The sequence below is a fragment of the Balaenoptera borealis genome, assembly GCF_965194805.1.
Source record: "Balaenoptera borealis genome assembly, chromosome: 6".
Lineage (NCBI taxonomy): Eukaryota > Metazoa > Chordata > Mammalia > Artiodactyla > Balaenopteridae > Balaenoptera > Balaenoptera borealis.
Window position 1 is genome coordinate 47,529,524 of NC_138863.1, and position 125,622 is coordinate 47,655,145.

Consider the following 125,622-nt stretch of genomic DNA (forward strand, 5'->3'; position numbering starts at 1 on the left):
ACATAACTTACTTTCTGCACAGACACAGACCAACTGGTGGGGGCAAAACCAAGCAGATGTTCAGGAAAGGGTATTCTGCCAATTTCATGTACTTAACATGTCAGCCAGTGTGGTTTACAAAGGAATGGAAGATGCCGGTTGATCTAGGAAGTTATTTTCAGGTTCCTAATCCGTGATACTGTTCATGCTTAATACAATGTAATCATTAATGTTAGAATGTCTTCGCTTTTATAAATATACTGCAAGAGCCATCGGAAAGCAGATTGTAATACCATACATATATAATAATTCTTCCTTGCTTAAGATCTACTGGTACCTCCTCATTGCTCTTAGCATAACGTCCAAAATCCCCAACAGATTTACAAAGCCCTTCACAATATATCCTCTGACTATGCAGGCTCATCTTTTAATATTTCCTACATAAACACAGAGATGGGGGTTGGTGGGGGGAGGGAAGGGAAGGGAAAGGAAGGATTTCTTTTATTCCCCTGAACTAGACTTATTTAGGTTGCACATACTGATTTCCTCGCCTGGAACTGTACTCCCTCATCCCTAACTGACAGGCTCCCACAGAGCCTCAAGGTTAGCTTAGATATTACTTCCTCTAGGGTACTTTCCCCGACACCCTTGGCTTTGATTAGGAGCCCTTGCTATGAACTTTCATGACCCTCGTATTTCCCCTTAGGACTCTGTTACTTAAAATGGATATTTTCTTGCCTGTATCCTCACCAGTGTAGGCTCCACAAGGGTCAGGGCCATCACATTCACAGCTGTATCTCCAGCTCCTGCCACAACGCCCAACAGTGGTTGTTTGATTACTTGGTTGATTAAATCAACAAATCGATTTTAAGAGGCAGAACTGTTAGTTAATGGAGAATGGCCCAGAGTCAGACGGCTCTGGTATCCACCCCTCACAGCTATGTGATTTACAGAAGATTCTCGGCCTCAGTTTTCTCAACTGTATAGTGGGAGAAATAACAGAGCCTAAAGGAGATAACAAAATAAGATAGCATATAAATACTTAGAGCTTCTTGCTATAGGAACTGTTCAGTAAATGTCAGCCATTACTTCTTTTGTTAATGTTATGTAGTATTGTTCTGTTTCATTTGTATATTTTTATAATGTATATAAAATTTTATTTTATATGTAATCAATTCTTATTTTTCTTGTTATATTTTATATAGTCACTGCAAACACTCAATTAGCAAATACTGAACCATTGTTCCTAGAGGAACAGAGTTAGTTAGATTTAATAACATATTAAATATATTAGATATATATTTACATGAGGGGTAAGAAAGTTTACCTTTTTGGAAATATGATTTGCAAGTTTTAGTAATTGACTGTTTCCTTAAATTATGACTCTTCCTCCAACACTGCTGCCTTCATTTGATAGTGAGCCATTTAATTTGAGTTTGAAAACCAAAGGACTAACTGTTAAAGAGGGTTGAACAAAGTTCAAATTTGTATTTCTTTGACTAAGAATCATTTATCCAGGTAGGGTTATCCATACAGATAGGGACAGTTTGGGATTATTAACCAAAGTGGGTCATATGGTTCAAATAGTCACTAAACTCTGGGTTTAGAGGTCCTTCTCAGGTACAGGCATGTAAATCATTAAGATTCTCTGGGGTCAGCATGCATGGATTACCTGCTGTGCAATTTTTCTCCATGGCATTTCAGGTACTTTCCACCCTCACCCCCAACAAGTTTGCTCCAAATATGGTGGCTCGGTAGAAAAGCGTTCATTAGGCACTCCAGCTAGGATGGCCCAATGTGTAGTGGGAAGTGATGGAGGCAGCTCAACCTAGATTAAAAGGCTCGAGCCAGAGTTTACTCCAAGACCAGATCTAGATCTTCAAAAGCTTGGATTGTTTTAGGGACAAGACTGTTGAGGGCCTGTCTATGTGCCAAGCCCTCTGACCCCACTCTTGTGTGTCTTGACCTTAACTATCTAAATTCATGAAATAGATATGAATCTTTAAAAAATAGAACCCAGGAAGCCAGGACTTTATGATTTGGGAAATTTTCAACATATCCAGATTGCAGAAGATGCTAAAATTAAGAGATTTAGAGATTTACTTTAAAGAGAGTTTACTCTAGAAAGAACACAGAGACTGTACAAACATTTGCTAATATCTCAGAAATTTTTCTTTGAAGAGATTAAGTGTGTGACTCATAGATTCTCCTCACACAACCCAACAGAAGCCAAAAATAGAGATGAGATTATTTAGGAAAGCTCTGTGGAGTAGCCTCTAGTCTAATGGAGTGAAATATCCTTGACATACACAGGCGATCCGTAAGGTTCCTGTGAATTTTATATCAGCAGAAACACTGCCAGCTTGGTCTAAAGGGATAGTGTACAAAATGAAAAAGCGTACTGAACCCACACAGTCTTATCAGTAGGAAGAAGATGATAACAATACCCAGCTGTAAACATTTGCTACATTTCATGGGGGAAAAACGATGACTCAGAAGGTGAAGCCATGAGCCACAGAGTTTGAGAACCACATAGTTTGAAACCACAGAAATTCATAGACTTTGAAACCAAATGTAGATTGCTCAGCTGGATTTTGGAATTGCTTGGGACCAGTGACTTCTTTTATTTTCCTTCTATTTCTTCCCTTTTTTTAACCAGAATGTCTATAATTGTTATCATATGCTTGTCTTACTGTGATATGTTGGGAGCAGAAAACTTGTTTCTTTAGTTTCACATGTTCACATATAGAGACAAATTGTACCCCTGGATGGATCATACCCAAGCCTTGCCCATAATTTAGATGATGAGATTTGGGACATTTGAGCTGCTGAGATTAAGAAGTCGTTTTGGACTTTGAGTGGATGTTGCAGTGGTTTGACTTTGGGGGACTTTAGGAATGGGTTGAATGTATTTTGCGTGTGAGACTGATGTGAATCTTTGAGGGCCAGACCATGGACTGTGGTAGACATAATAAGACATAATAATGCCCTCCAAAAGATGTCCATGATCTAATGCTGGATTCTGTGAATATGTTACCTATCGCGGCAAAAAGACTGCAATAACTTAAAACTAATTCACTATCCAAGGCATGAGATCACTACCCTCACACAATGACCAAGCCTGTGTGGATCTAGGAAAGGATATGGAGTAGATAATGTTAAGAACTGTATTTGGAGAATTAGAGGTGAAAAGAGGGGACTATTTCTGTACAGTGTGTAAACCAGATTCTCAGCTCTGTCATTAAATCACTCCTATACTGCCGCTGTTTTAGGGTTCCCTTGAGAGGCTAGGGCTGTTCAGTGGGAATATGGTAAAATTAGTTTCTGTTCCGTCATCTCTAAGTATTACTTGGAAATCACTGAATACCTGTGGAGTGATTGAGAAAAGAACCTTCAGGTTCAATTTTTGCTAGTAATTTAGTACCACATGATAGTGAAGTGCTTCACTCTGATTTAGTAGTAAAGGTTCAAGTCAGAAAGTCAAAACTGGTATTACTAAGAAGTAGGAAATTTGCTTATTCTTTAATAAACTCTTCCCTTTCATTTCCTCACTAAGGTGTACTGAAAAATTCAAAATCATTCACTTGTCTGCCAATCAGGTGGTGATATTTCTGAATTTTAAAGGGGTTTATGTCACTTATAATCCCCAAAAAGAACTTTAACTGCACTGTTGAAAGATGAGAAAATTTATAAGTCACCAGAACTTTCTTGCTTTCTATGGTAAACTTACCATGACCCTATCCAAAATCAAGAATCACTTCTATTACTCAAGTGGAGAGCGTAATTCTCCAAGTTAAATACTGCTACATTTGTACATTACTTAGTGCTTTTTTGTGAATAACTTTGTAATGAGTAATTAATATTCTGACTACAAGATTGACTAAAAAGTAATCCCTAAAGATTCCATTTCAACACTCTAATATCTCAGAAATGATGTAGAAGAACTTTGAGAATTACTTTGAAAAATATTAGGTTAACAACATGAAGGTAAGTTACTGTGTGAAGTTCAAAATCTAAGTCCTCCTTCTATTAAAACAACACCAATTTATGTATTTGCTATGCTTCAGGAAGTGAGGTTGACAAGGAAAGTGAACCTGAGTGTAAAAGGGAATCTAACTATATAATTCTCTAGGCAATTCAGGACAGTTTAGAAAATGAGTAAAAATATTCCGGTTGACCCTTGAACACAGGGGTTAGGGGCTACGACCTTCTGCGAAAATCAAGTATAGTTTATAGTCAGTGCTCTGTATCTGTGGTTCCTCCATATCCAAAGTTCCACATTTGGGGATTCAACCAACCAAGGATCAGGCAGTACAACAGTATTTACTTTTTTTAAAAATTTATTTATTTATTTATTTTTGGCTGTGTTGAGTCTTCGTTTCTGTGCGAGGGCTTTCTCTAGCTGCGGCAAGTGGGGACCACTCTTCATCGCGGTGCGCGGGCCTCTCACTGTCGCGGCCTCTCTTGTTGCGGAGCACAGGCTCCAGACGCGCAGGCTCAGTAGTTGTGGCTCACGGGCCCAGTTGCTCCGCGGCATGTGGGATCTTCCCAGACCAGGGCTCGAACCCGTGTCTCCTGCATCAGCAGGCAGATTCTCAACCACTGCGCCACCAGGGAAGCCCAACAGTATTTACTATTGAAACAATCCACGTATAGGTGGAACCAATGCAGTTCAAATCCTGTTGCTCGAGAGCCAACTGTAATTGGGAAAGCATTGGTGGTACATCAATTGATATTCAGACATCCCAACCTATCCCCTAGATAATAACAAATCTATTTTATAAACTGTGACTAGTAGTTCAGGCAGTGTTGCACAGCAGAATGCATAACGTACTAGGTGTTTGAAAATGCAAAGCTTTAGTCCCAATCCTGCCGGTAACTGCTTTCGACAAGTAATGAACCCCCTGGGCATGGTTAACAATACCAAGGGAGTGAGGTAAACTCCTTCCAACGTGTGCTTTTTAGCAGTTTGACCATGACCTGCATAGATGGTGTTATCTGCAATTGTCCTGTTTAGGCTTTGTTGAACTTCCAGAATTGCAGGTTGCTCTTTTTGATGAAATATGGAAACTTTTTGGCTTCGAATATTTTGTCTGTCCCATTTTTCTCTCTCCTCTCAAGACTCCTTTTGCACCTAGATTTGTCCCACAGATCATTGAGGCTGTTTTTTTGTTTTTTGGGGTTTTTTTTGCCATCTGTGCTTCAGTTTGGATAAGTCCTATTGATCTGTCTCTTAAGTTCATTGATCCTTTCTTCTGTCCTACCCAATCTATTTGTAATCCCCCTCCAATGAATTTCTGACTTCAGATATATTTTTTCAGTCTGAAGATTTCCACTTGAGTCTCTTTTGTTACTTTCCAAACCTCTCTTGAAATGCCTGTCTTTTCATCCATAATTTTCATGTGTTCCTATAGACTCTTTAACATATTTATCATAGTTATTTAAAGTCATACCTGTTAAATTGTTTGTGGGTCTGTTTCTATTGACTATTTCTTCTCAAAGCCAAGCATCACATTTTCCTTTCTTCCCATTTACACACACACGACCTTATGAATGATACACTGCAGTCTTCTGGTTGTGTTATCTTCCTCTGAAAGTAACTGCCTTTATGAGCAGACAATTAAATTTCAGGTGGATCACCTTAAACTTGTGGAAACTTGGTTTCATGCATTGTTAGGGTGGGACACTGGTTTTACCCTTCATCCTAGGGTGAATCAATCAATCTTGGGATGTAGTATTTATTCCCAAGGAATAGATCCTCTGGGGTTTCAATGGAAAGACTGGGGTGTTTCCAAGGCCCTGTCACTGGGTAAGACTTGAACTACAGTCTCTTGTTTCTCCTGCATTGGACAGTAGCTGGAATAACTGCTCAGTTCTTTCAAACTTCCATCTGCTGTTTTCCTTTTGGGCCCTCACTAGAGCAGAGTCAGTGTCAGCCAAGACTTTGAGGGGAAAATATTCCCCTTTCCCACAATGTGGCTTCTCCCTCAATTTCTAGTCATGATGGCAGTCCCATCAGTCTAGGAAATGGGGGGGGGCACTTTTCTGCTTGCATTCCATCCACACAACAGAGAGTAAACTCAGGGAAAAGTGTGGTTCCCTTCCTTGAGAGCAATTCCCTCCAGTTTCTGCTGCTTTTAGTATCTGCAGTGTCTTTAAAAGTTTCTTTTTTTGCTTCCTATTCCTCATTTCATTCATTGTTATCTGATACAAGCTACTTTGCCATTATTGAAATTGGAAGCCCCTTCAAAATTTTAAATGTCTATGATTCTATGATTTGTAATTGGTGTATTTTAACATTAGTTTCCTTTTGCTCTGTTTATGACACCTTTTTTCAAATAACTAACACTCTTAAGAATGTGGTTTTTTAAAAAAATTCATGTTTTTTTTTAAGCAGATATTCATTTTAAATTATTTATTTATTTATTTATTCATTTTTGGCTGTGTGGGGTCTTCGTTTCTGTGCGAGGGCTTTCTCCAGTTGCGGCAAGTGGGGCCCACTCTTCATCGCAGTGCGCGGGCCTCTCACTATCGTGGCCTCTCTTGTTGCCGAGCACAGGCTCCAGATGCGCAGGCTCAGCAGTTGTGGCTCACGGGTCCAGCTGCTCCGCGGCATGTGGGATCCTCCCAGACCAGGGCTTGAACCCGCGTCCCCCGCATTGGCAGGCGGACCCCCAACCACTGCGCCACCAGGGAAGCCCCAAGAATGTGGGCTTTTAAAGAGGTGTGTCACCTCTTTGAGGTCATTCTTTTAGTGCACTACTGCTAGCTCATGTGATTAAAAAACAAAACAAAACAACATAATAGAAGGAAAATATAAAGTCCTTGCACATAAGTGGCACCATATGCTCAAGTTTATTGAACAGACACAAGTTACACACTGGAGACTAATAAGCAGAACACTGTACCAGTTTTCACTAACTCAAATCAAGTTAGTAAATGACAAATTTTAGAAGACACTCATTTTATGTCTCACCCAATGTGGGTGATCACAAGAGAGCTAAATAAAGATAATTATTTTCTATGTTACTTAGGTAGGAAATTAATTGATATACACAGCTTCCAAGTTACTTTAAGATATTGCAAAGTGTTTCAAAACTAGCAGGGAATAGTTCATGTCCAGCCTGAAATAAAGTGTAAAATGGACCTTTTAGGGGTAAATAACTTCATTCGTATATCCATCTCAAAATCATTCCTTCCTGCTAACAAAAAATACTAATAAATCTCCATTTAGATTAGGTTTACTAAATTAATAATGACTTTGAAATATCTAGGTTTGGTTACATTGTTATATTGCACTTGAGAAGAATGACAAGAAAAATCAAAGATTCAGTACCTCTCCCAAGAAATTCATTATATATCAGAAATACAAGCATATATGCATTCTACATGTCCATAGGTTCATCGTTCAAACTAGCCTACCAACAGGTTAAAAGAAATACTCTCCAAAACACTTGAGTATTAAGTCATTTCATTCACCATTTTGGATCCTATATTCGATTTTCAAATTTTATATTTTTTTCTTATTAATCAAACTATCACATATACAAGCTATCCAAGAGCACTAACACAGTGACACTGAGATAAGCAACAGTCAAACACAAGGATTCCACGAATGACTTATTCTTTGCCAAGCTCAACACTACATTCTGTAACACAGGAACATCAATCAACTTACAATTGTTTGCCTTATAAAAAACCAGCAGATCTATTTATTATATACTATACTTTTGCCACATACATCTCTCTTAGGGTCATGATTCACTATGAAAAATCTTTCACATCCTCTTAAGGAAGCCAGTATCGTCTCTAATACTTGAATTTTCTCTTTATATAAAGTATCAGTGAGAATTGACTATGACTAAGTAGTTTCATAACAGGTAGAATTGTGGCACTAATATTTTGATTAATTGTTTTGCAATTCAGTATTAAGAACTTAATCAGAATTACAATAACCACCAATTACAAGAAAAAGGTAAAGGGAAGAAAAGGAAAGCGCCTCCCTCACACAAATGGTTCTCAAAATATCAAGTCTGAAATAAATGCCTATTTAAGAAATCAACAACAGCATCAATATTTCTTACCAATATCAAATGTTTTAAATATTCTCAACCCCAACCATGTGTGTTTTCTTAAACTGAATCAGATTATAAGAATTTTACACTCAAAATGGCTTTCAATTCTCAATAAATCACAAACACAGCAGTGATTATTTTTTGACATTTTAACCAAAACATTCACATGCTACTTTAGGGTAAAAAGAAACTCACCATTTCCCAAATATTTTCCTCAAAGACTAGGTTTTTAAATTATACTCCTACCATATTTTTGTACAGATATAAATCTTCATTTTTCTTAAAGAAAATACTATTGCTTTAAACTACATTCCATAAGAGCAATTTAAAGCATCATGTTAATTTCCATGACAACACCCTTCAATCTCCTCCAGTCTAATGCTCTCCCAACTGAGCTATTTTGGCTCCTCCTTCAATCTCCGGTAAAAGATTATACCTTGAGATAAGAGGCCATAAAAGGAATAGATTGTGCAAAAGCAAATAGTAACATTTTTTTAAAAGAGTGACTTTCTATCCAACAGATATTTTCAGGAATGACTGCTATTAGGTGGGAAAACAGGTAAGGTGAACATTGTTCTAGACCAACTCAGTGACTGTCTGGTGGCAGGCCCTAGGATAAAAATATTTTTTTCTTAAAAAACTTTAAATTTATTGGTAATAAAAATACTTACTGCATATGACTAAGATCTTTTGAGCTACTAATAAAATCTATATTACAACACCTATTAATTTTGAAAATCACTAAAGCTAAATATAGGGTCTTGTCAATGTTCTAACTTGTATAACTCACCTACATATGCCTCTATTTTATGAATATATTCTAGCTTAGGCACTTGTTAGGGAGTTATAACACAAGACATGGCAAGATAAATTTCAATTATTTTTAAAACATAGAAAAATATTCAGTTATTTAAGGGACATATTTATCATTGCCTAATGAAGACAGTAGTTAAAAAGCTATCAAACTCTCAATTTCTAATGCACAACATGATGTAATTGCACAAAAATAGGTATAATTAATAGTTATCCCCAGGCCTGGAGGAACTGTGAATAATTCACATATTCCTCTAGAAGGTTCATCACCCTACAGACTTATAAAACTACAACTTGCCACCTGTGCAGCTTTTAATTAAAAATCCTAGAAAAGTAATTTATATTAATAAACCTAAGAAAGTTTAAAAAGGTTTCCAATAACTCGAATTGCTTATAAAATAACCTCTAAGAAGTCATTTTGATAGCTGGTTTCACATGTTAGACTGGTTTATAGACTGGTTTTACATGTTACACCTGGCTTCAACTGAGGTAATATCCATCTGAGCAGCACCACACTATTGCTAGAAGTAAACCAGTGAGCTACTTTAAGAATTTCAATTCCAAGCATTTCTTGCAGGGTTGGGAGGTTGAGTGCAGGTTCCTCTAAGTTGTAAAGATTCCTCATTGATCTTGACACATTCTCAGTAACAGTTTTGGAAACGTAAGGAAAAATACATATATAGGAGGAAAATAAATTAATCCCAACTGAAAACTCTTGCTTTAATCTAAGAACAAACTATTAATAAGCAACTCTGTCAAAGAACTACAAACATAGTCTTTTAATTTAAATGCTTCTTTTTTTTTTTTTTGGATTGTATTGTGTATAGCCAGACTAATGCAATGGAATAAATGTACTTTGGAAATGATTTCCAACTCCATATGGCTTCAAGCATCATGATGTTTAGCAGAAATTAAATGACTACACAAAAGAGGCATTTTTGATTATAAAACTAATTTTTAGTATAAGTTGACTTAAAGGATTTGAAATAGAACTTAAACTTATACAAAATAAAATGTAATCAAATGGACTGTGGATAAAAATATAAATAAAAATTTAATAGCATGTACTCAATTTTCAGATTAAAACAAAAAACTGTACCTTTGCTATTACAGGAAAGAGTTTTGATGGGATCACGCTTTCTTCTTTTTTTAAAGTTCTACCACATAGGTAATATTAAAATCCAAGTTTATGCAGTTATAAAGTTAGCTTGAAAACTCAACTGTAGTGTAATGTGTATTAACAGTAAGTATCTCTACAAAAGATGTGGATCCTAAGGTCCAAATGTGGATTGCTTTAAAACAACAAAAACAACAACAAACAAAATCCAACATACAAAATCAGAAACAATAATTGTAGGAGGTACTATTTTAGATAAAGTGGTAACTCAGGCACTACCTGTCTTACGTACATTGAAGAAGATCTATCACTTGAAATGTTATTATTTAAATACCTAAAAATACAAGTCAGTGGATGTGTATTAAATGTATGTCTGAACTTAATTATAATGAAAAGGTTGACAAATATTGCTCTCACTTTGTGCTTAATACCAATGGGTACCATCAGCAGTACAGTCTTGGAACTTTATTCCTCATGAAGGAAATTTTAAAATCTATAATGAAGTTGGTACTTCTAATGGGACAGGATGTAGCACAACTTAAAAATCACAGTTAAGTTTCTGAGTTTCCTTCACCATTTTCATGAGGTTGAAGCTGTTCCCTTTCTTGTTCTTCTTGAGGTGGCCGGACACGTTTAAAGAAGCCCATCTGCCAGGTGAAAAAAAAACTCACATTACTGCCACATCAATGAAGAATACTGAAGTATTCTGAGTGACCATATTATGACCAAGAAAATTTAAATGGCACTTAGTTGAATTTTTCTTCCTTCAAATGATAAGGAGTGCTCATCATGCATCATCATTAAAGGTCCCTTTCTTCTTTCCCTCCCTTCTTTTGCTCCCTCCCTTCTCCTTTTCTTCTGCTTCCCCTCCCTCCCTCTCTTCCTAAGTCCATCACTTACCCTGTACATTACAAATACCAAAACAGCCAGTAACAACAATCCTGCAAGAACTGCTAAAATGATCACCCACACAGGTACAGGCATGGGTGCTGGCTGAATGCCCCAGGTGACATTAGTGGTAACCTGTTGGGGGAAAAAGTACTTGAGTTTTAAAAATAGTTCACTGAATCATTCAACAAATATCTGAATGTCTACTATATTCTATGTCAATGTTACATTATTTTCTTTTCTAGTACATGATAATTTATGATTACACATTTGGTATCAATAGCATACACACACACACACACACACACACACACACACACACGAAACTCTCAACAGGTTAACCTCTGACTGACTCTAAAATGATTTTTAAATAATCCAACCCAGTTTATGATGTGTTGGTCCCATTTTAATCCTCAAATTAAAGATTTATAAAATGCCCTCACTTACTGCAGTTAATTTCCAACTTTCTAACTCTGTGGGGAGAAATTTCCCAAATTTTCCCTCATGAAATTTAGTGATGCTAAGTATCTTACAAAGGACAAGATGCTAAAGTAAAAGGTCTACCTTTAACAATTCTGGGATGGGGGGAGGAAAATAGTAATATTAAACTAGTTTATACTAGGTTATAATCCATTCAAATAACTCAAGTTACTTTAAATTATCAAAATAATTAACTGCCATTATTTAAAATAAAATTAAAATATCTGTGGTATTGAACTGAGTGCATTTATTCCATTTCCCCAAATCAATGACTTACCAATGTGGAGTTGAAGATGTCCTCAATTGGAAGGTTCTTATAAGGAAACTCTATGACATTAAATGAAGCAGACGACTTCAGAGAATATGAATGATTCTGGTTTTCCTTCTATATTGGAATAACAATAAAATGATTTTCTATATGTCAGGCCTTTTTTATTTCTTCGAAAAAATGGATAAGTTTGCTGAATGCTGCATCTGCCCACTTACATTCATAAAGGTCTCAGTCCACAGTAGAGACTTTACATACAGGATTGCACTCTTTCCTCTGTCTAGTCGCCCCACCTGGCAGACAATCTTCAAGCATTCAGCAATTCCACAACCCTGCCAAAAAATTACTTACTTAAAAGAAAAGATCATTCTATCATCTCTTCAATATATGAAAAGTAGACAATTGACTTGTTTTATGTGAAGGCTAAAGAGATGATCTAGATTCTTTTGCCTTAACAGCAGTAACGTTTAAAATGAGTAGGCTAATAGTTGAATCTATGAATGCTTCTTGTTATGAAGGGGTTGGTTTTAATGTGATTTGTTATGGAAGGATAAGTGCTATAATATTAAAATATTTATTGTTGTATCTAGAACTCAACATTCTTTAGGCAAACCCAGAGCATGGTGATTTTATTTAGTAAGACATGAAAATCAGATCACAATATGCCTGTGGAAAAGAAAAAGAAACAGAGTGAATCTTTAATAGCTATTCTACGTCAGACCTGTAGAAATCAAGTGCCATGAGTGTTTTTATCAGTAACTTGAAGGCAGACAGTCAAAAGTAATAAATATTCACCACCTTCTACGTGCTGGTCAAACTGCATTAGACATGTCATATGCATATACCTCACAACAGTGTTATCCAGTAAGTGACACCTCCAGTTGATGAATACGAATAGAAGCAAACTCCCTTGACCTGATAAAGGGTACCTATGAAAAGCCCACAGCTAACATCTTACTTACTGGTGAAAGAATGGATGCTTTTCCCCTAAGATCAAGAACTGGACAACAGTGCCCACTCATGACACTTCTATTCTACATTGTTCAGAAGGTTCTAGCCAGTGCAATTAAGCAAGAAAAAAATTAAATAGGGGCTTCCCTGGTGGCGCAGTGGTTGGGAGTCTGCCTGCTAATGCAGGGGACACGGGTTCGAGCCCTGGTCTGGGAAGATCCCACGTGCCGCGGAGCGGCTGGGCCCGTGAGCCACAGCTGCTGAGCCTGCGCGTCTGGAGCCTGTGCCCCGCAGCGGGAGGGGCCGCGATGGTGAAAGGCCCGCGCAACGCGATGAAGAGCGGTCCCCGCACCGCGATGAAGAGCGGTCCCCGCACCGCGATGAAGAGTGGCCCCCACTTGCCGTAACTGGAGAAAGCCCTCGCACGAACCGAAGACCCAACACAGCCAAAAATAAATAAATAAATACATAAAGTAGCTATAAAATTAAAAAAAAAAAAAAAAAAGCACAATGTGAGAGTTGCAAGTTAAGTTTAAAAAAAAAAAAAAAAATTAAATAAATGGTATCCAGATTGGAAAGAAAGAAGTAAAGCTATCTCTATTCAAAGATGATAGAATCTTACTTACAGAAAACTTTAAAGAATCCACAATAAAACTATTAAAGCTAATAAACAAGTACAGAAAAGGTATAGAATACAAGATCAGTATACTAATATGAATTGTTTTTCTATACACTAGCAATGAAAAATATGAAAATGAAATTTTAAAAAACAATTCTATTTTAAATAGCATTTAACAAGAATAAAATACGTAACTAAGGAAGTGCATGACTTGTGCACAGAAAACTACAAAATATTTTTGAAAGAAATTAAAGAAGACCTAAATAAACAGAAGACAGCTCATGTTCAAGGACTGAAAGACTTAATATTAAGATGGCAATATTACCAAAGTGATAGACAGATCCAATAAAATTGCTATCAAAATTCCACAAAAAAAAAAAAATTCCAACTACCATTTTTGTAGAAATGGACAAGCTATCCTAAAATTCATATGGAATTGCCAGGAACCCCAACTAGTCAAAACAATCTTGAAAAAGATGAAAATACTGCAGGGCTCACACTCCCCAATTTCAAAATTTACTGCAGAAGGACAATGATCAAAAAAATTAGGATGCATGTATAGATCAATGGAATAGAATTGAGAGTCCAGAAATAAACCCATACATTCACAGTCAATTCATTTTCAACAAGGGAGCCAAGACCATTTAAAGGGAAGAGACAGGTCTTTCCAATAAATGATGCAGGGAGAGCTAGAAAACCACATGCAAAAGAATGAATCTGGGCCTCTACTTCACACCGTATACAAAAATTAACTCTATATGGATCAGAGATATAAAAGTAAGAGCTAAAAGTATAAAACTTAGAAAACCAGGGACTTCCTTAGTGGTCCAGTAGTTAAGACTCTGCGCTCCCAACGCAGGGGGCCTGGGGTTTGATCTCTGGTCAGGGAACTAGAGCCCGCATGCCACAACTAAAGATCCTGCATGCCACAACTAAAGATCCCACATGGCACAACTAAAAGATCCTGCATGCAGCAATGAAGATCCCGCACGTGGCAACAAAGATCCCACGTGCACAACTAAGACCCGGCCTAGCCAAATAAATAAATAAATATTTAAAAAAGTAAAAATATTTTAAAAAGTAAAAAGTAAAAAAATATTTAAAAAAGTAAAAATATTTTAAAAAGTAAAAAGTAAATAAATAAATATTTTAAAAAGTAAAAATAAATATTTTAAAAAGTAAAAAAAGTAAAAAATTTTTAAAAAGTAAAAATCTCCAGGACTTTGGGTTAGGCAATGGTTTTTAAAATATGACAGTAAAAATCTAAGCAACACAAGAAGAGATAGACTTGAGAAAAGAAATTTGGACTTCTTTAAATTTAAAACCTTTTTTCCATCAACAAATACTATCAAGAAAGTAAAAAAGACAACTTACAGAATGAGAGAAAATATGTGCAGTAACAGGTCTGATAAGGGTAGTATCCAGAATATATAAAGAACTCCTCATGACTCAACAACAAAAGGCAAAAGACCCAATTTAAATATGGGCAAAAAGTTTGAATAGAGATTTTTCGAAAGAAGATATACAAATGAAAAGATGCTCAGCATCATTAGTCATTAGGGAAATCCAAATAAAACTACAATGAGATGCTACTTCACTCCAATGAGGATGACTACAAAAAAAAATTTTTTTTTAAAGGCAATAGCCTTTAAAAAAAGGCTTGTGACCTGTTGGGCTTGAAGGCTTTGCAGGCTCTGGTTTTCTCTCTGAGTTAGACAGGAAGACACTGGAGTGACACGACCTGACCTACTTTTAAAAGGATCGTTATGGCTTCTATGTGGCAAATAGACTGTCGTGGTGACAGGGGCAGAAATATGGAGTCCAACTGGAGGTTTGGCAATAGTTCAAGTGAGAGAGGAAGGTGGTCTAGGTTAGGTCGTGGCAGTGGTAGAGATGGCAAGAAGGGGCCACATTCTGGCTATTTTGAAAGTAGATAATGACAGAATTTGCTGATATGTAGGATTATGAAGTTTGAGAGAAAGAGGAGAGCCAAGCACCATGCCCAAATTTGGGACAGAGAACAGAGTTGATATTTACTAAAATGCAGACCACCACAGAAAGATCAGAGTTGAGAAAACTCAAGGATATGTTCTTAGAATTAAGTTTAAGATTCCTATTAAATATTTAAGAGGAGTTCCAGTAGGTAGTTGGATAATGGAGTCTGGAGTTCAATGCAGAGGATCAGGTCGGAAATATTAATCAAAGTCATCTACATAGAAATGGTACTTACCAGCCATATGAATGATTAAGATCGTCTCACATGGCACTGTCAGATAGAACCTTCTACAATGACAGAAATCATCAATGTGGAGATACCTGTGCTTCCCGAAGTGGTAGCCACTAGCCACATGTGGCTACTGAACACTTGAAATGTGGCTGGTGTCTACAACACTGGACTGCACAGATCTAACGAATGACCATAGGCGGAGCAGACAAGAACTCTGAGATCTGAGCCCTGGAATACTCTCTAGAGCTTAAAGGTCTGGAAATGGAGATTAAGACAAAGTAGCCAGTTGTGGTAGGTGGACAACCAAGAGAGTAGTGCCCGAGAAGTGAGAGAGGAGTGTTTCACAGAGGAGGAAGTAATTAATTGTGCCAAAAAGTCACTGTGCAGTTGAACTGAATGAAAACTAAGAAGAACCATGGAATCTGGAGATGTGAAAGTAACTGGTGATCACTAATGAACATAAACACTATACCAGGTTCTCTGTTAGTTGATGGTTTGCAGATCTGTTAAATTTTAAAAACTTAAGTGACAAACCTCTTTATAACATTATAGTCATTAGACAGGCTGACTCAATAAAAGTTGATCAGAATGCTAATTATTCTTATATTTCTGTTGAGCCCTTCTGTTTTTTTCTGCAATATTGAACATAAGCTTCAAAAATTAGGGTGAGACCGAGAAAGAGGTCAGTTAAAGGAGTGCAGTCAGAGACATAAGTTAGAACATAAAATATTTTTATTAGTAAGCTACAAAGACAGATCATTTGAAGAAAATGTGGCATTAATTCAATTAGGAACAAGGAAAGTAAGGGGAGTGAATGGTATAAAAATATACGGAGTTCTTTCCAGCACAGCTATTGTTCCTTTTGAAATGTTCTTTGGCATCAGTTCTATAATCACATATTTTAAAATATTTAAGGTGCTTGTTGTTGAAATGCCACTTACCAAAGTGTGCACATCTCCTTCACTGAGGGTGAGATCCCGCTTAGTGATTAGATGGTTCCGGTCACCTTGCCCACCAATTGTGTCATTCTTTTCAGTTGTTTGCGAATTTGAGATCTAGGATTACATAAATAAACTGGTGGTAAATAACAATGGAAAATATTTTGCATTGACATTTTGGCATAAACTGTTATACGTGATTGAAATATAGTGACTAAAAATTTGGTATGACAGAAAATTTACCACTTAATATATGGCTAAAACTAAGCAAAGGAAATAAAGATTAGAGTCCTTAATATGCGGGAAAAAAATTACCTCTACCTAGCCATCATTTTCTCCCCTTGCATAGCTAGAGAGGAAACTGATAAAATACTTAGAAAAAGCTTGAAATTTCACAGTGTACATCTGTGATGTATGTCAATCATGAGTATACATTTTTTGCTTTGTTTTCTTAACTTTCCTTACTCCAAACTGTGATAGCTTTTTTTTTTTAATAGTTTAAAATTTATTTATTTAGTTTTGGCTGTGTTGGGTCTTCATTTCTGTGCAAGGGCTTTCTCTAGTTGCGGCAAGCAGGGGCCACTCTTCATCGCGGTGCGCGGGCCTCTCACTATCGCGGCCTCTCTTGTTGCGGAGCACAAGCTCCAGACGCGCAGGCTCAGTAGTTGTGGCTCACGGGCCTAGTTGCTCCGCGGCATGTGGGATCTTCCCAGACAAGGGCTCGAACCTGTGTCGTCTGCATTGGCAGGCAGATTCTCAACCACTGCGCCACCAGGGAAGCCCCTGTGATAGCTTCTTATCCAAACATATGTGCTAGGATGGAGAAGACTATACCCAAATAGAATTCCATAAAATGACATTTTTCTAGGTCAAGTCAAAAGAGCCAAGAGTAAAATGTTATATCTTATCCCAAAGACAAAAATTTCAACATCCAAACACCCTTGACACATATTACATGTGGATAAACCACTCTGCGATAAAACCAAAGTCAAATTGGGTCACTTAAGAATATCTCCGGATGGGAACTCCCTGGCGGTCCAGTGGTTAGGACTCCGCGCTTTCACTGTCAAGAGCGTGGGTTCAATCCCTGGTCAGGGAACTAAGAACCCGCAAGCTGCGAGACACGGCCAAAAAAAACACAAAGAGTATCTCCGGAGGCTCACTAAACACTACATAAATAAATGGTTTACTAGGACTTCACAGAATTCATCCTTACTCATTACACAAATAAACAATTTAATTCATAGTGTACTGGTTATGAACTAAAATATTTTCGCAGGATAGATTTATTATTAAAACAATTGTTTATTTCATGCATTTCTTTTATAGATTTAGAAAGAAAAGCAATAAAATATCATCATAATAAACAGTTGCTATTAAGCACATTACCTTAATTCTCAAAGGGTTGATCTCCATATCTGAAGTGCAGTTCATTGGCCCATCAATATCATATTGAAGGATGTACAACAAAGTGTTATTGTTATATTTGTAAGGCCACTGAAGATTTAGCATTGCCTTGCTGAATGAACTCGGACCGTTATTTCTCAGCTAATGAGGAGAAGGACATGTAAATACTTTGGGCAAAAATCTATTCTATAATCCTTCCCCTACAGCAACGTTAGGAATCATTAAGCAACAGGATTTGAATAACAGCAGTGTTTCCATAGTTACTCTAATATTACAACATGATCATTATTATGCAAAAGAATCAAATTCAACATCTGCCTCTGCGTAGGGCAGTATAAGTCAGGATGAATACATAAACAAAAGAGGAAAACGTGAAAAAGTTACTGATAAGTGGCATAGAAAATTTTCTTCCTACAGAACCAAAATTTTATTCAGTGACGTATTCCTTTTATTCAAGTAGAACTAACTGGTTTTATTTTATTATTAAAATAATAATAAAATGTTATTTTTAAGTTAATTTTATTATTTTTTTTTACTAATTGGTTTTAAACAACAATTTGTATAAACAGCTTTCTTTTACTACTGGAAGCTACCTGTCTAATAAAAATGAACTTAAGAATAGGGAAAAAATTCAAATAAATCTCTGGTACATACTTAAACTATGCAGAGTTTACATAAAAGTTAAATAGACTTGTTTTTTAAAAAGAGCCTATCTATTCCTCTCTTTGTTGGCTCTCTACCAGGTATCAGTTAAATCCAACAGCTGCAAACCTCGTAGATGTGCTGAACAACTGGCCCAACGTCTTCTTCAGTCTCAGGGTTCTCCTTGTGCTCCCAATTTGGAATCGGAAGAAAGATATGATCAGGACTTGAGACTCTAAACAATGACCAAAGAAAACCTACCATGAATATCAAAATGATATGGTCAGTTCATTTTCAAAAGTACCTAGTGTCCAAATGAATAAAATCAGAATTAAAAAAAAAAAAAAACACCATACATTTAACAGACAAAACAAAAACAAAAACTATACTTGTATGTGTACATGCACAGATGGACATACAAACTACTCTTTATTGAATCTAATGTAACAGGTGAATTGATAACAGGTGAACTTTTACATGAAAGTTCAATAAATTTATTTTGTGCCACTTTTGCCATGTCTGGTTTATTTCCAAAGGGTTATCAAATAAATATTCGGGGCTTTGGAATACACCCAGGACCTTCTTCTTTCTACAGAAGCTACAGCTCTAGTAACACGACACCGAAACATGGAGTGTCTACTATCCAAAAGAAGCTAGGGGCCCTAGGACTTACTTTTAAGAAGTAACTACTTTTAAAGTAGTTTAAATCATGAGAATGAGATACTCAACTGGGTAATCATACTGACCCTCTTATCTCAACAGCAGCTAAAACAGCAAGGTCAACTTTGTAAGATACAACCGGGCTTACTTTGTCAAAAAGATTGGAGCTGAAAAAGAAAAAAATATATGTAGGACTGACTTGAGCATAATCGTCATCAATAGCATACAGAGGCAAATGCAGTGAAACTAAAAGTAAACAAATTAAAAGCGGTAAAGAAATGACAAACTGCACAAATCAAAATAATTATTTTCATTAGCATTTAATTCCAAGAAGATGATTTTTATTTAACTTTTAGTTTTGTTTTACAAACTCAAAAGCAACATAAATTATTCTTATGATGTAAATATTGATTTTAAAATGCTATAATTAAGTACTAAAATTTTAGTCTATCCTTTTCCAGAATATTTAAGTATATTGCATAACATATTTATAACAAATAATATTTCCTCCATAGTTATTATAAATGGAAAAAAGTTGTTTTCCTACCTTTGGATTTGTAAGTCAAATTTCACGGAAGTATCCATCTCTGATTGCTGGTGCACACTGAAACGAAGACCAGCTAGGAGCTGAAGGAGGAGGGAAAGATGGCAATGTTAGTTAGAACAGCGTCAAATTAGTGAAATTTCAAATCCAGCGTCCAAAGAAAAAAGAATAGGGTTTTTCTGAACTTACAATAAAACTGAAAGTACTCTAGCAAAGATAGTTAAGTCTGATCTTCTATCAAATCTCTATTATTACAGATACTTGGGCCAATCCATAATGGAGCCTGTTTAACAATGATTAACCATAATTATATCTCCTTATAATATTAACTAATTATCTCCTTATTATATTAACTAATATTAACTTTCTGAAAAATGCAAGAGGAATTGCTTGTTGACCCAATGACGGTATAGTAGTTATGCACAATAATTTGGTGACAGGAAGCTAACACATGAACTTGTGTTAATGGAGCAGGAAGGAAGAAACAGATGGCTTACAAGAGTGAGAGAACTTGGCTAAAAAGGACAGATGTAGGGCCAGAAGCAGAATTTCTCCACGTCACCCACAACTCCATCAATAACAAACATCTTAACTTCTGCAGGAGGAAAATTGTTATTTTAAAGAAAAAACTGAGCTACAAGGTAAGGGAAAGCAGCCTTCTTGGGGGGGTCACATAAATGACCTCTAAAAATGGCCCTTCTAGGGGACCTCGTCAAACTGCCTCCCACTTTACAAAGCTTGGAGCTGGCCACAAGAATCAACCTGGAATTATCTATACTGAGTGAGCAGTGAGTGAGAAAGCTAGAGAGAACGAGAATATAAGAAAATAAAAAGCATGCTCCTGCTTCCCACTAGCTATCTATTTTACATTTGGTAGTGTATATATGTCCATGACACTCTCTCAAAGCAGCCGCATAGCACAGGGAGATCAGCTCAGTGCTTTGTGACCGCCTGGGGGGGTGGGATGGGGAGGGTGGGAGGGAGGGAGATGCAGGAGGGAGGAGATACGGGAACGTGTGTATATGTGTAGCTGATTCACTTTGCTATAAAGCAGAAACTAACACACCATTGTGAAGCAATTATACTTCAATAAAGATGTTTAAAAAAAAAAAAAAGCATGCTCACTTGTTAATGAAACATTGTAGTTAAAAACTGTGTTAAATACATGTGAAAAAATGCAACTCTGGGTACTTTGTTCAAGCCCTTTTCCCTAAGAGACCTTATATCTAGAAATAATAATGACTTTAATGGAAAATATATTTAAAGAAATATGAAATATTTATTTTCATTGAAATATATTTGACATATAACACTGTAAATTTAAGGTTGATTTGATACATTTATACACTGTTATATGATTGCCACTGTGGCAATAATTGCACCTCTGTCACATAACATAATTATCATTTCTTTTTTCTGGTTGGAATTATTAAGACCTAGTCTCTTGCAAGTTTGATGATTATAATACGTTACTGTTGTCTATAATCACTATGCTGCACATTAGAGCTCTAGACTTACTTGCAAGTCTGTACCCTTAAACAACATCTAATGGGAGAGATGTTGTTTATATGGGTAGATACGTAATATTCAGCCCCATATTATCATAGATCTTCAAATTACCAATATCTATGTGCTTATTAAATTAAATTCTATCGAAAAGGTAACATGAAATATACTGTTGATTTTTTTTTTTCCTTGATAATAGGAATTCTACAAGGTATATTTTTGTTTCCTTTTTAGAGGATTTGGGAAGCAACCCACTGAGCGCTTCTTCTCAAGCTCCTGGGCTCCCTTCTCCACCCCCTGAAGGGGAGCCTGATCTAACCACTGTGCTCTTTGATCCTATTGGGATGACCATATAGGTTTCAAGTTAATGAGATCATTCTAACTCACTTAAGAATGACAGTCTTGGTATTTGTCAGAGTAGCTTTGAGGATGCATTAAAGTGTTAGTTTAAAATATCAAAGTTACAATCTCAGTCCTTAGTTTCAACCATGTTCTCATCCATTTACCAAATTGAAGGTGAAGAGCAGCTTACTGAATACAGGTAATAACACAACCCATTACTTTAGTATCTTAATCAAAACTAAACTCTGATGATCACTACATTCTAAATCAAAGCCAGTTTAGATACTATTTTGAAGTGCTTATAAAAAAATGACTATGGACAAACCCACAGAAAAATATGCTATTCTCTATAAAAGAAAAATAAAATCCATTTAATTAAAATGTCTTACTTGAGTTCCAGCCTTCATTGGGTTTCCAAGGTCACATACTACCTGGCGGGTTTGGTTTTCTGTCTTAAAGGCACAGGAAAGTCTTGCTAAAGCCTTTGATAGACAAAGAAAAAGGATTGAAAGGAAAATAAATTAATGACCAAAAAAATGCAGAAGCCATAATAAGACTTTAAAGTTCCTAGACAATATCATGCAGGTGGATGTTTAGGTTTCTTGCTTTACAAAGCAAATGCATCTATTTGAGCAATGAGGGGTACGGGGGAAACCAGAATTGTGTACAACTGCCACATATAAAGTCAAAGTGTTTCTGAACAATCCCTAGAGGACATAGATACATAACCATATTACCTCTGAAAAATTATTTGATGGCCAGGCTTAGACACTTTATCCATCTGACCCTGCTTCAGGCACTTAGCTAGCAGTTTTTTAAATGTCCTATCAATGCATTATGTAAAGTTATTAGGCTTGAAAGGAATTATGTAAGATAGGCACTCCATTGTCTAGCAATTTAGCCTTAGGTAGAATGGGTAAGCTTGTACTACACTAAATAGGGGAGCAGCTCATTAACGTTAATGAGAACTATGAGTGCATTTCGATTTTTAAAGAGGCAGCTTGCTTACTTCACTGTTGCGGACCACCCCGATGAAATCGGCCTGCGGTGGGATGGAAACGATGAGCTCAGCTTCATAGGCACCTTCCCCCTGATTCTGAGCCTTAACAATCAAGGTCAGAGGGTTGTCGTCCCCAATATAGATCTTCTTTTGATCACTACGAGTTAACACAAATCTAGACAATGAAAAAAGACTGCACGGCGAGAGCATGACTATTCAAAGCACTGACATGTTCAACAGTGTCTCGAGATTTTTTAAGACTACTCTACAGCTCAACAGAAAACTGGAAATAGCACACTGGGTGCAAATCCAATGCTTCTCCCAGTAAAAGAAAACACTGATGCCTTTAGCATATCACTATCACTCATATGTATTATGGAAGTAATTTTATATCCCTTTGTACTTATTAATCCCCTGATTTTTTTTCTAAAGGCTGAATTAATCATTTGTCATGATACTCACAATATTCGCTATAATTTATACATCGTATAAAATGGTAGTAAGTCCTTTAGTTAAGAGTATCTTTAAGAGGATATAATGTTACTTTGTGACACTACTCAATGCTGAATAGGAAGAGATCTGTTAACCTAGGTAGCTAGTGAAAACATAGCACCTATTTTTTTAAAGCTCAATATTTATAGCTTTACTGAAAACCATGCATTATCCTCCAACGTAACTAATTCTCATTACTATTACTTTAATAGAAAAATGTGTTCTTTCATTTAAATTTCTTATTATACAGTCTATTAATAATTTGGAGCAAAACTTACCTATCTACAGAAACTTCCAGTTTGGGTTTACAGACATTGTCTTCACCACAGTCAAGCAGAATATGAGCCTAGAAAAAAATTTTATTTTTCTCTACATGAATAAATACCAGTACAGGTCACATATGCAGTGTATATCAATATATATGTGGATGTATATGAATATACATTTATGCACACATGTATATATTTATATATACTCTACTTGTATATATATACCTGAATTCAAAAGGGATCATGGCTGCCTGTTTTTAAATAGGTCAGTCTTAGCTAGTAAGAATGAAAAGGAAGAAAAAGATTCATAGGGTATAATACAATCAGTTGGAACCTTTAGTTGGAACCTTTTACAATTAGTTGGAACAATTAGACAGAACCTAGTTCTATCTCAAATTAAGCTGTTATGATTTTGGAATGAAGTATAGAAGAGAAAGTAATATTCAAGAAATGAGGGTTCTACTTTACTCAGCTGCTGCTAGCTAAGTTGTGTGATCTTGGGCAAAATAAACTCCTTTCTAGAATTTCTCATTATGCCTCTGCAGAGCATAAAAGAATAAGGAGTTGTGGGTATACAGCAGCAATTCAGACAGACAGACCAAAGGGAACAGAAACTGGACAAAAGGAGCCCAGCACTGGCATGGCCATTTGGAAGGAGATAAAGAAAAAGGAACCAAAAGCATTAGAATTATTAGATCCAAGATAGGTACAATAAGCAAAGACCTGCACTTTCTCCCTCTAGATATGACCATAAGATGTGCCAGTTGGAACATTATAGAAAACCCGATAGCAATAATGGGAGGAAGCTGAAGAAGTTAGGCAGGATGTGAAAGAAGAAATTGATAAAAGAGGAAATTAAAAAAAGATGAAGCCATTCTTGGTTTGTCTATTGTTAACATCCAAAGGGCTTCAGGCCCAAAGGCAGACAAAAAGGAGAGAAAAAGATTTAAAGGGAAAAAACAGTGACAGGCTTTCTTAAAAAACAAAACAAAACAAAACAAAAACTGTATGTTTCCAAGTCACAAGGGAGGCACAGCTCCCCAGAATAGAATTGTATGGTAGAGATCTTAACTGTCAGTTTAACTGGGATGAAACCCAACAGTACCTGTGAACTAATTCAGTGACCTAGATGTAAACAGTTGCTATGCACTTCAAGAAGATGGGGGGAAAAGGCCAAGACCAGTAGAAGAAATCTGAGGTGACTCCTTAAGTGATACCAAATACAATCACTGCTAATTTAGTTCATGAACAAAGAACGGATATAATGATATGTGATACGGTGTGTATTAAAAGTCCCAGTTAGAATGATGAGTATCTGAAGTTTGGAATGAAAAGTATTATGAAATATTTTTTTCAACATCTTTATTGGAGTATAATTGCTTTACAATGGTGTGTTAGTTTCTGCTGTATAACAAAGTGAATCAGCTATACATAAACATATATCCCCATATCTCCTCCCTCTGTGTCTCCCTCCCGCCCTCCCTATCCCACCCCTCTAGGTGAACACAAAGCACTGAGCTTTTGTGTATATATGTCAGTACAATTCTCTCACTTCCTCCCAGCTTACCTTTTATTATGAAATATTAATAAACTATGGTAAAGGGATATTTGACTAACTACCACTCTACATTGAAGAGAGAGGATTAAACTGGCATTGGTGCAGCTATAGCCTTAAAATATGCTATCAGAAAAGATAGTTTCAGGGATGGAAAAGATAAAGCAATGTCTTCCATTCACAGAGAACTAAATCTCTACAGTTACATACTTAATATCTTGTACAGAGTAAGAACTTAATACATATTTGAATGAATAAATGGAGGGTGGGGAAAAAGAAAAACCCTCTTTCTGTAGGAAGCATGAAATCTCTAACTCCAAAGGATTAGGGTACAGAAAGGGAAACTCAAGAGCTGCCCTGTATGATATAGTAGCCACTAGTGAGCCACATGTGGCTTTTGAGCACTTGAAATGTATCTAACGCAACTGGGGAATTGTTTTATATTTCATTTAATATTAATTAATTTAAATTTAAAAACTGATACTTGATTCTGCTACTGAAAAACTTTTAGTATGTTTAGAACAACTTGGCTATGTGAATCTACTTTTTCAATTATAAATTATATGAGTTCTAAATACAGAAAAAATATTTCTGATGAAGCTTTAGCATCTGAATTGAGATGTGTTGTAAGTATATAATACACTCTGGATTTTGAAGACCATAAAAAACAGAACTTAAAAAATTTCACAGAAAATATGACTATTTGGAAATATGGTCTTAAAGAAGTAATTAAGTTAAAATGACATCATTAGGGCAGGCCCTAATCCAATATGACTGGTGCTTTATAAGGAGATCAGGACATAGACACAGAGGGGAAATGATGTGAAGACACAGGGAGAAGATGACCACCTACAAGCCAATGGGAGAGGCCTCAGAGGAAACCAACCCTGCAGACACCTTCATCTCAGACTTTAAGCCTCCAGAATTGTGAGAAAATAAATTTCTATTACTTAAGCCACCCATTCTGTAGTATTTTGTTATGGCAGTCCTAGCAAACTAATACAGATATATTATTAAAATTAATGTCACCAGTTTTCTATGTTTTTTTTTAATGTTACTGACCAATACATTTAAAATTACAAATGTGGCTAACATTATATTTCTAACAGACAGCAGTACTTCGTAGAGAGAGTACAGTAAAAAAGTTTGTAATATGACCAGTGAAATAAAGGGCCATTTTAGAGAGAAGTAAATAAGGATGGGATAGGTAATTAACATTGAAATGAGAGTACATAATAAAGCTAAGAATACAGAAAAAAAGATGCCTAAGAGTAGGTAATGTCGTTGCTGAAATAAATGTAGAACACAAAGGAAACAAAGATTCAAAGAATGAAGAAAGTGGGGTGGGGAGAGGGAAGAAAACCAAATATTACTGAAGTTATTATTCCCTCAAAGTGGTTTCAAAAGTTAACCAATTTGATTAGCTGGCTTTAAACTGTATTGGTATTAAAGAGATTGGTGATCTCAGTAAACTAAAGTAATGTTAACACTAATAAATAGTTTCCAAAAAATTCTAAAATTATAAAGAGAAAATAATCATAACTCCTATAACAAAACACATAATGTAAAAGGACAAGTAACAATTAACTTTTCTAAAAAATGTAAAATTGAATGACAGACTCTAAGAGGCTCAGCTGTTCATTATTAAATTATTAATCAACATAATATTGTATATCCCCTAAAAATAAAAAATGTAAAAAATATGAACACAGAACTATGTTTACAAGTTCTATATTAATGGGTAGTAGAAAGCAGCATGTATACTATTCACGTGCAAAATGAAATATAAAATAAATTGTTAAAATATAAAAATTACAAAAGACTTTAAAAAATTTTAATTTGCCTTATGCTGCTGTCATGTATAGTCTTCTCAAATTACAAAAATAAAATAGTATATGAGATCTCAGCAAGTTAGACAAAGAAGTAACAACCTAAATTTAGGGTAAAGCATTCTATGAGAGCAGAAATATTAATCTAAAAATATGAACATGTAATAAAAGAGGAAAAAATAGGAAATACAATAACATTTGAATGTATGGGTTTTACATAGGATTTTCTAAAAATATTTTAATATAGTCTTTATAAAATTTTATGTTGCTATATTTGGTTTTATGAGAAGAATGATTTATGTACTATATATGCATATATGTGTGTACATATACTATTTTTTACAATTAAAATATAAATCAAAGGTAATATAAATAAACTTGTTTAGCAAAATATAAAATACTATGTAAGTAAATTGGCATTTTGTTGTTTTCCTTGAATTATTTTACTGTTTTATGTGTATGAAATGCGACCCTGTCTTCCTCTGCATATCTCTAAGTTCTGAGTGGCTTTAAATGTCTTTGACCTGAAAATCCAGATTCCTTCCCCTCTGACTTCTCTGACTAAAACCCTACATTATAAAAGCAATCCCTTATGCTATTTAACAATATGAACTGTAAGACTTTAAAAAAGATAAAAGTATAAAATTAATGATAAATTAATAAAGTACAGTACCTGTCGACTAATATTGGCAGGAGTGAATTGGTTAAGAATAGGCTGCAAGCCTGTCGCATCAGCAGCTGTTCTATAATCCAACCGATACTCCATAAAAATAGTAATCGGAGTGAGTTTGTCTCTAAATTCAGATTCATCCTAAAAATGGAAAAGCTTTGAATTAATGATGACATCAACCTATGACATCAAGCTATCTGGAGAAATCCATAAGTGCACAATACAAAGCCAGCTGTATTCACCCCTTGATCAAATTCTACAAAAACTCTTTGAAAAACTACACTTATATAAGAATAGACTATCCAAAAAGAATACTATAATTATCCAGTGAGAACCCTTAATCAACTTTGTTTTATAATGTAATATTTGATTCACACAAAAATATATGAGGCATGGGCTTCCCTGGTGGCGCAGTGGTTGAGAATCTGCCTGCCAATGCAGGGGACACGGTTCGAGCCCTGGTCTGGGAGGATCCCACGTGCCGCGGAGCAACTAGGCCCGTGAGCCACAATTACTGAGCCTGCGCGTCTGGAGCCTGTGCTCCACAACAAGAGAGGCCACGACAGTGACAGGCCTGCACACTGCGATGAAGAGTGGCCCCCGCTTGCCGCAACTAGAGAAAGCCCTCGCACAGAAATGAAGACCCAACACAGCCATAAATAAATAAATTAAAAAAAATATATATGAGGCATGTTAATAAAATGAGCACTCAAACACACACCCAATATAAATAATAACTAGGACATAACCTATATTGCTTAAGCTACCCACATGCTCTTTTCTCTTTTCATCCCTTTGTCTTCCTTCCAGAGGTAACCATTCCCTTGCTTGCTTTCAGCAGTTTTACTCTAGTGTGTGTGTCCCTAAACAATATGTTCTTCAGATTGCTTTTCCTGTTTATTTTAAAATGAGACCATATGTATTCTTCTGTCATTTGCTCTCTGTTCAACACTTTTAAAGATTCATTCATGCTGTTGCATGTAGCGAGGTTAATTTTTACTGTTGAGTAATATTTATCATATAATAATTTATTTACAATTTATTTATCAATTCTTCTGTCAAAGGTTATTTGGACTGCTTTGGGTCTTTGGTTTGTTTTTGCTATTACCAAAAAAAATGTTGTAATGTTGTAATGTATTGTTCTACATAGTGGCAAGGAGATTTGTCAGCTCTGTAAGATACAATATTATTTTCCAAATTCTTCATATTGGCAATTTACACTGCCACAAGCAATGTGTAAGAACTCTGATTAACTCACATCTTGACCAAGCAATAGGTACTGGCAGACTTTGAGTGTAAAATGGTATTTCTTCATAATTGTAACTAGAGGTATTTGTCTTGTTTGCTCACATCATGAATAGTTATTTAATTTAATCAAAAACCTTTCCCTGCACTTAAGTAAGATGGCCATGGTTTCAGTCTATTCATGTGTAAAGTTACACTTCTATACTTTCAATGTTAACCCACCCTAGGATACATCCAAGTTGGTCTGTTTTTTAATCTTTTTTATAAACTGCTAGGATTTACTTTGCTTATATTTGGTTAGTAATTTTACATCTATGTCTTTGTATAAAACTGTCATGAATTTTCCTTGCTTATACTAGCCTCGGTCAGTCTGGGTATCAGTTACACTACCTTCACAGAATAAGCTGGAAATATATTTTATTTTTCTATTCTAAGAGTTTAACATTGGAATGTCTCATTCTTGACAGTTTGGTAGATATTGCCTATAAAATCATCTAGGTCTTGTGATTCCTTTGTGTAAAGATTATTAACTGCCAGTTCAATTCTTTTTAATGGTTTATATGGTTAAATGAATTGTTCGGGTTCTTCAAATGACAGCTGTGTTGTGTTTTTCTAAGAATGTCTTTGCTTTCTCTCAGTTTTTCTATGTCTTAGCACAAGGTTATTCATAATACTTTATTATTTTAATTCCTCCATTATCTATAGGTACATCCTTTTTCAATTCCTATTTTTGTGGAGGTTTTGGGGGGTTTGTTTTTCCTTCATTTTTTTCTCAATCTTTCATTTAAATTAAATAGCATTTAAGGCTATACATTTACCTTTACATTCTGCTTCTGGGATACCCTACACATTTTGATATGTAGTATTTTCATTATAATTCACTTCTAAGTAAATTTCTAATATGATCTCTTTTTTGATCCATAAGTTACTTAAAATCACAATTCCTAATTCCCAATTTATCTTTGTTATTGATTTCTAAAAATTGCACTGTAATCAAATAGCATATTTTCTATGATTCCAATTGTTTCAGATTTGTTCAGACTTCCTTTATATGTATATATGGGGAACTTTTATATTCTCTAATTGTTGGATGTCAAGATCTATATAGGTATATAGGTATACTAAATCGAGCTTGTTAATTATGTTGAGTCTTCTAAATCTTTACTGATGTTTTTGTCTTTTTTTTTTTTGGCCATACCATGGGGCATGCAGGATCTTAGTTCCCCGACCAGGGATCGAACCTGCACCCCCTGCAGTGGAAGCATGAAGTGTTAGCCACTGGACCACCGGAGAAGTCCTGATGTTTTTGTCTTTTAAAAAAAATTTCATCCTTTATTTCATTAAACATTTTATACACACTTATATTTTGTAACTGATCATTCTAACATCTCAAGCTTTTGCAGGACTAAGATTTATTTGCTGTGTCTTCTAATGGCTTATTTCCTGGTGTGTTTAGTACTTTTTTTAGAAATGAATTCCTATTTGATTGAACTTAACCTATGGGACCCATACTAGATTGTTCCAGTGAGACCTTGTATTTACTCTTGCAGGAGTCAGGGCGCATCTTTGTTTTGGGAACACTTTAGCCTTGTGGAAGACTCTGCACCTAATGCAGGAGGCTCAGGTCAGACCCCTGGTTTGCAGAAGGCCCCAGGCGAGCCTGAACCCCTGTGCTGGTGTCTGCAAATACAGCTCACCCTCCGCCCAGTCTCCATCCCTCCCTCCCTAGTCATCCTGGCTCACACACTTGCTTACAACTCACAAGTCAGGTTTAGACAATGGAGTTTTTTCATTGATTGCTTATGGCGGGGGGCAGGGGGGTGGGGTGGATTTCTTTTACTGTCTTGAGAGTCCAGCAATATTTAAGAAATATGTTTGTCATAATTTATTCAGTAGCATTGTTGTGGAAAGGCCACGTGCAATATCCAGTCTGACAAGCGTAGAAGTCCATTACTCAAGTTTGACTCTTTAAAAAGCCCAATTTCCTCAAATGCATTTTTCTGTCTTCTTTTTGATTTACTACCAAAAAAATTTACAGAAAGTGAAAATCATTTAGGTGAAAAGAAAAAATAATAAGTAGAAAGAAGAGATAATGGATAATCTCTTACCCGCAGATATGCTATTAGTTCTTCACATTGCATCTGTCCCCCCCTTGAGATGGTCATGTTCTTGGAGTGACCCGGGGACCTGTTATGGAGAAACAGTGCTCGTCGAATTGCTCCTTTTTGCTTGAGTTTATCCAAAAGAAGCTCCACCTGGAAGTCTATACAAACCAAAGGATTTATAACCAACATAATCTTTATGGACACCTTTCTGTCCTAAATATCTCGAGTTTTCATTTAAACAGAGATACATATTTCTCCCTTAAGAAGTAATCTGCTCCCTATTCATTAAAAATGTCTATACATTGTAGTGAGATGACAACAGATTAATTCTGAATAAATATTTAATAATTAAATAACTGATCCAACTATCCCCAAATTAATGTCATCTATTAAATGGAGACAATAGATAATGATGGTAATAAAACAACTATCAGATAGAGGGGAAATTTTTTCTTTTAATTTAAGCTGAGAGGAGGAAGTTCAGGAATAAAATATATGAATTAAGACTTTTATCACTAATGCAGGTAGCAGGACTCTTGCTGACTGTGATTAAGAAATGTTTACTAATATGCACCCACACCCCATACCATTACATTCACCATCATGACGAATGAGCAGTTTGCATCACTTGCAACTCCTACTTCTAATGAAGCTACTGTATCAAACTATCAGGTAAATATGTCCCTCAAGAAGCAAATGACCAAATATAGCTGACTGGGTCAAGAATCATCTTAAAATGAATGTGCAGCCAGTGAACAGTCTGAAGCACAGTTGCTAGATTACTGCCTTCTAACATCAGTTCTTCTTTAAATAGTTTCTTCAAAGGAGTTAAGAGTGCAGATCTTTAAAACCACAAATCTCTTCCTAAGTTTCTCTAAATGTTGAACTTCATGTCAAATTTGAGTGAAAAGCCAGGGTCATTTTGCTTCTCGTTCTGTTCCACCCACCCTTTGAGAAATAGCAAGCTCCTGCTTCTGGCCTCTTGAAATTGTCATTTCCCCTGTGCAAAATACTCCTCCAGACATCCCTTAGCTCCTTCATTTCCTTCAGGTCTTTACTGAAAAGTTACCTTCCAGAGAGACCCTTTCTTGCTACTCTATGTTAACTTTCACGCACAAACACACCCCACAACAGACTCAGTCCTCTATCCGGAGCCTTACTGTTATTCCTTAGCACATATACCGACAAATCTCCACAACAGTTACTTAACTCTCCTACCTTGCTCTCATAATCACAAAAACCATTTTTTGGAATGGAAGAGTCAAGTTAGAATTTGCTGTGTGGGCTAAATTTAGTGGTCTAACTTTTTTCCTTCTCTCTATTTCTAAACCACCTCTACTCTGGAGATTACTGCGGCTTTTCTAAGACATAAAGTATAAACTTTTCAGTAGGTCATTGACTTATAAACAATGATACTTATTTCTCCTAGAGTTCATTTGTCTCACAATGATAACTGTTTAACTTTCTGAAGGCCATATTTACCACTAAATGTTCACAATGTCAATAAACGTATTATTTCTGAATTGGCTTAAGAGTTGTCAAACAAAATAATTACGTTGCAATATTAAATGTCTTTAAGCATAAACATTCAAATAAAAAAGCAATAACAACTACTTGAATAACTATTCAAATGTCCTAAAACATTTTTTAAGTGCTGTGTATGTAGCATCATTAAAATAATATAATTTTTCCACAGAACACTTACTAAGTTTCGTGGGAAGTGCTCCTTTGCCATCTGCCTTTAAGCAGAACCTGACATTAAAACTGTAGAAAAATAAAAAATACATACAAATCCCATAATCCAGGTTAGACATTTTTCCCATTTATATAGCATTATTTATTTATTTGTTTGTTTGTTTATTTATTTATCTTGGAATTGGAATTACAATTCGAACTTTAAAATACCATAAAGTCTCATCACAATGCCTACAATTAATTTTTTTAAAAAGACAGTAAAAGAGATTATCTATGCCTCTCTTATTCTCTTATTTATTATTTGAAAAACTCACTATAGGTGACATAATCTGATATTACCATGTAACAGTTTCCCCCTTTCCCCCCAAAATACACAAAATAGATGAAATTATAGTATATTGCTTAAAAAATTAAATATTTACCCTATGCCAGTTTAGGATACCTTATACATGCTCATTCTTCATAATAACCTATTAGATAAGCTATCATCCCTATATTACAGATTGAAAACTGAGGCTTGGATGGTATTAATTTTCCCATTTTCATGGAACACATATTGAACAGAATTCAAATACAAACTCTGGTCTGTACGATTCTAAAACTTTTGTTGTTGTTACACTTTTGTTACACTGATAATATTTATTTTTTGTTGTTGTTGTTACACTTTTGTTACACTGATAATATTTATTTAGCTAGACATTTTTTTATTATCACCCAAATCTCACATTTCTTTTTCTTTTAAATCTCATATTTCTAATACTTAGTTCACATTGTGAAGCCTTATATCTTTCTTTATGTCTTAACATTATTTTTAAAACATGAAGCTATACAGAATAATCTAACTCATCCTTCAGTAATTTAGGCATGTTTCCTTTCATGGAAAGGAATGAGACAAAAAAAAGAGAAAAAGAAAAGAAAAGAATTTCCTAACCTCCTCTCAAGCTTATAGAATCTGTTGATAAATTTAAATGGGAGAAATGACAGTCCAGATTTAAAATAAATGTCTCACTTATGAAAAAGCCCCATAAAGCTCCCTTTAATTAGCAAGCTCCTCTAGAACAGTATTTTCACAATTTATTACTAGGTTATGACCTCAGTTTAATGGGTGTGTCTAGCATCTTAAAAAAATGAATATGTAAAATTGACTTAAGTATCAAGGGTAAGATTTCATGAAACTTTTGTTTTAATTACATGCATGTGTTTACTGGATTATGATGTAAAATGTATTTCAGCCTACACGCCATATTCGAAAACATATGAAAGCTACTGCTCTAGTTAGTGTATTCAAAGCCTTCATCTTTTTGCCATAATCATAAGCACATCACCAGCAATGTGCAGCAACTTCACCAGGACACAAAGGGTGAGTGAAGGGATGAAAGTCAGTAAAACTTACAAAATCTTGAAAACAACTTCACTGCCAGTCAATGAAAATGAAGAACAAATATTACTGAATTTTTAATGCAATCCAATGAAAGAAATAAAAAATTTTATTATATGCATGTTTATTTAATATATTTTATTATAAACAAAATTTTGAAAAATGATTTTACTAACAATAATAAATAATTCAAAAACAAAATCAGAAAAAATATCTTTTCATTAGCTCTTCTGAAGGAAAAATTTCCCAGCTTCCAATCATTTTACCCTTCTTATGTAAGTTCTCTCTGATTTTTCTATGTGAGCAAGGAACATGAAGTGAACAGTGTTTCCCAAAGTGGAGTACTCATGGTGAGGTTTTGTTTTTTTTTTCCTTTGGCCATGCCATGCGGCTTTCGGGATCTTAGTTCCCCGAGCAGGGACTGAACCAGGGCCCGTGGCAGTGAAAGCGCAGAGTCCTAATCACTGGACCACCAGGGAATTCCCCATGGTGAGTTTATATATAGGTTAAGACTTTTCATTATTAATTTTATGTTTATTTTGACATGTATGAGAAAGACACTGGTTTCTCTATTTTATTTTAATATATTTTAAAGTAAATCATGAGTCAGTTTAAAGAAAAAAGCCTTAAGAAAATTATAAATACAGGTAGAATGAAAACATAGCAAAAAATCATACAACATACAGAAAAGCAACATACAAATAATGGAAACTTAAGAAATACTGGACTAGAGAAGAATTCAGGCATGAAGCTTACAAAAAATATATTTTTCTTTAGAAACTAGTAAAAGAACAAGTAGAAGACTAATACGTTAAAGCAAACTATTTTTTTCGTACAGCTAGTCACAGATATTAAATCTGAAAAAGATCATTAGTTTTTAAAAATTAAAATCAAAATGTTCACAGGCTTGTTTAGCATTAAATATGAGTTCTGAAATCTTATTGACTTTATCTTTGAATATATTCACTGAGCATGCATAATTTTTAAAAATTACTTTTTTTACTAGTTTATAGCATATTTCTAGAGCCTTCTACATATCTTCTTTGGAACAATATTTCTATAATTCAATCTATGACAAGAAAATAGAGTGTACCCACAGAAACTGCTTTAGCAATATTTCAGCCTCCCCCTCCATTTTCAATTGTTTTTATAATGACTGAACCAATAATCACAATAATAACTATTACTAAACAAACAGCCTTACCAGGAAACTTTGAGATCTGTCCCAGGCAGTGGGCAGGTTTTATTGTCTTGATTTAAAATGCTAGGATACACTTCAAGGCCAGCGTTTACAGTGATAACTGGTCTGGCCCTGGTTTAAAAAAAAAGATAAGAAAAAAAAAAAGTTATTTAAAATGTTAGATTGATCTAAGCATTTCAGGTTCACATTCACTGCGTATAGAGTGTGATGTTCACTAAAGCAGTGTTTATAATAGCAAAAAGAATAGAAACAACCTAAACTTAGCATGACCAAATATTCCAGCTTGCCCAGGACTGTCTTGACTTTATCAGTGAAAGTCCCATGACCTGGTAAATGCCCCTCAGTTCCAGGCAAAGCAGGACCACTGGTCACAACCTATCTGAACGCAGCCCATTAAAGCAAGATGGTTAAACAAGTTGTGGGATATCTACCTAATGCAGTGCAATACAATGGGGGAAATGAGTGCTGTAAAGCCATCTGTGCTAATATGGGATGATATTAGCCAAGACATAATGAGAGGAAAAAAACACCATGTACAAAGGATGCATACACACACACACATAATTTTTAATGCACAGAATATTTCTGATAGGATATACTAATAAACTAGTAACTGGTGTGAGAGGAAGTATATTTCTTTTATTGTATGCCCTTTTTACATTGCTTGAATTTTTACCACATGTATGTATTACTTTGTTAATAGCAATTTTAAAAACTGAAACAATAAATTAAAATACAGTTTCCAAAGTTCAGATGCACAGGTTTACGCTCTGTACAAAAACACAGCAGCCTCAGGGCAGTGTATCTGTCTCAATCATGATAAATCCTGGAATCTGTACGGACACAAGCTGCCCCGAGAAGCACAATCAAGTTGACCCATCACAACCTCCACTACACAGTACCAGTGTTCGTTTTCCTGCCATGTATAAGCACAGTCCATAGAGGTGTAAACATCTTAATCTACTTGGGATGCTAGTTGATATTGTAAGGCACGAGGAATTGATGAAGTTCAGAGAAATACTGGAATATGTATGAAGCTGGGAAATGGAGATATGTGGATTTATACATATTGCTCTAATAAAAATATTCGTTTGGGGAATCATTACATACTGCCCTTGTGGTCACAGAATGCTGTGGCACAAACACCAAGTTAAGTTCTTGTCTCTTAGAGGAAAATGTAAACTCCTATAATTTTAAACTCATGTAATCTAAAACACAGGAGAACATCTGTGAACATAATTTAAAGAACAAAAAGGGAAAATTCTGAATGCTTTCCTAAATAAAAAAATCTACAGCTTTCTCTATTTTGGGATCTCCTTGTATCATTACTACTTGCCTGAAGCAAATCTTGAATAGAAAGAACAAATTTTATCATTACTTCAAGAAAATTAAACTGAAATTCAAACACTGGTACTTAACTATAAAACTTTCATATAATTCATAATATTCCTATATTACCAGATATGGAAATGCTTACCTGTATAATACAGCTCTATCTACACCAAAAGCTCCTACAATTAAGTCTTAAAAGAGAGCAGAAAAATATGTTAATAATAATTTTTTTTAACTCACATACCTTTCCATAAAGCTCTCAATGCATATAATAAAGATACAGACATAGTCTCAAAACTATTCTTCATTAAGTGGTTGTAAGACAACATCTAAAAGGCTAAAATGTATATGAAAACTTTAAATATGCTATCATCAATGGCAAACACTCATCATAAAACTAATTTTTTCATCCATCCAGGTAGACAAGAATCTTTTTAATGGATACATAGTAAAAATCAGCAACAATAAGGAAGTGTATACCACACAAACACACACATTCCCAAAGGAAAAAGCTTTATAGATGCCTGTGGATTTTACAAATTTCTCTCTTTTTTTTCGTTTACTTATTTTGTTTCGAAAACAAAACAAAACCAAAACAGCACAATACATACACAGTTGATCCTTGAACAACATAGGTCTGAACTGCGCGGGTCTAGAACTGCACGGGTCTACTTATACGTGGACTTTTTTCCCACTGAATACATACTATAGCACTACACAACCTGAGGTTGGCTGAATCCGCAGAGGTGGAACTGTGGATACAGAGGGCCGAGTGTACAGTTAGTTATATGTAATTTTTGACTGTGCAGAAGGTTGGCACCCCTAACCCTCACGTTGTTCAAGGGTCAACTGTACTTAGAATGCTTAGAATGACAGCAGATAGCATCCAAATCAACAAGAATACAACACATTAGTTTTTATACATAGGTGGTACCACTGGTTCACAATTAGGAAAAAATGAAATCAGAACTCTCTCTCTTATACCCAAGCTAAATTTGACGAAGCCCTTTCTAAGCAGAAAGTACATGAGAAACCATAAAGACAGGTACAATGGATTACATAAAAATTAAGAATTTCTTTATGCCCCAAAAGAAAACATGACAAAACTGAGAAATATATATAAGAGTTAAGGAGTTAAAACCCTCAATATTTAAGGAACTGCCACAAGTTTAAAAAAAATGAATGAAAGAAAAGAAAAACAACATTCCAACAGAAATGGAGAAAAAAAGATGTAGAAAGGAAATTCACAAAAGTAAATACATATATGCAAGTAAACAAAAATGCTTATTTCCCTCACTAATAATCCAAAACTGTAGATTAAAACAAAATAACATTTTCCACCTATCATATAAAGTTATTTTAAAAAGAAATAAAAGATGACAACCAGTGTGGGCACAAATGTGGGAAAATAACTCGCTACCTGCTGGTGAGTGCTTAAAAAAGTTGCAAAACTTTCTTTAGAGGGATTAGGATTGTAATTTGACAAGGTGCAACAACAGCCTTAAAAAAAAAAGTGCCTAATCTTTGACATAGCAATTCTAGAATTTTGTCCTAAGGAAATAATCAGAGGAATGCACCGGAATTATATATGAGGATACAAATGCCCCAAAATAAAGTTAAATAAGATATGATACAAATATTTGATAGAATGGAAAACATAAATTCATGCTTCAGAAGAATAATAACATGGGGAAATATCTAATACTTTAAGTGAATAAAATATGCTAATAACAGTGCATAATTCTATTTTGTTAAAAAAATTGTGTGAATGCACTGGAAAAAAGAAAGCATATTGTAAGATATGCTTTGCTATATTTTCTAAAAGTTCTATAATAAATATATTACATTTATAACAAAGAATTCTTGAAATAACACTAACATAGATAAGAATCTACTTCATGTCCTATTTCTAAAAGCATTTCAACATATTATATATTGAGCTCATTAACTGTTTCAACAGCTAAGTAATTAAATTTTCTGCATTATATTTCATTTAAAGAATATATCCATTATGATCCTAGATCCATTAAAATATTCCAAAGTATATAAGAGCCAGAAAAAGGCCTCACTTCCTGTACCGGCACAAACCAGTGGGCAACCTTGGGCAAATTACCTTTCTCAGTCTTTTTTCTCATCCAGAAAATGACGTAATAATGAGCTGAACTAGCTCATATTCCTCACCAGCCTTATTGGGAGAATTTACTGAGATAATATATTTCGTAAAAATCACGATGATTAGTCAAGTCCATAAAACTGCTAGACCATTAAAAACAAAAAGAGATGGCTGACATTTGAAAACTTAGACTGAGCTTTTGTTTATAGCTTCCACATTCTGACATTTCATTACAGACTTGAAGACAATGAAAGAAGAACTAAGAGTACATGCTTTAATATTGGAAGCTCCCAGGAAACAGAGCTGTCTGTGCTTTGTATCCCCTCAGTGACGAGAACAGTGCCTTGAACAACGGCAGGGGCTTGAACAGTAGTCGAAATACTGAATTTAGATGATTTATAACAGAAATCAAGAGAGCAGTAACTAATACTACTTGCTATTAGGACCAAAAAATCTAAGACACTCTTTGTATTTCTAGGAAAGCACCTGGATATCCATTCTTGTCTATATCCGTGGCTCCTTTCATTGAATAGCCAAAGCTTGGTGGCATGCTCCGAGCAGCCCACTTCCCTTCAAGGATCTGAGATGGTACCGCATTCAAGCCTGTGGGTCTTCCATTGAAAATATAAACAATTCCTTTTTTATCTTCACCCCCATATGGAGCAGCAATTGCAATATCTGAGAGGGAAAAGGAAGAGGGGAAGAGGGAGGAGAGGGAAAAGAGGGACGGGAGAAGGTGAGGAAGAAAGGAGGAAAGGAGGGTGGGAGGGAGGAGGGCAAGGATGGAGAGAAGGAAGTCTTAGTACTCATCATTATTTCCGTGGAAAAGATCTTAATATCTTTAGAACCCATGTATCATGTTTATCGAAGTTCAGTAGGGTACTCTTTTTTTTTTTTTTTTTAACCAATGCCATAAAACCTTTATTTCCACTGGGATTGCATGTGCAATTCTCTTCTCTTTCTGGGAAAGAACTTTTCCCATTCCCCACTCCAGGACACATCCTGGCCATTCTCTCCTCTCCCTTTGGCTGGGCTACCCCATGGGACCTAGGAGACTTCCTGTGGCGGGGAGTTGCGCAGGAAGCAGAGGCAGCTGTGGTCCCACGGCACCCTCATGTGGTGATGTCCAAGATGACAGCCTGCTACTCAGAGTAGGAAGCCCTCCAAGAAGGAATGAGTCCTCTGCGCAGCCAGTCTCTCTACTTCAGGCAAAGCAGCCATGCGTGGTGGCAGTAGGGTACTCTTAATTCAAAAGCAACAACCAAATGCAAGGAGATTCAAGCAAAACTGTATGGAAATGATATTAATTTGGAGCCAGGTATTCCGGGTCTGACCTTGGACAAATCACTTAACCTTTCTGGACCTCAAATGCCTCATCCTTAAAATAGAGGGGAAGGGACATGTAAAAAGATTCATCTAAGGTTCATTTTAGCTCTTAAAATTCTAGTTAATTTAGTTGGGCATGGTTTTCAGGTTTTTTTTGAGAAGTCAACCTGACTCAGAAAGTTGAAAGTTATGATTTCATCTCTATCTTGCTCAACTTATACTGAAATGAAATAAACAAATAAAAAGTTTGAAATGCTTTAAAACCAAAACAAAACAGTACACCAAACAGTCACTATGACCTTTCCTAACTCTAGAATATATTACAAATAATTATGTCCACTTCCCTCTATCTTTGCTGGTCCCACCCTGGACAAGCCATTCTCATTCTTTGCCTGGACCCCTAAAGCAGCCTAAGTGGCCTCCCACTTCTACTCTTGCCCCTATAATCCATTCTCTTCAAAACTGCCAAATGTTAATATCATGTTATCTTCCTTCTTAAAATCCTTATTTCCCAAAGCATTTACGTGTTACCTGGTTTGTCCATTCACCACCCCACTCCCAACCCCAATTCTACTCTCACTCACTCTTCCTAACAATCCTGGCCCTTTTCTCTGTTTCTTAAACTCAGCAAGCTAGTCCCCAGCTCTGGATTTATACTTGCTGTTCCCTCTGCCTCAACAGTTCTTGCTCCAGAGCTTATCAAGCTTTGCTCCTTCTGTTTGTCCAAATCACAGTTCAAATGTCATCTTGTCAGAGAGGTCTTCCCTGGCCATCCTATGGGGCAATGCACTCTCCCCTCTCCATCTAGGTACTCTCTATCATGTTACCTTGCCTTTTTTTGTTTAAACCCACAGCCTTTATCACTATCTGAATTTCCCCTTTATGTGTTTACTCTGTGGCTCCTCCACAAAACATAATTTCATGAGAGCAAGGATGTGTCCATCTTGCCTATGACAGCCCCTATGTACCAGCCATTCCAAACTGACTCAATTTACTTAATATACCCAAAATGTTTTCAGCCCGCTCAATGCTGCAACCCCTGAGACATCAAAGACACCTTGGTCACTCATCTTTTCTTTAAGACCATTATGCCCAAGAATATCTCAAACACTGTGATGACTACATTCTAGTGTTTACTTGTTCACATTAAACTTGCTCCTACTGATGCTAAATTCCTTAAGGACATGGATGGGCTCTAATTTATCCTCTCATTTTTAGCACTTAAAACAGTGCTTGGCCTGCAGTAAGCGCCAACTAAGAATTTGTTACCCTTAAATAAAAAGTAGTATTTAAATTATGTAAGAGTCCTTCTTTATCTTTTTTTAAGTTTCAAAAGATAAATATAACTTCTAAATTGACATGTGCATTAAGAAAGTTTTTATTAAAATACAATTTTCCAACAGAATATGGCTCTACTCTTGAGAGATGGTTTTAAAAAATTCTCCTTACCTTTTCTAAACCTTTCATTATTTTGTACATTCTAATCATCTTTTCTCTTGGCTGGTATCTGTCTAGTCTGGAGAGCCCTACTTTTTCATGTCATCAGTCTCTTCTTTTGATCATTTTAGTTTCTCTTTTCTGTGTTTTTTCCCTCTGCCTTTCTGGAGAAATATTGACAAAAACTCCACATAATTGTGGAACATAATTTTATTGTTTTGTTTTCGGCAACCCTCTTGATGATACCTAGGGTTTTTCCAGTGGGTGTAAGTGGAAAGGGAGGAAAACAGCAGCAAAGACATAACAAAGAGTCAATGTCATCAGGTCTGAACAAGGAAAAGATCCAGGTTACAACTAATACTTCATTATATGTATATATAAACCATATATACATATAAACTACAAATACATATATATACACATATAAACTATATAAATATAGTTACATAAATAACAGCTCAGATCATTTTCTCCTGAAGACACTGTCATTCACAATCTACTCTTCGGGACAATAAGACCCCAGGAGACACTTGGGGAGAATAAAATCATCCTCTATGGTATCTATCTCTAAACGTAAAATCTCTTTGTAAAATCGTTGTAAAACTTCGATATTTTTTAGCTGTCATTGCTTATAATTTTTGTGTTCACAGATAATACATTTTAATAGAAATAGGGAAAACAGGATGAGATGTTGTCTGGATCATGATATTAAAGAAACATTCTTTAAAGTGTGTGGAATATCCTCAAGACAAGGTGACAGCAAACACGTCCAGGCTCTACCAAAGCACCTGGAGACAGGCCCAGCTATAGCGAAGAACTCAAATGTGTTCAAGGTAGAACCTCGAATCTGGCCCTGTGTTTTCTAGGTAGTCTTTGTTATCAATAAGTAATGATTTGGTCTGTTGTATAGTATTCTTTTACAGTTCTATGCTGAACTTTATACCAGAATTCCAACTGATTCATGTTAAGTTCTCTTGGTGGTAAAAAATCTTTAAGACTATTTTAGGAAGCAAAATGTCCCCTTGAGTAGTTTTTCACTAACAATGAAAACTTCTAGGGTGAGAGATGACACTTCTAGTATGACATAAAACTACCCACAAGGCAGGAGTGGGGTCTTGAGGCCAAACAAACATTTCCCTTTTCTACTACTAATTGGGAGATTTGAGAGTCATCTGCATTTTTGAAGCTTTCATCTTAATTTATAACTTTCTTTACATTTTCAGGGGCATATTCCTATATATTGTTGATTATACAAACAAACCAACAGTTCAATTCTTCATCTTGTGACCTCTAGAAAGGTTTTTAGCAGTATTCTTTTTTTAAAAAAAACTCTGTAATTTGTAATCTATATTTCACTCTATAGTAGAAGCCAACTTTGATTTTTAAAGATATCTACAGCTATTAATTAAATTTTTAAATGGGACTATTATAAAACACTGAGCTTATACCTTTTTACTTGTCCCCATGAAGGGAGATATAACCTCCCTCAGAATATTCTGGACAGCCACAACAATAAAATATTAGTGGCAAATCATACCTTTGAGGGATGCATTAGGGTCAGCATTGCCTTGACAATATGCCTGGGGGCATTTTTTACACTTGTAGCCAAATGGACAGCAGAGGGCACTGCCGCTAAGCAGGACAGAGACACAGAAAATCACCAGCTCACACTGGGCTCCCTGGGAATGCAAGCTCCTTTCTAAAATGAACCACTTTGATAAACTGGTAGATTGGGATTGACACATACACACTACTATATATATATAACAGATAACTAATAAGGACCTACTATATAGCACAGGGAACTCTACTCAATACTCTGTAATGACCTATATGGGAAAAGAATCTAAAAAAGAGTGCATATATGTATATGTACAACTGATTCACTTTGCTGTACAGCAGAAATTAACACAACATTGTAAATCAACTATATGCCAATAAAAATTTTTTAAAAAATTAACCACTCTGACGCTCTAATTTGAGGCTGCATGAATAATAACTCATGAGAATCAATTTTTGAAAATTTTGCTCTGATTTTTAAGGAAAACGAGCAACTTGTCATTGAACCTGGTGTGTCACTCAAATCCTTCTTTCCAGGAAGGTTTGCTCATGTGAACTTCTACGGGTGGGGTACAGGACTTTTCCAGGTGGACACAGAAAATCAGGACACACAGCTGTTATAAACTTTGACCTTACCATTGAAGCCGTCCTGGTCCAGATCTCCCAAAGGGGCTATGGCACTGCCGAACCTTGCAAAGACCTCAAACCCATTCAGTTTGGTTGTCTGGAAGTCTCCCGAAGCTCTTTGCAGAGACACTGAGACCTGCCCCACCTCCTGGAGTTTGCCATCAGAACCACGATCCATGAAGAGAGGCGCTCCAATAAATACGTCTGCGTAACTAAAAAACATAATCTTTTTCACCAAAAGCAAGATCAAATTCCATGTGACTACTAATAATCATTTCCTTTCTTATTAAAACTCAAGTTTTCCTATTTCTACAGCTCGTATAGCCACATTTGAAATGATCATTTCTAATTCAAACCTTCCTTCAGCTCTTTTAAGAAACTATGAGTAATTCATAAAGTTACTTTATTCCTTCATATTATAAAAGCTATTGAAAGAAATTATTAACAACATAAAGGTTTTCTAGTATTCGTGATTAAGGTTGCTTCAAATTGGTTCCTTAAATAGAAAGATTAGCAGGAAGGGGACAGAGAAACAGAAGAAAAAATGTTTAGTTTTAGTAAAGCGTTCATAAACACAGAGGAAAACTGTTTCTGGAAACATTTTTTTAAACTTACTCATCCCCATTAATGTCAGTGGCAGCGACAGAAAATCCAAAATATGCAGCCATCTGGATAATAAGATGAAAATGAAATGTTTACATTTCATCCAACTAGTTTAGACAATTAATATTTGTTGTATATTTATCAAATAGAAAGGGTTATTTTTTTCTCTGCATATAGTGCTTCAATCTAAATTTCTTCTTTTGTTTATCCTACCAAAACAATGACAATCAGTTAATGAGGCTTGTATACTTTCCTAGATTTACTGGCAAGACATAGCCCATGTATATCATTTCGGTGTCTTCAGCACATGCCATTTAAGTCCAAGTACAATCAAGCCTCCTTCCAAGGCCCCACCTACTGTCTCCCTTCCTCTCCACTTACCCAAAGCACGCCAGACAAACACACTACCAGAAAGAGAGACAGTCACAAACAGACGTTTCAATTGAACCCAAGAAGTTATACATGATGCCTATGCAGTAAAAATAATAATAATTATTAATAGGTCATAAATGGTTCTTCCTATGTGAAACCACTACAACTCTAAAGAAATTACTGTTCGGAAAGATAGAGACTGGAGGGCTTCCCTGGTGGCGCAGTGGTTGAGAATCTGCCTGCCAATGCAGGGGACACGGGTTCGAGCCCTGGTCTGGGAAGATCCCACATGCCACAGAGCAACTGGGCCCGTGAGCCACAATAACTGAGCCTGTGCGTCTGGAGCCTGTGCTCCACAACAAGAGAAGCCGCGACAGTGAGAGGCCCCGCACCGTGATGAAGAGCGGCCCCCGCTCGCCACAACTAGGGAAAGCCCTCACACAGAAACGAAGACCCAACACAGCTAAAAATAAAATAAATAAATTTATAAAAAAAAGATAGAGACTGGAATTCATTTTTGTTTCACATCTCAATCAACTATGTGCCAGTGGTTTTGCTTTTGAATTACACACAGTACAAATGTACTTGGTTTTATCATGGGCTTGTTTTGCGGAGGGAGAAAGAATGTCCTCTCCCCACCACAGGAGACTGCTGGCCATCACAGACAGAGCAGCCTGGCTGGAAATACATGTGAAAAAGGAAAGTTCTAAAGAGACTCCGACATACAAAACAAAACTAGGACAGGTGACAGATTAAAGATGAACTAAAATGAAGGATGAGTCAACAAACCAAAAAAAGTAAAGTTAGCAAAGCTTCCAAAATTTGATTAGCTGAGCTATCAGGAGGGAATGATATGGGAGATAAATACGTTAATCTATTTTGAATTTATACAGTGTAATTGAGAAAATGAAAAGTGCAATCTGTGTTCAATCACAAGGTAATAAAGTGCATTGTATTTGGGGCACCATGATGAAGTGCTGACTGGAATTTAACAGAATACTGTTCTTGGGCCTTGGTCTTTCAGGGCATCAGACCTGAAACTGTAAAGAAAGGATGGCATTTACTGAGACAAGTCTTGGCCTGGGTATTATCACTAAAATATTTTCCTTTGATTCTCACCACAACCCCATGAGCAGGTTACCAGTATCCCTATTTTTATACATGAGCCACCAGATTTACAGTGGAAAACACCTTGCCCAATGTAGTAGTGAGTAGTGAGAGCCCAGGTCTGTCCTAATGCAAAGCCCATGCTTCCCCCCACAAAAGAGCTAAGGAAGAACAGAGAAAGCATCAAGGATCAAGTACAACAAGATCCAGAGACACATGTGGGCATCTGACAGGAGAAGCTGCTTAAGGTGAAGAAGTCACAACAGCACAAAGTGACAGCCACCCCTGCCACAAGCCTAATGGCTGTCAACTGCAGGTGTCATCCCTGACCACCACACAAACGGGAAGAGGTTACTGGGGACCTCCAGTCTAGTTTCCCATCCTATCAATCCTCTCACAAAGCCCAACAGAGTCAACTGAACAAGAAGTGGGCTTAAATCCCAGATCTGCAAACTAGGAGACATTTTTTCTCTACCTATTGATTAATTTTTCCTTTATCATTACAGGCGTACCTCAGAGATATTGCGGGTTCAGTTCCAGACCACCACAACAAATCAAATAGCCTAATAAAGTGAGTCACACAAATTTTTTGGTTTCCCATACATATAAAATTTACATTTACACTATACTATAGTCTATTAAGTGCGCAATAGCATGATACAGAATACAGTACAGGATATTATTGTAGAGAATGTCTAGTACTAATTTTTAACTGAAGAATGTTTTATTTCTTGTAGCACAAATGAAGTTTACTTGTAATATCTATAGTAAACACATCTGGGCCATGCTTTGTTTTACAGCTAATAAAATTTAAAAGCATAGATCATTCTTTAAAAGAGAATTTAATGTCATCAGCAAGGAAAAAGGAATTTTTTGGTTTTGTGTGTGTGCAATTTGATTCTGCATTTCCTTTAAAAAAATAAAGCAGCTATTAGGGCAATTACAAAAGTCTTTACTTAAACAAATCACTTTGGTTAAAACAAAGGAGAAATATTTAAAGCTTATTTTATATCTATAATATCAAATATTAAACAGTTACTATATACTGAATATTAAACCATCAGAATATTACCAAGAAAAGTTTTAAAGACATTAGGAAGTGCTGGTGTTAAAATGTTAAGGGAGAAAAAAGAACAAAACAAAACACAACACTTTAAAAGCATACCTGTTCACCAGTAAAATTGTGTAAGGAGGACATATTTTTCCCATCATAAATATAAACCTGTGCAGGAAAAACAAAAGCATATGAAATAGAGTAAAATATAAAACAACCCAGATATTTTTAGAAAACACCTTTTAACTTTCCTACCATTCCCAAAGTCCTCGCTGCTCTTGGAACTCCTGAAACAAAGTCTGAAAAGAAAAAACTTAATTACTCATTTTTAAGGCCAGTATTGGCAACTGCAGGAATAAGTGGTTATATCAGAAAGCTTTAAGTGTTATTTCAGTAGACAATGAGTAAGAGATTTTAAAAACTTGGTACTCCATAATAAATGACCCCAGCATTTTTTAACCACAAAATCAAATCTTTATGAAACATGGAAAGATTCTTGAGAGCCTCAAATAAATACATGTGTGCCCTCGAGGTATTCACAGTCTTGTGAAAGAGAAGAGACAAGAGAAAAGGGCTTAAGAATGAAGAAAAGCTAAACATACAGTAATGAAAGATAATTCAGAGCAAAGTGAAACAGGGTAGAGGTGGCAGTGGCACAGAAATGTGATCAAAATCAGGTAGAGTCTAGGATCCCCAGATTGAGCTCTGAAGATAACAGACAGAGAGAGGATGGGGTAACAGCCTTACTGACAGAGCTCGGAAGGTTACAAATTACGGGCCTGAAGAAAGAAGAAACTATTAAACTATGCCTCTCCAAGAGAACTGAATCTGCTGAAATCAAGAAGGGAGGAGCTGAAGAAATAACCGAAGTGCTGGGGGCTGGAAAGGAGCAGACAAGAGGTCACCGAGGCCCGAGGCCCCCTTGGCTGCTAGAGAAAGTTTACCAGAGACCAAGCTCAATTTCAAAGCTCTTTAATTGCCGAAATTTTTCTATGCCACTTGTTTCAAATGCTTAGTCTAATTTTTTTAAAGAGGACTAAATATAGTTCAAGTGCGTCATACCATCTATGCCATCACCGTTGAAATCTCCGACGGCCACTGAGTAACCTAAAGGGGAACCAAAGGTAAGACACCATCAGGGCAGGACTGGTTATCTTCAGCGTACTTGCTGACTAAGCTTTCCTGGAAAATATCTTCAAGTAATTTCCTTTAATTATGTAATATTTTGTCCTCTAGGAGTAATAGATTCATATGTGTGTGATAAATGTATCTCAAAGAAAATAATGGAGTTAAATACTTAAATAGTATATCTCTGTTAGAAATATAAACCTGTTTTATCAACTTTGCAAAAGAGTCAGTTAAAAACAGGGTAAGTTTGCATTCATCATAAAGAAGCAACAAATAACAGGTTTTCTCAACCAGCAAAATATTAGTTCTGTCATGTATATTTGGTTTAATGAATATGAGAAAGTTAAAGAGAGAGAACAAAAGTTAATAAATCCTAAACCAAAACTGTAGTTTAACATAGTGAATGAAAGTTCAGGAGTCAGACTGCCTGGGCTGGAATCTCAGAAAAAGCAAGTTACAAGTGAGGGGCTTTAGGCAAATTATTTTGCCTCTCTGTGCCTGTTTCTTTATCTATAAAATGGGAGTAAAACAGTAGTACACTTTCATAGACCTGTTGTGAGGATTAAATGAGTTAATACAAGTAAGCACTTAGAACAATGCCCAGAATGGACCAAGCATATCTTAAAGGTTATCTATTATTATTATCATTGTGTTAATAACCATGCTCTTAAATTTCAGTTGCTGACATACAATATAACCTAAGTACTCATAACAAATACGTTCCTTATATTTTAAAAAATCTTCATCTATTTCACATAAAAGATTTTCCTACTGAAAGCAGCATATGTAAATACAGGACAAATCCACCACAACACCAGAAAATGAATCCATATTTTGATTTTACCTACCCAAATAACTGTCATCAAAAATAGCTTGTGCGGTCCGAGTTGCTAACTGGTTATTATACTGGATGCTATAAACTTTGGGGTCATATTTAGATACAATTTCTGCTACTTGATCTGAAATGAGCTGACCTGAAATAAATATATAAAATAAATTATAATTTGAAATGTGTGGACCTGAAAAAAATATATAAAATAAATGACAAGTTTCTAATGGGAACATTATGACGCAGATGATGGATAGCACCTGCATGAAAGAAAATAGATTAGATACGTCTTTCTAATTATTAGCCTTAAATAACTCTTCTTCATAATACTAAATCTGAAATTTGATTATTTTTTTAAGTCACAATTATTTCTATTCAAGCTAGTACTTAAAATTAGTCTCTGCTAAAAAACAAAAATTTAAAAATGCAGAATTTGTTTTAATTCACTAAAAAAAAAATCAATGTTAAATAAATGGAATCATAAAATCAAGGATTGTTTCCAAACCAAATTTCAAATTAGAACTTGAAAAATCTACTGAAATAATTACTTTTACCTTCATAATAATTTGTTAAACTGATTTTTTTAACAAGTTATTTGGACACTTTTATGAAAGCAGCCTGAATGAGTGAGTTCACTTTTCTTCCCAACCTTAAGTTATTAAGTACACAAGAAATCCAGACAACTACATAAAAATCGACTGCCTCCCTGCCCCAAGAAAGGTTGTTTGATTTATCAAATGCCACCTCCATAACATATGAAAAATAATCTCATTTCTGCTATTTCAGAAAGAAAATCATAATAGCTAAAGATATTAATCTTGTTCCAATTTTTCCAGTCACATAAGCTGAGTTTGTAGGGCAGAAACACTTTCTGCCTGGGTCACTACTTTACCCTCTGTGCCTAAACAGTACCTAACACATAGGAGGGATTCATTAAATATTTCTTGAATCAAAGAACACAGGAAAATTTACCATGTCTTTGGAATAAAACACCATTATCATTTTCCCTATTCTTACAGAGACAATTCTGAGATCTATGGAAAAATTCATCCTAATATCTTACCTATTCAAGGTGAAACGTGCTGATTTTAATCTTATTAAAACAAAATATTCTCCGCCCAGTCACTGAGTTTTCAGTTACATATTATATACCATTTATAATAAATCTCTAGTGAACATAATATTAATAGTATCTGTCCTAATTTATAATAAACAGGAATGCATACATTGTGCATACTCAAGGTATTAAAAGAACAAGTCATTTAAACATGTTCACAGCTGTGTCTCTTAAAAAGGCAGAGTTAACAAGGAGTCCTGACTGAGAATCACAAAATCTATCTTTGGTTCCCTCACATGCTCGTCAGATACTTCCCTCCCTTCCACTGAATGACATACCTAGCAGTAAAGAAGAAAAATAAATCCATGTTTTATAGCTAACTAGAAAGCATTAATATCTATTTTCTTACACAGAATCAGAACTGCTATTTTAATTTTTACCGTAAAACTGTAAAACTCAAGTATAATTTTCCTAAATCATTTCATTTTCCAATAGAGGTACAATTCATAGAAATTCAAATTTTTCAGTTTTAGTATGTTTCTCATACTGATCCTCTTTGCCTGATTTTTCTTTTTCTCCTTTGCCATCCCTTCCAATTTTTCACTTATTCCCATTTCTCATTCCTTCTTATTTTCCTTCCATCCTGTTTTCCTTCAGCAAATCTCTTTCTTTAGTTTCCCTTTCTATAAAGCAAAAGCACGGGTTTTCCTACAAGGAAGCAAGTAAAGAAAGCAGAGTGCAGAATACAGAAGTAAAATTCAGAATCAGAAAGTACTTGCAAATCAATATAGTCATAGATTTTCCAGTTCTTCCAAATATTGACAATGCTTGAATAACAGAATCTGGTAAATGGCACTTTTTAGCAGAAAATAAACATGTGACTATATTGACTAAATAAATGTGTCTCTAATGATAAATGAATCATAAACTAAGAAAATAAGCAGATATAGTTACCTATTTTCAAACTGTCAGCAAATAATGATCTGTTATACATTTGTTCAAATGGTAATTTTATTAGTCCTCCGAAAATGAGTAAAGAATGTAGTGTTTTATCTTTACATCAATCGTCAATGCCAGTTTAATATATTCTTTTGAAACTTAGTAAGATCCTCTATTTTAAAAACTCCCCAAACACAAAGAAATCATTCTTGATGTCAGTGATTAATGAGAAAATAACCATTTAAATATTTTAATGTACAAATTCAAATTAAGTTTAAAACCATGAGCTTTTGGAAGGCCACAATTTACCTATTACAAATCAGTTCCACACACTTCCTAATGCTTAATTACATCATTTCCTCTAAAGTACAGAGATGAAAAAGTACATATCATAAACAATAAAAATAAATTATTTTAAATTATTTTATAAATTTACTTTATAATTTACTTTTAAAATATTCAGTTTATTTTCTACTAGGAATATATATATAATATATATTATATATTATGTTATATATTTATATATTTTACATACACCTTATATGATGTTATAGTCCTTTTTAAAAAAATTGTATACAGATAGTGATTATACATTTAAATTTTATTTTTCCATTTCTTTGTTTAAAACAATTTGAAAAGTCTCATAGGCACATGATAAGCCAGATGAGTCTGAAACACAGTCATTATTGGGTAATTTTTAAAAGATTAACCTACCTTGCCAATAAAAGCTACCAGGACCACCAAGAAGTACTCTGTCAGCCTAGATTAAATCAAACAAAAAGATACATATTTTAAAACAGGTAGCTTTAAAAATGGAGAGCAATGTAATAAACATAAAAACTACATATACAAGTATATATGTATATATGACATATATATGCAAATATATGCATATATTAAACATGTATATATTAAAGCAAACAAAATCATAAGTTCTAAACTCATCTAATTCAGTAATTTTCACTATACTTTTTCTAAAACACAATACAATAAATATCAAAAAGGAAACTTATAATATATTCCCTTAATATGTGAAAAGATACAAACATATATATACATATAGATTCGTAGATCTTGGCTGCTCAACACACTTGGTATGAAGTGCCATCAGCAAAGTATTATTGGTTACAGTAAGAAAAAAAGTCACTCCTTAATTCTGTATATTACATTTGTGACTACATAGGCAAATTTCCTTTCTAATAATCATTAAAAATTTTTCAGCTAAAGGAAAAATTTTAGTGTCTTGCGTATCTAAACAAGAGTGAGGTTAGAGGGTAAATTTTTCAGGGTATATTATATATACAAATTATACTTGACTAGCATTTCTTACATCTGTAACAAATTATAAGTATCTAATTCAAGGTAGTTAGTGTTTGAACATAATATTTTTAAAATTTCCTCTTGCTGGAGGTAAGAGAAAATTTTTCTCTCTCTAAATGGACATATAGCCTTTCAAGCTTTCAACAATCTCTGGCCATGGCTATGTAAAAGATATTTCTAAGTTGTCTGCTTTAAAATGACACCATTTTTCAGAAATGAGTTGAAGAAAGCAAACAGTTGATATAGCAATGACTGTTCATAGTATGGGAATATTTCTGGGGTTATAGTTGTACTGGCATAAGTACAGAAAATAAGGACACTTTTTGCTTTAATACAACACCTATTTGAGAACACATCATATGAGTTGAAACCTAATATGCATTAATATACTTTACCTCTCTTTGTTTTGCTTCCTTAAATTTTAAATTATAAGTAATTATGAATAAGTTTTGAATTATGAATTTCAAATTGAGTGAATTAAAATCAATTACTTAATAAGGAGAGTCAACTATAATTATCAGTACCTAATCTAGAAAAAAAATTTTAATAGAGATAAAATACAAATTTAAAAAAATAAGAAAATGCTTTATTAGTTTTTCTGAATCATGATTATAGTTTCTGTTGTTTTAATAAATTTAAGGCACTTCTGCTTTCATTTTCTAAGAAAGCCATATTAAGCTTTCTAAGGAAGCCCTACTTTTAACCAAGCAATGTATTTTTGAGACTTCTCTAGGAGTAATTAATAGTCTCAGTTTGATATTCAAAATGTTCATATATCCCACAAAAAAAAACCACACACACACAAAAGAAAATTACATAAAGAAAAGTACTTAAGAAAAATTTCCTTTGAAAATATAAATGGAATTCTTATTTTTAAAAAATAGATTAAAAACTATCAATTTTAGAGAGCATATCAGCTTAGTTAAAAATACATAGAGTCCTGTATATGAGATTTCTTACAATAATTAAATTGCTTCAACTTTACTTGTTGCCTGTAGGCACATAATAGATGGCAAATAAGCATGTTTTTCAACTTTTATGTAACTAAACTCTGATTTTGTAAGAAAGCTCCCATTGTTAGCTTTTACAAAAACTCAATTTCAGTCAAAAATAGAAAGGTTTAATAGTCCATAAATTTATTCAACTGGAAATTCTAATATTAAGTCATAACAGCTATCTATCTTCTACTCAGGAGATTTTCTACTGTCTTCCATTCCATTTTGATATCTATTTCAAATAAGCAATGTCTCCTAGGGAGAGAATAATATAAAGCAACGGATATCAAAATGCATGGGTCATTTTAATTAGCTGTTTTCATAAAACAGGTAACAGTTATAGAGAATCTGAAGTATTAACCAGTTAATTTTTAACCATGGCTTACATAATAAGGTAGATCTGAATCTCATTCAGTCTTAAATGAGAACTTACTTTAGTAAAATCAATGCTGAATCCTCCTTGACAAAATCCCTGTCCATCAGCATCAATATTTTCTAAAATAAAAAGATTGGAAATATACACAAACCCCAAAACAAACAACACAAAACATGAGAAAAATCTGATATCACTGTAACTGTAAGATAATGTACTAGTCTATGAGAGTGTTCATTCACTCAGGCACTTAATGAGTTAACACATTCTAAAAAAGTTAGTATGCATGTTTATCAGCACCCATTAATCAGAAATGGCAACAGAGAGAGATGAAAGTACCTGGACCAGTCAGCAGGGGACAGAAAGATAACCTAAGATGGTGGATTTCAAACTTTTTATTTTTAACCACAACCCACAACAAGATTATAGTTTATATCATAGCCCACACAACCCAACATACACACATTATATTTCATTCCATTTTTTAATAATTACTGGTTATGACTCATACTTGGATTTCATAAAACAAAGATGAGTTGTAATCTATGAGTTAAAAACTCCAATCTGAAATTTCTATTTCTTACTATTATTCTCCTACAGTTGCTAGGTCTTCACTAAGTTATTATGAATACTTATAAGGAGATACCTACATTCCTGATACATACATTTCCTATACATACATTTACATCCAACAACAACAACAAACCTGAAAAAAAGTAGTTCAGAATTTTGGGAGATGGCCAGACCCTAATTTAATATTCTGCAACGAGCAAAATATGAAAACTACTCTCACAACACATTTAGAAAGTCAACTTTTTTAAACATGACACTTTTAAGTATTCTCCAAATGATAACAGACTCAGTTGTTTTACTCCTTTATACTCAATTATTAAGTTGGCCAATAATAATTTACTCAATTATTAAATTGGCCAATAATAATTAACTCTAATCATGAGTAATACTGTACCTAGAAGGAACAGTGAGCCTGAAGACTCGTCCTTGTTTTATTTTGAGGATAATAAGCAACAATGAAAAACAGCTGCTCTTCAGTCATCAAGGAATTCTTGTAGTCAATGTCACAATATCTAAAGAATTTTGCTATAGTACTCCTGTATTTGCCACCCAAATACAGGAACCAAAAATATCTACTTTCAGTCATGAGGACAACTTGCAAGAATTTTTGTCAAATACTCCCATCTAAAATTTTGAACCCATTTTAAAACCTGGGAACTGCCCCAAGATTACACACTTAATATCTAAATTTAGAATTTTTTTTAGAAAATAGCCTCAAGAGTATAATGCTACCCCAATGTAAATTTTTCTAACCAAGAGGCAATGGGAAAATGCAGGGCTGGGGCTTCCAGTGTCTAGTGAATCATACTAAGGAATTCTGCTCTGACCTCAAGTCAGCCGTTTATTTCCTTTATTCGAGTTGCATCTGGGGAACTATTTCAAGCTATTTATAAAGACATCCTTTTTGGATTATCATACTGTACAATTATCTACTTTATTTGGTTTCCCAGAACATCCAGCTAGAAACATGACCGTCCTTTAAAATTTTAACAGGTACCTATTAAACAGTGCGAATGTAAAGAATTTTATGTTGACTATAATCTATTTCAGTGAAGGCTTTTGTTTTTATTTCTATGGACAATTAATACTTCTGCTATTTGTTAAGCCTGACAATATTATAAATAATGTTATTGGTTATGATAGTAAGAGCAGCTAATGTTTATTAAGCCCTTACTGTGAGCCCAGTACCGTACTAAAGCATTTAAAATCTTTTAAAATCTATACAGCAATTCTATGAGAGATACTATTATTAGTCACAATTTACATATAAGGAAACTGAGGCTCACAGAAATTAAGGAACTTGACTATGGTAAACCACCTAGTAAATAAAAGAGCATGGATCTGAGGTGAGGAGTGTCTACACCACTAGGCAGCACTATCTCAAGCCAGCAGTGCATTTATAATTCCCTAAACAACCATCAAGGGGAAGAAAAAACAAACTAGAAATCACAACTGAGAAAAATCTATGTCCAAATAACATTATCATCAGAAAGTAGACAGAAAGAACAAAGACTCAGACTGAGCATGGAGATGAAAGAGTATTTAAATCATATGATTTGTGGTTCAGGCACTTTTAGAACAGAAAGACATTTAGCCTATTGTATAATGCCAAGAATGGTCATAGATACAGTAATGAGAAGCCAAAAGCAAACATAAACAGTAATAAGGTAAGTTTTTCTAGAGCGTGACGTTCCATAAAAACAAAAGCATGAGGTGAATGGACCTAGAGTCTGTCATACAGAGTGAAGTAAGTCAGAAAGAGAAAAACAAATACCGTATGCTAACACATATATATGGAATCTAAAAAAAAAAAAAAATTGGTTATGAAGAACCTAGGGGCAGGACAGGAATTAAGACACAGACGTAGAGAATGGACTTGAGGACACGGGGAGGGTTAAGGGTAAGCTGAGACAAAGTGAGAGAGTGGCATGGACTTATATATACTACCAAATGTAAAATAGATAGCTAGTGGGAAGCAGCTGCATAGCATAGGGAGATCATCTCAGTGCTTTGTGACCACCTAGAGGGATAGGGAGGGTGGGAGGGAGACGCAAGAGGGAGGAGATATGGGGATATATGTATAAGTATAGCTGATTCACTTTGTTATAAAGCAGAAACTAACACACCATTGTAAAGCAATTATACTCCAATAAAGGTGTTAAAAAAAAAAGCAAACAACAAACAAATGAACAACAAAACCCACAAACTACCACCACCAAAACAAGCAGTTATCAAGAAGTTGGCAATGTAGCCCTACAAAACTGGCAGCCTTGTGTAAAATCAGCCATTGGGTTACACAATTTATTGAAGTATGAAGAAGACATAAAATACTAAAATTGCATCTCTGAAGTCTTTTGCCTAAATCAGCGTTTTACCAGTGATGAATCACCCATGACTATAGATATACAGGTTGTTGGCAGAGTGCAAGAATATAACCCAAGTTCTGAGATTCCCACTCTTGAGTGTTCTTCTCTGGGCAGGTTGCCCCTTGTACTTTGGGCCTGCAGGTAGCTTAATACATCAAAGGTTGAGCCCTGAAGTACATACAATGATCAAGAGATATCGAAAGCCAGCTTATTAGGAAGAAAGGCATTCACTTTGATTTTTTTAAGATTGTTCTCTCTGCTTTTTCTAATATTTGAGGTATTACTATTGAGATCGGGGATCAGCAAACATCTTCTGTAAAGGGCCAGGTAATAAATGTTTTAGGCTTAGGGGTTATACAGTCTCTGTGGCAAGGACTCAACTCTCCCTTTATAGATAACATGTAAACAAATGGGTGTGGCTATGTCCCAATAAAACTTTATTTACAAAAACAGACTCACAAGCCATAGTGTGCTGATCTGATTGGGATGTTAAATACTTCAGAAAATAAGGTTTAAATGTCTGTGCTTAAACCAAATAAGTGAAAGCATTATGAGCAGCTACATCACGCAGTCTTAATCCTTTAAATACATGTTAAGAAGAGAACTGGTCATTACTGAAGAGGCAAAATGATGAAAAATATTAGCTGAACATGGCAGTATATCCTCAAGGGATCATCATTAGAATGCTTGTTTTCAGAAGGGTTCTTGTCCTCTTACATCAGGAATTATCCAAACCTGCACTTGTGAAAGCAGTATTCTCTGTAGAAAAGTTGTGCTTAATACAGAGGAAATAGAAATGGAAAACATTTTCTATTGTTAGTAATACAGGGAAAAGATTCCTTTGGAATAAGACAGACCTGGGTTAAAATCCTCACTAGATCACTCACTACCATAAGATGTAGGAAAAAAATGACTTCAATTGTCTGGATCTCAGTTCCCTCATGTATCAGAAGAGAATAAAGGTGATTTTACAGGTGTGTCTATCACATAAACAATAGGTTACAAGCCTGGCACACAAGGGTTTGCTCATCCTTCAGAGCTACGAAATTATCTTCTCACCATAGGAACATTTTTGCAATACAGAAATTAAAAACACAAATTTAGTCCTCCCATTTTCCACATGCCACCAAAGACAACAGTACTATGACCAAAACACCAACAGAAGGTGGTGTAGTCAGACACTAAGGATAAAGCTGCCCACCTCCTCCGTTCTCGCAGGGTGTGCTTTCTGACCTACTCTAATAAACTGGTTATGGGTACGTATCATTCTTTTCATGTTTACCTCCCACTTACAACAAGTAGGGCCAAGGCAGTGGGCTAAGAAATAAGTGTTTAATGAAATCATTTGCAATTTCTCAGAGGTTCAACTGCTTAGAATTTTGAAGACTAAATAGATCCTTTGGTGTCACAGTTGCCTAATATGGAAAAAAAGTCTAGCAATAAGAGTCTTACACGTTGTACTTTTGTTATTAATTCTCTCTACTACACTACCTGGTGACCAGTGGAACAGAAAAAGTAATGGCCTAAAAAGTGCTCCAGGTATAAACACCACACTGCATTTCAAGAAGCTATTTTTATGTTTCTGATATAAAGAGGATCTGGAGTGGTAGCCAATTCAACAATAGTGGAGAAGCAAAAGGACTGCAATCTCCAAGAAGGAAAAAGTATACAGAGTTTGGAAAAGCATAATCAGAATTACAAGTGCTCAAAATCATCTTTAGTCACAATATAAATTTCATTGGAAATTTCAAATAATATTAGAGAACAGGGTGAGATCTTTTAGATCAAGAGGAGTGAGCTTAGTCAACAGACTGACAAAGAGACTGATTAAAAGCAAGGAAATTCAGACTCCGACTCCTGAGCCCAACGTTTCACCTTCCTATAAAAACTCTAGCTCCTTATGACAATTTTTTTTTACTTTTAACATCATTACTAATATAGAGCTGCAGTTCTTACATTTTGGTATCCATCAGAATTACCTTGTACAGTCTGTTAAAAATGAAGGTAGCTAGGCCTGACCCAGACCTGCTGAATCAGAATCGTTAGCTGTGGGGTCTGCATCTCTGTTAGAGAAGCTCAAGGGAGCACCTTTTGACTAATAGTGACTAAAAATGCAGATTTCCAAAATCAAATATTAATCATTACTGACCAAGGAAGATGAAAACTAGTTCTTAGGGAGAAAGATAAGCCTGTTGACTGCATATTCGAAATTTCTTTACATTAATAAAATTGCCTTCATTTTGCTGTCATCAAACAGCACCGTATGTCTACAAATTTTAACACACATACACACACACCCACACACTTTTTTAACAGCCTAGGCTCCCCAACCCTCTTTGTAAAAGCTGGTCAACTTCCTATACATACTTGATCTGCATGGAGCGTACTCAACAGTCTTTGTACCATCCTGAAGAAAGCATGTTCCAACAGGCTCTCTCTCCTGTTTCATTTCAGTCCTCCAGTGGTACAGTGGGGCACAGGCCTGAAATCAAAGGGGGTAGTCCATGCATAAAAGTTCTCTGAAAAAAATTAGTGTTTCGTATAATCTATACTACCTCAGATTACAATATCCCTTTATAAGCATTTCTAAAAATTAATCAAACCTATCCTTTACCTTAAATTCCTTATCACAGTAGTGGATAAAGATTTTTAAAGTACTCTTCTCATATGCTTCTAAAGGCCATATTTGTAGTCTAGGTTTTTTTTTTTCAAAATAGCAAAATCATTATTTTGAGTAGCACCTTTCTTGATGACATTAGGTGCTAAACTGAAGGGCACAGACCAAATCAATATTTTAACTAAATAACACTCTCATGTGTGTAGAATATATCCCTAAGTTATAAAGCAAATAATTTATCAAGTAAGAAGAGAGTAAAAGAATTTGCAGTGCTTATTTTATTGACTTTCCAAATAAACTATGACCTTTTTGCTTTCAGAGTTATAGACTTCAACACCATGTAAAAGTGGTAGAATGCATGTTTTTTAACAGCACAGTAATCTACCAAAGTATAACAATTTAATTTGCTGGAAAAAATTCAATGACTTTTCTATAATATCCTTTGAAGCAAAACATTTTAATACAAACACTGCAGACAACACTGGGCTATTTTATATTTACCCTAAAAACTGAAAGTAAGAAATCACTGCCACTTCTCTACATGTACCTGATGTTCCAGAGTGGAGTATTTGCCACTTCTGCATATTTTTGCTTCTTTGTACCTCCTTCTGCCTAGAATGCCACCATTCTCAACCTCTCCCTTCGCCTCCAATTGCTAAAATTTGACACATCCTTTAAAGCTCTGCCGAAATTTCACTTCCTAAACAAATCCTTCCCTGATGCCCCACAATCCGATGGAAAAAAGAAGAAAATAGTAAATACTCTGCAAGTAGTTAAAATAGGGAAGGGCTCTCTGAGGAAATGAGAGTAGAGCTGAAATCAGAATGACAAGGAGCCAGCCCAAGTGAAAAGCAGTAAGATGAGCATAAGACAGGCAGAGGGACAAACACGAAGGAACTAACTGAAGTGACTTGGTATGGAAGGAATAAAAAGACTAGTTTAGCTACACACGTGAGGTGGAGTGAGATGATGCGAAAGAGACAGTCCAGCTCTGGTGACTGGATTATGCAGATGCTTATAAAAACCAGGATGAGCATGAGATTTTTTTTTTTTTTTTTTTAATTTATTTATTTATGGCTGTGTTGGGTCTTCGTTTCTGTGCGAGGGCTTTCTCTAGTTGTGACAAGCGGGGGCCACTCTTCATCGCGGTGCGCGGGCCTCTCACTATCGCGGCCTCTCGTTGCGGAGCACAGGCTCCAGACGCGCAGGCTCAGTAATTGTGGCTCACGGGCCCAGCCACTCCGCGGCATGTGGGATCTTCCCAGACCACGGCTCGAACCCGTGTCTCCTGCATTAGCAGGCAGGCTCTCAACCACTGCGCCACCAGGGAAGCCCGAGCATGAGATTTTTACCCTGAGAGTGATGAAAAGCTGCTTGACTGTTTGAATCAGGCAGGCGAAATGCCCTGCTTCACTCTGGTCCTTCTATAAAGAATGGGTTGTAGCTGGGGCAAGAGAGGAAGCAGAGAGATGAGAACAGCCCCTGCACTGACCCAGGTGAGGAACGATGGTGGTTTGGTACAGGGCAGAAATAGCGGAGATGATGATTTATTGAGGGCCGTGGGATATATTCCGGAAGCTGGAGACAGAACTGACAGGGCTTGCTGGTGGATGGGGTAGAGAGTCGCGCCTCTAAGACAGGGAAGTTTATATGGAAATACTTATTTTTGTGGTTTTTCCTTTATGATGGAGGGTTACAGTTCCATTTTGGTCCACATCCATTTTGAATAATATATGAGACATCCAAATGGAAATGTCAAATTGGTAGTTTGCAAATACAACTTTAAAGATCCAAGGAGAATTAATAGCTAGAGCTATAGATTTGGGGATTATGATATATAGATTGTATTCAGAGCCACAGGATAGGATAGGAGCAGCTAGGTAAAAGGTGTAGTTGAAGAAGACAAGGGCCCAGAACAAAGCTCAGAGACACCTCAACATTTAGAAGCTGAGCAGAAGTAGAGCTATTAAAGGAGATGGCAAAAGAGCAACCAGCAGTAAAGGGGAAAACCAAAAAAGTACAGAGTCCCAGGAGCCAAGGAAAGAAAAGTATTTCAAAAAGTATGGGTCAAATGACCTTGTTGAATGGTTTTGAGGGGGCAAGAAAAGTATTCTTGACCTGCAAGCCAAGGATGACCTTGCCCATGCCTACCTGAGCCTGACAGGAGGGGTTGGGAAGAGGATGGGAAGTGAGGAAGTGGAGACGGTTACTATAGAAACCACTTTCAACAAGTCTTTGAAAAGGGGAGCAAAGGAAGGGGACTGTAGCAGAGGGGACGATGAGGCAAAGGCAGGGGTGTTTTATTCGTAAGGAGAGGAGGTACTAGGGCACTTGCTTAAATCAAAGGCACACTATTCCTAAACCTGGCTGGATAGAAACAAACTGATGGGAACCATCGAGTAGGGCAAAAAAAAACGGACAATGTAGGAATGAAGGTGAAAGTAGCAAAAGCCAAGTCTGTGAAGGGTGAGAGAGAGGGTATCCTTAGAAGGGGTGGCCTTTGATCAGAGCTAAGTTATCTGATTAAACGCTCTGCCCTTTAGCACACTGAATTTTACTATCAGCTTTCAAGCAAAAAACTTCATGTGTTCCCACATAAATTGAATAAAGTTAACTTATTAAATATCTAAAACACTTACCAAAATTTTATCCTGTTTTGACCTCACAGATGCTCCAAACCACTGATGGGACTTAAACTCCAACGGATCGTCCTTGGCATAATCTCTATTGCCTAAAATGAAATTAAATTAAGTTAAAAAATAATTTTAAAAAAAACTGTGAGGGGTGAGAAACAAAATATTCTTACTTAGTATAACATAGTTTCTTTCAATCCAACCGGGTTTATGACTAGTGTGTCTTTGATTAATCAAATAGTAACACTGGCTATTTATCTCATATACTTTACACACACTGGGGATTTTCAGCTAATCAGAAAAATAAAATACAGGATGACTTAGAAGTGTCTCAGATTTGTTATTAATCCTACCAATTATCATAATGCAGATGTGAAAAAGTAACAGGAAGTGAAATTTTCCAGTTGCTAAATTGTAAGAAAATTAACTATTAAACAAACACTTATGATTACCTTCTGTACTCCCAAAAGTTCTTTCTGTGGCATGAAGATATTTACAAAAATAGAAGGCTATGAAACACCTTTATAGAACACTAGCAGTAAAAGACTAAGATCTTACCAATGACATTATAACATGAGTCAGAATCCAGAAGACAGGATTTGGCTGGTTGGAAAAAGAATTCGATTTGGCACACTACATGCAAACATTTATTTTTCAGCCTACATTATTGAGGAAATTATTCCTGATATACCAGGCACTCATGTAAAGCACTGTAGATTTAAAAAGAAAAAGATAAAAATCTTTTCCATGAGAAAGCTCTTGATCTGGTCGATGAAAAAATTACAGAAATATATGCATAAAGTATTTGGGGAAGGAGAGACTATTTTTAAAGTCCAGTCTGTTCCTCTTAAAATCTGTTTATAATAATCATTCCTTATAAACATATATTTCAATAACTGTATTGGACAAATACATCAGACAAGTGTCAATTTTAAGAATGCCAGACAACATGTTAATATCATCAAAAGGTTTGGTTAAATCTACTCCCTAAACCCCACCCATCTAAGGTAGTGCTTATGGTTATTCAATTCCATTCTGAGGACTTAAGACCAATTGAAGAGTTACACATAATTAATGATCATTTCAATAATGCCAGACGTCATCTAGGCAAGATGCAAGGTTAACAGTTAACATATTAGTTGTACAATTCTTTGAACATTTTCATTGTTTTGCAAAAAAATTTTTAATGTGTCAATTTCCAAAGTCCTCTATCTGTAGTCTAAACACCACTCTGTTTTTTGTCAGTGGTCACAAAGGCACCATTTACTAGTAAAGGGAGGGAGGAAGGAGGAACAAACTAGCTAGTATATGGCCTTTTACTATGTGAATCAAGGTGCCCCAACAGTAGCTGGCTTGCCTTTGAAGCCTATGTTCACATGCCGACCTCACACATCAGTGACCTATAGATCACCTAACAGTTCACGTGCTCCCTTACATTTCCCATCCTCCCATAGTTAGATTAAAGCCACATAACTCATTTTTATCAATAAGCTAAGAGCAGAAGTGGCATGTGTCCCTTCCAATTCAAGTCAGTTAAGAGTGGATATGAGTTCAGTAGTCATCAAGGAAATGCAAATCAAAACCACAATAAGATATCATCTCATATCAATTAAGAAGGCTATTATCAGAAGATGTGGAGAAAAGGGAACCCTGATACACTGTTGGCTGGCAATGTAAATTGGTGCAGCCATTATGGAAAACAGTAGGGAGGCTACTCAAGAAATTAAAGACAGAACTATTGTACGATCCAGGAATTCCACTCCAGGTATATATCTGAAGGAAATGATACCACTACCTTGAAGAGATCTCTGTACTCCCATGTTCACTGCAGCATTATTCACAATAGTCAAGGTGTGAAGCAACCTAAATGTCTATGGCCAAGTGAATGAAAAAAAGAAAATGTGGTATATAATTAAAATGGAACATTATTCAACCTGAAAAAAAGAAATCCTACCATGTGCACCAACATGGATGGACCTAGAAGACATTATGCTAAGTGAAATAAGCCAGACACAGAAAGACAAACACTTCATTATATCACTTACATGTGAAATCTCAAATTGTCATTTCATTTTAAAAAACAAAATAAAACAAAAACAGTGGATATGTATTCTCCATGTTTTCTTTCTCCCAGCCTTGAGGTTGAAAGAATAGATGGTGTGGAATCCCTTAATGGAAGCAGCCTCAGTCCAAGTTTCTAAACCACCAAGAATAGCCAAATGACCCACACAAGATGATGATATGAGCAAGAAATTATCCTTTCTTAAGTGATTGATATCTGGGTATTTGTTTGTATATTAAAAAAAAAAAAAACAACCATGTTGCTACCGCAGTATAGCCTAGCACAGTTTGAGTAATATATGTTCTAAAAACAAAATGCTATATCCAAAATGGACTAACCTACAACTACAAAGAAGCTCAGCCCTTGGAAGAATTGGATTCAATTAATAGTTTTTTCAAGGATTTTAGCCATAAAAAATATGCTTACAAGTTATTTAATAGGATTTTTAAAAAATTCCACTGCAAGCTAACTGTGTTCTCTCACTGTATTACTGGCTTTCTATTCTATTCTTTTCTACAAAGGAAATAAAGGCATTTTCCCCCCTTACATTAATGAAGCAGGAGAAATACAGTATGACAGTGAAACAGTCGGTGCTTGGAGGGATTCACTTCTATTCATTGTCCCTTGAGACCATAAGCATCATGATAAACTCAGGTAAGCTTAGCCTGAGGGAACTGACTTTATGATCTAATGTATCTGAACAAAAAGTACAGCATTATCACAACTGCTACCTCCTGCTTCTGCTTTCATTTAAAACAGCCTTTTCAGCAAGACCCTAAAGATGTCAAAGCAGAAGCAAAACTTTTCTATATTAGAGGAAATCTTCCATGAACGAAAGTACCATATTAGAGAGGTGGTACTCAAATTAATTTAAGACTCCATGTATTTCCTCATACTCTAAAACTTCGATTCAGAAAAAAAAGAGAGATGTAGGGACTTCCCTGGTGGCGCTATGGTTAAGAATCCACCTGCCATGCAGGGGACACGGGTTCGATCCCTGGTCCGGGAAGATGCCACACGCTGTGGAGCAACTAAGCCCATGCGCCACAACTACTGAGCCTGCGCTCTAGAGACTGCGTGCCGCAACTACTGAGCCCGCATGCTGCAACTACTGAAGCCCGCGCACCTGGAGCCCGTGCTCCGCAACAAGAGAAGCCACCGCAATGAGAAGCCCATGCACCACAACGAAGAGTAGCCCCCGCTTGCCGCAACTAGAGAAAGCCCACGCGCAACAACGAAGACCCAACGCAGCCAAAAATGAATAAATAAATAAATAAATTTATTTGTTTTAAAAAAAAAAAAAGACATGCAGACCCAACATCACTATATTCTTGCCAATACAATATTCCTGCCTACAAGACACCTGGTATAGTTTCCTCAAAAATGTCAATGTCATGAAAGACAAAAAAAGTAAGATTCACGATTAAAAGAGAACAATCTATGGCAACCCAATGCAAGATGTGATACTTGATTGAATCTTGTGTCTGAAGAAATTTTTCAAGTTACAACGGACTTTATTAGATAACAGTATTGTAATAATGACATGTTTCTAGTATGCGATGATGATAGTACTGTGGTTATATAAGGGGAGGTCGCAGTTATGAGGAACTGCCTGATGAAGTGTTTTGAGGTAAAGTTTCACAATGTCTGCAAGAATACTTGAATCTAGGTGAAGGGTATATTGTTCATTGTATTACAGTTTCAAATTTTCTGTAAGTTTAAAATTTTTCAAAATAAATGTACAGCAGTTAGCAAGTACAGATATTATGTACTATAAGGCCAACAACAGAATATCTTCTGTTTCTCTTTATTTGCACTCTTTATTATATTTACTCTAATAATAATCATTAAAAATATTTCAAAACAAATGAAAACATAAAACACAAAATAAAGCCATATGTAAAGATGAATCTAAATACCACCATCCCACCATAAAGAAATATCCTCTGCTCACATTTTGGTGTCTATTCCTAAACACTTGTTTTAGGAATACATGCATATCCTTTTATGCAAAGTAGATATTTTAAGCCAATATTAAAAAAAATTCAAGCTATTACTATATATATAAATGTATATACTTTTTTCCCTGTAACAACATGTCAATAAAAGTAGACCTACAGTACTGTTTACATTGTTGTTGAGTACAACATTATACAGCTGTACAGCAGTTTATTTAATCAACCCCCTGTATCTCCTTCAGTTTCAAGTTTAGGAATATTTCTATTTTGATTTAAGAGACTTACATATTCCCTCAAAGTCACATCTACTTCTTCTTCCAATATACACGGAAGTTCATCATAAGCTATCTGAGCATGAGCTCTTTGCTAAATGAAGATGATAAACCTTCTGGAAAATGGTATGTAATATAGAATATTATTCTAATGGCTACGTTTTCATCAAGATTCCAAGATAAACTTATTTCTATATGTAAGAGTTCCCTTACCCTGAGTCCCCAGTCCCTTATACAAGCCCTGCTCATTCCCACCTGTAGGCCTCTGTACCCAAGGGCCTCTGACCTAGAAAACCTTATTGCTTCCATGTTTGATCCAAACCCTAACTGAAAAGTCATGTGTAGCTGTCCATGACCCCAACGCATGATGAAATGGTAGTCTGCCCCTGAAGGAAATATCTGATACAAGGGACAGTCATGGGAACAAGTAATTACAGTGGAGCAATGGTAGAGGACTGTGTAAAGAGTACTGGGAAAAGGGTGGCAGAGTACAAGTGAGAGAATGCCTTCTGGGCCAAGAGAAGATCCTGTGCAAAGAAACTAAGGAGTGGATATTCTTGGATTTTTTAGAGACTTGTGAGTTGCTCACTGTGACTAGAGAAAAGGGTCTAGAGGGGAACAGTGGTCAAGAGCTTTCATGCAATGCTAAGAGTGGACTTCGTGGCATTTTTGAATTGCCCTCTATGCTAAGCAATTTTTCTTCAATTATATTTCTGAAAGGAGGAAGAGAAGTTTCCTCTGTAAAATGTTATCCCATTCTCTTCCTACTACTTTGAAAAACTGCTTCCATAGATTTTTTTTTTCCTAAACAAATGGACTTTTCTCTAAATTTGTAAGTGGTGGCATAGGACGCTGCTATGCATGGTCAAGTAGTATGTGCTTCTCATTGCTACCATGTTCTATGTCCTGTTTTTTTAAAAAAAGCATCAAAAACATCCCTTACCATTATGATTATGGTTACCTGCCTTTGTGGACATCAGGTTTAGCTTAAGCTAAAAAAATGTCCTGGAAAATAAATAGAAATTTTACATATATTTTGGTTTTATTTTTATCATCAAGTATTATGGAGCACAAAAATCCATAGTTCTTACCAATATGGCAAGCAATTTACCCACAGCATTTAAGAAAAATGAAGCAGCACCAGTCAAGGGTGAAAAAACATCAGGCAATATGGCTCTTTTTGATTAAAAAGTACATTTGCAAAACCAAGACAACAGCCATATCTTATAGCATCAAGTGATTAAAGGTGTTTTCAATTACATTAACAAACACAAGAAGTCAAATGTATTTGGCTATAACGCACTGGCATATATTGGTATCCAAAACTTAGTCAACAGTTTTCCAAAAATATGTTATCACCCATTGCTTTGAATGCCTTCAGCTTCAACAGGGTCACAACCTCAAATTACCATCTTTTTAAGAAGTTTGCTCAATGGGAAGTTCTTCTTTACCAATCAGAACTTTTTTCCCAGAGACCAAGTCTTAAAATACCCAATTCAACCTCAGAGAGAAGTTTCACTCAGAGGAAGTGTGAATAGAGGTGGGTGGGGAGAAAGAAAAGGAAAGCCTGTTCTCCAAACACACTGACAAGAAGTTCATTCATGACCTGGCTGAAATTGGCAGCTAATCCAGGGCGCATGACGGAAGTAAATATTTTGAGTCACAGCCCTGAGTCACCATTTCGAGTGATGCCGGAACTCCCCAGGTTGCTTGGACCATGCCACCAACCTTGAAAGCGATATAGAATACAGACAACAGCAGAAATTCCAGTGCTGAAGGAAATGCTTCCTCAGGGAACAGTCAAGAAAGAACAACGATTTCTGTCCATAATTCTGTAAAACACCTTGGAATATTAGCTCTGATCTCCCAAGTAAATTAAAAGCAAAAAGAGTGTCTCACACAATGGCAAAATTGAGAAGAAATTGCCCCGTATTACATAAATTAACGTAAGACTCCATACTATCACTTTCAGAAATTCATAGAAGAAAATGCTGCTAGAGAACCTTAAAGTTAATTAGCAAGTACATCACCAGAGACTTGAAAATTTAACATCTATTTTGGTCGGCTTTTAAACTTGCCAGTTGCACTTTATCAGACTCCCATGATGGAAGACTTCAGGACAGAAGCATATTGGGTAACGCCAACTGTCATAGCTTTAGACTCTGCCCGCTGATTAGTAACCACCAACTCCTCTCATTTTTTTCTCATTTCCTCCAAGTGTTTGAAAAGACACTGTCGAACATTCAACTTGCTGGAGAATTACAGGAGATGCCTTTTTTTAAAGACAAAGTTACCTTATCACCCTAAAGCTACATTTTTTTGTTTCTTCTTTTCATGCCTAAAGAATATCCTTGGGAACAACAAGACGACATCACCTTTTTTGAAAAGGCCAAAGGCCAGAAGAATGCCAAAACATTAGAAAAGCAAAACAGTAAACTTTTATTTGGAAGTGACCTGTATTTAGTCATTCAGCTCCCATTTGTTACTTTACAAATAATGATGTAGGTCCTCAGAGAGTTTATATTTTGCCCCAAAAAAGTGGCTATTAAAACAATGTAATGTACAGCATGGTGACTATAGTTAATAATACTGTACTGCATATTTGAAAGTGGCTAAGAGAGCAGATCTCAAAAGTTCTCACCACAAGAAAAAAATATTTCGTAACTATGTACGAAGATGGATGTTAATTGACTTATTGTGGTCATCATATTGCAATATATAAAAATATCAAATCATGATGTTGTATACCTGAAACTAGTATGTCAATTATACCTCAGTTAAAAAAAAAAATGCCATCCCATATTCACCCTTTAATAAAATAGACAATTTACAGGCTTCCTTAAGCAGCTTTTTACCTCAAACATCACTTTTGCTCAGTCACACTTCCTATAACAAATTTGCCTGAAAGAAAAATCTCCCAATATGGTTTACTTATTTATGTGAAAATTAACAGGACAGAGAAAGAAATCTCTTTGATCATTCATTTAAATAAATAAATCATGGGTAACTCCTATGTCTAAATGCATGAAATATAGCAGTTAAATGAGACAGATAAGGTCCCTGCTTTCAAGGGAGAGAAATAATAAACAAGTACATAAGATATTTTCAGAGAGTTACAAATACTATAAAAGAAATATGAGAGAAAATGAAAAAGTAGTCAGACAGCTGCTAGTATCATGTATTTGTAACATAATGCTATTGTGAAATAATGTATTTCATTGACTCAGAGCTGCAAATATTCAGATATCAACATCTTTGAAATATGAATGTGTATTACAGTCAATGGTGACATAATTGTAACTAGCAGCATTTTTCAGTAGTACCTAAATAGCACATTTTAACATCAGTGGGGGTGTAATTGGGCAGTGGCTGGCAATGAACATGAGGTTTCTTTTTAGAGAGTGACAGAAATGCTCTGGAATTAGATTACAATAATATCTGCAAAACTCTTAAAATGTACCCTTAAAACAGGTGACTATTATGATAAATTATATCTCAATAAAACTGTTTTTAAAAAATGACAAACTTGTCAGGTAGAAAAGTAGCTGCCACATAACAGAAATGCATGTATTTAATAAAGGCTTTTTCAAAATTAACAAAAAAAATAGATACATCAGAAGGGACATAGACCAAGAATACAAATAGACAATACAAAACAAAAACACAGAAAGAGCTAATAAACATATGAGAAAAGACTTAACCTCATTAGAAATCAGAAATGCAAGTTAAAACAAGATAAATGTTTCACCCACCAAACTAAGAAAGATTATATCAAGTTTGGTTCAGAGATAGGTTGTATCGATGTTTTCTTACTTCGCAAATATCTATCAAATGTACGTTAAAAAACACACATCCCTTTGACTTCCAAATTTCATTTTTAGAAATTAATCCTAATAATTTAAAATATGAACAAACACTTAATAAACATGTTCAAAGCACTGTTATAATAGATTTTAAAAACAGCAAAAAAAATCTATCTCCAACACAATAGGACATAAATTGAGTAAATTATAATTTTACATATTTATACACACAGACGCACACACACACACAAACAGTATATACAAAGGCCACAAAGTACGTGCACAAACACATTATACACACCCATCCAAATATATCTTATGGCTATTGATTTCCTGGGTGGTGGGATTTGAGAGATTTTTATTTTCTTTTTGCCCCTCAAAGTTATCTCATTTTTTCAATCAATGAATATGCATTATTTGCATGTTTTAAAAGGTAAAAAAAAAAGTAGTGTGGATACGTATCCAATAATCTTCACATACAAAAGCTTAGTTACAGCTTCCACATCCCCTTTTAATTAACTTTATTTACATTTTCATCTCCCACACATAAAAGAGTTTTAGTTCATGAAATTCAAGAACATTTAAATTGAGCAAGCTCTTCCTAGCAATTGTTATAAGCATTATTCTTCCTATATTCAATAACCATTATACTTCCTAGTACTCAAACTACTAGAGTAGAATACAGTGAAAAATAATTCATTAAAAAAAATCAAAATTCCAGATATTACTGAAGATCAAAATGGAGGTTAATAACTTCTTTGACTTAGTAAGAAAATACCGTTTCTTAATTTAAGAAACTCTGAAAGACAATATGCAGTGGTTAGGTATCAGTATTAATGCAAGGATGATTTGCTGTATAACTTTAAAGTGTCTTTAAATGTCTCTAGAAGCATAATTGCATTGACTTAAAATAACGAGAGATAAAAGTCTCTAAATCCAGTGTTTGGGTCCACAGACTACTGAAAAACTAATCACTTGTGAATCTAAAAATAAGTTCTGAAATCACAGTCTATGAACATGAGAAAGTGATACTAATTTACCTAGAGCTATCCAAAAACATCTTGTATATAAAATTAGATATAACTGTTTTCTAAAAGCAAACAAGAAGAGTCAGAAAAGTAGAGCCAGAGAAAATATGATGAAGCTCATTTCATTGGGGACTGGTATGTATTTATTTATTGAATTATTACCACCACAGGGAACAGAGAATCAAAATCTCCCTCCCTTCCTTCCGTGAGCAATTCTGATGCTTCTCATGGAATCAGCACAAAGAATACAGGCCCTTTGAAAACACCCACTGCTCCATCAATGCTGGTTTGTTTCCTCCTAGTGATGAGAAGGAAATGATCCTGAAAGCATCTAACATTTTAAAACAAAAACTCTTTACTAAAGTTAAAAAAAAAAAAAAAAAAAAAACGCCAAGTCAATGTTAAGTCTTAAAATAATGGGTGTGAGTCAGGTCAAAACGGGCCAGGAAGAGGATGAGTTTAAAGGAACATATGAACTCAGTTCTGGTAAAACATTTAAAATGTTAAAATACCAACTAACTGCATGAGTTAAAATAACAACTAACTAGTAATAAAGGAATTGGATTAATTGATTTCTAGGTTGCCTGACAGTTCTCCAATTGTATAATTCTCTACTGGAGAACAACAGATTATATCAGGAGAAACAGTTTCATTAAAAAACATACATATATATAATTCTTTAGTATAAATTTATTTTGTATTAACAAAGAGAAGGGAGACTATTTTTCTCTGTGTTCTTTAACTTTCTAATTTGCAGGACTGTTGCAACTGGACAGATATCTAGACACCACTCTGAAAGACAGAAAATTCACCTAGAGGACAAAAGCAAACTTAGGAGGCTGTTTTTCAGATGGCCTGATTGTTTTAATTGCAATGAGTTGGCAACTGTATGGCAGAGAGGCCAGAGAGCAGCTAAGTTTTCTATTTTCTATTAAATACAAAGCGCAGTAATATCCAGAAAATACTCCACAGCATTTTTCTTGACTGGAAAATTGGCACGGCCAGGGTTTGCCCAGCCTACGGCCAAGCCCTTATGGGAACAGGTTATAAGTGTTCCAGCAAGCCATTTCGGTGGCAGGGCAGTGATGTGACTTCTGACCTTCTCTAGAACAGATATTGTTGGTGAGAGGTGACATCCATTCACTGAATTTGGAACATAAACATAGGCGCTTCTCCTTTTATTAAGGGACGTATTTAACAATCATGCAGGCAAGCTCGTCTTTCTGCACAAAGAGACTTTGACGGTGCCAGGTGCTACATGTTCTCCTCTGTCAGTGCACATCATCAGTCTATCTTTTGAGAAAAGACTTACTGTTAAGAAAACTGGGCAAGGGTCAGTCTGTTAGTAACATCTGCTTCCTAAAAAAGGAAAGCATGCTGCAAGGAGATTTTCCCAAATGCCACCATAACAGAGGTTACGACACAAACCAAGATATAATCCATTTAAGAATATCCACAATTATCTTTAGTTTTTTTCCTTTTCCATAATCATTCACTTCCCCACAACTGTAGTATGGGCATGATGTAAACTATCCTTTCTTCATTTGTACACTGCTTCATCGCTTATAAAGTACCTTCATAGACATTATCTCCTTAAATCCACATGACAAACTTGAAGGGTAGGTATTATGCTTATTTGATAGATGGGAAAAACTGAGGCTGGCAAACTTAAATCACTTGCCCAAGGTCACATCTAGTGCGTGTCAGAGGTTGAATCTGAGCCATCACCTTCTAGTTTGCATTCCCCATAACCACAGAGCCAAAGCAAAAACAACAAGAGAGGGAACAAGGCCGACTTACATAAGCATGGTTGTGCCTAAAGTAGCTTATAGTATAACCAATATCAAACAAAATATTTAAAAGGGCACTGTGGTAACAGAATAATCCCCCCCACCCCGCCACCCAAAGATGTCCAAGTCCTAACCCCTGGAAACTTACATTTGAATATGTGACCTTACATGGCAAGAGGGACCTTGCAGGTGTGATTAAATTAAGGGGCTTGAAATGGAAGGTTACTCCAGATTTTCTCGGGAGGTCTGATATAGTCACAATGGGGAGGCAGAAGAGTCAGTGTCAGAGTGGTGTAGCCTGAGAAAGATTCAACCAGCCACTGCTGGCTTTAACAACGGAGGAAGGGGCTAAAAGCCAAGGAACGTGGGTGGCCTCTAGAAGTTAGAAAAGGCATGAAAACAGATTCTTCCCTAGAGCCCCCAAGAGGAATGCAGCACTGCAGACATCTTGATTTTGGCCCAGTGAGACAGCTGACCTTCAGAACTGAAGACAATAAATTTGTGTTGTTTTTAAGCCTCCAAGTTTATAGTAACTTGTTATGACAGCAATATGAAACTAACTGAGGCATGAAGACAAAATTGAGATAACAGACTACCCCTAGCCTGCTACATAAATATTCTTGATATTGTTTTGCATACCAACAAATCTGTACCAACGAACTGTATTTTGCATAATACAGTTTTAGAATATTTTTACTTCCTAAAATACATAGATCATTAATCCTTAAACTAAAGCAGATTTGCTTAAGTTCTACTTTCCCGCATCTACATTCAGATAAATTGTGTTTTCTACATGACAATCATCTTTTTTTTTAGGAGTAGGGGAATAAGATACAAACTACTATGTATAAAATAAATAAATAATTAAATAATTCTCTACTGGAGAACAACAGATTATATCAGGAGAGGGGAATAAGATAGGAGTAGGGGAATAAGATACAAACTACTTTTTTTTAGGAGTAGGGGAATAAGATACAAACTACTATGTATAAAATAAATAAACTAGGGCTTCCCTGGTGGCGCAGTGGTTGAGAATCTGCCTGCTAATGCAGACGACACGGGTTCGAGCCCTGGTCTGGGAAGATCCCACGTGCCGCGGAGCAACTAGGCCCGTGAGCCACAACTACTGAGCCTGCGCATCTGGAACCTGTGCTCCGCAACAAGAGAGGCCACGATAGTGAGAGGCCCGCGCACCACGATGAAGAGTGGCCCCCGCTTGCCACAACTAGAGAAAGCCCTCGCACAGAAATGAAGACCCAACACAGCCAAAAATAAATAAATAAATTAAAAAAAAAAAAACTCCATCCCACACCACAGTCTTTAAAAAATAAAAAAATAAATAAATAAATAAGCTATAAGGATATACTGTACAGCACAGTGAATATTGCCAATATTTTATAGTAACTATAAATGGAGTATGATCTTTAAAAATTGTGAATCACTATGTTATACACCCGAAATGTATATAATATTGTAAATCAACTATACCTTAATTTTTTTAAAAAAATCATCTTAGTACAAAACAAACAAATCATACTCCAAAATGATCTTTTAATTTTCACTAATTCAACAATGTTTCAAAGTCCAGATTATTCTGTCAGTTTAGGGAAAAATCAGTTTTCAGCCATTATGCAAACCTTGGTTCAAACCTACAAATTTTGTGGAGTCACTAGATGAAGGGGTTTAAAAATCCAAGTGGGCAACTAGTATTTTGAAGCAAGATATAATATTTCAATCACTATATAGGTATGTAAAATAAGACACTAGGTTTTCCTTTTTACATCCTAGTTGTGGTTTTCTTTACATATTACATCAAGAAAATCAGCAGGAAAAAGAAAAAGAAGACAAATCATACAAAAGGACACAACTAGAAATGTAATAAAGTTTATGTTTAGAAGTTAACAAAACAAAACAAAGAAGACAAGCAAAAGTAAAAAGCTTGAAAGAAAATTAACAGAGAGCATGTTTGGGCACTAAGTTTCACAAATCCATGAAATAAGAAATTTTAGACTGAGGTTTCCTTTTGTTCCTTCAGACTCAGTAATGCACAAATACCATTCAAAAATCAAAGCACTAAGTAAGCTTACCATCTTGGATTGAATTTTCTGCTAAATTAAACTGTTCATCACAGAACCCTACATTATCCCTTAATTGTTTAAAAGGCATGTCTACAATATTTTGGAGATATCCATATGATAATATTCATTATTTCATGTAACTTGCATAATTCTACCAAAAATAATGATTAAGAAAATTAATAGAATGGGTACTGAAAGTGTTACTTTCTCTGTAATGTTCACATCAAATCTACTTAGCATGGCAAGGAACCAAGATCTACCCACTGAGCTCTAGGTCCTTTTATTTTTAATATAATGCTCTTATGTGTGTTAGGCTTGATGGTGAATTTATTTGATTGGACTGCTGGTTTAGAATATCTTTTTAAAGTTCATTTAGATCCTCCCTCAGTTTACTTCCAGCTTCATTTCTCAACATGCTCTCAACTCCCTCACATTACACATATACATCTTATAGATAGATGCATATATGCAGGTCACATGGAATTATTGACTTTCCTTCATAAACATCTTTTACTAATCTATGCATATATTGTTTCCTCTGCCTGGAACCCTCTTCCACATCTGGTGAATTCTACCTCATCTTTTATTAGCTACCTAAAATATCACCAACCGATCTGGGAAGCTTTCCTCAAAGGCCCCAAGCAGAGTTAGATACTTTCCAGGTATGCCTCATTTATTTTGGTATAAATCTATTTGTGTCTACTGCTCAGAGTTAAAGTGAAGTAAATTTAGATTGGTCTTCCAAACATATTTTTGAAATCTTCCTTCCTCTCCCTCTACCCAAAATCATGCCCTGCAGTAAGAAGAAAAGCACACTGAAAGTATTCATCTTTCCTCTTTAAGAGCTAAGAAACTGTTACACTATCCTAATACCAAAATCCAGACTTTTTTCCTTAGATACTACTACATGTCTTAATGCATGTGACGAGGCACAGTAAAATGGCCTAATAAATTATACACCATCTAATATCTAGGTATATCTGTGGTAAACAGAACATAAAATTGGTCCATGAATTATTGAACAGTAACAGATACACACTGGATTTGTAAAGGATGTTTTCTGACTATTACCTTTTTTTCCAACCCAAAAGAGAAAAAGGTACTCTCTTACTACTATTCTTTTTCTTCTTTTGAAGGACCCTAAGTTTTAGTTCCCTAAACAAGCTCTAATCTATCATTTCTTAGCTGTGCCAGATAAGATAGACTTTCTCTGACTTTCATAGGCATATTGCTTAGACTCAGTCAGATACTACCATAAAAAGTTTGAATCTTTAGCAAGTGATGCAGAGAGCCAGGGATGGGTAAGAAATTATTCCCATGGTGTTGCCCATAGTCAGTAAGAGCAATTCCAATAGCAATAAAACCCTACACTACTGGTTCCTCTGTTAGCTTCTCTTGCCCATTTTTCAGAAAACTATCAAGTTACCAATATCCAGCCAATAAATTCCTATTCAGCAAAATTTAGCCAAAGTGAATTTTTATTGCTTTGCACGAAGAACCCAACACCTGCATGCAATAAACACACATATACAACCTACCATATGCCAGGCACTTCTCCATACACTAGCACACAATGGTGGGCAGAAACACATCTGTTCCCTCTCTGGAGAGTTTACAGTCTAATCAGGAAAACAAACACATCATAAGATAACCAGAAAAAAAAAAGAAAAGAAAAGAAAAGAAAACAAGTATAAATTTCAGCTAAATGAAGAAAAAGAGCTGTACTTAGTGCACTGACAGCCTGTATAGCAGAACCTGATCTAAAAGGAAGAAGAAGGAAATGGGAAAGGACATTGATAATATACTATTTAACACCAAGCATTTATAGTATCTCCAAAAAGTACCTTACTGTAAAAAATTTTATTGTGATCCTGGAGCTAGCTGAAGTTTGTTCTTTTCACAGGAAGGGATAAAGTCATTATTCTGTTTTTTCTAAAGAGAAATAGCCCAAGAAACAAATGAGCCTAGAGCAGTACTTCAAACAGTTACAAACTTCAAATGTTGATGCAACAACTATCAGGAGGGCTTCTCGGGGCTCAACTAAACTTTCAGACTCACAAAACTACCAAAGGCTACACACAGCAGCCGTCTATTTAGAGGCTATAGGACAGAACCAGGCATAACCTCCCTGATGAGAGTCCTTACAGGAACCTCCCTGTGCAGCAGTACACACAGCTGTCCAGAGCTCTTCTCTTTGCCTCATCAGGAGACAGCTCAGATGTGAAGAAACAAGATCTGGTGGGTACAGCAGCTACCCATGTTTCAACGCCTCCTGCCCCATAGGAATGGTATCTCTTGTAATGACTCCACAGCCAGAGCTTTCAGAGTTCCCGCAAAGGACATGCCAGTTGTAAGAGTCACTGCACTCAGGGAACTCCAAAGCTATGGCTTCCCCATCAGGTATTTATAGTCTATTTACAGTTTCTCCCAGTCTAAATGCGATATACCAACCAGAGGCTTATTCTTAGCATAAGCAATGATACCTAGTCACTTAGCCACTCAGGACCCAGTAAAACAGAACAAGAAACTTAACAGAAGATCGAGTTGGCATACAGAATAGGAAAGGGTTTTAATAACCCTTTTCCAAAAGCTGACTACTGATAATTTTACTCAACTTTAATATCCCTACGTGTATTATTCAGTTAGGCTGCACTACACTATAGTAACAAGCATCCCCAATATCTATTAGTTAAAAATAACAAAGGATTATTTTATACACATACATTGTGGGTCAGTAAGAGTCTAACCTTCATGTCTTCCTCACTCAGGGACCCAGGCTGAGGGAGGTTCTATTATTTACACTATCACTACTCACTATGGCATCTGGTAAGAGAAGAAGCAGAACAATGCCCCAACTCCTAAACACCTCCACCCATAAATGACACACTTCTGCTCATGTTTCATTGGCTAGCAAAAGTCACGGGGGCTTACCTAAATTCGAGGTTATTCCCAGAAATATGATACTAATGAATAGTTGTAATATCTACCATATCATGTAAGAGCTAATTTAAATAAAATAATTTTATACATTTTACTTCCCAAATGTTAAAAACATGAGGATGGAGCCCTTTTAAGCACTAAAGTCTCTTCTGGACTCAGAAACACAATAAAGTAGAGAAAATAAACTAACTAATTGAAACTTTTCATGATCACCCTGGGAATGTAGTACAGCTGTGGAAAGGTAGGTAATTTTCCCAAGGTAACACTGGAAGACTGGCAGAGGCTGGATTTGAACCCAGGCCTGTGTGACTCCATGGCCTATTTCCTTTTCATGACACAACAACGTATAGCAAATATGGATGGAGTGAATGAAGAAAGAAGAGTTAAAGGGTAAACTCCACAAGAGTATCAAGGTTAGGAGGCAGGGAACTCTATTCAATACCCTGTGACAAACCATAATGGAAAAGAATATGAAAAAGAATACATACCTATGTATAACTGGGTCACTTTGCTGAACAGAAGAAATTAACACAATATTGTAAATCAACTATAATTCAATAAAATTTTTTTTAAAAGGTTAGGAGGAATAAGGGGCAAGATATCAATAGCTTCAGACAGGCAAAGAGTGGAGACATTAAATAAGGAAGGAATGGAGAGTGAGGTGAATTATAAGAGAGAGGTTCAATAAGATGAGGGATCAAGTGTCCACTGAAGTAGGCTGCCACCAGCGATTTCAGTTCGGGCCGCTGCTGGGCTGGGCTTAGGGAGCTGCCAGACTGAAATGGCTGAGCATGGGAGGTGATGAAGAGAGGCACCGTGTTCAATACCCTGCTTGTGAAGAAAAGGAGAAAGGAAAATGGCTAAAAGAAGACACATGCTCAAGGGAAAGCTGTTTTGGTTAGTGTTTCAGGTAGGAAAAATTTAACCATGTTTGAAAGTTTAAAAAAAAAAAAGAAAGAAGGGAGCAGGGGAAAAGCAGGAACATAGAGTTAAATGAGAAGGTTCCTGAGAAGGGAGAAGTAATAAAAATATAAAACAGCTTATACTAAGTGAGCCATGATAGTGTGCCAGTCCCTACACTAAGCACTTTACATGTCTTAACACATGTAAATCACCTCATTCCATTTAACGCATTCCTATGGAGCAGGGTTGATGAGGACACCATGTCAGTCAGGGAGAGGGTAGTAACCTGTTAGTAACTTGTGCAAGTTAAACAGCTGTAAACGACAAAGCTGGGGCTTGAGTCCCAGGCAGTTTGCCTTCAGAAACCACATTTATCCACTCAGCTACTGTCTCCCAACACAAGACAGGGGTGAGGGAGAGAAAGAGGGAAAAGCCACTATCTCCCTCGAGATAACGGAGAAGATAAAAGGCATCAGTGGGGCAGAGATGTTTATGTGTTTGGGTTCAGATGGGACAGAGGTGTAAGAAAAGTTCAGGTGGATTCTGTAAGTTGTAAGCATTTCTTCCACAGTCAAGACACAGTCTAATGGTGTTGTGTCCAGATATATGTACATGTTCATGACTAGATTATTGAAAACTATATTCTCCTCTTTTAAATTCAAACACTATTTGGATAAAAATTCCAATGTAAAAAATGCAGTCAATTTGTATATTCTTTTCATAAGAGGAGTCTCAGAGGTTATACAAAATGATTAGAGAAATATCATAAGCAAGGACAAAAAGAGAATAGAACAAAAAACCCATATTTGTAAACATATAACGAAAGGACTTTCGTTATTCCCACACTATAGAAAAAGCTCTTATGATTCATTCATCCATCTATTCAATTTATTGGGTACCACTTGTGCCAGGCACCGGGCATTGTTCTAGGCCCTGGGATTTCAGCAGTGAACAAAACAGATAAAAACTATCCCGGTGGAATACATATCCTAATTGAAAGAAAGAGGCATTAACTAAAAATAAATAACTTCTATAGCAATGTGAGTGCTAAGGAAAAAATAAAGCTGAGAAGTGGATGGAAGCACAAAGTGGGAAAGGGGGAACTGGAATTTTAAATAAGCTGGTCAGAGCATTACTAAGAAGATGGCATTTGAGCAATTCCCACAGGGGGTGGTGGAGGAGCACCCATTGTACACTGGGGGAATCAATGCTCCAGGCAATGGAAACAGTCCAGGGGAAGGCGAGGTGGGAATGTGCCCAGTGTTCACAAGCCACGGCAAAGAGGTCCAGTGAGGCTGGAAGAGCACGAAGGAGGGGAGAACACTAGAAGATGAAGGTAAAGACAGAAATGGTGGGCTGGAATACTCAGTCCTCTCGGCTATGGCGGGACAGATGGGGAGATATTAGTGGAATCTGAACGGGAGTGTCATAATCTGAATATTTTGAAAGAATCACTCTGGCTGCTCTAGAGGACAAACAGCAGTGGGTACCCAGGGCGGAATCGGGGAGAACTGCGAGTGAGGTGCCGGCTCTCTTCCCTCTGCCCCTCCAGGTCTCCTCTCCACCGTCCCCCACCCTGCTCTTTGCCCAGGACGCTGACCAGTGTGAACTCACGGGCAACCGGGCCCGCTGGCTCCCACTTGGATTCAGCCAGTGGGGAGCACGCACAGAGGTGAAAGGGAGGAAGGAGAGAGAGGCCAGGGTTTTATTCCCATGTTCCTTCCAGTCACCTTGGGCTGGCTACTGTCCTCTGACAAAAGCCACAGTTCCCTCACGTGGCTCTCTCCACTGCCTGGATTCTGGTAACTGCTCCCTTCCCTTTCTCCCTTCAGGCTTAGAGGCCAAATTTTAACTAGTGCCCACTTACTTTGTGAATAGTCCCCTTACTAAAAGCTCCTCAAACTATCCCAATTTAAGTGTGCCATCTCTTTCCTTTACTAATTCAGGAGCCCAGGGCAACAGTCCAGGTGAAAGACAGTGGTGGCTTGAACTAGGATGTTAGCAGCAGAAGGACAAAGAAGCAGTTAGACTTTGACTTGCTGAGATTTTAGGTCAAGCACGACTCCAAATTTTGGCCTAAGTAACCAAAAGGATGGAGTGCCATCAACTGAGATTCATTTTTTTTAATCCACTAATCAACAGAAAATGTGTGCAAATATATTAAAAGTGGCTCAGAGGAAAAGGAATACTATGGCTTACAAACAAATGCAAAGATGATTAGTCTTACTGTTAATTAAAGGAATACAAATTAATATAATATAATATAATAATACAACATTACATATATAAATTATACATATATAATACATAGAATAATGATATGATATACAATATAAAATTGACAAAGATAAAAAATATGGTGATAAATGGTATTGGCATGGATGTCAGAAAACACTGGAGGGGTGTAAACTTCTGGGAAAATAATTTGCAATTTCTATGAAAACAGTACATATACTTTTTTTTCATTGAAGTATAGCTGGTTTACAATGTTGTGCCAATCTCTACTATACAGCAAAGTGACTCAGTTCTACACATGCAGACATTCCTTTTCTTTTATTCTTTCCCATTATGGTTTATCACAGGATAACGAATACAGTTCCCTGTGTTATACAGTAGGACCTTGTTGTTTATCCATCCTATATATAACAGTTTACATCTGCTAATCCCAGACTCCCAGTCCTTCCCTCTCCCAGCCCCCTCCCCCTTGGCAACCACAAGTCTGTTCTCTATGTCTATGAGTCTGTTTCTGTTTTGTAGATAGGTTCATTTGTGCCATATTTTAAATCCCACATAAAAGTGATATCATATAGTATTGGTCTTTCTCTTTCTGACTTACTTCACTTAGTATCATAATCTCTAGTTGCATCCATGTTGCTACAAATGTTATTACTTCATTCTTTTTCATGGCTGAGTAGTATTCCATTGTATATATGTACCACATCTTCTTTATCCATTCATCTGTTGATGGACATTTAGGTTGTTTCCATGTTTTGCCTATTGAGAATAGTACTGCTATGAACATAGGGGTGTGTGTATCTTTTTGAATTAAAGTTTTGTCCAGGTATATGCCCAGGAATGGGATTGCTGGATCATATGGTAATTCTATTTTTAGTTTTCTGAGGAACCTCCACACTGCTTTCCATAGCGGCTGCACCAACTTACATTCCCACCAACAGTGTAGGGGGGTTCCCTTTTCTCCACACCCTCTCCAGCATTTGTTATTTGTAGACTTTTTAATGATGGCCAATCTGACCAGTGTGAGGTGGTACCTCATTGTAGTTTTGATTTGCATTTCTCTAATAATTAGTAATGTTGAGCATCTTTACATGTTCCTACTGGCTATCTGTATATCTTCTCTGGAGAAATGTCTATTAAGTTCTTCTGTCCATTTTTCAACTGGGTTGTTTGTTTTTTTGTTGTTGAGTTGAATGAGCTGTTTGTCTATTTTGGAGATTAGGCCCTTGTCATCACATCATTTGCAAATATTTTCTCCCATTCCGTAGGTTGTCTTTTTGGTTTTTTTTATGGTTTCCTTTGCTATGCAAAAGCCTGTAAGTTTGATTAGATCCCATTTGTTTATTTTTGTTTTTATTTATATTGCCTTGGGAGACTGACCTAAGAAAACACTGGTACGATTTATGTCAGAGAATGTTTTGCCTATGCTCTCTTCTAGGGGTTTTATGGTGTCATGTCTTATGTTTAAGTCTTTAAGCCATTTTGAGTTTATTTTTGTGCATGGTTTGAGGGTGTGTTTTAACTTCATTGATTTACATGCAGCTGTCCAACTTTCCCAGCACCACTTGCTGAAGAGACTGTCTTTTTCCCATTTTATATTCTTACCGCCTTTGTCAAAGATTAATTGACCGTAGGTGTGTGGGTTTATTTCTGGGCTCTCTATTCTGTTCCATTGATCCATATGTCTGTTTTTGTACCAATACCACATTGTTTTGATTACTGTAGCTTTGTAGTATTAAAACAATACATATACTTTGATCTAAAAATCCTGCTAGGACTTTATCATACAGACATACTCACACACTTGCACAAATACCTGTGTATAAGATTTTCACTATAGCAGTGTTTAAAATTACAAAAAACCAGAAACAATCTAAATGTCTATCAACAGGAAATATGAGTTAAATAATTTAGGCTATATATACTATAAAACAGAATACTATCAGTGGTTTGCAAAGAATGAGTTAAATCTATATATGTCTACGAGAGATTATATTGGGCAGGGAGGGGTGGGGGTTGAGTCAGGTACCTAATAGTAATATTTAGTATATTCCTATTTGCGAGTTTTTTTTTTAAGGATGTACAGATATATAGGAATAAGAAAATTCTAGGAAGATCAAAGAAACTATTTAAAGTGATTGCCTCTAAGCAGGCTAATGGGAACAAGTCCTATTTTTTCACTGTCTACCCTCTTGGACTGTCTGAAATTTTTTCAATAAAAATAATACTAAAGCCAAATTTCAAAAAAGACCAGTAATAAATTATCTGGCACTGCACAAAACCTGTGGTGTTGAGTACAGAAATATATTTGAACAGTTCAACATTTTTTTTTATTAGTGTTCACATGTTGGTAGAAGATATAAATGCCCTGACCCATAATATCCTGAATCACAGGTATATTTCTCTATTTGTGGTAAAATTGAGCCTATTTACATACTCCTGGGGTTTTCCAAATGCCAGCCATATATGCAAAAAACAACAAAGTTTAATGTAGATAGTTTCAAATGGAAAAAAGCAAACATGTGACCCAATCTCTATGAAGAACTGGCTTAACGACACTCATTTTGGTACTGGTCATGATATCAAATGTAACAGTCCACATCATGATTTCTGTTTCACTGGTATTGTAATTCCCAGAACGAATATATTTTAGAACTAGCAGGAAATAACAATATGGAAAAAAATATTAATTTTCTTCAGGCTTATCTTAAGATATTCTGTCAAAGCCAGCAAATCAAAACTGGTAAAAAATTTTGCAGAACTACTGTACCAGAAGAATGTCACACTATTTCTTTGAGGAGTCTAAACTTTCACAAATGTAGATAAATATATCAATACAAATGTGTACAGGATTACGTATATTTTATTTTACTGATGTAAATGTAAAACTTATTTCTTATTTCTCATCTTCCTTATGCTATTTTCCTCCTTACCACCACAATCTGACACTGGAATTTGTCCCTGTTAGATAAAACTTTAATGTTATCAGAACCATAACATATTATTTTCCCAATAAATTTTGGATAAGAATTTTTTTTTAAGTCAACCAAATCCACTTGAATACAAAATATTCCTCAACTGGTTTTGAAAGCACAACCCAAGACTTTAGATTATTTCACGATTAAGGAGTCAGTGAGTCAATTTTGCTGACAAGAGAAAGGACAAAAGCCTTTCTCAGAAGAGGTGCAAAAACATTTTAACAGATTTTCCCCAGGCTTCTGCAGATTGACATTATCAGGGAAGTTGAAGACATCCAAAGCAGTGTGGAAACACAATATATTTTTAAGGCTTTTATATGCCACGAAATTGTACAAAAAATCATATAATAAGTCGTTTGTCTTTATATAACTTTCCCTGGGGATCTGAAGTGCTTATACATATTATTTCACTAAATTGTTACATTTAAGCTAAAGCAAGTACTTTCAAAAATTAAATCATATTTTGAAACATATCAAATGGGGAGGGACTTCCCTGGTGGCGCAGTGGTTGAGAATCTGCCTGCCATTGCAGGGGACACGGGTTCGAGCCCTGGTCTGGGAAGATCCCACATGCTGCGGAGCCACTAAGCCCGTGCACCACAACTACTGAGCCTGTGCTCTAGAGCCCATGAGCCACAACTACTGAGCCTGTGCTCTAGAGCCCGTGAGCCACAACTACTGAGCCTGTGCTCTAGAGCCCGTGAGCCACAACTACTGAGCCTGTGCTTTAGAGCCCGTGAGCACAACTACTGAGCCCGCGTGCCACAACTACTGAAGCCCACAAGCCTAGAGCCTGTGCTCCACAACAAGAGAAGCCACTGCAATGAGAAGCCCGCGCACCACACCACAACAAAGACCCAACACAGCCAAAAATAAATAAATAAATAAATTTATTAAAAAAATAAAATTCTATTCAAACAGGGAGAGGCAAAGGTAGGGGGAAAATATCAAATAACAGAAATTAAGAAAAGGGACCACTGCATCAACATTTACCTGTTGCATCAAATTCAATTGGCTGGCACCCACGGTGAGAAGACCAGTCACACTTGAGGACTTGCCCTCCTTCCACGATCCCAGGCTGGGTAGTGTTTGCTTTGGGAGCTCCCACCAGAAGAAACATCCTGCTAAAATACAAAAGGTAAGACAAGACTTTAAGTGGCACAAAGCATAAACAATATCTTATGATTTAGGAAGAGCAATCATTCTCTTGATTTTATCCACAAATATTCTTTAAAAACCACTCACTGAGAGCATAATCCACCTTCATTATTCATTTGGTGCTCTTTTACATACATACATTATTCAATATAGTTTACTCATCCTAGTAACACATTATAAGGCAACTTCAGGGTTACATGTCATTTAAAAATTATGCTGGCCAAACTGTACACTTTGAATAGGTACAGTTTATTATATGTCAATTATAGCTCAATTAATTTGTTAAAAATGTATGCTGGCTAGAGACAGGGACATTTGTCTTGATTTTTGTTTTTTTTGTGTGATTTACTGTACACTTTCTATATCCTGAATATTGAACAAAGAAATAAATGATTCTGAAGTATGGTAACTTTAAATATTATCATTTTTCCATTGGGAAAACTTACCTTGTTTTAAAACTACATACTTCAATTTTTTTTTTAATAGTGACTAACGAAATGTCTTTTTTCACTGGATAAATCTAATCAATTCCTGGTCAAAGAATAGAAGCACTATTCAATTTCTTAACAGGATAAAATTAGCAAAAGACAAAATAATCAGGAGTCAAATTTTTAAGTAAAAGAGATCTTTTCTTTAGTTGTTTCTATTCATTCAGAAAAAAAATATGGATTGAGTGTCTCCTCTACTAAGGCACAGATCTGGACACTAGAGAAACGAGGATGAATAAGACAACCTTGGTTCCTGCTCTCAGTGGAGCTTACATTCCCTTTGGGAAGAAATCGAGAAACTTGCCAAGAAAATTGGTCACTGTTACAAGTGCTACGAAAGAACCAACAATTGGCTGAGACGTATTATTTGGGAACAAGGAGAGGAGACCTTCTTTAGATTAAGGGAAGTTACCTCTAAGGAATGGAGGGGAGACACTTCCTTTGGATAAAGGGATGTCTAAGGAAGTTATCTTTAAAGAACAGGGAGAAGAGACCTCTTTCAGATAAAGCAGCAAAGGGATTTACCTCTAAGTAAATTGAGATGTACAGGATTAGAAGAAGGTCGCCAAGGAGTGTCTGTGTGTTGGGAGTGAGGGGCTAAGTGAGTGGGATGGAGAGGTGGATGGGAGGGCCCCAGGCAGAGGTACAAAGACTCAAGGCAGGAAAGGGCTTAGTCTCCAAGAGTTACAAGGAAAGAGGTGTGGCTAAAGGAGAGCAAGCTGGGAATGGCACAAGATAAAACTGCGGAGCTTGGCAAGAGCTAAATCACACAAGGTCCTTTAGCCAGGTAAAACTTTTGGATTTTATCATAAGGTCCATGTGAAGCTTCGGAATGTTTTTTAAGGCAAGAGAATGACATAATCTAATAAAGAAGATGAAATGTGGTGACTTATGGGGAAAGTATTAAGGGGGAGGGGGGCAAAAATGAAACAAGAAAAGCGAGAGACTTTCAGCTCCTGAGGAAGGAGGTGACGGTAAACTAGGTTGGCAGGACAGATGGAGAAAGAGATGGATGGCCAGATTTGGGAAATATCTGGAGTAGAATGAACAGGAATAGCTGGAGGCTTGAATGTGGTAGAAAGGGAAGATTAGATTAAAGCACGTCACCTAGGTTTCTTTCTGGAGTGCAGGGATGGGAGAACCACTTACTGTGCTAGAAAAGCCCAGAGAGTAGGGAAGCAGAAGGCAGACTAAGTATTTACAGGAAAACCAAGAGTTCAGTTCCCAACATGTTAGCTTGAAATACCTGTGAGACACCTAATTGGTGGTCTGTTGCTCTGAGGAGAGTTCTGCCCTTAGAGATAACGTGTTGAGAATGTCAACTTGGAACGGATGGGTTCACACAGGGAGAGGCTTCAGAGAGAAGAGGAGGAAAGAGAGGAAGCAACAACATTTAAGAGTCAGAGAAAGAGGACAGAGTAAAAGAGGCTGAGAAGAAGCTAACTGAAATACAGGAGAAGAAAACAGGATACAGATAGACACAGAAGGCCCTCCATAAATGCTATCACCATTATCATTTCATTTCCTTGTTAAACACTAAGCCACTTACATTCTTCTAGCAAAGAAAATACTCATAATTGCTTTTCACTTTTTTGTGAAGTTATGAACAAACCTACATCTTAAATATGGAATGCTTTCGTTTTAACTTTTATTTATCAATTTCATTTCTTCTGGATGTATCTGCTAAATCATATTTAGACCAGTCAAAAGATGGCTGTATGAAATGCTGGAACCCTGTTTTCATACACTTATCTTAAAACTCCATACTCAAAATAAAGACAAAACTCCCAACCAAACCACACCCTGTTTAATAAAGCTTTATGCAGTCATAGTTGGCATCAGTAAAACACCAATGCTGGCCTTTCTCCTCATAGCCAACTTAGTTTTCATTCAGCAAGAAAAAAAATAAAGCTGAGTAAGATAGCCCTCAGCCCCCAGGAATAAGAGAGCAGCTAAGTATCATTATGCCCTCCTTTTCTATAGCAGAGCTGGTTAACAGCTAAATTATACACACACACACACACACACACACACACACACACACACATATATATGAAATTTACCTTTTTCAACAGGCCAAAAATTTGGCCACAAAATCACAAAACTGCCCCTCCTCATCTGAATTAAATGATTTTTTAGTACATGATAGGCAAAAAAAAAATATTTCAGATAAGTATACTTTTTAGGTCTACATCTGAAGAGGCATAGGCTCATTCCTGCAATAGCCCTAATAAGGGTAATACGAGCACAGGTATGTGTATGATTTTCATGTTGTGGATAATGGCCAGTTCCAGGAGATCAGGACAGAGGAGCTGATTCTCAGAATTTGCCTAGAAACCTACAAGCAAACTCATTTCTGGACTGTCCTCACATAGCACACTACAGAATCTTTAATAATTTTTTGTCAAAGCACTTCTTCCTACCTTATAATAAACTGCTTCCTTGAATGGAGGGGCCCCTCAGTCATCTTTGTGCTGCCACATAACAAGCACTCAAGAAAAGCTTTTTAAATTGACAATTGAGTAGCAAGTAAATTTGATAGTTATAAGTCTCAATCAAAACAGCCATACACAAAAAGCCATCTCTACTAACACCAACCCCTGTAGAATGCAGAAATCATCCTCTAATAAACATCCGATTATTTAAATTATCCTTAAAATAATTGCTTTCTGTAACGTTTCTCTTCTTAATTTTGGATTTCAGATACTTTCTTTATTGGCACTAAAGACAGAGAGGGCTGTAAAGTTATTAGGGGACCCGGACTTCAGCAAAGACAGAAAAAAGGGCATCGTAGGAGAGTTCTGAATGGAAACTGCACTCATTATTGGCAGCACAGAGCTCGAGTTCCTTGGATAGGATCAGGAACAAGGCTGCTGCTTTGCATCAGACCATTTGCACGTTATAGGCATGAAATGATGGTAATTAGATGTACTAATATGGGTGTTCATCAAGTTTTCCTAAGCATACCTTCATGTGCAGTCTTGCACATTGGTGAAATGCCACAGAAATGGTAGAATAATATAAAAGGAATGTGTGAGCATTCTCAATTTCTAAGTGCTAGGTTAATGAGGGGAAAAAGCTGAGAAATAAAGTTCTTTGTGCAAAGTGTCAACATGATATTTAAGTTCCTTTTAAGAGTGTTATAGAAAGCTTTAAAAGAGAAAAATGGAGAGATAAAGACAGTAAGACTGCCTTAGACAAATAAGTCCTAAGAGGGAGGTGTGGAGAGAAAAATTAAATATTTGTAGAGATTAAAGAGTACAGAATGGTAAAAGATGTTATATGAGAAAATTAAGGACTACAAAAGCAACACATATTACAGAAAACAAAAGCCTGTTAATGTGTTGGGAGGGTGAATTTTATGTCTTGTGTCTTTCTGCCACAATAACAAAAAACAGCCTGTTAATGAAACGCCTTACAAAAATATTAAATCATTACGACTTGAAGTTCATCTAGGAATGTCTAATGAATGTCTACAACAGCTTAATTAAAGTAAAAGAAGTGACAGACCAGAAAAAATTTCGCAATATAAGCAGCATTGTCTAATGGGCAGTTTGGGACTAAAGGCTCCAGTCACCATATAAATCAATTGAGAAAGTCACTTTAAATCTCTGAGCCTCAGTTTCCTGTTCTATTGAATGGAAATAACAATGCCCACTATAATTACTTTAAAAAGAAAATTTCTGAATGTGGATAGTATAGATAAAAGTAAACTTAGAAAATGTGAACGCATCATAAAAATAAAAGATGACAGCAGAACTAAAAACAACAACAAAATACTCCCTAATAAAGTAGGAATAAAAGTTAATATCTGTTTTCAAGGGCCATTAATTAACCCAAATGCAAGCTCTCAAGAGAAAAAAAAAAAAAAAGGATAGGTAATAGTTGGCTTGCAACATTTCCTGACAATGGTGGAGAGCTGGGGAAGATACACAGAGTTAGCTGAGGCTGACAGAGATTTCTCTGGTAAGCAGCAAAAATCTGAAGCTGAGCAACTTAGTTTCATAAGCTTGCAACTTCCTCCTGACAGAATCCATCTCCCTTCCAAAAAGTTTGCCCAAGAATATCAGGATCCCCATCCTCACCATTCTTTTTAAATGATTTGAATCATTTTCATTAAATGACTTTAAAATTAAGGTTTACATATATATGAGCAGGCCATTAATATCATGCCAAGAAATTCTGAAAGATAAAGAGTAGAAATGTGTGTTTGGGGGAAGGGGGGTAAGAGAAGAAGAAAGAGGGAGGGAGGGAAAGTGGGGGAGAAGGGAGAGAGGGAGGGACAGAATGACGGCAGAAGGAGAGGCAGAAGGGCAAGGGAGGGGGAAGGAGAGAAGAAAGGGGAGGTAGTAAGGGAGAGGGGGAGGAAGGGGAAGAGGATGGGAGAGACAAGAGGATTCGAGAAGCCAACCAGGAGGATGCCCTTCGGACGCACTTTCAATCCAAGGTGTACTTTAAGGGCAGCTGCTTCAGGGAACATGACCTTGACTACCAAGGAGAGACAACCAGCCAAACAATGACAAGTACATTTTTTAAACTCTCCAAATGAACTAAGTTATTTGGCTGCTTTCAGCACTGACTTTTCCAAGATAAAGCATGGTTAATATATTTTGGCTGACTCTGGCTGACCAGTGAGGCTTCACCAAAAGGAACTTCTGAAAAATTATCATATACGTATATAGAAAGAAACGTGTTACTGAATGTTACTTAAGAGCTATAATTCCAGTCTCATTTACTTTTCACTAAAAAAAAAAAGCTACAGTCAACATTTATGTGATGTAAAACAGATGCATTAACCATAAATCCTATACATTTTCCCTTCTCTTCTATAATATCCTATAAACCTTGGGCCTTAATCAGGAGAAATCAACATAGGATTTGCTTTCTAAATATATAATGATGATAGAATCTATGCATATATATTATTTATGATAAGAAAAAAGAACCAGGGGCTTCCCTGGTGGTGCAGTGGTTAAGAATCCGCCTGCCAATGCAGGGGACATGGGTTCGAGCCCTGGTCCCTGGTCCGGGAAGAACCCACATGCCACGGAGCAACTAAGCCTGTGCGCCGCAACTACTGAGCCCACGTGCCACAACTACTGAAGCCCATGCGCCTAGAGCCCATGCTCCACAACAAGAAGCCACCGCAATGAGAAGCCCATGCACCACACCGAAGAGAAGCCCCCGCTCTCCACAACTTGAGAAAGCTCGCGTGTAGCAATGAAGACCCAATGCAGGCAAAAATAAATAAATAAATTTTTTAAAAAAAGAAAGAAAGAAAAAAGAACCAATATAGCCAGAGCCACACTAAAATAAGCTGGTGCCATTTTGTAAAGGGTTGTGAAGATGGTTACAAAGGTGAAGAGAGAAATGGGACATAAGCTTTTAAAAGTAGATGCAGACTGGGACAGACTGAAAGGGGTCTTCATCCAGTTTAAGCAGTTTGGACTTCATCTCTGGACATGAGAACATTTTCGAGGAAATTTTAGCAGCAGAATACCAGAATCAAAAGATGCTTCAGAAAGGTAAAACTATTAGAAACATGTAAGATGTTTTGCAGGTCTGAGAGCTAAATGATGGGCAGAGGGGTGATGACCTGAGTGCCACAGACCACGCTTGTAACGACTGGTCAAACTACAAGTGGAAAGCAGAGATGGATGCAAGAAACATTAACAAGGGCTTCCCTGGTGGCACAGTGGTTAAGAATCCACCTGCCAATGCAGGGGACACGGGTTCGAGCCCTGGTCGGGGAAGATCCCACATGCCGCGGAGCAACTAAGCCCGTGCGCCACAACTCCTGAGCCTGCGCTCTAGAGCCCGCAAGCCACAACTACTGAGCCCACGTGCCACGACTATTGAAGCCCGCGTGCCTAGAGCCCGTGCTCCACAACAAGAGAAGCCACCACAATGAGAAGTCCGCGCGCCGCAACGAAGAGTAGCCCCCACTCGCTGCAACTAGAGAAAGCCACACCCAGCACAAAGCCCCAATGCAGCCAAAAATAAATAATAAATTAATTAATTTTAAAAAAAAATTAACAAGGAAGAATTTCTAGGACCTTCTGCCTGGTGACTAATCACTGACTAATATTAGGGGTGTCCAGTAGGAGAGACAAAGAAAAATAGAAAATGAGAGGGAGGAATATGAAATTATTTGCAGGGCGACAGAGAAAATGATGGTACCATTAATAGAAACAGAGGTACAACTGACATCACTTGGTGAAAAACAGTTCATTTTTGTCAAATTGAGGTAAGACAGGCTAGTCAAGAAGAAATGATACACAGGCTGTTGAATATAAAGTTAGAGCTCTACTTTTAGATCGAAGATGAAGCCAGGGCAGCAATATGGTTTTAAAAGCTCTCCAAGTGTTGCAAATAGGAAGTTGGGATTGAGAACCATTGTATGGTCTGTGGGACCTTCTGCGACCAGGGCACACTCACCCACACCTTGTCTTTGGGGTCAAAGGACATGAAGTAACTGTAAATAAGGCTCCAATAGTGTTTAACAGGGGAAAAAGCAAGCCTTGTAATCCAGTGTTGCTCACTATAGCATTATTTTAAAATAAATATATACGTAAAATGAGAACTGTATAACATATCTTAAGAGTAAGAAAATTATTCATTTTCTTCTTAAAATTTTAAAATTTGAATACAAAAATTAAATGGAATTTGAATTTCATTTCCTCTGCATTTTGTTCCCATCCTTTCCCTTACCCCACACCATCCCACTCAAACAACTAAAGGCTGCAAACTCTTCTGGCCTCAGTTTCCTGTTCTGTAAGAGTGAATTTATCTGCTTCCCTATTTCCCCTGGTGGTCTGTGGTGTAGAGTAAAATGAGATATCACAAGTAAAAGTGCTTTGTAAATTATAAAACAGGTCAAGCAATGTAAGATATCATTATTATAACTAAGCCTAGGGTGTAATTTTTAATTTCTCCAATTATTCTCCACAAGAAAAACATGCCTTTACTTCTTGGCCTGTATACAGTATTTAAATTTTACGTAAGTTTGGCAATATAGTCACCATAAATTCATACAGGAAAAATAACAGGGAGTGCTAATGTTTTATTTTTCACAATTTTTTTCCTTTTTTAAGTATAGCTAATTTACAATGTTGTGTTAGTTTCTGGTGTACAGCAAAGTGATTCAGTTATACATACATATGTATATACATATATATGTTCTTTTTCATATTCTTTTCCATTATAGTTTATTACAGGATATTGAATACAGTTTCCTGTGCTATATAGTAAATCCTTGTTGTTTATTTATTTTATATATAGTAGTTTGTATCTGCTAATCTCCAAATCCTAATTTATCCCCCCCCCCCACCTTTCCTCTTTGGTAACCATAAGTTTGTTTTCTATATTTTTCAAATCATAATTTTTGTGACCTTTCACTTCAAACCTAAGGCTCATTTCTGGAGGAATTTCATTGTGGAGTCACCTTAATATTTTTGCTTAGTACTTCCTTTTTCCTTCTTTTTAATTAACATCGATTCATTAGTTTTCACAACAATATGGAGATAATTCAATAACAATTTTCTGTAACAAGAAAAATGAGACAGAAAACAGTTCTATAGCTTGCCAGAGGTATTTAGACACCTATAGAAACCGGAAGCAGCAGGAGACCTCATTACCCTTGCATCCTCATTAATACAGGCACTCTTCCTTCAGAAGAAAGGAAACTTTAATTAGCACTTTTCTATTATGTGAATTTTTTTTCCCTTTAGAAGTTTATTATCACACCACATAACAACAATAAATGCAGCTGGTAATATTGTAAGTGGCATCCACATGCACCCTGGATTCCAATGCTTGTTAACTTTAAAAGTACCTTTTTACAAAATTAAGCATAAATTTGCATTAATCTTTGTTAAATCTGAAAAGCTCAGAAGTAGAAACCTTTGTTTACATATATTTTGGTTTTTTTAATCTCCAAGTTGATTTATATTTTTTATCTTAGGCTATACCTAGACCTCACTAGTCTATCAGTACAAAGTCACTGAAGAAAGTTTCAAAATGTTGTATGAAACCAAACCAAGTTCAATTTTACCTTACCATTAAAGGCCCACGTGGGAGGTCATGTAAACAAACCTGTGAGGTCATAGTATATTCAACAACTATAATGACTAATCACAAACTAGCCATCCAGCCTCGCAGCCAAAAATAGGAAATATCTCATGCTAACAGTTCAGTATTACTGCATTTTCCATAGTAAAAACACTTAAAGTTTATCATTTTGTCATGTATCTTTACACTACAGAACTCAGAGGGTTGCCACCGAATTAAGAGCCACATTTGCAAACCACTCCATCCACTTGGAAGTATTTAAGTGCTAACTCTGGCTACTCTAAGTACCAACTCTTGACAAAAGACAATATATATTTTCAAAATTATTAGAATTTCTGTAGAAATTAAATCCAAAAGAGCACCCTTGGAAGCAACTAAAATCCTCTGCACTATAAAGGCATACATCCTGCCGAATGTTGTAACAGTCATGGAAAAATATTTAGATCATCCTCAAATTAGGCATGTATGAAGAGGAAAAATAGTACTAAAAAGTACTGACCATTAAAATTATCCTCCCTCTCCCCACAAAAAAAAAAATACTGTAAAGTATAGAAAAAAATTAAAAACAAAAATACGTTGTTACAATTTCTACGAGCTTAGAAAGAACTCTAAGAACAATTCTCCCTCTTGGAAACAAGAGTTAAACATCAGAAGACATCCAGGGAACACATTAAATCAGTATTTCTAACGCTAAAAAAGGGGGTGGGGTGGTGAGAATGACGTCAGCGTTCCGTAAGGTCAGAGACAACTTTTAATCCAATAATGACAATAACTCTGTTCCAAATCCTGTGCAACGCGAAACGCTGCCAATTTGAAACATAACTGAATTCTTAAATACTACAGTATTCAAATGACCTTTAGTGAGTGAAAACTCAGCAAACATGCTTGTTCTTTCTGAACAATGACCTAAATAATGAATCACTATAAAAAGAACAGATGACACATCCAATTCATCTGTTCACCCTCAAATGTGCAAAGGTTTGACAGTCTCAGAGATAAGACACTGATAATGAATTTACTAAACAGAATGGTCATTTTAGTCATCAGAATGTCTGGAAAAGGAGATGAGGAGAAACAGAATCAGACTGAGAGGCGTAAAGAATGGGGGAGGGCTTGTTTAGGGAGAGCGAAAAACACGGGTGTTTAAGTCTGTGAAGCCAAAAAACAAAAAGACTACAGGGAAGGCTAACTGGTACGGGAGAAAAAGAAGTTCGGAAATGAAATTGACCAAGTCCCGGACACCAGCAGAGGCGGCGCGGTGTCCAGCCAGACCAGCCTTTGTTGATTTCCTACTTTCCCCTAATTTCAATCACAGGTCTGCTTCAAAGCGCTCCCTCTGAGGAGAGGAGAAGGGGGAACTGGGTGGTGGGAGGTGCACGGGTTCACCTCCCCCAAGTATTTCATCCACCCAGAACCTAAATCGCCCAGTGGGGGTAGGGAGGGTTAGAGGGAATGGATAGAAAGGCGCCGGAATCTCTTGCAGAGATCTCTCCCTGTGGGAAATCGCAGGGTGGGTGCGCGCGATGGGGGAGGGGGCCGACTCCCCTTCCAAGTGCGGCCACTTACGAAGAGGCGCTGGGCACGAAGAAATCAACCGCGAAGCCGAAGTAACTTCCCTCGGGGCCAGAGTACTCCGCAGGACTGTCCACATCGAGATTGAAGGCGCCGCAAAGAGGCAGCAGGAATCCGGGGAGAAGGAGCAGGAGGCGGCGGGGGCGAAGGCGCAGCCACCGCCGCGGCAGGGAAGCCATCGCCGAAGTGCGCGCGGGGCGCCGAGCCCGGAGACACGGCCACCCCGCCCGGAGCGCACGGTGCCCGCGGCCCGCCGCCTGCGCGCGCCGAAACTTGCCAGCTGCTCGCTTCCCGGCGAGTCCCGGACAGCGCCGGGGGAGGCAGGAGGGCTGAGCTTCCGAGCGGCCGCCCGGGAAGTGGGGCGCAGGGCGCGCGGGGCGGGGACAGCAGCGCGGGCGGCCCCTCGCCTCCCTCTCGCTCGGCCGCTCAGCGCCGCGCCTCGGGCTCGGGACTGCAGGGCTGGGCGCCGCACCCCCAGCCGGAGTGCTGCCGCGGCTAGTGGGAGGAGGCAGAGCAGGAGGAGGAGCCGCCCCGGAGGCTGAGCCAACTCGCAGGAGGAAGTGGGGGAGGAGAGTCGGCCTCGGCCTGGGGCAAGTCGAGCGCACTTCCGTGCGCACTCTCGCCTGCTGTCCCAAGAACAGAGCTCCTGTACCGAGGCCCCAGACCCTCAGAGCCCTCTGGGAGCACTCCTGGACTAGGGCCTCAGACCCAGGACCGGGAGGAGGGAGGTGGCGGGGTGGGGGAGATGCTCAAGCGTCCCAACCCGCCCGCGTCCAGCAGCGCGCCAAGGGCACCCGAATGCCGCCGGCAACTGCTGTGCGACTTTTATTTAAAAGTGAGGAAAGCTTTATCCGTTTCTCGTGTTTCTGCTACTTAAAAGCCTGGCAGGCACTCACAACCGAAACTCTATAATTAATGGTCTTTTTCCTCCCCACTCTAGCCCACACGCAAACACTGAACTTAATTATAAACTTTCAGAATGCTAGCACAGCCTCTTCCAGGCAAGTTGTATTAAAGCTGAACTTCAGCCGTCCACGAAAGGATGGGCAAGGCAAAGAATCAGCAGAAATCGTTTTAAATCACATCAGATTAGTCAAAACCATATTCCTAGTTTATTAGGGGAAGTCGCATGATTCGGATAACTAACTGGTTGATTTAGGACATTTGGGTAGAAATATGATTTTAGAGTTGGAAGAAGGAATATGCACCTTGGGGTCCCTTGGGGCTTGCTTGCTGCTGGTGTTTTCCACGCCGCCCAGGCTCCCGCCAGCGTGAGGAAGGAACCTTGACCTTTTCCTTTATATTAACAAGTCCTAGCACCTTGCCAGGCAGATAGTAAGCAATCATTAAAATGTTGAATGAATGAATGAATGAATGAATGGAGATGAAATGATGAGTAAACTTTGCCCACAGAAGTGACTTCCCCATATTGTGTCTCACGTGCTAAAGAATTTGGTGAACAAAACAGAGTATAAATGGCACTGTTTGGATCTTAAAAACTTACAAGTATTAGAACAGTAATTTCGAATGTAACTATTAACACTCAATTACAATGCACATTGAGTTTAACCCTGTGAAGGTACATGTATGTAAACTGAAGTCTCTAATTTGAATATATAGTACTTAATTGCCTCATATATTTTGATTTTTAAATGTGACTAAAGATATGCAGCAAAACCTCAGGCATGTTTTACAAGATACGGTCCAGCACTTGCCTAAAGGAAATTACCATGTGAGACAGGCAATCCTACACAAATACTTACGCATAAATACAAATGTACCTTTCTCCTCACCATGTTCTGTGGTACACGGAGAGGCCACGGGTATGTACACACAAACCCAAAGGGTCATTTATGCCTTAAAAGCCTGAGAACCAATCCCCTTGGAAATCCACCCAGATAGGGAGGGCAGAAGAGTGTTTAAACTCTGGCTGGACCCAGTAAGCCCTCTCACTCCTCAACATCTGATCCAGGACAGAGGTCTAACAGACAAGAGGAGTGGAGGGAAGAAATGAGAAAACCAGGAAAAGGAAAAAGCCAAAGCCATGGCAACATGCATGTGCCCCCTGAAACTTGAATGAATGAGGACCACATTTCTATGAGGAGACTGTGAACCAGGATAAGCCAGTATCTTAAGGCACCCAGGGTTGTAAATGCAGGCATTTTTGTAACAGAGAAGTCAGGCTTGAGCAGTCATGTATCCAGCACCTTGCAAACTGAGGAAGTTTATTACAGTACATATCAATTCAGCCAGTGCTTATTCAGAATCCACAATGTGCTGGGTACTGTATGCATAGGAGAGGGAAAGAGTGTATTTTATGCTACAGATGAAAACCTATGCTCCTCCCCCATTCCCATGGCACTCTTTAAACTAAATACATAAACAATTTTCCAATTTAAGACAACTATATAATATATTGACATTAAGTATAATCACTTTTTTACAGAGAAAATAAAATAGTAAAAGAATTTTGACTTTGAATTTTACCCCCTACTGCTTTATCCTATGATTAAAATCTTGATTCTACTGATTTCTATAAATTCAAATGCCTGAGTTCAATTAGTTGTGTGACCCTAGGCAAATGACTCCAATCATTACGTGCCTCAGTTTTCTTATCAAAGGAGCTCAGTCCAGTTACCATAAAATAATTTAAGAGGAATTTCAAATTTTTATTTTTCAGCTAACATCAAGGAGGATTCAGTTCATAATCCACAGAAACCCTTCTGAAATCCCCTTTTTCCACTCTCCATTTCTCTAGAGCCCTTAATCTACTAAACCCAACAGACCCTACAGTGTTTGTTGCATTGCTTTTTTGTCCAACTCTCGCTTGCCTCTCCTCTCCCAGCTATTTATTAGGGAGATTTACTTGGCCACATCACCCCCAGTACTGCCTTTCTTTTTTATATTTATTTTTATTGAGATAACATTGGTTTATTACATTATAAAAGTTTCATGGGTACAACATTATATTTCTACTTCTTTGTACCCTACAGAGAGCTGCCTTTTCCTCTCTGTATCACAAAAGATCCCCAGCCAGCCCTTAGGTGTGTGGAAGAGAAGAGAAGGAAGGCAGAAAACTTGTCTCCTTTCTGGGCTTTGTTTCCTAATCTGCTCCTTCAATGTTAGCGTTGTCCTGGTGTCTGTCTTTGATTCACTGCATTTCTCATTCGACACATCCCCAGCATGATCTTACTCACTGTCATGCCCTTACCACTCCCCACCTCACAAAGTACTTTTAGCCATATTAAATCAATTACATATTAAATTAATTATTTACAGTGTCCCCAGAATGCCATCTTTGTTCACAGGTCTCTATCTTCCTAGAAAACATTAGCCCTCCTCCTCAATCAGCCTTCATCCTTCTGCCACATACAAACCTACACAATGCCCTCTACCTGGCTATTTCTTACTCTTCTTTCAAGATGTGTATCAGGCATCATCATGTCCTCTAGGAAGCCTTCTACCGGGAACCATGCCTTTCGCTTTTGTATCCTCTGAGCTCAACACTGAGCACAGCAATGGAATTAATTCCATTGTTCAGAGACAATAATAACTAACATTTTTATTAAGTATATTCATTATGTACTGGGAACTGTGCTAAGTATTTTGTGTATACATAAAGTCATTTGTTAGGTAGTTTCTATTAATATGCCCAATTTAAAGATGAAGAAACTGATTCTCTACTAGATTGAATAATTTTTCCAAGGTCACAAAGGTAGTGTGGCAGAGGCAGATTTTGAATGCATGATGGTCTGACTCCAAGCTCACACCCATTAGCACTAAGTTGCCTCTTACGGTATAAAGATACATAATATAACAATACAAGAATAACAAGGATAAAAGAGTAATATATTCAAAGTGATCTGAAAGTTTACTTAAATTATCTTTACCCTTAATCCATGCTGTAGCATGTTTACCAATAAAATATTTTAATCAAACTTTATTATTGGTTGTATTCGTCACTAACTTGACAAGGTTTGTCTAAGAAGAAATTATAAAAGAGTAACTGAACAATTGTAGTAAAGACTAGAAATCGTCTTAATCTACTAAAGTTTTATTATGAAGAAAATAGTTGTAAGTGAATTTTTTGTGATGTTAATATGAAAGAGAAGAGACAATTTTGTATGTATATTCCATCTTCTAATCTCTTCACATCTTCTGACCTCCATATCCTTGTGGTCAAGGAAGGGCCCTGGTGATGATCTCCAAGGTCCTCCCCACCCCTGAGAACCTGGGGCCTCAGTGACCTCCCCAGAGTAACTAGGGTGGTTGTTGAGAGCCCCCATGGAACAAAGTCATCTGGTCTCATTCAAATCTCCTTCCCCCACACTAGGCAGAATAATGATGTCCACTAAGGAGAAATTGGCTCACATCCATGAATATCAAGGAGGAGAATTGTTTCTCATCCTCATCTGTAAGTAATATATTTATATTTTCGTAACAGTAGGAAATCAATTATTTGTGGCATTTAGAACACTTTTTCCATGTACTAAGAAAAGTTAGTTACAAACTTGAGAAGTTTGAGATAAATGCTGGGAAAAATGTGGAGATATCTTCATTCCCTTGTTTAAAGAACAAGACATGGATAACTAATCTTTCGAAGTTTCAAAAACAAAAATGCAGCTCTTCTCTAAACTCTTTTTTTTTTTAATGGATTTAACTTAAATGGACTATTGCTTAATAGAAATATTTACTATCCAGGAAACTTCTTTGGATTTTTTCCACTCAGGACTGAGTATGTTGGTAAGCCAAGGAAAATATGTATTGTCAAAAGATTAAGATCTGGTCTGATTAATACATTAAAACATTTCACCATCTGTATATTTCTTTTCTCTCCAACATGCATTTAGTTTATTCATCTCACTTATACAATCTGGTTTTTAAATTTTCATCTTTTCTCTTTAATATCATGGGACTTAAAGGTCAAACTGAAAAGACCATATTGATTACTTTTGTATAAAAATCCTAAGAATGTACATGTATGAATGCCAAAATTGAAAATAATGACCTTACTACATAACCTCAAGTGTGAAGAGAAAGTTAGTGAATGGATTAAGAAACTATACATAAAACATATTGTTTCTATTAGATTCAAACTTAGATTTAAAATATTCAGCCATATTTCCTCCTGAAAATGCATATTTATTGAGCATCTTTTTCCTGGTTCTCTTGCCTTAAGAGTCCTTTCTCGAACAACTTTCAGGGTTTGAATAACCTATGATAGAAGATATCCTAGAAAATTGATATTCAAAGCACCAAAATCGAAATCACAAAATAGGTAACTTTCATGCCTGTGAACAGAACAAGCTCTTGTTCTGTGCATGAAGGGAGCAAAGCACTTTGGGCAGGAACCTTTGGTACCAGTACGGTCGGTAAGCACCTGTGCAGATCTCCTCCAGTCTTATAAATATGCCGCACTCACCCCTTCCTCTGTGCCTCTGTTCCTGAGGTTCTTTTTTCCTCACCCTGGAATATCATTCTTTCACCTGCTCTCCTATCGCAATTCCACCCAAACTTCAGCATTCAGCGCAAGACTTCTCCAGGGAGCTTTACATGGCTTCATTGTCTCCCTTTTCTTTAAAATGGCTTGTATTTCCAAGTCTAACCCACTCACAACTTAGCATTTAATTATTCCTGTGTTAATTTCCTGGTGTTTTTGACAGTATTTGAATATAATTCTATTTAATATTAATTCTTGATATATTCAGGCATCTTAGATTTTTCCTAGTGAAATTATCAGTTCCTTAAAAATAGCCATGTTTTCATAATTTATATATTCTTCCATAACATTGAATACAGTGCTGAATTTATATTTCAAAAAATCACAAAGAACCTGTTGATGAATTTTGTCCGTAAATTCCACGGGAGAAGCGGACATGTTGATCTTTTTCCCCCCAGCTTTATTGAGGTATACTTGACAAATAAAATTGCAATGACTGTGTTGATCTTACCCATCATTAAATGCCCAGTGCCCAGCACAGTTCTTACTGAATAGCAAGAAACCAAGAAGTATTTGTTGAAGGATAAATGAATGAAAGTGTGAATAAAAAAGGAATTGTGACCTTAAATTGAACACACGAAGGTAATAAGTCAATAAATAGTCTTGCATAAATGAATGAATGATGTACTTTTCAAGAAGTAGGAAAGTCTGGGCTTCCCTGGTGGCACAGTGGTTGAGAGTCTGCCTGCCAATGCAGGGGACACGGGTTCGAGCCCTGGTCTGGGAAGATCCCACATGCCGCGGGGTAACTGGGCCTATGAGCCACAACTGCTGAGCCTGCACGTCTGGGGCCTGTGCTCCGCAACAAGAGAGGCTGCGACAGTGAGAGGCCCGCGCACCGCGATGAAGAGTGGCCCCCGATCGCCGCAACTAGAGAAAGCCCTCGCACAGAAACGAAGACCCAACACAGCCAAAAATAAATAAATTATAAATAAATAAATAAATAAATTTATTTAAAAAAAAGAAGTAGGAAAGTCCAAGGATATCTAATAGATTCATTTTATAAGTAGCAAGGAAATGGGATTAAGCTACTAACTTCATCTAGAAGAGTAGCTGTTTTTCATTCCTTGTTGCAATTTGGGATTAGGATATGGAGTTTATGAAGGAGATAAAAATTAATCATCAATAGCAAGAAACGTCCTGTGCACTCTTGGAGTTCTCTGCATCTCTTTGTGAAAAACCACTTTACTTTCATGATAGGCATTCTTTACTCCAAGGACACGCCTGATGGTTTTCAGAATTTCCCTTCAAATGATCAACATGTAAAAATGTAAAAGGAAGATCATGCATATTATTCCATTTAAACTAATTAAATATTACAGACTCCTCTTACATTATAACTACTTAAGGGGATTTAATTTTTTTTTTTAAGGCTTAAAGTGTTGATGTGTACTCTGATGTGTGCTAAGAAATAGATCACATTTCTCAGTACAGCACATATAATACAAGAAAAAAAATCCATGTGTGGAAGAGGGTAATGCTGTCTGCTACTCTTCAATCATTGGAAAGTCAAATTAGACGCTTAGATACAGAGAGGAAAGTGTTTGTAGTATATTCAGAATTAGCAAACATATTTTTAAAAAATAATACATAAAAACCATAGAATTTTTTTATAAATCACTGTTTTTTTTAATGTCACGAGTCATAGAAGGAATCGTGGTATAAGTTTAAATGTTTTTGGCCCTTGATAGATGATTGCTAATGCTTTCCTCCTACTAATCATTTAGTATAAATGTAGCCTTACTTTTACTGGAGATTATAAACCAAAACCTCTAATTCTTTTTTTTTTTTTTTTGGGCTGTGCCATGCAGCTTGTGGGATCTTGGTTCCCCAACCAGGGATTGAACCAGGGCCCGCCAGGGAATTCCCAAAACCTCTAATTCATTTTTCCGTCAGATTTATGATAAATTTAAACACTCATAATCAGAAGATCTTTAAAAAAGTCTACAAAGTCCCGCATACGTTTATTTCTTGGAAAAAATGGCAAGAAGATGTGTCATTAATGACAAAACACAGTATTTGTATAATACATATGTATGTATAGGTCCTGAAATTCTTTTCCTTAGATACATGATTTAATCCTACTATTGTTTAGTAATGTCATCTAAATGATTGTTATTTTCTTATTAAAAATTATCTCCAAAAAAACGAAAAAAAAATCATCTCCATGTCGCTAAAAGACATAGCTAGATATATGTCTACAAAACACAATTTTGCAGAAGAAACTTTAATATCAAAAACATAAGAAGGTAATCCTACAATAGCATTTTTTGTTTTTAATTTTTTAATGTTTTTTTTGGCAGCACCACACAGCTTGTGGGATCTTAGTTCCCCAACCAGGGATCGAACCCAGGCCCACGGCAATGAAAGCACCAAGTCTTAACCACTGGACTGCCAGGGAACTCCCGCTACAACAGCATTTTATATTAGTGAATAATATTAAAATTATATAACAGTACACACTACACTAGTATGCACTTTTTCACGTTCTATTATATAAACAGCTGTGAAAATCTGATTTTTAACACAAATAAAACATAAATTCATTCACATGACTATTGCATTTTCTTTCCACTTTCAGAAACATTCCACTTAACTAGTCTTATTAAAGACTAGTTAATCATTCATTTATTCATCAAATATTTATTATTAAGTGCCCTCTATATGCCCAACACTGCAATTGGAGCTTGAATTACCAAAACAAAACAGACATGAACCCCCCTGCCAGGAACCTACAGTTTAATTAGGCAAATACTCAAGTAAATAAAATTAGCTAATAATTAAGGGACATATTTCACTACTTGCCAAGTGCTGTATTAAAATGTTTTATATGGATTGCACCTCTTCATAACAATACGATTACTGCATGTGGGTAATTTTACCCCATTTTACAGAGGAAAACAAGGGTGGCGATGTTAAAGTATGTTCCCTTCAGGAGGTGGAGCCTAATACCCCATCCCTTGAGTGTGGTCTGAATCTTGTGAATTGTTTGCAATGAATAGGATAAAAAAAAAAAGTGACCGTGCAACTTTGTTGACTAGGTCATAAAAGGTGTCTTTTTGCTCTTCCAGATGGGAAGCCAGATGCCTTGTGGTGGGAATTTACAAGTTGCCCTATGGAGAAGACCACATGGTGAGAACCTGAGGCCTCTTCCCAATAGCCATGTGAGTGAGTCACCTTCAAAGTGGCTCCTTCTTCCCAGTCAAGTCCTTCAGATGCTAGCAGCCCCTGCCAACATCTAACCTGAAGAGGGACACCCCGCCCTGAGCCAGAAACTATCCATCTAAGCTGTGGTATAATTACTAACCCACAGAAATTGTGAGATAATAAATATTTGCTGCTTTGAGCCAATACATTTGTTACTCAGCAATAGATAATTAAGACACAGAGTTTAGAGAAGTTATGTAATGTGCTAAGGTCACAGAGCTAGGAAGTGTTAAAGGTGTTTCAGCCAGTCAGTTATAGCTAAAGTAATCATATAATTTATTGTCCAACGGGGACACTTTTTAGAGAGTAATGGGGATAGTGATATAATTATACTGGTTCAACAGCTATGCACCAGAACTATCTAGGGCAAACTGGGACACAGGATCGGTCTAGTTACAGTCTATGCTCTTTACTGCAACACAACTCTGTCTCCTATATAAATAACTGGATAAAGTGTGACCTGTCCAACAATGGAAGTATAACACAGGGATGGGATAAACCACCTGCTCCAGCAGAGACCACTATCTACCAACCAAATATTCATTGTCCCCTTTGGTAACACTCCTATATTGTGTAATGGCAATAATGTGTCTAACTGGGAAAAACAAAGACAAAAAACCCTGCATTTCCCAGCTCCCTTATAGATGACCAGAAGATGTCAGTAGAAGTTGTCAATGTGGAGCTACTAGGAAACCTCTTAGAAGAGGGCTAGCTTAACTATCAGGAGCCCTTTTTCCTCTACAGTTTCTTTACAGCTGATGCCTGGGACATGGGTGTGCTGGTTGGAGCTGCAGCAGCCTCACTGCAAACAAGAGGAGGTATATTTGGTAATGAAGGTCATGATTTAAGAATTACAGAGCAGAAAGTCTGGGTTTCTGATAACCACGGACCCATCATTTCTGTCTTAGAGAGTAACCTCTCTATTATGTAAGAGAAAAAATATGCCTCTATCTTTGTTTAAATAGATACTACAAGGGTTTTCAGTTATACCGTGATTAACCTAATCCTAACTGATATACCCACCTTAATTCCTCAAACAACAGATTTAAATTTTGAGTACCAAACATTTGGATTCTTACCCTATTTTGACAGAAATTGTTCTAGATATATTGACCACTCTTCCTACTTTTTAAAGTAACTAAAACAAAAGTATTGACAGCTTTCTTGATGATACAAGGTTATTATTATTTACAGAAAGCAGGGTTGGTTCACTTTTTTAGTGCCTAATAGAGTTTTGTATGCCCTGTGGAAGCTCGTTCAACTGTTGGTATTAATAAAACAAGTATGAATTAAGTTCTTGTGAGCAATACTCTTTTAGATGGGTTGGTGTCCTCACCTATTTTGTTCCTTTTAAATGAGTCATTTGAGGGTTTTTCTAAACTCTCCACTCATACTTCCTCTAAAAACTTGAAGACTAATTAAAGATTTCCACCTTTCAGTCATTATGGAAATGTGCCAGGGGATTTTCATGAAATGCTAAATATCTGGATTTAATAGGAAATGATTGCATTCAGAAAGGAGTTAGATACAGAGCTCTTAATCACATAATTGTATTAGGTTTAGCTCATAGAAACACAAAAGAATTAAATAAAAGTTTTGGTACGTGTTCAGCATTTTTGTGAAGCATAAAGGCATTTCCATAGTTAGTTTTTCTTTTGAGTTTTGAAAAAATAAACTACTATTATGGAGATAGTTACAATAATGCTACTCTTTAAGCAGAAATGAGATTCTTTAAGAAACTGAGTTAACTTTTTTATTCTAAATATTTCAGGTTAGTTATTCTATTTCAGTTCAGAATATCCTTATCATTAACAAAAATTTTGAACAGTTATTGTAATAAAATGCTTCCTATAGAGAATAAATATTTTCATACGTGTAAAATATCTAGGATAAATATATGGAAGAAAACTTCAAGGACAACCTAACAATTATGTCTGACCCAAAATGCAATAGTGAATGACATTCATAAAAAGAATTTAAGCTAAGGCTGGATGACCATTTGATAGGGATATAATAGACCTTTCTGCAATTATGGAAATATTCGACCTTTCTGCAATTATGGAAATATTCTGTATCTCTACTGTCTCAAATACTTACATTAGCCATATGTGACTACTGAACGCTTGAAATGTGGCTAGTATGACTGAGAAGTTAAATTTCAAATTTTGTTTAATTTTAATAGCCACATGTGGCTAATGGCTCCCGAACTGGAGAGTATAGTTATAAATGGTATTCAAGGAGGTGAAAGAATTGAATTTGATGGATTCTAAACTCCCTTCCAACTTTATATCACCATAGCTGCAAAAATGAGCAGTTAAACTTTATTTCTTCTCAGTTTTCTTCTCCATTCTGCACCCAAATTTCCCTGTTTCTAATATCTGGAATTAACCAAGGCATTAATTTAGTCATTGCAGAACTACAATGTGCCAAATGCAGTGAAAAAAAAAAAAAACTGAATCTGCTCTGGCATTAATATTTCCAACCTTCTTGATTTTCCTCTTACTACCTTCAATAACCCTTCCCTTCTGGGACACCTCTCTCATCTTCAAATATGATGTCTAGGTAGCAGGCTGTGGAGACCGTACCTAAATGCTGGAAATTCCAGATTCACCAGAGATCTCTCTGCTTGGATGGAGCAAAGCCACAGAAATTGATGGTGTCATGCAGGAGCAATAAGGGTTCTGAATCAGATTCAAGTCGATTTTAAAGTAAAGTGATATTACTTGCACATGTGAGATGTGCATCTGGTGAGCTATAAGTAATTCCTACTATTGCCAGCCTCTTTCCCAATGTTTCCCAGGATTCTCAAAGGAGCTTCAGCCTATATGGAGTTCTCAGTCTCACTTGTACCTCAGTCCTGCATCTGGTCTGTTCATTCAACCCTGCATATACACGCAAACATGGAACACAGTCCCTTTTACATTGATTCCACAAAGCAACCTAAATGCAAGGTAGTTACATGTAGCAGAATTCTGTAGAAAGTTGTAGGGTAATAGTGGAAGGGGCTGTGTTACAGGTGAACATTAAATAACCCTGTTCTTTAAAGCCCTCAGCATTCCTACTGTGGCTTCTTCCTACCTGTGTCCCCTTCTCAGATTCCCAACCTCCCATCATGTTCGCACCCACCTCCACCAGGCCCTCTTCTTTCTCTTCGCCTCATTCCCAAACCCCCATTTCTTCATTCTGTGCCAAGGCCATGTCTAAGTCTCCCTCATTTTTTCATTCTGAGCAGTTCAGTCTTCTCTGTTTTGCCCTAGCTTTTCAGATGTTTGGACTTATATTGCCAGACTCAAAATTTCAAATAAAAAAGTAAGTATAAAAAACTTCTTACCCTAAAAAAGGATTCTACTTCCACATTTTGAAGTAAAATTTTCTCTTTTTCATATAACAACATATGCTATATAACTGTATATTACTATAAAGTAGTTTCAGAGAAGACTTGGCCATGGTCATAAAATTAATAAAAGGTGTTACGGCAACTAGAAGGCAAAACTCTTGAAGAGAATTTATCCTTCCATTAAATTATAGCCATAAACAATATGGGTTAAATAAGATTTTATAAACATGTATGAGAATCTCACAACCACTTACAATGTGGTCTCCAATCGGAAAAGTTCATGAGCACTAGAAAATGGCATGACAGACACAGACATTTGGGGGGAAAAAATCATATAAAAATGAAAACTACAGATTTTAAAAGTGATTGAAAATAGCTTGATATATATATATATAGAGAGAGAGAGAGATGGGTACATTAATTAAGAATTCAAGATATATGTATATGTATAACTGATGCACTTTGCTGTACGCCTGAAACTAACACAACATTGTAAATCAACTATACTCCAATAAAAAATTTTTTTAAAAAAAGAATTCAGTTGTACTGTAAGGATCCAATGTTACACCAAGGAAATGGAACTTTAAAGAAGAAGATAATTTTTTTTCTTGAAGTTGAGTTAAAGAAGCAAGTAGACAGTATGGAAACACAAAAGACCCCGAATAGCCAAAGCAATCTTGAGAACGAAAAATGGAGCTGGAGGAATCAGGCTCCCTGACTTCAGACTATACTACAAAGCTACAGTAATCAAGACAGTATGGTACTGGCACAAAAACAGAAATATAGATCAATGGAACAGGATAGAAAGCCCAGAGATAAACCCACACAAATATGGTCACCTTATCTTTGATAAAGGAGGCAAGCATATACAGTGGAGAAAAGACAGCCTCTTCAATAAGTGGTGCTGGGAAAACTGGACAGGTACATGTAAAAGTATGAATTTAGAACACTCCTTAACACCATACACAAAAATAAACTCAAAATGGATTAAAGACCTAAATGTAAGGCCAGACACTATCAAACTCTTAGAGGAAAACATAGGCAGAACACTCTATGACGTAAATCACAGCAAGATCCTTTTTGACCCACCTTCTACAGAAATGGAAATAAAAACAAAAATAAACAAATGGGACCTAATGAAACTTAAAAGCTTTTGCACAGCAAAGGAAACCATAAACAAGATGAAAAGACAACCCTCAGAATGGGAGAAAATATTTGCAAATGAAGCAACTGACAAAGGATTAATCTCTAAAATTTACATGCAGCTCATGCAGCTCAATATCCAAAAAACAAACCAGCCAATCCAAAAATGGGCAGAAGACCTAAATAGACATTTCTCCAAAGAAGATATAGAGATTGCCAACAAACACATGAAAGAATGCTCAACATCATTAATCATTAGAGAAATGCAAATCAAAACTACAATGAGATATCATCTCACACCGGTCAGAATGGCCATCATCAAAAAATCTAGAAGCAATAAATGCTGGAGAGGGTGTGAAGGAAAGGGAACACTCTTGCACTGTTGGTGGGAATGTAAATTGATACAGCCACTATGGAGAACAGTATGGAGGTTCCTTAAAAAACTACAAATAGAACTACCATACGACCCAGCAATCCCCCTACTGGGCATATACCCTGAGAAAACCATAATTCGAAAAGAGTCATATACCAAAATGTTCATTGCAGCTCTATTTACAATAGCCAGGACATGGAAGCAACCTAAGTGTCCATCATCGGATGAATGGATAAAGAAGATGTGGCACATATATACAATGGAATATTACTCAGCCATAAAAAGAAACGAAATTGAGTTATTTGTAGTGAGGTGGATGGAGTTAGAGTCTGTCATACAGAGTGAAGTAAGTCAGAAGAGAAAAACAAATACAGTATGCTAACACATATATATGGAATCTAAGGAAAAAAAAAAAAAGGTTAGGAAGAACCTAGTGGCAAGACAGGAATAAAGACACAGACCTACTAGAGAATGGACTTGAGGATATGGGGAGGGGGAAGGGTAAGCTGTGACAAAGTGAGAGAGTGGCATGGACATATATACACTACCAAACGTAAAATAGATAGTGGGAAGCAACCTCATAGCACAGGGAGATCAGCTCTGTGCTTTGTGACCACCTAGAGGGGTGGGATAGGGAGGGTGCGAGGGAGGGAGATGCAAGAGGGAAGAGATATGCGAACATATGTATATGTATAACTGATTCACTTTGTTATAAAGCAGAAACTACCACACCATTGTAAAGCAATTATACTCCAATAAAGATGTTAAAAAAAAAAAAAGCAAGTAGACAACAATAATTATTTTCACAAAATTATGTGATGGCACCTACAACACCTTTCAATGATGCCGGAAGATAGATTCATCTATGCTTTCATTGAGTATAAACCTTTACTGACTCAGTACTATATGTAAGATACCATGGCCACATGGCAGATCCTACAGGGCTTCTAAAAATGAAGTGTTTGTCAGGACCATTTCAATTGCAAGTGACAATAACCCAGCTCACATGAGCCAAAGCAGAAAGAAAATGGATTGGTTCACATAACAGGAAGCTCAGGGTCGGTTCTGGCTTCAAACACAACAAAATTCCCGGGGAATGTGGTGTTTTCCCCGCACCACACCCTCCCTTTTTTCTGCCTCTTCCTTTTCCAGCTCTACTTCCTTCTTTGTTTTAGTCTTCTCCTCTCCTACTGCTTCAGGCTCCCCAGTTGATGAGGGAAGATAGTTATCCATGATCTCAGACTATGTGTCATAGTTTAGCAATCCCATCCTAGCTAAAAAAACTGCCTACTTCTCAAACCAGTATATCAGCTCCAGGCAATGATTCTTATTGGCTCTGTTTATAATTATTACTTACCCCTGAACCAATCACTGTGTTCAGAGGAGTGAGATATTAGGATCGGCCCTGCCTGGGTCACATAATCACTCCTGTAGCAAGGGTGTGGCACAGCACTGTAGTAGATAGGATGTCCTTAATGATTCGGGATGGAGGAAGGGTAGTTCTGCAAAGAAAGGGATACAATCAAGCATATAAATACATCTGCCCACTGTGGAGTGATAAGTAACAAGTCCTGTCCTCAAGGAGTTTGTCCCATATAAATCTTAGTATTTATATACAGGAAAATATCCCCACATGTGCCCCCAATTTTTAATTCCAATATTAATCAGTTATCTCAATTATAAAATTTAAATATTCCCCCAGTCCTTATTGTTATATAAATCTGGTTTTGTTAGTTTTAAACTGCATGTGAAAATTACTTGATCATTGGCGTAATATTTTTGTGGTGGTCAAAGGCAATGTTGGTTTAAAACTTTTTCTTTACATGATAAATGACAAATTTGTCTTTAGACACTGAAAACTATGTCAGTCTAACAAGTCATTCCCTCAGTTAATCTTACTTTTGTGGCTATGATGGCTTGAAAATTGTTTGTTGTCCTCACCACACATTGGTTGCTACTATATTTAGAGACAATTTGTTTTAGCCTTGACAGAAAAACTTATCATTATTTTCATAGGCATTTTATTGGCCAGAAAGCATAATTTGTGTTATTTTCTACTCATGCTATCTTGGTATATAGAAAGAAATAAAAAACCTGATGTTTGTATCACATATTTTTACTAAATGTGTCTCATGCAATAGAGTGAAATACAAGCTTTTGCTGGGTTAAGTCACTGAGATTTGTGAGTTAATTTGATACTGAAATATATCCTAGCCAATCCTGATAAATACAGATGTGTTAAGTTGCAAGTTATCATAATTTATAAACAAAAAGATTCTCACTGTAATTACACAAATACTATATATTTTCCCTTATTACAATATGTATAATTTATGTTCTAGGCAAACGCACACGTATGTTTATGTGATTTCCTAAGAGTGACAGTTAATTCTACTTGTTTCCCAAGAGAAAGGGGGAAAAATCATAATTTGGTGAGTGTCACAGAGGCTTCAAGCCCATAAAAAGCCAGGAAGGATCTTCAATGACAACTTTCTGTACGTATCTATAATTTTTTTCTTACTCTATTTCAGCAACTTAAGTTTCACAAACAGCTCCTAAAAAGGGAGACATCAGAGGAGAAGTTATGTTACTATACAAGAAATTGGAGTTTTCACCACAAGTTATTTCACTTTCACTGTGGCAAAGAAAATGCAGGTTGAACTCACCACAGGACCCAGGGAGATGGCAGTTGTTGAAGGTTTTATGAGTTCCCATCACCTCCTGAGAACAAAAGAGAACCATACGAAGACTGAATTTGACTATATCTGCCACTGAGAAGCAGCAATGTCAGAAACTAAAATATCACTGGTCTGATAATCTTTCTCTTCAATTAAATAACATTGCCTTCATGCTTTAACTCCTTGGTTTTCAAATGTTTCCTGGCAGTGGAACCCTTTCTTCCAATGGCACGTTAGCAGAAATCACATATATGAGACGGATAAAAGCAGGACCCAGTCGCTCCGAGGATCACCATCATCCAGGACAACCGAATAAAGCTAAGGCTTTAAAGACTCACACCTGCTAGGGTTCATGACGCACCCATCGCGGGACGTACACATAAGTAAAAGACTCAGCTGTTTCTAGGTAGCAGATTCGCCTTTGTCTTTCTGGAGTAGTTTCAGGATATTCACCTGCAGTTGGTCTTGCTCCTCAGATAAACCTCCCTGAGCATCCGTCTTTCCTATTCTCCTGCCTCCTCCTTTCACGACGCTCTAAGAAACCTGCACACTCTTTTTCTCTTTCTGCCTCAATTTTGCTGCTTTTTAAAAAATACCTACCCTCTTACTTCAAGACTTTAGCCCAGGGTCTTCCCTGGTGGCGCAGTGGTTGAGAATCTGCCTGCCAATGCAGGGAACACGGGTTCGAGCCCTGGTCTGGGAAGATCCCACATGCCGCGGAGCAACTGGGCCCGTGAGCCACAACTACTGAGCCTGCGCGTCTGGAGCCTGTGCTCTGCAACAAGAGACGCCGCGATAGTGAGAGGGCCGCGCACCGCGATGAAGAGTGGCCCCCGCTTGCCACAACTAGAGAAAGCCCTCGCACAGAAACGAAGACCCAACACAGCCAAAATAAATAAATAAATAAATAATAATTAAAGGTACTAATAATTTTTTTAAAAAAGAGACTTTAGCCCATATCAGTTTCATTCAAAAATCTCCCACTAAATTTTTGTTCCCCCAGGAGGTCTGTGCTATTACTGCTTCCCTATTCAACCCCCTCCTCAATCAATCCATATTAGGCAAATGGGGAAGCATAAAAATAACATTTTTGATTTCTATTTTATGTTATATATATAACAAATATATGTATCTATAGCCATATATATATAGTCTATCTTTTTATGCAAACATTAAAAAAAAGTTTCTATCTGTACCTGGCCATTGCATATGTTGATGTAAATGTGCACTGCACAAATGCAAGAGCACTATTTGCAGGGCTGATGCACAATTATGTGGCCGCCTGCCTCAGGCCTGCTCTGTGCTGAAGGAAATCTCACTAGGACATTTTCTCAAAGGCTGGTCTGAGGATCACCTTCATCTGGGGTCCTCGTGTAAAAAGTGTGATCAGAATCCCAAGCCAGGCCTACTAAATCAGAATTTCTGGAGAGGAGACCTGGGACGTGCCTTTTTTAACAATTTCCTTTGGGAGTTTTAGTTACTTATTGTTAAGTAGCAATCCTCCCCCTACCCCCAAACATAGTGGATTAAAGCAATGATTTATTACTTCTCATGATTCTATGTGCGTTGACCAGCAGTTTCTCCTGGGCTCACTCATGCAACATCACTCTAGCCTGGAAGGTCCAAAATGGCCTCACTCACATATTTGTCAGTTGGTGCTGGCTGGCAGTGGGGTGCCTCAGTTCTCTTTTCTTGTGGCTTTTCATCCTCCACTTGGCTCCTCAAACTAGGGGTGGCTTCTTTACATGGCATTCTCAAGGCAGTGTTCCAAGAGGGCAAAAGTGGAAGCTGCAAGCTCTCCTGAGGCCTAGGCTTTACTGGCACATCATTTCTGCCACTTCTATTAGTCAAAGCAAGTTACAAGGCCAGACCAGGTTCAAAGTATGGGAAATTGATTTCATTTTTTGATAGAAGAGTTGCAAAGCATTTATAGCTATATTCCCCCAACACACCATAGTGTATTGCTAAGTATATATGAGGTAATTAACACTTTCAGCCTTCATCATCATGTCTGCAGAGATTGAAACTTCTGGAATATATTATTCGTGGGCTTTGCTTTTAAATGGAAGTTTCTGCCTGCATTTGCTAGAAAAAAGTTGATTTGCTTTCAGGTCCTGAAACTAGGATTGTCAAAAAAAAGTGTTGGTATCTACACTCACGTTTTCAACCTACTCAAAATCAACTATGGAATTATTTTTTAAAAATCATTAATATTGCATATTTTTCACAGCTATTTTATTCAGACTTTTCTGATCAAAAATTTTCCAAATTAAAAACCAAAAGGTCAGAATTGGCTAATGTAAATTTAGTTTCCTCTTCTACCAAAGCTAATCTTTCAGTGATTTTGATAACAAGTGGTCTTAATTTAAAATAGTAAAATTGTAGGACAGAATGGAGAAGGATTAAAGACAACCTGAGAAATTAGGTACAGAGTGTAAAACTAAATAACCATTCCAGGAGGAAGGACTGAGATATCAGCTTTGCCTATAGTTGCAAAGCCTGTTGTGAGTCAGTGACAAAGGGAGGGTAGCCATCAAATCCACACCCCCATCTCTGCTCAAAAATGTGCTACTTTATTTGCAAACTACATGCAGTATTGAGAAAACGGATCTAAAATGTATTCTTGGAGAGTGGCCTCTGAGGGGGCTTAAGTAGCAGTAATTCTTAAGAAAAATACCAACCTCTGAGTGCAATGGTGGAACAAACCATGAATATGTCTTTTAGTCAACTAATGGAAAACATGCTATTACAAGCTCTTGAATTTGCTGCTGCCTCAAGTTAAAGTGTTTTCATATATTGTACCGTATTTAACATTTGCTTTGGAAATTTTTTTCTTTTGGTTTAGGCTGAAGGAAAAGTTTGCCAAGTTTTATGTCTTCCTGAATCAGCAAGTAAATTTCCCATTACTCTCCCAGTTGGGTGAGTCATCAGTCCAGTTTAGGGAAGTCACAGTCCTGGCTGTCTGGGCGGGATGAGAAACAACATTACAGTCAATCAGTCTAGACAGCCACTTGGCCATTTATGGTATCATTTCCCCTTTATTCCTGAGAGCCTAGAGAGCAAAGAGACGCTCCTGGGAATATATGTAGGATTACCAGATTTAGCAAATAAAAATACAGGATGCCCGGTTAAATTTGGATTTCAGATAAACAATGAATACTTTTTTTAGTATATGTATATTCCATGCAATATTCGTAACCCACTTTCACTTGAAAAAAAAAATTGCTTATCTGAAATTCACGTTTAACCAGGCATCCCATATTTTATCTGGCAACCCTACAAACATGGATCTTACTTCATATCATCCACATTTTATTATCTGCAGAATGTCAGAGATATGAAAGTCTGTTTCCTGAGTTTTTGAGAAGAAAAGTTGAGCCATTTTTCTTTCATCTTTTATTAATCATGTAATTACTGTCTAACATTATAGAAAGAAAAAATTATCAAAGACGAGAATTCCTTCGAGCATTGATTCTCAGACTTTAATGTACATTTAGGCCATGTGGGGATCTTGGCAAAATTCAGATTCCAGTTCAGCAGCCTGAGGTGGGCCTGACATTCTGCATTTCTAACAAGCTCCCAGGTGATAGCAATGCTGCTGGTCCCTGGGCCCACAGTGGCAAAGTTTTCAGTGTTTCTCAAACTTTGCTTCACATTAGAATCAGCTGAGGAGATTTGAAAACTCTTGATGCCCAAACTGTATCCCATCCAAGTTAAATCCGAATTGTGGGGGGTGGGAGCCACGTGTCAGTACTTTTTTTTTTTTAATTTTTATTTATTCATTTATTTATTTATTCATTCATTCATGGCTGTGTTAGGTCTTCGTTTCTGTGCGAGGGCTTTCTCTAGTTGCGGCAAGTGGGGGCCACTCTTCATCGCGGTGCGCGGGCCTCTCACTATCGCGGCCTCTCTTGTTGCGGAGCACAAGCTCCAGACGCGCAGGCTCAGTAATTGTGGCTCACGGGCCTAGTTGCTCCGCGGCATGTGGGATCTTCCCAGACCAGGGCTCGAACCCGTGTCCCCTGCATTGACAGGCAGATTCTCAACCACTGCGCCACCAGGGAAGCCCGTGTCAGTACTTTTTAAAGCTCCTCAGTTGCTTCCAGTGTGCAGCCAGTGTTGAGAACCACCATCTTTGATGCATCCACTTTGATGCTGGTTAATGTTTATTACCAACTACCTGGGAGGCAAAGCTTTTTTTTGTTTTAAATTGACATGCTGCTTTATTACACATTAACTGTAATCTTGAGAGACTGATGTGTGGAGGGATTGTCACCACAGTCTTTTCAATGTGTCCACTTTCAATTATGCTTTCTAAGCAACTGAGGAGAGCAATAGATTTTATTATTTTAACTATTAGATCACCAAATATTTTCCAAATTTGGAAATTTTATATCTGTAACACACATTTTCCCATGAGTCCAAAATAATTTATTTCTCTTAATGTTTCTAATGGAAACCAAACAGCCACCACCTCAGACTCAGTCTGGCTTGGAAAAAACCGGAATTTACAGTCCATTACTCTTTGTGAGGCTTGGCTAGAGTCAGGAAATGTGACTTAGGGAAGAAAATCAAATCTTTAAGTTCTTGTTGTTTTTCACACAAAGGTGTCAACAAAAATAAAAGCATGCCTTCAAAGCTACTACTAAGAATATAGCATGGATATAACACATGTTTACACAAAACAGACAGGTGCTGACATAAAGTTAGCTGTGGGAAATGTCTATAAAAAGCCTTGCTTCTTAACCAAATACCTTCCTCTTTTTTCTTCTAATTATGTCATTTTAGTGTCATCCATTTTTATGCCATCTTCCTTAAATCACGATCTTTACTGCAGTACCGTTTAGCTCCAAGAATGCTTTTTGGGTTTCTTGTACCTTACACTGAATTTTTTACTGACAGATTTTTTTTTTCCTTTTAAAACTTTATCCTGGTGGGGTTTTTTTGTTTTTGTTTTTGTTTTTGCTTTTTGTTGCTGTTGTTGGGTTTGTTTGGTCCACTTGATTCATCATGCATTCTTTTCTCTTGTTCATGCCTAACTTACACCCTCCATCACTTCTCTGCTCCATTCCTTCCCTTGGGCCCAAACATTCTAGAATCTGTGACCAGACCTTTACTTGACCTGCATCCCTCACCAACTCCAGCAGTTATCACCATGCCCTGGGAAACAACCTTAAGAAGCCCACACATGCCCATGACCCTGGGTGGGCCCATCTGCTGAGATGAAAAGTTGGCTCAGAAGAGGTACAACAAGACAGTTAGGGGGTGGGTGGTAAGTTGCTGTGCAAACATTTAACTGTGGGTTCTTGGTGTGCCCTTTCAGAGAACTTTTGCCTGGGGAGGGAAAGGTGGAAAGTGGCTCTTAGGCAGCAGAAGTCTCCCATGAAGAGGAGGAAGTTAAACCTGATCTGTCCTGCATACAAAGTAGCTACCTAAAAATGTTTTTGTTCTAAATTATGGTAATTTACTCTTCCTGCCATGAAAGGCTTATATACATTTTCTGACGGAGCCCACAGTATAGCACTGCAGTGTACAATATAATAATAACTAAGCTAACATTTATTAAGCACTCACTGTGTTTTTTATGCATTAGACCTTTAAAGCTTTGTAACCACCCCAACAAATACTATCACTACTCCAATTTTAAAGATGAAGAAACTGAAGCTTAGAGAACAATGACTTGTCCATGGTCACACAGATAATTGGTAGTAAAGCCAGGATATGAAGTCAAACAAATCAAATTAGAGGTGAAACCCTGCATATACCTTAGCTACCATGTACTTAAATATATCCAGGGACTCCACTATGTGATACTGCCTCTTATAGTTCTTGCATGGAATAATAGAATCCCAAAGGACCTTAATTTTAAGTATTAATGGTAGTAAATGCATTCACTGTAGTAGTTTTCTCCAAAGTAAACCAATGGTTAAAGAGGTTATTTGAAGTGTTATCTAAGTGAATCACAGTAAGAATTTTACTCCCTTTTCAATTTTCTTTCAGTCTTTCTGATTATAACAAAAGTTAAGTCTCAGACTGGAGCTAATTTGTATTAACCTTCCTTTTTTAACAAAGAAGGCAGGCCTTGGACTAGGAGAGACAACAGTATCTACTGAGAATTTAGTAACATTGCTTTGTATTCATTTCTAATGTTGCCTTCTACTTATGGCAAGTGATTCTGTTTTCTTTCCTTTTGTTTTCCATTTATGGTAGGGATATATATCCTCTTAAAATAAAATTTAAATATTTTTTTTAAAAAGTACGTAGTAGAGTTGATATGCAGATATGTCAAAAATCATGTCATTAGTACTGTGATGGCTAAAGTCTAGAATACTTTAAACAAAACAACAAGAAAAAAACCAAAAAGACTCTGCAGTCTTATTTCCATTAGCTGCATGAAAATGTCTGAATTAAGGAGGAAATGAAAAGTCTAACCCTAAAGAAAACAGAATGTTAACTGCTTTTGAATTCCCCTAGGCTCTAGAGTCTAGAGTTCTAGACTACGGAAAAATTAATTATTCCTCATTCTGTGCTATGAGGGTGTATTATATTGTAGAAAGAGCTCCTGATTCACTTTCAGAGGCTCCCGGTTGGATCCAAGCTCTGCCACTAACCTTATGCAGGTCCTAATACCTTCCTTGAATTCAGTTTCTCCATCAAGAAATAAAAGATCAAATTAAGTTGTTTCTTCTAGCTCTTTTATTCTAGCTTTCTTCAATGTATCTGAAATGGTCTGCCCATTTATTTGCCTTTCTTCCAAAGTGCTTATCTAGGTGAAGCTTTGCGTAGCCTGTACAACTCATATGTTTTCTGAGAGAATATAAGCCATGTTAATGCTTTATTTTGTAAAGCTTCTGTTTCTGTTATGAAAGGTTACCTAACTTAAAGGCTCATTTGGGGGTGGGGGGGAGGGCACTATTACAGGTCAGCTGCCTGTTACAACTTGATATCATTCTGGAAGAAAGCGAGGCTTCCACTTCCTTTGCACCATTTAAAGAAACTATTCTGAATTCCAAGAATGCCCGTGGCATTTACCAGACACTGTGCTTTCTCCTGTATGTGTCTATTTTTACACGAGGCACAAAGTACAATTAATTACCACTGGTCACTGGAATAGAATGTAATTATGGCCTGAAAGGGTGACCAAACTGCCTTCCCTACTGGATGACTAACTTCAGACATTCTTCCAGAGCTGCTTATCTGTGTGATCAGCTTCACGCTGACGGCCCAGCGTAAGCTAGTGCCCTTAACTCTCCCAGGTTCTGGTTGCCTGACAAAAATTAAAATCAAATCACACACTCAAAACACAAAAAGCAGAAAACGCAAGGCCAGTCCTTGTTAGCTGTGTAAGATCACTTAAACCCCTAGTTGCATAATTCAGATTTTAATAAGCACCTTTTCAGAGATTCTAGCATATTTGGAAGAGAGGAGACACAACTTGCCCTGTAATCAGGATTAGTTAGAAAGATATAGCACGTTCATTTCACTACAGTTTACCATATGGCATCAACCACATAACTCTCACATTCTATTCTTCTTTGTGTTTGCTGACATTTTAAGCACTTTGTGCATGAGATGGCTTTCATGAGACATAACAAAAAGTGGGGAAGGAACAATATGAGTATAGCTGCATTGAGATCCTGGGAATGCAGAGATAAACACCTGCAAAATAATGCTAATCTACAAGAAGGGCAAAATGATAAGTTTTTATTAACAATAACCTTTATAGGTCCTTACACTGGAGACTGTATTACTGGAAAACAATGAAGTATTTGTTAAATGGCCAATACAACAAACCTCATAAGAAAAGTTTGATATAAAAAATCTAGCTCCGTGACCTGGATATGGCACAGAGTAACAGTGTTTCCGTAATCTGGTTACGGACAGTCCTCTAGAGCAATAAACCTGAGCAAACTCTCAGTTGTCATTGTTGTTCAGTTTGGGGTAATCATCCATAAAGTGCCTGTTTGTCAGGATTGGTGGAATAGTTAGGGAGGAGAAGAAGAGAGCTGACTGTAGCAGAATCTGAATAACGTAAACCTTTATTGGCTGAATGCTATCACTGGTATTGTCAGGATTCACCTGGGATTGATCTCTGACATGACTGTTGACACTTCATGAGAGCAACAATTTGACAGGGCTACTGCAAATCACCACATTACCTTGGTGATTCTCTCCCTGCTAGATGCAATAGCAGCTTTGGTTGTCATGGTTGGCTCCTAGCAAACTAGAGAGACCCAGGGGTTGGGATCTACCAATATACCTCTCCCCTGTAAAGGTGACAAATTGAGAGCAAGGACGTTAATCCTAAGGGAAGGAAGGGAATTAGTAAAAAGCTAGCAAGATTGGTGGTAAACTAGGACAGGTTTTCAGTTTCCAGGATAAAGGGTCAAATATCATAGGCTAAATTTGGATATTGCAAATTCAGTCTCATGAAGGCCGGTTATGCAAAGTCCAAATCAAAGTCATAGTTTAGGGGAATGGAAAGAAGCTTTCAAAGTACAGAGCATAAACGATGGTCAAATAGTACACAGAGTCAAAATATTCTAGAAATGTCATCTGGAAACAAGGCAAAACAGAGTGTGAAAAGAGGCCAGCCCCTGGAAAGTAGTTTTGAGCAACCAGAACAAGTAGAATATGGCTCTCCAGCCAATAGGAAAACAGTGAAATTATCCTCAAAATATCATGCTTGGTATTAAAGTCCTGAGAGTCTGGAAAATTCAAGTGTGGGAGACACTTGAACAAAATTCATCCAATGGGCTTCCCTGGTGGCGCAGCGGTTGAGAATCTGCTTGCCAATGCAGGGGACACGGGTTCGAGCCCTGGTCTGGGAGGATCCCACATGCCGCGGAGCAACTGGGCCCATGAGCCACAACCACTGAGCCTGCGCGTCTGGAGCTTGTGCTCCGCAACAAAGAGAGGCCGCGACAGTGAGAGGCCCGCGCACCGTGATGAAGAGTGGCCCCCGCTTGCCGCAACTAGAGAAAGCCCTCGCACAGAAACGAAGACCCAACACAGCCAAAAATATATATATAAATAAAAAAATAAATAAAAATTAAGAGCTTTGAGATATAAAAAAAAAAAAAAAAAATTCATCCAAGTACGTAAAACATACTACAGGAGTTCTCAGGGAGATTACCTGATGTTATACCTGGAATGGCCCATGTTGGACACAGGAGTGGGCTGAGACTGGCACCCAGGCTGCAGGAAATGCAGCAGACAGAGATACAGCATCTAAAGGAAAATGAAAATCCAGGCAGATAGTGCAACTGAGGTGTCATCAGAAGAAATCTGGCAAATAGACAAAATCTAGTCATCAAGCAAAAGTCTGGAATCAGGAATACTAGAGCAGAAGGTTTGAAATAGCACACAGGTAGTAGATCACAGAGAGATGCAGTGAGTGGCTGTTGGAGTAGAATGGAGTTGCTTTTAATAGGGTACCCAAGTTCTCATCCCTTAGCAGGTGGAGAGGGCGCCTCTCGGGGCCCTACATTTATTTAGACCTAAGTTAACTTTCTTCATGAAATAGCCTGGTATGACAAAACTGAAAACATGAAAACTGTGAGTATTGGTAGGATATGACATGTATAATAATCATACTTGAATGTAGGATACTTTTCTAGGTATGGATTAGAATGGCAAGTAAGTGAAAGAAAGAGTTGTGAACATCTGAAAATGGGGCCCTGTATATTTAAATCATGTTGCACCTATGCAATGAACTATGATGCTGGCATTAACAACAATAATCACAAAGAGTTTTCAATAACTTAAAAATGCTTTCCCTCTCCCACAATACCTCACTCTCTTCCTTTCCAACCTGGGCCTGGAGAATGGCTCAGGCAAAGAAGGGTGGTTCTGCCATCAAGGAGGTAGAGACCAGAGGATACACCCTTGACATTCACCAGCTCGTCCAAGAAGTGGGTTTCAAGAAGTGGGGCCCTCAGGCACTCAGAGACATCTGGAAATTTGCCATGAAGGAGATGGGAACTCCAGATGTGCATTTTCACACCAGGCTCAACAAAGCTGTCTGGGCCAAAGGAATAGGAATGTCCCATACTGTTTCCATGTGTGGTTGTCCAGAAAGCGTAACGAGGATGAAGATTCACCAAACAAGCAAGATCTATACGTTGGTTATCTACGTACCTATCACTGCTGTCAAAGATCTACAGCCAATGTGGATGAGGACTAACAGCTGATTATAAAATAAAGTTGTAAAACCACAAAAAAGAAAGCTTTTAACCATAATTCAAAAAGACACGTGCACCCCAATGTTCATTGCAGCACTATTTACAATAGACAGGACCTGGAAACAATCTAAATGGCCATCAACAGATGAATGGATAAAGAAGAAGTGGTACATATATACAATGGAATATTACTCAGCCATAAAAAGGAACGAAACTGGGTCAGTTGTGGAGATGTGGATGGACCTAGAGACTGCCATACTGAGTGAAGTAAGTCAGAAAGAGAAAAACAAATATCATATATTAACGCATACATGCAGAATCTAGAAAAATGGTACAGATGAACCGGTTTGCAAGGCAGAAATAGACACACAGACATAGGGAACAAACATATGGACACCAAGGGGTTAAAGGGGGGTGGGATGAATTGGGAGATTGGGATTGACATATATACACTAATATGTATAAAATAGATAACTGATGAGAACTTGCTGTATAGCACAGGGAACTCTACTTAATGCTCTGTGGTGACCTAAAAGGGAAGGAAATCCAAAAAAGAGAGGATATATGTATACATATGGCTGAGTCACTTCGCTGTACAGCAGAAACTAACACAACATAAGCAACTATACCCCAGTTTAAAAAAATAGACATTAAAAAAAAAAAAGGAAACGAAAGCTTTTGCTGTGTTAGGTGGATACAGGAGATTCTTTACAGAATTGCAGATTTTATGTTATAAATTGTATTCAGCTGCTAGAGTACTAAAGAACTGAAATACTAGTGCTCAAGCAAGAGAGAATTTTGTATTTCTCTCACAGAAAATAAGTCCAGAGCTGGCAAGGCAGTTCCAGTCATCAGGCACCCTGTCTCTTTCTATTTATCATCTTCGGAGTTGGCTAAAATAGTTGCCAATGCTTTGGCTCTGGTGTCCACGTGCCAGGCAAGAAGTAGAAGTAAAGAAGAGCAAAAAAGCTGCATGCTAATGATGTGTCCTCTTTTGAAGGGGTATTCCTAGAAGTGTAACAGATGTGCATAATAACAGTGGCTTAAACATGATCAGAGTTTTTTTCCTTAGGGAGCTACACAGCCTAAGGTCATTATGGCAACTCTGCTCCAAAACACCCTCAAAAATTCAGTCTCCTTTTTTTCTTGTTGGATATCTCCTAGCGACTTCCATTCCAAGATCACCTCAAGGATCAAAATAGCTGCTCAAGCTCCAGCCACCATGTGATATTGTGATTCATAATAAGAAATATATGTATTTGGTCTTCTTCCTGGTTTCTGGCACAGAGCTCCTAAACCTTTGGAATTTCCTAAGTGATCAGAGAGATAAAGGTATCTTTTTTTATTCATAACAAGCACCTTTCAACTACATCAGAGTTTATATTAACAAGGTGACTTTGGAAAACCCATAACGATGGAAGCTGGTTGCCAGGGTAACCAACACTGACTAGGTACTGGGAGAGTGGCCTTTCCAGAGAAGGCATGGATGGAAGCTCTTCCCCCCTTCCCACATACCTGCCCTGTGCATCTCTTCCATCTGGCTGTTCCTGCAGTGTTTCCTTTTATAATAAACTGGTAATTTAGTAGTACACTGTTTGTCTGAGTTCTGTGAGTCACTCTAGTAAATTAATTGAATGCATAGAGGGGGTTGTGGGAAGCTCTGATTTATAGCTGTCTGTCAGACGCACAGATGACAACCTGGGCTTGCGACTGGCATCAGTGGGGGTGTGGGAGTGGCAGTCTTGTGGGATTGAACCCTTAACCTGTGGGATGTGACGCTATCTCCAGGTAGTGTCAGAATTGAGTTATATTTTAGAACACACAGCTGGTGTCACAGAACTGCTCGGCATGTGGAAAACCCACACATCTGGTGTTACAAGTGTTAAGTGTTCCTAAGTAGAGCATTGAGAGTTGAGAGACACAGAAAGAGTAATAGGAGTGTGTTTTTTCAAAAACTTTACTTACTGTATCAATAATCTAGCCAGCTAAAAAAGAGAAAGAGATAGGAAAGAAGGAGAGGCAAAACAGCCCACATTTGCTGCCTTTTCAGGAAGTCTTCTGGAAGCTTTCATGTAACCTTTCTGCTTATATCTCCTTTGCTAGAACTTAGTCATATGGCCACACCTAGCTTCAAGGGAGGTTGAGAAATACAGTATTTTCAGGTAGGCACATTAATAAATCAAATAAAGTAAAAATTCTAATACTAAAGAAGAAGGGACCAGCAAACATTGGCCAGGTAGTTGGCAGCCTTTGCCACATCTGTACAGTGATTTTAAAACATAACCACACGATTTTAAAACAGGAAAAGCCTTGGGGAATGGGACAAAGACATAAAGACATACATTTTGATTGGGACCAAGGTTGGAGACTTGGAGCTTGAGAAAGGGTATGGAAAGGCAGGCACTGTGTGTGTGGGGTTGTGGGAAAGTGCGGACATACGGTGCAGAGGATGTAAAAGTGTTAAGAAGTTAAGGATAGGAAAGAAAATAATGAAGGGGAGTGTCTCAACTGAAACCAACGCGAGGACTAAGAGCCTGAACAAATGTCCTCCAAATATATATCTTTTATTTTTTTCTTTCTCTTTTGCTTGGCCTCCTTCACTGGGCACGTCTCCTATCCTAGGCTCTCATAGATGTGACCATCTGTCTCTCTTTCGTAAGCTTACACCTATTTGTAGAATATATAGACTGACAGTGTAGCTCCATTAACGCAGGCACACTAACCCTTTTTGGCCAGAGATTGTATCCCCATGCCTGGCGTGGTGTCTGGTACGTAACAAACAAGCAACAAACATTTGCTGAGTTGGAATAAATATGTAAGGATGCAGTGATAGGAAAAGAATGTTGATAGAGCACATAACAAGATGAGGTTTCCAGAAAGGTGACTTTCAAAGATAAAAGATACATGAATTTGTGAGGCATCACATCTTTCCAGAATAGTCTTTGCTATGAACAATTACAAATTGGAAGTTATTCCATTATTATTGAAATGTTATTTCCATTATTATTCTGTTCTTTTCTACCCCAGATAGATCTTACATATATTCTTTTACTTTATCTCTACTTAAATGAATCATCTTGTCTCTGCCTGACCCCGGGCTCCTTCTCCCACATCCCCTTCCCGTCCTGTGACGTACATGAATTATCAGTATCTGGGTGGAGTCCAGAAAAGCACACCAAGATTCACAAGAGGATGTGATATTCCTTCCCATTTTATGCTTACTGGTTGTGTGACCTTGCAAAATTTATTTAACTGATCTATGCCTCCACTTCCCGACCTGTAAAGTGGGAATAATAAACTGACGGGTCAGGGTTGTTGAAAGGATTATGAGATAATCTACGTAAAACTTTTAGCAGTCATGGTCTCCTAATGTGCATTCAACATATGTTAACAATTACTACTTGTCCACAGAACAGAATGTTAGGAGGTGATGGTCACATTTTCCAAGGGGAGGCAAGACACTTCCTCAACAATCAGCGCACTAGAGAATTGCTGAGAGGAAGGACTCCAGCAGGGGTGGCAGTGAGAGAGGAGAAGGGGGAGGCAAGGAGAGGGTTTTCCAAGGTCTCACAACAAGTAAGGGGCAGTACCATGAGGTGGGAAGGTGGGAGAGGGTGATAGAATCCCACCTATACTGGCTCTTGGGGAACTTCCAAGGTCAAGTAGGTGGTAAAGAAAATCTGACTTGAAATTTCCTCTCAGGGGGAGCAACAACCTTGGCTGCAGCCATGTGAGTCACGGGTTCTGGAGAAGAAACGGCACTGACTCAGTGGATTTGAGACAAAGGGAGTTTCCTTAAGGACTAGCTCCTGAATCAGCCACTGTTTGCCTAAGAGAAAATAAACCACACTTGCCAGTTGCATTAGGTAAAACCAAAACACACAAAATTCTCAAACACAAACTAACTAAGAAAGGAATTTACTGGCTTGCATAACTGAAAAACCCAGGAGTAGGAAGCTCTTGGCTTCTGTCTCTTTAATCTCCATATGAAGATTCATGTGTGACATGCTCATGCTCCATTCTAAGTCTCCCCTTGGTGACAAGAGAGCTGCAGCAGCCCTGGTCTCACAACATTTCTGGTTGGAGTCTAGCAGGAAAGAAGAAGTCTGCCACCTTGATGGCTCCAACAAAAGTCCTGGAGCCTCATTAGCATGATTGACCTGCTTGTGAATTAGTAACTTGGCTCAGGCCAAGTCTGGGTCACGTAACACCCTCCAGAGTTGAAAGTGGAATTATCTGCACAGGAACCACATGGACTGAGCGGGGAGGGGCGGTCAATCCCCAAACATAAATTGTGGGCTGTTACCAGAAGTAGGGTAAATAGATGTGCATAGCCAGAAAAAAATGTTTACTACACTACCCATTATTTTATCTTGCCATGTGTTGTAGGCACTGTTGAAATGCTACTGTATTATACACAGTGGGAACCCTGAGAAACATACCCTTGCTTTGGCATTAAGTGTGAAACTTCCTTAGAGGCTAAAGGGCACTAGTAATTGTTCCACACTCCAGTTTAGAGAGTCTTAGCAGTACTGAGCGATCCTACTCATTGGATATAATTCAAACTACTTTTTAGTGTCAATGATGTTGTTCATATCAACGCATTTGT

The 125,622-nt window shown here is 36.9% G+C and overlaps 1 protein-coding gene and 2 long non-coding RNA genes across 4 annotated transcripts; 1 reads left to right on the plus strand and 2 right to left on the minus strand.

Annotated features, from left to right (window-relative positions):
- Nucleotides 1–6,811: 6,811 nt before the first annotated feature.
- On the minus strand, nucleotides 6,812–95,012 carry ITGAV (integrin subunit alpha V). Of its 2 annotated transcripts, none has more exons than XM_082397514.1 (30): nucleotides 94,586–95,012; nucleotides 84,297–84,424; nucleotides 61,263–61,354; nucleotides 58,374–58,488; nucleotides 53,128–53,189; nucleotides 51,094–51,139; nucleotides 48,403–48,528; nucleotides 47,489–47,533; nucleotides 46,682–46,725; nucleotides 46,538–46,594; nucleotides 43,906–43,958; nucleotides 43,300–43,502; nucleotides 38,827–39,018; nucleotides 36,373–36,418; nucleotides 34,899–35,006; nucleotides 32,327–32,385; nucleotides 30,625–30,779; nucleotides 27,275–27,412; nucleotides 23,227–23,294; nucleotides 22,466–22,613; nucleotides 21,846–21,938; nucleotides 19,612–19,691; nucleotides 19,151–19,231; nucleotides 18,534–18,639; nucleotides 17,745–17,903; nucleotides 16,359–16,472; nucleotides 11,839–11,952; nucleotides 11,630–11,737; nucleotides 10,885–11,007; nucleotides 6,812–10,631 (listed from the first exon to the last, which is right to left on the minus strand). In XM_082397514.1, exons 1-30 carry the CDS (start codon nucleotides 94,768–94,770, stop codon nucleotides 10,536–10,538), a joined length of 3,144 nt encoding a protein of 1,047 aa, XP_082253640.1. In that variant the 5' UTR covers nucleotides 94,771–95,012; the 3' UTR covers nucleotides 6,812–10,535. The 2 variants fall into 2 exon arrangements, with proteins under 2 accessions (XP_082253640.1, XP_082253639.1); XM_082397513.1 differs by having other exon boundaries at nucleotides 84,297–84,427.
- Nucleotides 95,013–95,118: 106 nt separating this feature from the next.
- LOC309631334 lies at nucleotides 95,119–115,514 on the plus strand. The gene is made up of 2 exons (XR_014246203.1): nucleotides 95,119–103,255; nucleotides 110,683–115,514. It is a non-coding gene; the product is annotated as an uncharacterized lncRNA (long non-coding RNA).
- On the minus strand, nucleotides 114,628–120,753 carry LOC309631330. The gene is made up of 2 exons (XR_014246199.1): nucleotides 119,931–120,753; nucleotides 114,628–119,586 (listed from the first exon to the last, which is right to left on the minus strand). It is a non-coding gene; the product is annotated as an uncharacterized lncRNA (long non-coding RNA).
- Nucleotides 120,754–125,622: the final 4,869 nt, after the last annotated feature.

Excerpts from the sequence above, each read along its gene's own strand:
- ITGAV (XM_082397513.1), bottom strand. The coding sequence starts at position 94,770 with ATGGCTTCCCTGCCGCGGCGGTGGCTGCGCCTTCGCCCCCGCCGCCTC. Across the intron at positions 35,007-36,372 it reads GATAGAGCTGTATTATACAG|GGCCAGACCAGTTATCACTG; the intron begins GTAAGCATTTCC and ends TTTTTAAACCAG. Across the intron at positions 21,939-22,465 it reads GGGTGGTCCGCAACAGTGAA|GCTTTAGCAAGACTTTCCTG; the intron begins GTAAGCAAGCTG and ends TGTCTATCAAAG.